This window comes from Hoplias malabaricus, chromosome 8, assembly GCF_029633855.1.
Source record: "Hoplias malabaricus isolate fHopMal1 chromosome 8, fHopMal1.hap1, whole genome shotgun sequence".
Classification (NCBI taxonomy): domain Eukaryota; kingdom Metazoa; phylum Chordata; class Actinopteri; order Characiformes; family Erythrinidae; genus Hoplias; species Hoplias malabaricus.
Window position 1 is genome coordinate 28,397,859 of NC_089807.1, and position 144,179 is coordinate 28,542,037.

Genomic DNA, 144,179 nt, shown 5'->3' on the forward strand with positions numbered 1-144,179 from the left:
CCCCTCTGACTTCTGAGGGATTCACAGTTACTGCTTTTCATGGTAACCACAAAGATCAAAACTAAGCATTTTGATGCAACCTGTCAGAGGGAAGTGGGTGGAGATGTGGAAAGGGTTTTTTTTTTTTTGGACTGGGCTCTTTTTTTTGTTATAATGGTTGGGAGGCAGGCAGTTCTGTTTGAGAACGTATTTGAGGCATTTATTATTAGTTTGTTATAACATTTTATAATTATAACATTTTAGACCACTAACAATAACCATTAACAAATTTATATTGGCATTTGACATTTACATTGATATTTTATGGCAGTTTTGAAATTATACTGTTTTAAGAGACCATTATTGTATTGGATCTAGTTCTGAATTTGTATAACTTTACAACCTTGCTATACTCTCAAAGGGAAGAATGTGTTTGAGACACTCTAACATTAAGTTATCACTTTAACAGCTGACAGAACTGTTGTTCTGTCACACCGTATAGTGAAAACTGATACTAAAACTCATTTACTGCCAGGTGACTGATATATTACTGACATTCACAGCAGGGAAACCACTCAAACAAAAGTTTCATTTTAGCTCTTTACAGTAATGTGTTAAAAAAAAATCTCAGAAGTGATGACTTAAGTCTGCATTTTTTAAAGCCATTCTAAAATCCCTGGTTTCAGAAACAAAGGAAGTCTTGACAGAGAAGCAGAGGTCTGTGGAGCTGTGTGTCATTGGCCTGAGGAAGTTTTGTGACCACGAATTACAGCACATATCCTTCTGTGATTCTATTCTCTCTTCTCCTCGGCATTTCTGTCGGTAATTTCTGCCACTCTTTCTAACAATTCGATTCTGAAAGCCAGCCCACGGAGCCAACTGGTTCAAAAAAGAACAAAAAATGGAGGCAGCCCCTTCCTCAGACTGAGAGCTGCACACTGACTCACAGCTGGAAAGAAAAGAGTGTGTGTGTGTGTGTAAGTGTGTGTGTGTGTGTGTGTGTGAGGAAGGAGGAGGGAGGGGATATTTGTTGTGAGGGAGAGCTGACATTTCAGAGGTGAGGGGGAAGAACCTGTGGCTGTGTGGGCGAACTGCAGCCTACACCCTCCACACTCCTGAAATAGAACATCATGCAAAGCAGCATAATGCTCACACAGTGAATGTAATATTCTAACATAGCAAACACACACACACACACACACACCAAATTGAGGTGCTGACCCACCAAATCATTAAATTATCTTATTAGTGGGCACTAGGCCATTTACTACATCTATTGAAGTCCAGAAAGACTTGAAGTTACGTATTTTTCAGTACTGAAAATAAGAAAACAAATTATATACTTGTTATGTACTTGTTGAAAAATTAATATACTGAGATGACAAGAATATTAAGTCATGCAAAAAAACAACAAAAAAACCTTGCAGTAACAGTAAACATCCATCCATCCATTATCTGTAACCGCTTATCCAATTCAGGGTCGCGGGGGGTCCAGAGCCTACCTGGAATCATCGGGCGCAAGGCGGGAATACACCCTGGAGGGGACGCCAGTCCTTCACAGGGCAACACAGACACACACATTCACTCACACACTCACACCTACGGACACTTTCGAGTCGCCAATCCACCTGCAACGTGTGTTTTTGGACTGTGGGAGGAAACCGGAGCACCCGGAGGAAACCCACGCGGACACGGGGAGAACACACCAACTCCTCACAGACAGTCACCCGGAGCGGGAAAGTGTCCGTAGGTGTGAGTGAATGTGTGTGTGTCTGTGTTGCCCTGTGAAGGACTGGCGTCCCCTCCAGGGTGTATTCCCGCCTTGCGCCCGATGATTCCAGGTAGGCTCTGGACCCCCCGCGACCCTAAATTGGATGGATATAGTTCTACTGTATCACCATTAAACAGCAGGGTGTTGCTTAAGTGCCATGAATGTGCAATGCTGGAAGTCAACTTTGGAAATCTCAATATCACAAGATGAATAAGTTATGATGTCCAGAATAAAGCTTTTGTTAAATAATTATTTTTATACCATGAAAAAATGTAACCACTGTTGAAAGTTCCTATTTTGGATATGTGAGCATCAGAGCATGATGATGGAGCAATAGCAGAAGCTGTCCTGATCTGATTAATCATGCTTTCTTGTATGTCATATGGACAGCCAAGAGCATGTGCCTTGCTTACTTGGTGAAAAGACAGGTATCTCCCTGTCTATCTTGTGTTTGTGATGGTCAATTCATGACCTATACTTATATTATGCGTCAGTATCATACATTTCACTTACAAGAAATTAACATACAAATCTAATGTACCAGTCACTAATATAAACATTGAAAAAGGTTTTATATTATTTACATATTGCATGTTGTCTTTCCTTAAAGATTTAGGCCAATTTTACAACTTCTCTAAGCAATTTCCATGATAGGCTTTCTGACAGGCCTGGATGTTTGTTACCATCTAGTACAAATAGAGACAAAGGAAAAACAGTTCTCTAGCCTTTATTAGCTTTGATAATAACAAATATAAGGAATATGAAAATAGAAAAGTAGGCTAAATTATCAAAATTTTCCAGAGTACATTTAAGTAGACAGTAATATTTACTCATATTTTCTGTTGCAGAAAACAAGGAAATGTTTTGTTGTTACTGTGGTATAGTCCGGGGAAAGCCCTAGTACCTGGATTTGTATGTTATTTTCCCATAAGTGGAAAATCATGACACTATCAGATATTAAAACAAAGATATGCCACAAAATGCCCTCTCCTATTTATGTGACTATATCAGGAGTGAGACTGAGGTGTCTGAGAAGTGTTGTATTGGGAAACCTTGGGTCCTGGAATAATTTGACATGTACCATCTTCCTAAACGTGGTTGCAGACCAAGTACACTCCTTTAGGGCAATGGAATTCTCTAATGACAGCGGTATGATAATGCACCCTGACACACTGCAAAAATAGTTGAGGAATGGTTTGAGTAAAATGACAAAGATTTTCATTTTGTTTACACGATTTCCAAATTCCATAGATATCAGTGTGGTTGAGTATCTGTGGAATGTGCTGGAAAAACTAGACATGGCCATGAAGGCCCCACCTCCCAACTTACTTAAAGGATTTGCTTCTAATGTTTTGGTGCCCGTTTACATAGTCTCAGACAGCGAGCATACGTCAGTCCACTGGCATAAAAAGGCTGGCACACCACTGACTGTAGACCACTGCTGGTCCACCATTGGACCACTCAGATTACTGTCCTGTACAGGATATAACTCGTTTTTAATCTCCTCAAACAGATTTTAAATTAACAGAGACTTTTATTCTGGAAAACAAACTAATACAAATATCACCAACAACTATGAGAGATATAATAATGTGTATGCCTAATAAAAAATGATTATGCTAAAAAGGTTCACACTGTGCTGGATTAAATTATTTACTAATCTTATTTATAAAGGATAACAAAAGAACCTAACGAAAAATGTAAATTGGACTGTGAATGGAGAAGTGCTAAAATGTGGAATTTTGTCTAAAATTCTGTTTAATCACCAGCGGTCCACCCAGAAAACGCTGTGAAAAACACTAGTGGACCTTCAACGTTGCCCTCGGTGGGTTAACAGTGGTCCGCCGTCTGCTTGCTATCAGGGGTAGACCAGCGTTTCTCAGTGTGGTAGGTATTGCAGGTGGGGCGCAAAAATCTGGAGAAATGCACATTTCTTTAATAAGGAGCCTGTCTTTATTAATGCCTTTTGCCTATAAAGCTTACTCAGTAAAATCACCCACTCACAATGGATTCATTAACAGCCCTTAAACATAATGAAAGAACGCTAAGATTGGAAACCAGGAAAATCTAGTATGCCTGGAACCAAAATACGCTGTAATCCGCAAACGTTGATTTTGAAAATACACCACAGAGATTAATGTGTTTTGGCAGCGAGTCTGAGAAGGGTCTTCTTTAAGCCTTCATTAAGGTGCCTGTTCAAATATAAAGCTGCTCCAATCATCAGCTTCACTGGCCTTTTGCTGCCTTATCTATATAGGAATCAGCTTATAGCTAATATTTTGGGTATGCGGTAGGCTTTGATTCAGCAAATATGTCCCGCACAAATATCAAACTCACTCCTACGCCCTTGCTAATTTTTGCACAGATTGAAAAGTGAGAAACTGAAACACAGTTTAAATATTCAACTTTCTGTATTTTGACCAATTTTCTGTATTTTTAAATTTTTGAACATGTTAATTTTGTATCTGGGGTTATAATGCTAAACTAATGATCTAGAGATAGAAGTTGATGTTACTTGAATTAATTAGAGAAATGTAAATTTACATGTGTGTTTTATTACCATTTTTTGGGTGCGATATGGGACAGGTGGGGCACAAAAATTCTCCTTTGTCTGAGATATGGAATGATTGAAAAAGTTTGAGAACCACTGGAGTAGACTATCAAAGAATTTATGAACAATATCAATTTTAGTTTTCCTCACTGTATATTTTTCTTTGCTGGCAATGGCTTAAATTATCTACCGCGTTAAACGTTATAAGCTAAGGATTTTAGAAGTAGTAAACATTATACAATTGACTAGCATCTGTGCTAATAGCAAAATGCTAAATATTTCACAGAGATGAATGTGTTCAGAAACAAGAGCAAAGAGAAACTAGGCAAGCCTAGTTTTGCTAGACCACAATTAACCATATAGCCATTGTCACAGAGTTGTTTCTGGCATTTCAGAAAAGTCCAAAATATACCCTTGTCAATGGATAGTCTGGAGATGCTTTGATACTTCATATCAATGTCTTTGTTTACATGTGGCATTTATTATATGATTGTTTTGTACAGAAAATACAGAGGGCCAAACTAATAAATGCAGAAATGAAAAAAGGAGCACAAAGTTTTGTTCATAATATATAACACTGGCATCAGGTTAATTTTTACCACCAAAGAACAAAGAAGACCAAGAACATTTTGTTGATTTTAAGAATTACAATTACTTGTTTTGTGAAGTTTAAGGAGGCTGTGCGCAGCTATAAATGCAACGCCACAAAATGTCTCATTTCCTATTATTTAGCCACAATTCATTTAGCTACTGTTCTTTGTGTCCAGCTGGGAACAAATTTTCTGGTTCACGAACCAGTTTATGTCGGTGGAAAGCACTGAATGGTTTCAAATTTAATTCACAAACTGGAATGTGAAATATGGCTGAACTAACAACAGACAGCGGCAGCACTGTGGCACAGCTGGTGGTGTCACAGTCACACATCTCCAGGGACCTGGAGCTTGTGGGTTCAAATTGTGGGTTCAGCTCCGGGTGACTCTCTGTGAGGAGGTTGGTGTGTTCTTCCCGTGTCCGCTTGGGTTTCCTCCAGGTGCTCTGTTTCCTCCCATGGTCCAAATAGGTGTGTGTGTATGTTGCCCTGTGGAGGACTGGTGCTCCCTCCAGGGTGGGTTCCTGCTTTGCGCCTAGTGATACAGAGTAGGCTTCGAACCCACTGCAACCCTGAACTGGATAAGCGGTTACAGACAATGAATGAATGAATAACAACAGACAGTGTAGTGGTGTAGTAGCACCACCTTAAGTTCTTTCTGTGAAATATGGCTGAACTAACAGTTTTACTCGCACATTAGGAGTCGGTCAGTCAGTAAGTGAAAATGCCTCTTCTAGACTGGCCCAGTAGGCGGTCCTGCAAAAACATCATAATGAATGTTGAGGAACACAACTAATATGGATGACTTTTGACAAAAGAAGTTTACGACTTGAGTTCAAACTTTCATTTATTCACCTTCAGTTCATTCAGATCAGGGCCATGCTGAGTTCACAGCCTACCTGGAATCACTGGGCACAAAAAGAGGGCTCCAGTTGATTGTAGGTCATCACACACTCACCCAGTCACTCACACTCACACATGTGGACAATTTCACACATCCAGTCCACCTACCAACCACTTCACACAACTGGGACACAAAAGGTATCCCAATTCTGGATTCACCTTTACTCTAGTATAATCCACCTCTAAATGCTGCTTTATCAGATTCAGTTTTTACCCTGAGAGCAAATTCTTCCTCTTATTTTCAATTAATTAAAACACAACAAGTTGACAGATAATAACCTTGTAAACAAAATACTCCAGAGTTCTTAACTCGAAACTGAAAGTGGAGGCCATCAATCTTTTGATAATGATCACTGTAATGACTCAGATGTCTAACATTAAATATGAATCTTAATGCACAGTGATACCATACACACTTTAAAGTTGGGATGGTGTGCATAATGTAAATAAAACAGAATTCAACAATATTTAAATTATTCTAAATTTAATATTAAACACAAAGACAACATTCAATATGTTGAAACTGACCAAGGTCTTGTGAAAAAATGTAATATATGACCATTTTGGTTTTAAAGCCAGCAGCATGTTACACAATTTTCGGATGGAGCAACAAAAGAAATGTAAACTTGTGTAATGCAACAAAAATATATTGGGTTATTTGGAAACAGGTGATATGACTGGGTTTATAAAGACCATTCGAGAGGGGCTGTGTTTTTCAGATATTAACGCCCTGTCCACACGGATCCATTAATTTTTCAAAACTGAGAAATTGAGTTTTAGGTCACTGAAAACAGAGGTTTCCATGGAGAAAAATGTAGGTTTTCAAAAAACCCAGACATCACGTCTCTGGCTCAAATGCAAATACCTCCTCACTCCCTATATATTCCCACATATGAATAAACATAAATACTGCTGTATTATGCACTACTAAGATCTAGATTCAGTAATTTCATGACTTGCTTAATGCACTACACTATGTTTCTTTCATGCTTTGTGATGTTTTGATGCATCTCTTTAAGACATACTATGCAAGTCCCACTATGGGACTGGCATGAGCATGCAGCCGTATTCATCTGGACAAGTATATTTTCAAAAAAGGAGAGGGGAAAATCTCTGTTTTTAATAAATAAACTGATCCATTCATAATTCTGTGAAAGACTGTGTGGGAACATAGTGAAACATTCATTCATTGTCTGTAACTGTTTTTCCGGTTCAGGGTCACGGTGCCTACCCAAAATCCCTGGCCACAAGGCGGGAACACATCATGGAGGGGCTACCAGTCCTTCACAGGGCGGCACACACTCATAAGTAGTGAAACAATTCAAGAATAATAGATCTCAAATAGCATAAGTCCTTAAAATAGTGAAGAACTTGCAGGATTCTTGATCTAAAAATATAATTCAAAGATTCAGAGAATCCCAGGGGCATCACTCAATTTACTGGGACACATACAGTAAAATTCTATTCACTAGAGAAACTACATTTCCCATAATGCCCCAAACACAATTACAAAAGCTTTATTAAGGTAAAAATTCTACCAAGGTGAAAGTACTTATTTCTCTGTTTTACAGTGCAAGGTTGTGTAAGTAGTATAGTATTGCTTGTATATCTTGAGGATGGCATGTGTGGTTTCAGCCCAGGGAATAAGGTTATATGTGGTTGTAGACTACTTGTAGTCTTTCATAAGCCACTTCCTACTAAGAAGAATGTTTAATGGGCAGTCCCTATTCACAGAGTAATTCAGAATAAATGTTTTCTTCTTATATATAACCTGCCAGGTGCTGTACTTTTTCATTCCCCAAACACAGGGAAATAAAAAAGAGACCAAAACTGAGACAGCCACTCAGGTGTTAACATATGATTAATACTTCATTCTGCTTTTATAATAAGTGAGAAATGTTAAGCATCATGTCCAAAGACGTATATCACCAGGATGAGCCATGGATTATCCTCAATTGCTGCTGGGCTAACATGTGCCAATGATGCTAAGTATCATGACTGGTTTTAAATACAAGTTCCCTCAGGCAAGTTCCCAGATCAGAAATTCTCCTCAAAGAAAAGAAAAAACAAAGAGCCAGAATGTGCCCAACAAAAGTGAAAAAGAAAACCTAAAGCTTGATTTTATACCACAGGGTTTTACAGCCCAGTGAAATGCAGTAACTGAGCATGTGGAATGGAAAGGGAATTCCATATTTCTTACTATACACTGATGTGAGTCAGGAAAAGTTCCAGACTTGATCACTTAAGGTGCATTCCAGGAAGGCTTCATCACAGCTTCCACCTTGGGCTTCTGAAACTATAGGCAATGAGCTTAATGTAAAATGAAAGAAACTTTTGAATAATACATGAAAAAAAAGCTTTAAATTCATCCCTTTGATGTAATTACTTAATTAAACACCAATTACATTATTATATATTAAATTTACAGAGAGAGATAGAGAGGGAGACAGAAAAAATTATATATTTTTTATTTTATTTTATTTTTTAAATTATATATATATATATATATATATATATATATATATATATATATATATATATATATATATATATAATTGGTAAAATATATTCATTTCAATACTTCAAAAAGCAGTGAAATATCTCAGCAGTATGTGGAAAGCACCTGAGGTCTAAAGTTCATGGTGTACGTTTTGATAAGAAAGTGAAAGACCCTATCCATAGGTGCTTAGTACTGTTACAGTAAATCCACACAAATGTCCCTATGTCCCCACTGAATCTATGGAAATATTTAATATTATAAATAAATAAATAAATAAATAAAAATCCTGCTGACTAGAATAAGATTATCACAGAGACCAAAACCAAAAATTTCTCACGTGCTGAGCAGCCGTAAGAGAGGCTGGGGATAGGAGTCATTTGCATGTCGATATCTGATCCGGGGCCCTTTCAGAATCTTAGGGGGCATGCTGACTCATCCCATGTTGAACAATCTGGATCCCGTAAATTTAACAAGCATTTCATTCTGATTCAAAAAGGGCAGTGAACACAGAGTAAAAGGGGTTGTCCCCGGTAAATACACCACTTTTGAGGTAATGCTCGAGTCAAATGAAGCCGGGCTGAGAACCCCCACAGCATGAGTGCATGAACATTATGGCTAAAGTGGGGGAGTGCACTTGGGGAACATTCAAGGTCTTGAAGGGGAATCACTTTGTCAGGTTTTTTTGGGCAACTTTTCAGTAAGTTACCTTTTGACTCACAGAGAGAACAGCCCGACAAGTCTTTGAAGAATGGCAATAATGGTACACTTCCCTGGTAAACTTCAGCATATCCATTCCAAACCCTACACACCTCTACACTGCTACATTTTTAAATTAGGCCCTAGCATTTTGCTGCATTTGTATCACCATCTAAGAGAGACAGGATGTGGCCTGACAGCTCACAGATAAAGTTTAAAATCAGCAAGATTTTCCTACTGTGGTGAGCAGCTTATCATGATGAAGCTAAACTGTTAACAGTTTATCAACTAAAGAACATTCTAAAATAGGAGATAAGTGTAAATGGTGTTTTTATGCTTCATGACTTGTATTTATGAAATTGAGGGAAATGCCTAAACTGTGACCATTGTTCTACTCTGTCAGTGTCGTGAGAAGTTGCATTTACAGCAGGTGGGCCATGTTAATTCAGAAACACTAGTTTTTTTTTAAAACATTTTCAACAAGAATCAAAGGGCCCCAGCATAATATATATATATAGGCTAAATCCAAGCTAAATTCCTGAGATTTTTTCATTGACTATTTATATTTTAGTGACATCATTGCGAGACCTCTAATGACATCATACTCATGGATATAGTTTGTGCCACAACGCTTAAAAAATGAGATGCTGCCATCTTGTGGTGAGAAGAATATTGATAGCGGGATTCATTTAAGAGGATATAAAACGTATACACAGCCTTTTGGGCATAACAGGATTTGGTGGGAGGAACAGATGCGAAAACAGAAACGGATAAAGGTACAACATTTTTAATGGGGAATGCAGCTATTTTTATAGTTAAGAAATCACATTCAGAAATAAATTAATTAATGAGCAACATATACCTGCCATCACGTTTATTTAAAAAACATTAATATAAAATGTTCCTGTAACAGTTAAAGTTAAAGAATGTTGTAAGGGATAACAAATGCATTCAATGTACCTTACAGCATTGCCAAGACCCTTATCAATGGCTGGGAAAGGGACACTGCCAAGGTCAGGAAATTCTTAAAAGTTGACAAAATGAAACAAAATCTGTTAAAGAGGCAACCAAAACAACAGAACAGTATTAATAATTCTGGAGCGTATTGGCCACCAATTGCATTTACAACTCCCCATCCAATGATATGAGCCCCACAATAATGGTCCAACAAGGAATAGATTATAAAGGAAGATATGTGTTTTAGAATGTCCCTTGATCCCACAGAGCTGCCTAATTTAAGCTGTGTACACCTGGCAACTGCAATGAGATTAATTTAACAAGGCAGTCTAGGCACGTGAAAAGATTTTTTAATGCAAAATCCTAGTATTGAAATAAAGGGTCTGATCACAGACAAATATATAGCCTCATTAGTGTGTACGTGTGTGTGTGTGTATGGAATGGGCTAGCAGTTTATGAATCGCAAAGCATCTAATAATTAAGGCCCTAGAAGAATACACTAAGATCTTACATTAAAAAAGTGGGGATTTTTATTTGCATTCAGCAACAAGGACATTCTGTCAGTATATTAGGTAGGTGTTGGCTGATGATTTCATTCATGCTCCAGAAAACACATATCCACTTCTTCACAGCTTGGTGCTGGAGGGCTTTGTACCCTTATAGCCAATGGATCAAACTGAACATTGTGATTTAATTTCACGTGCAGCTGCTCCATTGCAGCCCATATCATTTATTGATTTTCCTTTCATGGTTGTACCTATACAACTGAGCTTGTGTAAAGTTTCTCAACTGGCGAGTTGCAACCCGAAAGTTGAGGAATGGATCTATTAAAATACTTAGCTGTCTGATGTTGGAATTTTATTTTGACAGATATGCACAGTACTGCTCCAAAAGAACCATCAACCAAGACAATGGTAGTAGTCTGAACGGTTCAGTATTCAACTCACTCACAAGCCACGGTGCAGTGTTTATAGAGTAAAAGTGACAGCCCTTAAGTTTTGGGGATTTTGAGATTTCCAGACCTCTCAGATGAGATATATTATTATACTAAGCCCATGGAATATTCTGCGCAGTTTCCTTTCAGAATTTATCTTCCTTATTGATTTTCTCCTTCCACATAAAATTTCATTTTAAGAGGCATATATTTGCATTTTAGTCACAAATCCTGTATTCAAAAGCCAGAAGTCTGGCTTTGGTTCCCTACATTGTACAGAGACTGCCCTGGTAAAAGTTGTGAATGACTTGCTGCTGTCTATAGATACCGGTCTTTCTAACATCTTGGTTCTCTTAGATCTAACATCTGTAACATAACATCAGAACTTTACCTTCAGTTCTCATCAATCCCTTATGGTCCCTGTAAATCATGGTGTACCCCAGGGACCTGTTCTCTGACCTCTTCTATTTATCATTTAAATTCTTCTACTCTGTCAGATCATCTGTAATCATGGTTTTAAATTCCATTGCTACACTGATGATATTCAAGTTTATATCAACACCTCCACTCCCTTGGCATCGGCCCATGCCTTGAGTTTATGTACGGCAGATTTAAAACTTTGACTACACACTAACTTTCTAAAACGTAATGCTGTTAAATCTGAAGTGTTACTGGTTGGAACTAAATCTTCACTTTCTTGTATATCATACTTTACTGTTGATATTAATGATGCTGCTATCAAACCAGCTCCTGTTGTAAAAAACTTTGGGTTTCTCCTTGATGCAACCGTTACATTTGAACCCCATGTTAAGTCAGTCACCAAAACTGCATTTTGCCATCTGCGTGGCATAATTTTTGTAAAGCTATGTAAAGCATCCTTGGGTTTGTGAAAGGCACTATATGAATTGAACTTAATATTATTTAGTTCAACCTTAAACTTGTCAGTTTTGAGGCTACTTCTATTTCCCAGCTTTTTATTTGAATTTTCTATTACAGTACCTGGGATTGGCAGTGGGCTGGATCACAGGCTGAAACACCCACAGAGTTCCGCTCTGGAAACGGACACTCCTCAAAAAAGACAATTGACAGAAGCACAGCTGTTACAGACATCTGATATTTAATTTAGCATGTCTTTGATGCCACACCGTGGTCATTTTCTGATTTAGTACAGTAAATGTATTGGGGCAGCATTTAGTGTCACTGTCACACAGCTCCAGGTTTGTGTATTCCAGTTCCGCTCCTGGTGACTGTCTGTGAGGAGTTTGGTGTGTTCTCCCTGTGTCTATGTGGGTTTCCTCTGGTTGCTCCACTTTCCTTCCACGGTCCAAAAACACATGTTGGTAGGTGGACTGGTGACTCAGAAGATTGCCTATAGGTGTGAGTGTGTGTACCCAGCAACTGGAATGCATTGCGTGGCAGTGCTGGTCCCAAAGCCCAGATAAATAGAGAAGGTTGCCTCAGGATGGGCATCCAGCATAAAAACTGTGCCAGATCAATGGTGCGGGTTGTGGTTGATCCTCTGTGGCAATCCCTGACTGGTGGGAGCATCCAAAAGAAGATGTAATACAGGAAATGTATTACAGATTGCTATGTTAAAATCAGCCTTTCAGATTCAGCTCTAAGTGTTGACAAGAGTAGGGCAGGGAGCATATATGTGGGAGTAAACTGTTCTTTTCCATTCTATAATATTTTAATCAGTTGCACCCTTCACCACAAGCAAGCAAGCAAGCATTATGTGCTGCTGATTAGCCATGGCCACTGGGCCAGGTATTTGAATATGTATTTGAATAAGTTGTGTTTACAAAGAGAGCAAGTTACAAAATACACTATATTGCCAAAAGTATTTGTTCGTATGCCTTTGCATGTATATGAACTTGAGTGACAGCCCATTTTTAATCTATAGGGTTTATAATGATGTCAGCGCACTTTCTGCAGATATAACAGTTTCAACTCTTATGGAAGGCTTTCCACAAAGTTTAGGAGTGTGTTTATGGGAATGTTTGACCATTCTTCGAGGAGCGCATTTGTGAGGTCATATTCTGATGTTGGACGAGAAGGCCTGGGTCGCAGTCTCTGCTCTAATTCATCCTAAAGATGCTCTATCAGGTTGAGGTCAAGACTGTGCAGGCCAGGCAAGTTCTTCCACACCAAACTCGCTCATCTTTGTCTATACGGACCTTGCTTTGTGCACTGGTGCACAGCCATTTTGCAAGAGGAAGGGGCCATCCCCAAACTTTTCCCTCAAATTTGGGAGCTTAAAATTTTACAAAATCTCTTGGTATGCTGAAGCATTAAAGGTTCCTTTCACTGGAACTAAAGGGCTGAGCCCATTTCCCCAAAAAATAACCCATTGAACCCATCCCATGAAGCTCTCTATGCACTGTTCTTGAGCAAAGCTGAAGGCCACATGAAGTCTGGAGGTCTGTAATGACTGACTCTGCAGAAAGTTGGCAACCTCTGCGCACTATGCACCTCAGCACCCGCTGACAACACACTGTCATTTTGCATGGCATGCATGGCCAAATTGCTGTTGTTCACAATCGCTTTCACTGATTTTACCACTGATGATTGACTGTGGAATATTTAGTAGCAAGGATATTTCACGACTGGACTTACAATGGTGGCATCATATCACGGCGCCACGCTGGAATTTACTGAGCTTTTGAGAACGAGCCATCCTTTCACAAAAGTTTATAAAAGCAGTCTGCATGCCTAGGTGTTTGGTTTTATACACCTGTGGTCGTGGAAGTGATTGGAACACGTGAATTCAATGATTTGGATGGGTGAGTAAATAATTTTGGCAATATAGTGTATGATCATTCAAATAACAAAATCAAAAGCAGCATTAGCAACTTAACTGGTTAATTTGATTTCAAGTACAACTCTAGCATACAACACTGTTAAGGCAGGTACATTATGTTACAGGGAACAAAATCCACAGCAAGATGCTTATTTTAGTACTTAGTCCTAAAAAAATAAAATCTTACCTGTTCATCAAGTGAAAAAGCCAACTCAACCTAACTTTGAAATTCTTTCAAGTCACAGAGTCCTTGCAACTGTCAAAAGCCAAGGCAGGTTTAATCCTTGATTCTGTTGTACTCTATTTAAGCTTTAATTCTGCATTTGTTTTGCTTGATGATGGGTGAATGAGCAGACGAATAGCTCTTGTATTTAGCTCCATTAGGAACAACATTCAGCAACTGGAGAAACCTAAGATTAATAATATTTGACTTTGCTGGGATGGTTGCACCAGCAATTTGCTATTATTTATTATATTTTGTCCCTCCACACTCAGGAATACCACTGCTTTCAACTAAAAAGAAAAAATCTTATGGAGAGTTTTTTAATATTTCAATTGAAAAAGAACTATTTAACACTGTTATGTTCTTCAGCTAACGCAGATTTGCAGGTTTAAACAAATGACAAATTGGGAGATATATGGTCCAGACAGAAAGTGAACAGGGTCAAATGGTCAAATTTCTGTTTGGACATTGTCAAAGACAAGATTTGTCAAATGACAAGATTTTTATGAAGGAATCAGTTTTCAGCCATGGGATATATTTATTCACTTTGACTAAAAAAGGTCAGTATGTTCCCTGGCTTCAGGGAATTGTAGTACAGTTGTTTTTTCGTTCAAATACAGGTTTATGACTTCATTTGTCAAAATGTGTGTTAGGTCAAATGATTATTTTGCACTATTTACCGTTCTGAAAAAAAAAAATTAAATAAAAGTGCAGGTTATAATTCAACTTACATTCTTTCTATACAATAGGATGAAAATTCTGAGCGAGAACACGAACTGTCCAGACCATTTTACCTGATAGAAACCTGTGAGAGCTAACACTATAAGCAATTATTAGGGGAGGTTGGGGGTGGTCTTGGCCACCTGGAGAGTGAGCACAATTTTGATCTCTAGGATTCTTGGCCTTGGATGGCCAAGGTATCACATGGATTCAAATCTTCAGTGTCTCCAGGTGATAGGGTCAATGTTTAGACACACACACAAACAAAAAAAACCCAAGTTATGCACATACTACTGGACAGAATCGATCAGCTATAGTTTAAGTTGTTAATACCTTAGCTCCTGATGTAAACAGCTCAAGTAACATTTCTTTTTTTTTTTTTATGTATCTCAATGTTTTATAGTGTTTTATATGTAAATATGTATTGTTTTATTACAGTAAATTTTTTATAGTTAATATAATTATGATTAAGAGGCCTAAAGTAATTTACAGAAAATTACTTTGTGGCTAAGATAAAGTATAGCATATAACTAGAGCTTAAAGTATTTGTGTATGCTTCCAAGTGGTTTGTTTCCAACAACACTTGACTTTGATGACAGTTTGTGGTATGGAATTTTTTGGCAAGGTGTGTCCAAGTGTGTCTGGTCATGTTTTATCACTGCTTTCATTTTCATGTACTGAAAGATGCTCAAAATTAGAATCTTAAAAGAGTCTTAGAGTCTTAAAAGCAAGAACAACATAAGAACAACAACAAAGAAACGTACAGACAACATTTAAGAGTTTGGCTTTCTTTTTATTGTGCTTTAGTATGCAGCAAACGCTATAAAAAATTTAATCAAGACATCTTTAAAAATATTGTTAAGTGGTGGAATCTACTTTAGTAAGAAAATATTAAAGCTGGAAAACCTAAAATTCCCCAAATTCCTATTTATTGCAGTGTCTTACACATATGTAAAAAAAAAAAAAAAAAAAATTCAAGACAAATCATTCATCAATCAGTACACCGATCTTTCCCAAACACACAATCTGTACAGTCTTTGAGGACAATAAAGGCACTCAGGCACAAACACACATTTATGATACAAACAGTATTTTTAGTATTACACTTGCGTGAAGAATATTCAACTGCAAAGAGTCCTATATAAATATAGAATTTATAAGATGACTCAGAGCCATTAAAGTAATTGATATGTATGTGGTCTCTGTCAGTTACTTAGATGAGTATATCAGAATGCTCTACTTTTGATTGGACATATCAGTATATAGTTTGCTCAAAACTGATCCGAGCTGAGCAATGCACATAAAAAGGCAAATCTGGTTGTAAATGGTGAAAACTGCCAGCATGTCAACATGCTTCAAAAATGAAACATTTACTCCCATTGTATGTACGTGTATATTATCTAGTCTGCTAACAAAATAAAGGTCTTAAAATCCCAGCCAGGAAATGCTGCAAGAATTCATAGGCAGTTTTTTGTTTATTACAGCTATTATGTTAGGACTTTGAATTTAGACCTTCAGCCAACTTTAATGTGTATAATACTGTGCACATGCTTGGTGATTGTGAAAACCAGTTTTTGTAAATTCCAGATTGAGCCTTTTCATATCATAATCACAGCAAAAACCAAAGGCTTTACAAGTTGTTGTTTTGAAGAGCAAAATTTAAAATATGTAGGAATCTGTGAGATCAATTAGCCTGAAGTGTAGAGGTATTTGGTCTTTTCCAGGCCGGTGAGATAATCTTCATATCTGGGCAGGCAGCAGAAGAGAACCCCACAGCCCAACATAAGGATTGTGGCTCCCCATCCAAAGCCGTATGCCCAAGTGTAGTCATAATGGCCTTCAAAGATGAAGTTATTGAACTTCACTGGGTAAATGATGAGAGCAATGATCTGAAGGATTACTGAAAAAACACAAGGCACAGTGTCTGTTAGTAAGGTCAACTTTAATCTTACCTTTGTAGCATATGGGTCATTACTATAAACAATCACTTTGATGTGCTTCTCTTTAATTAGCAAAATAACAAAACCTGTTGTCTTGCTTATAACAGTAAACAGTCTGGGTCTCTATATGTTTTGTATATTTTGAGGTTGTCTGTGGCAACTGATAGGGTACTAAATAGGCAGCTGATTGTAATTTGCCTAAAAATGACAGAGGATCCCTTTAAGCTATATATCTGGGCCCAGAATGCAATTCCTCAGCATTTTAGCCTGATAATCTACACGGTATTCAGCCCTTGTACTGAATATAATACATTGTACTTACTAAAAAAAAAATAAATACAGCCAATAATATCAAAGCCTCAGTAATATTCACACTATTTATCAAAAATCTACTATAGTTAATAAAAAAAAAAATTACAAAAATTATATATATATATATATATATATATATATATATATATAATTACATTATATTAATGACAAATGCAACAGTTAAAAAAATAATAATAATAATAATAATAATAATTAAATAATAATTCTAAAACTGAGCCAAACAGGAAACTCAGTTCCAAGGTCCTGTAACTGTGTAATCAGCGGAAGTTCCACTGCAGAAAACTAACTAACTGAGCATTTAATAAATGCCGCAATACACACTGCAGTCTGTTTAGACCGACATGCCATCAGCATTGAGCAACATACACTAACCAACCCATCAGTGTTACTGGATGAACCATCAATCCAATAATACCTCCAATTTTGTAGTTCTGACCACTGAAGAACAGTGTGAAAGGGGAATAACAAAATATACAAAGCAACAGAAGAACTCCAGTCTGTAGTCACACAACTACAAAGTGCACCTACATGGTTAGTGTGTACAATGTTGATCTATATATTTACCCTTTACTTTAGCTTTTGTTTGACAACATATAGGCACCAACTTGCTGTTTGCTCCTGTGCCCTTTCTGAGTTAGAGACAAGTTACAATGGTCTCTGTAGCCACTTAGCTTAGCCTGATTTTATAAGAGCCGATAACTTTTGTCTTTTAATGATGTATGTAGTTGGTCAGTCTTTAAGAAGACTTTACAATAACCAGGATACAATCTGAAAAGCACATTACACCATAAAACGATCATAATTACAATTAAATATAGACATTATCAAATGTGCCACAAAATGTGAGTCAGGTTTTTGTTCGCTAACAAAATTTGAACAGAGTTGAGTAATAGTTGCATAAAGATTTTTCTGTATTTTAAAGAACCTTTGTGGAATTATGTGGAAGACCCTTCAGAATAATGGTTCCCAAACTGGTGGCCACAGAAATTGGGTTCCATCTGTAAATAATAAGTTTATAAAATCTGCTTTGGCATTGGAGAAGGAATTCTCAAAAAGTCCCACAACAGGCCTTTCAGTTTCATCTTTTCAGTGTTGATCAAACCTTTGTCTTGTCTTCATACAACATTTAGTTTGTCATTAACATGTGGCTTTAAAATGTCATTAAAAAGTGACTTTTTAATACTCAATGGGAAATAAAATTTGCATTTTAACGCCAGATACAGAGGCCATAAACAGCCCCAATGGAGCAGCCAGCTGGTAGGTGGCATTGTCAACAAAGACACTGTATAGTGCTGCCCAACATATAGATTTACAATACTGTACTGTATTTGATGTTTTCATGTGTGTTTTGATTAATGCTGTCAAAATGAACACATTAACAAACTCAGTAATTGTCAGTAATTTGTTTGTTACTCTACACTAGCCCCACCTTGATTAGTCACGTCTGCGTACCTTGTCTCAGTATCCAGGTGTTTCCCCACTCTGTCCTATTATAAACCTCATTGTTCTGATTATAATTTTTTTTTATCAGCAGACACTACTAATGTAAATATGTCCATTGTGTTGATTTTACATTAGTTGGTTTATTTAGATCTAAATATCCATTATTAAAAGATTCAGGGACATTGTAATTAAACAGGATTAACTGAAGCAAACTGCAATTAATTAATCTGTTTTAACCGACTGACTATTTTATTTTATTTTATTTTTTAAGAGTGATTTCTTCAGGAATTATTTTAAATCTTTTTTTTCCCCACAAATTTTTCCTAAGATTTACTCTTATATGTATGTTTATGCTTCAACTAAAAACAACATAATTGACACTTCCGTCACTGCAGGGGAAGGCTGATCCTTTGATGGGCTTCTGGAGTGTATGTGTGAGTAAGAGCCTCACCCTGCTAGGGCGTGTACCTAAATTCTTTCACACAGGCGTGTAGTTCTCCCAGTTACACAAATAATTAGACACTGCAGAACCTCTTCCTACTTTCAAGACAACTGAAAAGCTAAACATGGTGTAAGAAAGTTGATACAAAAAACAAAGCCTAAAGACCATGAGGACTGTTTAGAAAAGTGAGGTATTCTGACATGGAAGGTGTTGTCTTCTTTTACCAGACCTGACTCCTACGTCAGAGAGAGAGAGAGAGAGAGAAAGAAAACTGGCAGGGGGCAGGGAGTCATCTTCTTTCACTCTTTCTGCTCTGTGCTCTCAAATGAGTCACTTAACAATCCACTCCCAGGCCTCCATAGCAACAGTGTAACAAAAGCTGAAGAGTGGTTCTCAAAAGGTGCACAACTCCCCTTTCCCCTTCATGTATTTAACTTTTGCTATTGGTGAAAGTGATAGTTCAGTCAATTTACACAGTCAATTTACAAATTTTTACTCATAATCCAAATGTAATGTGTGGACATAATCAAGGCGTCAAAATTGGCTATACAGAGTACTTTTGTCCATTTCCATAGACCGTATGTCAGACAATGTAAGAAACCACATAAACAAGTTTGGTTGAGGTTACTTTATGGGGAATGTGTCATGACCAACCCCAGTTTTACAACAGAAATAATGTGGCACCCACCGTGTGTGCAAAAGAACGCCAAAACACATTTTTTATGCTTGATACCTGTGTAATTTCTACATCACTGGATCATGCATGTTGTGGTTGGTGTAAAAGGCTACATCGATTAAAACAGAAGCATACTGCCTTGCAGGAGGTAACTGAGAATATTGTAAAATGGGGGTTAGAAATGCAGCTCACTCTGTGCTTAGTGGTAGGGTAAAAGTGTTTAGTTCATCGGTACAAAACTAACAGAACAAACTTTAGACACCAAACATGATTTGGCTGACTGACTACAATTAGTTCCTCCCCCCCCTCAAATGAACTATCACATTTGCTGAGCACAAGGTGTGAGCATTGAAGTGTCATATCATTTTTGAAACTACTATTCACAAAAAAAAAATTTAGACCTGTTGCTCATATCTTCTAATTGATACTAATTTTAAGGTGTTTTCTATATTGCCTGTATTTTTTTAATTCTAGAAACTCTTACCAGCGACAATGAGAAGAACACCAATGAACGGTAGTAGAGGAATGTTGAGGGAACAGCAGAGTGCAATACATGAGATGATAAAGGCCAGGATGAGGATGATTAGGCCGATGATCATCAGTGCAGCAACAGCCTGGGCCCATGCTGAAGAAGAAAAAAGATTTTTAGCACAGAATCAACAAGTACCTCTTTCATTAATGCTTCACAACATAAGCCAACATATGCGCATTCAACTAAATAAAATATTTTTGGCGTATTCCATACAAAATCAGGTTTGTAACATTTTTAGGTGTGCGTTGTGGAATATATAACGTATATTAACACAGATATTGGTGTGGTCTTTGCTTTTTTAATACTCCCCCCAAATAACAAATCCATTACTCCTACAAGTACACAGATTGGTAAAGTGTGGTCAAATGTAAAATAAAGCAAACTTGTTCTTTAGGCAATGGACATAAATTTCAGTTAAATACTGTCACGTGACACCAGGACATGTTTAAATTAAAATGTACAAAAGTTTGGAATAATACAAAAAAAACCTATTATTTGAAATATGTTGTATTAAATAAATCAAATTTTAGATCTAAATGAATGAAGAGCAATATGTATGAAAAACGGGTGGCTTTAAATGATCATAATGTTATAAATTAAAAGGCATCCAGAAGGGATCATATTTTTAAAAAGCAGTGATCCAATACTGAGGCAGATAATTAAAAAAAATAAACAAATCCTTCAGTTCTTATTGTTACAATATTTATTAACTAGAGATCACTAAATATTAAACATCCTAAAATACCTTCCAGTGTTTAGTCTATAGCATTTCTGGGATCTACACCTTTTAACTCATAAAACATCTAAAAGAAGTGAATGCAGACTTAGTACACTGAACATGAAATATTAAATAGTGAAATTTCTTTCAGGAAATATCTAAATGTTCCCTTTGGCAAAATAAAAAATATATATGACTCTCCAAGACTGTTTGAGATTTGTACCAGTAGTCAGGAATCCAGGGTTCATAAAATGTATTAATGCAATTTAAAATATCATATGATACCATGATATTATGATATTTTAATTTGGCTAATAACCAGACTTTTATCAGTACTTTACACTGTTACTTGAACTTAAATGGCTGATTACTCAGAGTTAAAATGAGTTGTTTTTCTTGGGAGGGCAGGGTGTGTGAGTTGTTAGATAGATCATCATAGCATTGTAAGCTTAGTGAGAAATGCTCAAGGCTATGTCGCCTATGACTCAGAATGAAAGCACAGGAGAAAAACAGAACACCTGTAAATATTAGATCCACCCTAAAACTGTTGCCTCAGCTTTCACCCTAGAATGTCTCAAAAAGACAACGCAAGCAAAGACCTGACTGATAATACTGGTTGTACAGTAATAAAGCTGGAACAGACAAAGCCTTGCAAAGTTCTAATGTGCGTCATGTGAATCAGAAATACAGCTGTGCTTCCTCAGTACTGAGAGATTCTTGGCAAGTCTGTAGGGTGGGACAATGTTTGATTGGATTGTTAAAACACACCCGGTGAAACAAAGGTGTTAGGCCAATTAAAAGAAGCTCTGAAATCTACCATTCATCAGAAACATCTAGGAAACTGAAGCTACAAGACCTACACAGTGATACAGAAATATATATGCAGGGCCTTTATAAGAAATGCTCCATTGATAATATTCATTCATTCTTCTTTGGACTTCTTTTCCACTTGTCCATTTCAGGGTCACGGATTCCATAGATAATAGACTAACATAAAACAAATATAAATCATCGCTCTCCATTTAAAAATATGTATCTCCATTTTCGTAAATTTTTTATTTACTAAATAATTTCAACACTGCAGCTTATTTTCATATCACATGAAAATTTCATGGTGAATGGACCAATAGAAATTATGCTGAAATTCTACTGAAATTAAGGTTTGTCCATCCTCCTGAAAAGTTACTATTGTGGGAGAGACATGTTTTTAACTGGACAGCGATGATATGCAAACGCATAAAATAAAAGTGTAAACATGTATTTTGTGCTGATTAGCAGTTGCCAAATTCTAAAATACAGAACAAGCAAAGGTAACTAAAGCGAAGCCCACATATATGCTATGTGAGGACATGGCATGTGAGCACATGTTAATAAAGCCTCACCGTGTGTAATAGATGTGATTCAAATGAATAACACACAAAATGGCTGACTACACCTGTGGGCAGATGGCAGGTCTACACACACTCTCTCCTGTGTACAACTACGTTCTACACTGGTTCAACAGGTTAGTTGCCATATTCATGGAATATCTTAACTTGTTTCTCCATTCAAAATGTAACAAAGTTTTGAAATTACTGAATGATTCTGTCATGTATAGAAAAACATAGCACAGTGTAGAGTCTCTAGTTTTTATTATTCCTTTTCTATGGAAAAATAGGTTATGAATTCTGTAGGTTTAATACTTTTCTTATAGAAATAATTTGTGAAAACTATAGGTGTACATGTTGACATTTCTAACACGGGGTCTATATTATTTATATGGTACAACTGCCAAAAATTATTATTTAAAGTGACTTTATTCTGTATTTTGATTTGTAGCAACATCTTGTTTTTTATGTTATACTGTGACCTTTGTGGGTATTTTGAAAGCTGATTTGTGTGCTCAAAAGTGGTTTTTCCAGTTAAATGCTACATCAGAAAAGCTTTTTGGTGCTAAAGACAACTGCTGTATTTTTTTTAAATCATAGCCAAGTACCATATTAAAATATAGTACAATATAAGAATTCAAACAATTTAAGTATTAATTAAGTTTGCTAAGGAATCTTTGAATGACCATAGATAGAACTCATAGAATCAGTCCTTTTTGGTACTATATATTGTGCCTGTTGCTAGAGTTTAACTAATTCACTGCATTCATTTTGATTGGTCATGGAACATTATGATTAATTATTTTACCAGAGAAAGTAGAACCAAGGCCACTTTTCACTGGAAAAATGTTAGGAAAGGGCACTGGCTTGAAAAATACAAGAGGTCTGTGTCGTTCTGCACCTGTGGCCTAAACTTAGTTGTAACTTGAGCTGTAATACCACGGGCCACAGCGTTTATACCACAAGTTAAAGCGGGTAAAAACGGGTTTAACCCTGCTATATTGACTCACAATTGTCCATGAGGGTCTTGCAGTTCCAGTTGTTGTTCCGTCCTCGGCACTGCTCCCACATGCTGGCGTAGTGCGTTTCGGCGTCGTCCTCCACCCAGCCGGACTGAGCCGCGATCGCTATTATGTCGAAGATGACGGCGAACAACAGCAGAAGTGGCAGGATCCACCGACATCTCGGATAAGAGATACCGCAGCGAAACATGTTTAAAAGTGTGCGCGAGGGTATGTGTAGGTTTACTGAATGTCCTGAGACGTTACTTCCCTTCTTAAACCCGGACCACAGCAATGAGAAGCTCCACCCAAAAGAAAAAACACAAAGAGGAATGGAGCTAAATATGTGGGAGGCTCCCGAAGGAGGGGCACTTTTACTTTTACATTAGCTTCTGTTTAAGAAGCGTAATAATATGTCCACTTCGCTACAGTAACTTGTGTTGTACATTGAGGCGCAGCTGTTCCACAATCATGTCCACAATGGGTTCATCTTAAATTTCTCAACTAAATGGGGCGTCTAAACTATTGGACATAGAGTATATATGTCCATAGGTTTGTAAACACTTGTTCAACCAATGTTTCTTCTGAACATAATTATGTTTGGCAAGTCCAGGTCTCATGAACTGATTTGTTTCTTAAATTCACCAAGTAATATGTAACAGCATGTGCAGAAGTGTTCTCTGGATATTATATTTATTTATATGCATGTTTGTCCAGGTGACTCTAAACTTTCTCTCATTTTCTCCCATGAATGGGTAGAAGAAAACTTAATGAGAGCAACCTGTCACCAATCATAACCTGTTCAATGCAGTGCAGCGGGATGGTGTCAAGACATGTTGTTTGCTTCTAGAAAATTCACATCATAATTCACATCAGAATTCACATCATTCATTCATTCATTCATTATCTGTAACCGATTATCCAGTTCAGGGTCGCGGTGGGTCCAGAGCCTACCTGGAATCATTGGGCGCAAGGCAGGAATACACCCTGGAGGGGGCGCCAGTCCTTCACAGGACAACACATACACACAGATATTCACTCACACATTCACACCTACTGACACTTTTGAGTCGCCAATCCACCTACCAACGTGTGTTTTTGGACTGTAGGAAGAAACCGGAGCACCCGGAGGAAACCCATGCGGACACAGGGAGAACACACCAACTCCTCACAGACAGTCACCCGGAGCGGGAATCGAACCCACAACCTCCAGGTCCCTGGAGCTGTGTGACTGCGACACTACCTGCTGCAAATTTAATATTATACTGATTTCTTTCAACCAGTGATAATGTAATTTAGCTTATCACTGAAATGTATTTTTCTTTTTCTTTGTCTTCTTCTTTTTTCCATTTGCTTTGCTGCAGCCAGCTTGATAAAAGGCTAAAAAACTTGTTTTTAAACACCTAGAAGGTCATGAATTTAAACATGGCAACTTAAACCCACAGGCTGTTCTCATTTTAAATGGCATTTTTTCTATGTAAGGGCATCATGTTAACTCAACAGCGAGTGCCACTGTCACACAACATCATGGGTCTGGGGTTTGGGTTCAATCCTTCTTTCTGTCACTGTCTGTGAGATGTGAGGTGTGCTCTCCCCATTTCTTCACAGAGTCTAAAAAAAGAAAAAAAAGAAAAAAACCCACAGATAGTAGATAGTAGATGGTCTTGCTGTTTAAAACTGTCCATGGGTGTGAGTGTGTAAGTGACTGCCTGAGTTTGTGATGCCCTTTGATGGACTGGTGCCCTATCCAGAGTGTGTTCCTCCCTTCCAGGTAGGCCCTGGACCCACTGTAACCATGAACTGGATGAGGCAATTACAAAAAAACAAATATATATATATATATATATATATATATATATATATATATATATATATATATAATGATTATCTCTTGCTTAAAGAAATAACAATAGCTACATGTGAACAAAACTTGAAAATATCATTTAAAATTGTTTATTAATATTTGTGCGCAAATATTCTCAGATGATATATTTTTATAAATTAGTGAAAGTTAATAAACTGATTAGATTATTTACAAGAGAATTATTAAGTAAATCAATAGATGTAAATGGTTAAATTATATCACATCAAATCAGCACTGGACTGAATATGTATTTGGTTTTATTGCAAAGACTGTATTTTTAACAAACAGATGTTTTGTTTTTGGTTTTTATATCATTTTCTCATACTGTACTCTCTGAAAATATTGGTTATTATATTTTCTATATATGAACAAACTATAAAATATAAATACTGAGTAAAGATGCCATTGTACATTAGCTAAGTTATGTATGGTATTAAGCAGCAGGTCTCTCTAACCTGTGTGAAATCTGAATTGTTCGAACATGCCCACACAACCAGGCAGACCAGATTTTCTCACAAAAGAAATGGGCTGCTCTGGAGTCCTCACTGTACATAGTGTGCATTATAAGAGTAATTTAATAGTTCTGATATGCTTTTCCTCTGGATTGTCTGAGTGTTTAAAAACTTTTTACATGTCTTTCAGAAGATGATAGGTTCTGTAAGTGTCCTAGGTTTTGTCGGTGCATTTCTTTAAATCTGTTCTGGGACAATATCATGAAAGTTACTATAAAAAATTCAACACAATTTAATCTCTATACATTAGTAACATTAATATCTCCAGTAACTTGCACAAAGTACGAACGTTATAATATGATGTCATAGCTAGTTATGATGTTGTGAGGAACACTATAATATTATGACTTTTCAGAACTCAGCTTAGTTGGATTTAATTTAAAACTGAACTAATAAAAATTTAAGATACAGTATCCAACATGATGTGATGAGGTATTTTCTGGTGCTCCTCCTCAAAAATCTTATCCACTAAAAATATTATTTTACATTCTTAAATATAAAGGGGTTGCACATCATTCTTTGAGCGATGCTATAGAAGGACCAGTTTTATAAAGAACTATTTTTGCTAATATTTTTAAATGAGTGAAGAACAGTATGTAAGTATTGAGTGATGGATTTTAAAACCTTTAGAAGATGTCTTGAACAAACACGGTTCTTTATGGAACCAAAAGTGTTTTTTCCAAGAACACTTAGATGGTATTCAGGCATTACTTATTTATAAATTATTTTTAAATTAAATACATTTAAACTTAGACTTATTAGAGTCTTATTAGACTTATTAGGGTTAAATACACCTAAACCTACACATATTTAATTAAATAGATTAAAACTCAAACTTTAGACTTAAAGAGGAACCATTTTCAAAAAAACTAAACACATGACATGCAAAGTTTGGTTGTCAATCTGATTACAAAAAATGGGATATGAATAAAAGACAAAATAAAAGAAAAAAAGGGAAGAATATTGTGTCACTGTTTCTATATTTGAGAGTTTAGCCCTGTTTCATTACATTGGCTTGAGACACACTATGTATGTATGTAGTCTGTTAATGTTTGTGAGGTAGGTTTTCTGAATTTTTTATTTTCATTTTCTCCAAAGAACTGCTCTCCAACGTCTCCCCTATAATTAAAATTAACTTTCAAAACACGCTGTGTATTCCACAGTTACTGTAAGGGGCCCAGTGTCCCAACTCTGTTTTAAGCTTCTGATGTTATGAAAGCCTAAAATGTGAAAAGAGCCTTTAGGGCATAGGTTGCGGATTGGGACAGGACCCTATACGTCATCGGAAGAAGTGAAGCGTCGTCGTCCGTCCTCCATGTTGCAGTGAGACAGCGACTTTAACTCAGAATCTGTTCACATCTCTGTCTCTGTCTCAGTCTAAGAGTCATGATCTCCGCTCATAGTTTAGGAGAAAACGGGAAGATGAAGGAGTATCATTACAGTGGACCCGTGGAGCACAAGTTCTCTCCGTACGCCTTTAATGGAGGGTAAGGAACAATCAACCAGAGGAAAGAACTGTACTAACCGGGTTTTGTTCAGTTTCCGCGCTATCAAACACGCATAAACTGTAGTGCTATAAAATAATATACTTCTTTGATACTTCATACCAACTAAACTGTTTGTGGTCTATAGAAGAGCAGGTGTGTGGTAGCTGCTCAAATGTATCATTAAGTGGAGCAGTGAGGCTAATGCAGTTAAAGGGTAACGTTAAAGGAAGCCTACAGTCCCCGCCGTTAGCATAAAGCTGCTATATTTTTCCCCTAGCGACATGTAATATTTCCACTGCAACTTAAATGGTGGAGCGGTTATATTAACGTTACATGGCTAACATTCTGGCTTCTGAGATATGTGAAATATGAAAGCATTTACGTTACATTTAAGTCCTCACTGTTCCGAAAAGCCGGTTTGTGTGCTGTGTTTTGAATGAATAATCTACAGTTTCAAAGTAACATTAAAAATTTTAACATTCATCTCCCCATAGCACACTAAACTTAGTTGAGTCAGAAACATATCTCTCTCTCTCACACACACACACACACGTAACTAACTCTGTTTATGTTAGTTTTGAGAGCCAGTTCGGCTTAGAGTTGACAGTCGTTTCGCTAATGTTAGCCTGCAGTCTCATCTTTCACTTTTACTTTTGATACATGGCGGTGGTTCCTGTGCTTTTATTTCTCGCTCCATTGACGCTGTGTTGTTTTATATAATGTTAGTTATTTGAAAACACATTTTCCTGGCCTTTATCAGTGTTATTGCGTATATTTCCATCTCCAGGACTGTGCTGGCTGTGGCTGGTGAAGACTTTGCTATCGTGGCCTCAGACACACGTTTAAGCGAAGGCTATTCAATCCACAGTCGGGATTCTCCAAAATGTTATAAATTGTAAGTATCACATGATAACACACACCGATCAGCCATAACATTGTAACGACGTTATTGTTTCTACACTTTTAGTCAATTTAACCAGCTCTGCTTACCATATAGGTCTACTCTGTATTTGTACACTTGCAGAATGTAGCTTTTTTCTCTCCATCTTTTATTAGTCAGGATCTCCACCAGAACATCACAGAGCAGATATTGTTCGGGTGGTGGAACATCTTCAGCACTGACAAGACACTATAAATTTTGACTTGAAAACCTTTTCTCCAATCAGACTTACTAATCAGGTTAAAAAGACCCTTTATATGCACACTACAAGCAGTCAGATCCAAAATAAATACATGTGCAGAGTACTACTTAGTATACATTTTTATCATGAAAAGAACTTTGCAGATGCCCCATTAGAGTGAGAGCAGGAGAAGAATGTTACTGGAGTGTCTGTTGATGTGTTTTTAATTGATTTAAGATGACGGCAGACTCAGGAAATATTCTTTACACGCTCTTATTAATGAAGGGGCAGGAGGAAGGTGTCATGCCTAATTTACAGAATGGCATGCAGGCAATCATGCACGGTGTCTGGACCCTTTTAAAGGGAAAGTCTATGGTTGTGGGGAACTGCGGTTTCTCTGGTTTATTTACATTCAGATGCTCAGTGTCTTCTAAAGTGGAACGTATGTTTGAGGGGAAAAGACAACTCTTGTTTGTATGTAGATTCTAACTTTTATATTTTACTCACTTTTCCAATTACCACAGAAACACCTTTGTAACTCTAGTTGTTTAGTTTTGTAGTCATTTTTGTCTGTTTACTTTCATGCAATTTAACAGCAAAGTTAAGTCAATATTACCCATCTATGCAGCAGGAATAGAGTAGTATCCTTATCTTGGTTCCTGCTTTTGAATATTTTGAGGTTTCTCTGTTGTCTAAAAAGATCCAGATACCTTTTCACTACCATGAGCAGAGAGAGAAAAAGCCTAGCATACCAGACTGAGACTATTTTTTTTTATAAATATCATTTACTGAAAATGGGGTTTCTTTAACACCTTATATCTTGTTCTTATCATGCAAAGACCATAGAGCTAGCAAACATTTAGGAAACTTTCTGAATGTCGCTTTTAAAAGCAGTTTATTTTTTTCTTCAGTGTTTTCAGCTTTGCTAAAATAATTGCCATCTGTATTTGTTATAAATTTTCATTTTCTCAGTAAAAAAAAAAAATTCACATTCACAGTAAAGACTGGAGGAAGAGAACCAGACTAAATTAATTCAGACAAGCAGAATGAACAGGAAGTAGAATGTGTTCTTATAACAAAGAAGCCATTTATGATTTTATACAAGTAGATGAGATTATCACGCCCACAGCTGAACACACCTTATGACCCCTAGTCCAGTAATAATGCACACTGCTGTTGTCTTGTACAAGCTCAGCTCATGTGCATGTGGACTGCATTCTCTGGCGTGATGGAGCACAATTCCATACCTTTTGAGATGGAGCTGGAACCAGGACTTATCATTCTATATTAGTACCTGATCATCTTAATGTTCTTGTGACTGAATTACATGAGATTTTTAGAGCAATGTTACAGCAAGTTGTTTAAAGCTTTTTTCACAGAAGTAGTATTTGTTCCTATAATACAGATGTAGCTAGCTATACACTGTATAGAAGTAACTACTTGCTTAAAGAGTTGTTGAATAAGCAGGTCTGCACAAACTTAGCCCTTTCGCAAATTTAGAGCACATTTAAGTCCAAGAGCCTCTGTTTCTTTGTTCAGCATTATACAGATACACTACAGTTGCCATGCTGAAATGCCACAATGTCACAGTTTTCTTGTGGTAATAAATGAAGTGCAATGTTTGGTTATAAGCAGACTAAATTTGACAGCATGAGACAGGATATTTTGGAAGTGTCTGTCTACACAACCAAACATTTTTGCAAGTTTTGTTTTCATGTTTTAAATATTTCATTGCTCCATTCTCACAGGACAGACACAACTGTGATTGGCTGCAGTGGATTCCATGGAGACTGTTTGACACTGACCAAAATCATCGATGCAAGATTGAAGGTAGGAGTAATTACACCTTAGTTAATGTGTTTTTTAAAAAAAAAAAAAGATATCGAATAACCTTTGGTGTGTTTGAGTGATTTTAGAAATCATAGTATTGTTAATCATTTGATGTTGATGTTTGATGAAGAATATGGCATGCTTAATTTTCATGAAAGTAATTTTGATGTGTTCTGTTTTTCCTCACATTTGTGAGCAGTTTTTTGCCTGATTGTTTAACTATTGATTAAATAAAACCTATCAGGCATTCAAGGTGTAAATACTAGCTCTCAGATCCTTATTATTGTTTATTATGGCCATAAATTTAATTAATTGTATTTACAGATTGATTAATGTGGTTTCTTTCATTTTACAGATGTACAAGCATGCTAATAACAAGATCATGACAAGTGGAGCAATTGCAGCCATGCTGTCAACAATTCTGTATGGAAGACGTTTTTTCCCGTATTATGTTTACAACATAATTGGTGGGCTTGATGAAGAGGGTAAGCTGTTCATGAACATTGAATTTCAGCAGACTTGACTTGATTACCAATATCGTATTACATTTGTATGCTTCTTAAACCTTCACTCCAATCTTTATGGATTATACACAAAACATCTTTTGAATTCTTTAACAAATTCTCCCCCTTTCCAGGTCGAGGTGCAGTGTACAGTTTTGATCCAGTTGGATCATATCAGAGAGACTCTTACAAAGCAGGAGGATCAGCAAGTGCAATGCTGCAGCCTCTACTTGACAACCAGGTATGAAGATGGCAGATTTACACACGATAGAATTACTTTGAGATGGGCAATATAGCAGGTACATCACTGGAAACGAGAGGGGACCGGTTCAGATTATTTGTCATGAGGCAGCATATAACACACACACACACACACATTTACATCATAAACCTATATATGCATTTATGCATTCTAGGTTTCTGAAGTTAAAATGTCACTGTCCCTTGATGGATAGATTTTTGTTTCTGCTGTTTGGAGAAGGTCACATTTCATGATATTTCTAAGTGATTCTATTCACTTTGACTATGCTGACATCTTTAATTAAGACATGTACCTCTCTGTGGCTGTTTTGGATAAATGAAAATAATTTATTTTGGAATAAAACCTCCTCTTAGGCAAGAAACGTTAAGAGTTTTTAGTTAGCTGAATTAAGGCCTTTTCAAAAAAAAATATTTCTACAGTTTAGTCGAACATCAGTAAATTTAATTAGAACAAGTGCAATTGCTAATATCTGAAATACATTTTTAGAATGCTGATATATTGCAAAGTCAAGTAATATTGCATTTTCACAAGTGTTTTTAACTCATCATTGTCAGTTGTATTTTTACCCATTAGTATAAAGCACATTTTATAGGTTTTTGGCATGCAAATATGATTATAAATATACAAGTAAATGTATGAGTACATGTATGCGATTTTTATCTTGCCATGGCACACATGCTACATACAATTGTGCTTGTAAGAAAAATATTAGTGCTAATGTTGGTGTTATTTAGTTTGACAATTAATTAAAACAAATTAATTTGAGTTACTGAAAAACTGACAGGTATTTGCAGCTATGGAAACTCCAGCAAACACTGAAATATCAAATAGTTGTTTGGTTCATTCATGGTCAATATTATATGTCATGTGTAATAACATCATATAACTTCAGGCCAGGAATATTCTAGGATTTTCTGTGGATATTTAATATTGAAATTGACATTTAATACATTCAGATATCTTTTGTACATTGATTTTGACCAACATTTTAAATTAAATTTTATTTAAAACCCTCTCAAATTATTAATGACAAATGTTTTAAATACCAAACAATGCATATTCATTTGCCTTGACATACCAAAATAATAATGTATTTACAATATTTAAATAAAATCAAATGAACTAAAAAATATATATTTTTTATTATACTCAGATTGGATTCAAGAACATGGAGAATGTGGAGCATGTGCCCCTGACCCAGGAAAAGGCTGTGCAACTGGTCAAGGACGTGTTTATTTCTGCTGCAGAGAGAGATGTCTACACTGGGGATGCCCTCAAAATTTGCATCATCACTAAGGAGGGCATCCGAGAAGAAATGTTGCCCCTGAGGAAAGACTGAGGAGCTCTTTCTGCCAAAACTAGCCACTTTTTGTTTTCTTGGAATTGACCTGCCCTTTACTCTGAATACTTTGCTCAGCTGTTCTTTTTATATTCTGACTCAAGAATAAAAAAATGAAAAAGTTAGTCACAGGGTGTTATGTCTTTTATATTTGATATGATGTTTTAGTACTGTATTTTGAAAATATTTTAACAAGTACAGTACTGTGAAAGTGAAAAATATTTTATGAAGTGAAGAATTATAACCTCTGTTGGAAATAACAGGTTTAATTTTGCATTTGCTTTATGGTGCAACTGCATGGCTAAAAAATGTTTGTTGCAGAAAAAAAAAACTTTAACACCATACTCAACAGCTAAATTTAGTGAAATTATACATGTCTCACTACCTGTGTAACATAAAGCCATTGTCTGACACCCTAATTTAAGATGGAAACGAGAGAGTCGTGGTTTATTTATAGCTTACAGCGGATTCCAATCATAGTGGTATATGAACACATTAAATGATGCTTTGTCTGTTGAACAAAATTTCTCAGCTTGTGAACAGTGGAGAAAAGTGGCCAAGGTTTCTCAGTTCACAATGACCATAGCCCCATGAAAACAAACAAGCAGGTTTTGATCCTGTTTATTTCCTTGTGATTTTCTTTCTAAATCCGAAATTAGATAACGTAATTTTCCATTTTTCCAATTCATAACGAAAAAATACACAAACCAGTTTGCTGGATTTTACTATAGCATGAAACTGAAGACAATATACCAAGCTGAAAATGACGGATAACAATTTATTTGAGGCTCTGTGCTACTCATGTTCTGTGCCAGATGTCCTACTATTGTTGGTTCCAGCTATGAATTAATATTTCTGGTACCGGAACGTATAATTGTTTGTGGAATTGCACCCAAACTTTCCAAATTAGGGTCATGAACGTTAGGAGGGGTTGGTGTGAGCCAAATGCTGACTCATTTTGGTATGCTTTTCTTCAAAATATTCCGTTGATGTTTTGCAAAACTGAATAAAACGGCCTTCCACACAGAGACTCAGATGAACGTTAATGGGTTAATGCTGTAGTGCTGTTCCCATGGTTACCCAGTCGCGATTAACACGAAAGCTGTATGTTCCGAGTCTCTGTACGAAAATACTATCTATATAAAAATAAAGCCTGATTTAAAACTCAAGACTACTGCACAATGGATAACTGTGATTTACAAAAACTCTCCGTCAGAGGAGCTCTAATATGTCCTCAGTTTAAGCCGGAGATAACACTATACAGCGACTGTTCCCAGTCATATCAGTGAAGTGAATCTCGACCTGCTCACCAGCGACTGTGGAGCCACGTACAGAATAGTAAGTTTACTGATGATTATTTTACACAAATCCACCTTATTTTGAAACACGGACGTACGTTATCCTAACATGAATATAAAAGTTGTAGGCGAAGAGTATCAAACAACGTGAGTTCATTGATTTGCACTCTTTATCTAATTTGCCAGCTCCATTTACCATAGAGGTGCACTCTAGATCCATAGTGACTGGACTCCATTTACTTTTTTATCGGACAATTTTATTAGTTCCATTTGAACCTGACCTTCAAATCAATTTGAGTGGTAGATCATTCTCAACATTGCAGTGTCACTGACATAATACTGTGTTAGTGTGTGTTACACTGGTATGAATGAATCAGACACAGCTATGCTGCTGGAGTTTTTTATACACCTCAGTGAACAGTCCACCAATCAAAAATACCACATGTCTGCCTACAGAAATATCTTAAACTTGCCTTAAGGTGAATGGTTTATGAGTTTCTCATTGGTCTGTTCAAACTCAGCCCCGCCCCACAGGTTTTTCAAGTGGAATTACTTCTGGTTCACTTACAGGCTGTGGGCCTTGGAATGTCAGATTATTTAAACGCTTATCTGCTCTGGTCTCGGTCTCTGATACAGGAGCAGGAGTCTAAAGTTCTAGTCTCCCATCTCTTGAGTGTGGGTTCAATTTAAATCCTTCCAAGTACTGATTAGTTGCCAGCCAGGAGATAAGCTACCCAGGACTCTCTTTTCTTCAGAAGTGACTCGTTACATTCTCCTAAATATGACCAAAACTGACTTGGGGTGTCCAAAATGTACACGTGATTGTATCTAAATTGCCTTTTTGTGTTTGTTTGAGATACGTGGTGATGGGTCAAGGACAGTAAACCTGGAAGAAGGATTAAACCAAATAGATATTGAGGTGGTTTCAGAGGATGGCACCACTAAGACATACAGAGTGGAGCTGACCAGGATTTCAGCCAAAGATGCCAAATTGAGCAATCTGGCCGCAGAGGGACATCAACTTCACCCTCTGTTCGCTGCAGACATTTATGACTACTCCTGTAAGATTTTCCTGTAGTTGGTATTTTATAAAGCTCACAGTAATATGTCTGAAAACCTGAATTGATTTGTCTGTTTAGGCTTTGTGGGTTTTGACTGTCAAGTGGTCACTGTAAAAGCTGAAGTTCCTGACCATAACATGCAGGTGTTAGTGACAGAGGCCTGCTCCTTAGGCTCTGTGTGTTTAAACACCGGAGACACACACATCACTGTCACAGTTTCATCACCAGATGGCACCAACTCACAAGTAAGTATATCAACTCCACTTTTCTTGTACAGATTCTGTATCAAATGTTTCTTTAAGCCTTAAGATCTTCTTTGAAATGCACACTTTTGAGACATCAAAAAACAACAGCAGTGTAAGTGTTCAGAGTGTCAGAAGCTTGAAAAGAGATATAGGACACACTCAACTCAGTTTACAGCAATAAGTGAAGTTAAATAGTGCACTTTCCTACTCATTTCTGTGTTTTGAAATGCATAATCATAAAAAAAAAAAAAAAACATGGCTTGTATTAAAAATGCTACTGCAACGGTGCTTGCTTGCAAAGGTGAACACATGAGCTGTCGTTGTTACAAAATGACAGAACAAACTAACGTCTGGATTGATGATTTCTTTAATCATTATTTTACAGCAGATCTAGATGCTAGACTCTGTCCAGTGGCTTCTGCCTTGCAATGAATGAAGGGATTTCTATTCATTTTTATTGAAAGGTCTAAAACTAATGAATTCCTCAGGGGCAGATACATTTGGGTACTTTACCTGCAATTTAGGCAGTAGAAGATTTTCAAGCATAATAAAAACAATAAACAAACAAGAATATATATTGAGAAACAACCTCATTCTACATTCTTTTTAACTACACAGTAAAATACCAGTATTTTTTGGTTGCTAATGAATGCTTTTCATTTTTCAGATGTATAAAATAGTTATTACTCGGGAACAGATTCCTTTAGCTGTCAACTTCTGTGATGTAAAAGACCAAATGGAGTTTGAATGCCCTGTCTCTTTAAGTGCTCTCTACAGGCCTGTGTCGATAAACAAAAGGTAGGAAAACTCATGATGGAACTGAACAATTGCTGTGTAATTGTGTTAATTTGAGAAGAAATTTTAAGCAATAAGCCACTAGAGGATGCTTAAGCAATACCACAAGAGAAGAGCTACAGCTTTTCTCTTACAGCTGTTATACTGGTTATCTACTGTTCTTGACCTACAGCCTTCATGCCTATGACTGAATCACACCTGTGCTAATATTCATTGTAACAGCTGGGTGTGAAGTTGCTTTTATTCCATTTTTTTGCAAGCACAATTTTATTTACAGTAACAAGTGACAGCAGATTAATATTTGTTTACCTAATTAATTAGCTCTGCCAAGATAATAGCTTCTGCAAACTTGGACTGGACTGGTACCAAGCAACACAAGTATTATACTGCGCACTAGCTTGCGATTTTACTAGGTCTATGTTAGCATTTTGTATCATGCAAATGTATCTTCATAAATATTTAAACCTCAATACGCCCAGTGTAGCTTCTGATACTGTAGAGCACCTCTTTAAAACTTGCTTGTGTTTAGCAAGTTGATAAATGTAGAATTAGAAGTTCTAGTGCTGTTATACTCTGTACCAGCATGCAGGGAATGTCTTTTGTCCAACCAGATTACTTGGTCACCACTTACTGTTATATAATGAATATTATTAATCATTTGTTTACAATAATTACAGTAAAGTTTTATCAAGTTGCAAAACAACACGATTAAAGATTATTCCACTTAACAGCACAGTTACATTTAAAAAGTATTACTTTTATACATAGTTTAACCTGTCCTCTGTTATGTGTAAAATGTGTCAGAAGAATACATCAATTTTGAAATTGACTCAGCTCATTAAACTTAAGATTTCATAATGATTTTTATAACATTCAAAAAATTTGATGTGTTTTGTGCAGCGAGCCAAAGGCCATCTTCTCAGCTCCGTATATTGACATGCTGACTCGGAGGTCAAAAGTTCATCCGTTTACAGGGTGTCCACTGGGGGACTGTTGGAAAGTTCCAGAGACTGAGCTTGACAAGAAAATGTCCAACGCATCCGTCAAATGTTTCTTTGCTTATCGTGGTATGAATATCATTGCAAAAGAAACTAAGCCTCAGCCTAACTGTAAAATGCATATGAACTTTGCTCAGTGAATCTAATAGAATTCCAGTGAATGATTAATTTGCTCACGACAATTAATCAATTGTTTCTTCAGGCTGTGAAAAGGAGCTGAAACTTGCAGAGATTGGGGCACATGCAAAAAATTGTCCTTACAAACCACCAGTCAAACTAGATGCTAAGGCCAGTATTAACCATTAAGGAGGTTTAAAGTATGGTTTGCTTAATATAACTGACTTTTTAAAATTGTGTTACGTATTTAATTTTGTATATTTTTTCATCTGTATATAGGAGGTCACTGAGACAAACTGGTACAATGAACATTCCACATCCTCAAGTGGATGGGAAATTGAAGCAAAGCACACTGCTCAGGTGGGAACCACAGTTTTATAAATATAATGACACATTTTCGGGACTTTTCAATATGTTGAGCATGCAACTTTGCAATGATTATTTTTAGGTTCGAAACTGGGAGAAAAGACTGCAGACAGCATTTGGCGAGGGCAATGTAGATGACTTGTGCAGTCATGCTCAGAACCAGCTAAAGCTTTACAGAGAAAGGCTTCCCAAATCAGGTGTGATACTTTTCAAAGTCTCAAGGGCTAAAGGGCAAACTCTTAAAAATAATGGTACAAAACAATTCTTTAGAGCAGTGTTTTAGAAACAAAAACAAATTTGGATACAAATGTGATAGCAGTAAATGAGAACTTTGAAACAAAAATGAGCATTAGTGTCAAATTTCAAGTAAATATTGTATGCATTTTTATTGGTAGCAGAATTAAGTGGCCCCCACCTATCAAAAGTATGTTCTGTCATCAGTGCTCTACAGTTGGTCACTGAAGAAGGATACTCTTTAAGACCTTAAGTTAAGGAACATAACTAACAAGAAATCAGTTAAGAGAAAGCGCAAATTTAATTTTCCACTTAGGAAAATAGATGTAGGTTATGTTTAAATAACCTACACGGACACGGGGAGAACACACCAACTCCTCACAAACAGTCACCCGGAGCAGGAATCAAACCCACAACCTCCAAGCCCCTGGAGCTGTGTGACTGCGACACTACCTGCTGTGCCACTGTGCCGCCCTCTCAATCAATCAATCAATAAATAAATAATCAGTACCTTCCCATTAGGGAAGCATATCTTCTAAAATATTCCAGCTAAACCCGGCAATTAACACATAAGTAGAGTCAGGTTTCTTTGGGTTAATCCATTTTAAAAATATGCTGGACTGAATAATGTACTGAATATAAAAAGCATATACTGAAACTGAAGAATAAACATATATTCGCATTGAACAGAATCATACAGAATGACATTTATTGGTAATCAATAAACCACCAAGGAACTACATGAAAAAAGTTACCTTAATTCTCTCGTTTATAAGATATCATGAGCTGTTTTTATTGTTTAAAGAAGTAACTTCAGAGAACAATATATAAATAAGTATTACATGAGTATTCTGCCTATGTTATAAATTAAAAATGATTGCTTTGCAAAGAAAATGATGAATCTCCAAAATCGTAACTTTCGCTAGTACAGACCACGTCCATAAAGCCTGAAACAAAGAGGGTAACTCAGATATTTTGGGGAGGAGTTCAGGGTGGCTTTGGAATGCGTATGAAGCCAAACACCCCTGTTGGATAGATGAATACAAGAAAAGAGGGGTGGAGATTGCAGCGAGTTTTGGGACAAGGCAATGATGTGAGTTCACAGTGTATAGCTGAAGGGAGGAGTTTGGGCATGGTCATACTCCCAAAATTATTTTTTCACATACCTTCACATATAAAAGAAAAAAAAAACATCTTAACTTTCAGTGGAATTTTGGAGCATTTCTATTGGTTAATTTATCATTGATTATTTACATTGAGAAGGACAGCTGCTGTCTTCAAACACTGTAGTAAATGGAGATACATGAGACACATTTTTTTTCTTGGGCAGCAATGAAATACAGACCCATTTTAGAGGCCTCAAATTCTATAAAGATTTTGGTCAGTGCATCAGTGTACCTTTTTCCATGCTCTTTCTAACGTTTTAGGTGATATGGTGCAGTATGAGGCAGGAGAGTCACCTCTGGATTGTTTGGAACAAGCAGCCATCCACTATGCTACTGCTATCAAATTAAGACCCAGGGATTCTAAACTTCATTTTCTGCTTGGAGATACTCTAGAGGAATATTATTATGCTACAGAAATGTATGGTCTAAAAAAGAAGGTATGAACTACACTTTTTAATCTAGATATCTGAAATTTTATTTGGGAGAGAGACACTCAATCACTCAGAGTACCTTATAAACAGGTATATATATTACCTGTAATGCTACAGGTATTATATATTACCTATAAAACTACTCATGGTGTTCTGTTCAAAAGTATTTTAATTATACAAGCTTGCAAAAAAAATAATTTTATCCACTTTTATAAGGCTTGCATGGGAGACCAAACAAGGGCATGTTCATACTTGGTAACTGATTGTTTCCTAGGTTGAAGGATATAACCACGATCTTAGCGAAGCCCATACAACAGGGAGGCAGGAGGAGGTTTTGGCAATCTGCAAGCTTCATGGTTTCCTGGGAACACCCACAATAGAGAACCAGCTGAAAGCCCTTGACCTAGAGTACCGCCAGCTAAAAGATCAGCATCAGTCTGGAAAGGCTGATTATGTCCAGACTCTTTTCATATGGTTGTCCAAAAAAGCTGGAAAGGTATCTTGCCAATGCCACTTGTAGTATAAAGAAATGTATGTTAGTTTAGCTGAATATAAATGTTATACACAATATAAGAAAATAAGAATAGAGTTAATGGAACAATAGATGTTGTTTACACTGCAGAGTCTATATATTTAGTATATAATTATTACAGCATTTACAGTCTGTAAAGTGTTGACTGTGTTGACGCTATTGAGATGAGGGTACAATTACAAGAGCTACAGTGTTGACTGTATTTTTACAACAGCTACATTATCAAATTTATTGCAATATTAGTTGAAGTGCTGACTATGTTACAGCAGTCACAGTGCTGAATGTGCTGTTACAAGTTAGTGTCGACTATAAGGTTACTGTAGTTGCAGTGTTGAATGTGCTGTTACAGTGATGAAAGCACTGTTACCACAGTTGCTGTTTTGAATGTACAGTGTTGACCATATTGACTTTATTAAAATGTAAGCCATGTGACTATAAAAATTGTTGTAGGAGAGCAAGGCTGGAGGGTGTGATGAAGAGAGCTGGCTGAACAAAGCTTTTTTGAAGTACCTGGATGCCTGGTCTTTGAGCCCAGAGAATTGGGAGATGAACCTGCAGGTGGGCCGTCTGCTGCTCCTACAGGGGAAGAGCAGAGATGCACTGCAGCATTTCTACAATGCTCTGGCCCTTACACCCTCACAGCCAGCAGTTAGGTCAGACTTGATTTTGGAGTTATATTTGATTTCCAACAGTATCCATGAGGCCATTTTAGTGGTCTGTAGTTTGGGGGCGCTGTTTGCAGGACAAACTGCTGCAGTTTTTGATTGTTTTTTATGTAATGGAAGCAGACTTTGCTTTGGTGTTTATCAGTCACAGCAGATGAATTGATTCAAGAATTTGAGAAGGCATTTAAAAAAATTGCTTCAAATGCCTTTTAATTAACATTAAGTATGATAAGACTATTACTAGGAACTTTTTTCATTCATTTTGTGTCTAAATGAGCCAAGGATTGTGTGTATAAAGTGTGTCATATGGATGTTGCAAGTGAAGTCCTGTGGGAGGAGGGGCAGCTTTTAATTTGTTTTAACAAATAATTCAAGAAATTGAAATAAATATTTGAAGTGTCTGTAAATCTGTATGTTAAGTCTCAGATGTGAAAAAAGTAAATTCCGTAGAATGCAATTGGCAATAGAATGTCAATAGAAGGGGACTGTGGAGTCACCATGCCTTTGGATTCACCATGCCCAGTTACAAGCATAGAACTAGAGAGTTTAAAAGTCAATAGCATGTGACTGTGAAGCAGTGGAACTACATTCTCTTGTGTAGTGAGTGCTCAAATTAATGCTATTGTTCTTGAAGGTGATTAAATCATCTAATGTAAAGCCTTCATAATAGTAGCAACGTGTGTTAAGCTCCTTGATTTCAGAATAAATATGGATAAACATGACTACAAAAATGTAAAAATATATAATGTTTGGACATATACTAGGTATACATTACTGATTATGGGCCATTTGTTGCTACACAAAATTTGTAACAAATCACAACAATAATGTGGTGTCTCTACAAAGTCTGGCTAAACTGTAGGCATAAATCATATAAACTTTATAGCATACCTTTATCATGGCAGGTTCTACACAGGATTAGCTATCATACAGCAAGATGGAGTTTCAGTACAAGAGGCCATTTTGTTCCTTCACCAAGGCCTGGAATATGTTATGGGCCAGTTCTTCACTTCACCTGACCATGACCTGTAAGCAAGTTAATCATTTTAATAATTTGTAACGCAGTAAAAGTGGTATTTGATATCTACCTAATGTTCCTCCACAGCAGACAGAAACAGGATTTTGGATATGCAGTGTCCATTGTGAATGTCCAGTTTCTCAGAGGTTGTCTCAGTTTGGGAGCAATAATGTCCAAACATACTATCTCAGGGCAGATGATGAGTCCGCTGCTGGTCTATCACACGTAAGTAATGTTGACAGTAATGTTGTAAGTAAAGTGATCAAATATATACTGTTGTGTGTACATGTCATTGAATAAATATGCACTACAGCGCGCTCAACTTTTGTTCAGAATCAGCTTCATATCACTGGTAAAGACGTGGCTTTCCTCTCAATCATTCCCGCAGATTCACAGTGCTTTAAACAGTGCGTCCACAGTGTTCAATAGCAAAGCAGCGAAGTGCAGGGAAACGAGACGAGTGATTGGATAAATGCTGGGCTTTGTCCCGCCCATTGGACGCTCAGCGTCTCTGGGAGTCTATGGGGCAGTGGGCTGGCCCGGACGCTCAGCTTCTGTATGATGATTGGATGATCTGTCTGAGGCTGAATCCCTTTTTGATTGACAGCGAAATGAGCGAATCAGCATTAAATTTTCTTTCTGTTCTGAGTTGAACCGGAGATTTCTGAATCCTCTTAGCGGCATTTTCTTTGTTGAAAACAGCTAGTGACAAATCGATCTTCTGTTTCTGGTGAGTTTTTTGTAGCTGCTTGTGTTTGGAGACTGACTTCTTTCACTCTTTCTGACTTCTATCACAGTTTCTGTCCAGCGGGTGCTGCTGAGCCCCTCCACCGTCACAAAGCACTCACAGGCGGACACACTTCACATGGGCCAAGGCCGTTTAAGCAGCCTAACTCTGCTGGCCATTGAGAGGACACTAGTCAAGTCCCTGGAAAAGACGGCTTGTTGGTACGACAGGGTCACAGATCATTTTCTTGAAAAGGAACGGAGGGTAGAATTTATGTATAAATAAACCGACACATTTTATGATGTAGGCCGAAATTCAGCTTCCCCTGGCACTCTGCACATGGTGTGTTCCTGCCTTGTGCCCAATGATTCCAGGTAGGACCCACCATGACTCTGAACAGGATGAAGTGGTTATAGAAAATGAATAAATTAATGAAAGTTGCAGCCTTTTGTAATAGTTATTTCCCCTTCAATACAGAATATCTTAAGTAGTCAGCGAACACATGAGAAAATATTTTATTTGGTAAAATGCTAATTGGTGAAATACAGACTTCCATTACTGTCAACTACAATCTGGACACCAAACATGGCTTGGCTCTTTGAATATTTTTTGGTGGTAAAGAGATCAATTGATTAAAACATAAAAACATGGTGTATTCCAGGTCCACGATGCATATGTTGAGCTGGCGAACATACTGTTAAATAGTGACCCTCTAGCTGCTGTGGAAGTTTACAGCAGGTTCCCATTAAAGCCTGTGAATCAACAGATGTTTGATGATGCCTTCATAACAGGAGAGATTGTCCGCATCCTTATGAAGCTAGAGCTGTATGACCATCCACAGTTGGTGCCTAACCTGATCGCCTATGGGAAGGTTATGGGACTCAGTAAGTATCTCTGTACATTATACTTAATACTCGGTTCCAAAGGCAAAATCTGTTATTGGTCTTTACTTGGCTTTTTATGCCAACCTACATGCACTTCTTCTGAAATTATGGGTTGGTGTCTCTGCTGAAGCAGTATATTCTGAGAAGTGCCCAGTCCGGTGTGGAGCTCTGTTTCTGTTTCAGCCTGAGATCCTACCCTCTGTTCAATAGCAATACAGTTCAAACTAACTAAACTGTGGGGATTGCCAGTCGGTGTGCACCGAGCATATGTCTACATTGGATGCAACCTGCAGTAGTTGTATTCACTAAATAGAAGGGGTATCTACCAACATTTGGACATATAATGCCTGTTAGGACAATTTTTGCAATTAGACCACTCAAAAATAACACTTGCTTTTTAACTTTGACCCTGTCTTGTAACTTGCTATTCTAACTGCATCCATCTCTTTCTTTTAAAGGTAGCCTTGAAAAGTACCTTGACGTACTGGATGGGAAGTTCTTGACCACTCAGCTGAAGGCTGTTTATGCAGGAATTCATGAAAAATCAGTGGATGATGAGGACCTTCAAGATTTTTTCAAATTTAAATGCTGGATATGAACACATTGGTGACATTCTTTTCATATTTACATTTTACTGCATTATTCTTGTTTACACCGTTTTAATTCGGTTTAAGTCTGTATGCCTGTGACAAAGTGGCAGAAATTAAAAACATTTAAAAATGGTCATTGTTTTTGTAGTACACTGTGTAACACGTGCCTCTGGTATGATGTAAATGTCATTTAATATTTCCAAAACAATCCAACAAAAACATCAATCTCCTGTTCTACCCAAGTACATCAGCATAAGTAGGTTCACATTTGCGTGGAAAACACTTAGAGAAGAAATATGTACAAGGTTTGGAGTCACAGGCTGTTTGGTCAGACTCTGTTCAGCTTGGTCACAATCAGAACTCGCACAGACTGGTCAAAAGAAGAGCACACGCACAGTCCCTGCTTGTCTGGACTCCAGTCTAGACTGGCGATGGGTTGAGTGGACACAGTGACATTCTGCAAGAGGTTAAGTGTCCCAGCCACTCCTCTGTCTAATCCATCTCCATCCTTTTCACTCCTCTTGGCGGGATACTCACTGCAACAATTCAATATACAGCATCAATACAAAGCAGTTACAAATTTACCTATCCACTGTTTCTAGGTTGAACAAGCTTTCGATTTTGATATAGACACTTCTCAATCTAAAGAGAAATTAATGTAAGCAGGTTGATATTGGTCAGGATACCTACACACAGAATGAATTTTCATTTCAAATGACATTTACTCCAAAATGTTAGGATGTATTGGTTGCCATGCCATTAACAAGACATTGTTAGCAGTGTGGCCAATTCTGTCATTAATTCTAGCATTAAATTAGTTTCCTTGTTTCAACTAGCTACAACATTGTTCATATTGTGTAACATATTTTATAAAGCGTGTCCACATTCTAATACTTTCAGTATTAAAAGACTTACTATTTCCATAAGTGCAAGTTGCCTGCACCACCTGTTGTCATGAATATGTCTCGGTTTTGTGGCAAATGCCTCACTTGCCATATTGTAGACTTATGGGCCTAAAATGGGGCATACAGAGGGTAAAAAGGGTGTACAGGTGAGTAATATAATAAACATGCTGAACTTTAACTTCTTGACCAATAATTGTAAAATAAATCAGTAAATGAATAGTCAGTTTATCAGTATCCTATATCTATACTTTGTGGTATATGAGAGTCCTACTGGCACATACAACATTTATATCAGTCAAATACCTTTTCAGAAACAGATGCAAAGCCTTTGGCTGGGTGCTGGGTTCTCATGTCAAAAACGTGAAATTTGCCTTCTAAAGATGTTGCCACTAATTTGTTCATATTGATATCCTTCCTGTCAAATTCAATGCTGCATACCTATCAAAGACAACAAGAGAGAAACAATATTTTTTGATTGACAATTTCGAGACCGTAGTAGTTAGAGTCGTTTTTTAACATACTTGTTATCAAATTTTAACAATATTTTTATATGACAATAATCAAAAAGCTTAGTGTTGACTGTGCTATTTTACAAGGAAAGACTCTGTGTATATATTTTATTCATGTGCTTTATGACACATTCACTTAAATACATGAGCAAGAAATGAACATCCTAAGAGGTAATTTAGTCATAGAAACCTTACACCGTTTTTAATGTTTTTCTCCCATTTTAGAGCCATATTTCGGAGGTCAAAGAGTTTGATGTCTCCATTGTCGTATCCAGCACATACACAGCGGTCCTGGTCATTGAATGCATGCCCTGATAAAACAACAAAAACAATAACTCTTATTTTTTAATTTCTTGCATTTTTTTCTTCATTAATTGCATATTTTATGAATACACACCAAAGGCAACTGTCCAGCAGTCTCTCTTTGTTTCTCCCTCAACTGGCTCCATGTTTGCCACGGGTGTGTCCTTTTGCCTTGTGTCCCACACCTTAACGGTACCTATATAAATAAGTCCAAAAATACATATATTTGGCTACAAACATCTCTAACATATGACATCAAACTTGACCATGTCTAGTTTTGAGAGTCAATATCTTACCATCTCTGCTTCCTGTAACAATTTCTGGAGCTCCATCTCCAATACCTAACCCTCCAACTCCATCAATGCTGTTTACTATTTCCTTATGTGCTTTAACAGAGTACACTGGGACCTCTGGTGCTTCTAGGTTCCTAAAGTAACATTTCATAGTGCAGTTAGTGTGTTATTGGCAGTCCTGGAAAACTGGATGGTTAAAGTAATAAGACCAGAGGATAAATTAACAGAATTTAATCATACCACACATGAAGGTTACCATCAAAATCGCCTGTGGCCAAATGCCTCTGTTGGAGAGATGTCGCTCCGAATGTTCCACATTTTATTGGCTTGGGTTTCTCTATCTGAAGTGCAAAAATTAGTACACATTTTTGAATTATAGAAATTGGTGGATCTAAGTTATGCACACAGAAGTTTTCTGTTATTTTGCCCTATTTGTTCTTTTGCTTCACAATAAAAAGAAAATCAAATGTTAAAAGTTGTAGGCATGTTCTGTAAATGAAATGATACAAACCCTCAAATAATCCATTTTTATTCCAGGGTGTGAATACCCTATATAATGCACTGTATATAGCCTCAATGCACTGTATATAACTTAACTGTTACTACCACTCAATAATAAACAACCTCTCTTTAAATGTAATAAGTATTTAGTGAACATACTGACCAGCCAACTTTCAATTTTTCATGAACTCCCTAGGACCAGAACAGTGAAGTTGTTTGGTTGGTGGATACATCTTAGCACTGCAGTGACACAGATGTGGTGGTGCTGTGGTAGTATGTGTTGTGTGCATTGAGCTGGTATGAGAGAATCAGACATAGCAGTGCTGCTGCAATTTCTAAATCCTGTGCCCACTCACTCCAATCTTTAGACACACTTTCCTTGTTGGTCCACTTTGTAGATGCAAAATCAGAGATGGCAGCTCATCTGTTGCTGCAGTTTTGTTGGTCATCCTCTAATCCTTAATCAGTGGACACAGGATGATGTTGGACATTTTTGTTGGTGGATTATTTTCAGTGCAGAAGTTATACCGAAGTGTTTCAAAACTCCAAGAGCCGTGCTGTACCTGATCCGCTGGTACCAGCATAACACAATGACACACCATCACATAGTCACTGCAGTTAATTTACACGCTGTGGTCTGGTCCCTTGGGAGTCTTGACCATTGAGAAACAGGGTAAAGGAATGAATGGCAATACTAAACTGTAACTGTAAAACTACAAAGTGCACTGAGCTAGGTCTATGGTAAGTGGTGCTGATAAAATTGAAAGTAACTGTAGCAATGGCTAACATCAGAAAAATGTTGACTTATTTTGATAATTTTACGTTTATTACAAGACTTATATTGTTTTCCACAAGGAAAGAAACGAAAAACCAAGCAGATGTTAGACTCAGTGTTACTCTCTGTTGCCATGACGACAATGCACCAGGACTTTTCTAAAATCATCAGAGTACTTCACGTTTAACAATAAAATCCTGAGACAGAAACGGCATTATAAATATAACCCAATAAATACACTGCACCTCTTTTACGAGCTGTATGTCTCCGTGCTGAACCTCGTAGATCTGAATAACTCCGGTTCCTCTGGGGAAGTTACCGACACACACGAACTTAGCGCTGCACGGAACCCACTTAGTGTCGAAAACGGTGTAGTTTAGACTCTTCTGAATATGAGCGATAATCTGTGGTTTATCAAGAGAAGCGGACATAGCGGATAAAACGGTATCTGGATACAAAAGACAATAAAACAAAATTACTAAAATCTGTTCTAATACCCACTCGGCTACACTGAAAGAGCGAGGTTAGCAATGAAGAGCAGACATTCTAAGAGTTGATTCTTTGATTCCAAAGCGTTTGGGAGTCGGGATCAACTATTGGTCACTGACTCTAGGAACCGAAACACTTGGAGTCAACAAAGCCCATTTTTAAAGTTAAACTGACAGGTAATTGCATAAATTACACATTTAAAAATATGTATGATTTCTAACATCTCTGAAAAAAATCTGTACATGGCCATGGCGCTGTTATGGAAACTAAGGATTCATTTATACGGACACTAGTTAAAATGAAGTGGCGGCTAAGAATTGGAGTCGACTCCTGAAAAACATATTCGTTCATCACTTAGCTAACAAGGCCCGGAGATAGCTGGTCACACTCCTGCCTGATCGCTCCATTACAGTAGTAGGAGTAAATATTAAATAAACACTGAGGAACGGCTGGTCTGCACCACATTTACAATTTCTCTGTAGCATCAATCCATGGCTTATGGATTACTAAATTTAAATTATCATTGTTGCCAAAGTTTATATTATTTACGGGCACAGATGCTGTCAGTGAATCAGATCAATTAGTTCAGCTCACAAAAAGAGCCAAATCCTTCAACTATCACCTTTTAATGTAGCGTTTTTCCCGTAATCAATGTTTTCTATTAATTAGCTTTCAGTAAAATTTCAGCGTACCTCTTAAGTCGAGCAAAATTCACACTGACGTGTTTGGTATTTTAAAAAATAAGCCAGACTTTGATAAGAAAGGCAAAATATGGGTAATGCAGATAAGATGCACCAGTGAGTTATTCAAAAATCGGACATAATTCCCAACTTTGATATATCGGTTCATAGGCTCATCTCAAATGATTAATCAAACTAAGGCTACAACACTAATATCGTAGTGGTCTACAAAAAGCTTGCAGTTTGTGACAGAATACTAATAATTTTTTGCTAGTGTAAATTGCACATCTAGCTTTACAAAATAATCAGCAGTTCAATGCAAGCCGGCACCGAAGTACCGAGCCACCGAATCGACTCTTTTTATGAACAACACATCCCTGGTTGATTCTGCAGTGCCCGGAAGAGGACGGGTCTTTTATCGGAGAATGGGGGACACAGCGTGTTCAACATAAACAGAGCAGCTCGAAAACCCAGCAGTTTTTGTTAGTTTTAAGGAGCAGTATTAGACCGTTAACAACAACATGGAGTCTGCTGATAACCCAGGCTCAACGGTTAGCGGCTCAGTGGAGAGTGAAAGCGCAGCGGGCAGCTTTGAGAAAGTGAAGTCTAAGAAAAGTCTGAAACGTAAACGCGCCGCGGCGGAGGTGGAGATGGACTGTGAGGACCCTGTGGCTCCAAAGAGACCCCAGTTCCCCCCAATATCAGGAGACAGACTCACGGTAACTCAGAACAGACTCATGTTACTTTAAACCCAGTATGTTATAATTATCCAATACAATCTAATTTAGCTGTCGTATGCCTTGTTTTACCAAGTTCTCCACGTGTCTTTCGGCGCATGCGCGAAACTCAGCTGATCGAGTTAAAGGGCCCATATCTTGAATTTTTCTTCTGAAGGAACTTTGTCCCTTGAGCTTCATTCAGTGGCAACTGTAGAAAACATTTTAGTGGGGGGATACATGTAATCAGTGAAAATCTTTGGTAGGTACGATAATGGGTGTATAGTGTGTAGCATGGGACATTTCTTGGTATGCATGTTATTTTGCAAGTAAATACAAAGGTTTATTTCCTTGGCTAATGATTTAACTTGAATATCAAATAATTTACGAGATCAGCCGTGGAATCATAAATTACGCTATCAGTGGATGAATGTCAGAGCTTGAATGTATCATCACCAATAAGTCAGTTTGTTAAATGTAAATATTGTTATCTGATAACAGAAAGCTTATGTCTATTACAGCATGTATTACGTATAATTGTTTCCATTCCCTCAGTTATGGCATGAACAATATTTGTATTGTAGCTCAAATCCACGTGTTGAATATATGCCGAAAACTGAAATGAGTGTGGTCTCCTGGACACAAAAGGGGATTTGTGTGTGCTTGACCACACATACATTTTTAAACCATAACTATTTCTATGCACTTTGGCCTTTTGTCGACATGTAAGCAGTGTTTTTGGTCACTGAAAAAAAGTACATTTTGGAAAACCGTGGCCACTGTGAAGATATTTAGAAAGAAATGTTTCTGTTTTTTGGTGTTAAAAGGAAAAATAGAATTTTGGGTTTGTAGCATGTGTGTGTCATTATCTCCTTTCTCTGATATCAGTGTGTGTGCCATTGGTTCATTTGTTTACATGAGGTGTATGAGGTATGCAGCCAAAACATTGTTGGTCTTATAAGACCTCTGAGTGGCCAGCAAGGCTTTATGGCTAACATTTTATTGCCGCCTGCTGGTTTGGCATGTTCTTGAAAGTACTCAGGGTTAATAGTGTGTGTTTACATTTTCCTGTGGACAGAAGTATTTTAAAATCACTGCTTGTGTGGACAGAAAGGTTTTTAAAGATGAATGAGAAAAACGACAGTTTTTTTTTTTAAATTCATGTATACGTATGGACTAGGCCTAAAATTGTCCTTTAAAGCTGTGGCCAGTACCTCAGTTTTTCTGCATTATATGTAGATCAGATGTTTAGAGTCACTAGGGCTTGCAGCAGTTTCCATACATGGACTTTACTTGGGCGGTCTGGTGCCTGGGTAGAAAAGATCATTTGGGTTCAACTTGGATATGTTTTATACCAAGATGCCTTATTTCACTACTTTGAAACTAACAACGTTTCAGCTGAAGCCTTTTAAATTGTGTGCTGCAGTACGTGAGTGGGAACTAGAAGTTCTTTTTGCGCAGTCACATACCCCATTCCATTCCTGGGCCTTCCCAAGTGTGTGCTATGATGATGTTTGATGACGTCAAGGACTGAGCAAAAGGGTTGTTCAAGTGTTCAAGGGGTTGGAGCGTTAGGAACAGAATGGGACACTCACCCTCTTCAGGCGTTTACATCAATATGGTTTAAACGTGAAAAACAATGGCTAAAAGTCAAATTAGGCTTTACTTTATTAAACTTTAATAAATACTTAAACATAATTTATTATAATGTCTTATGAGTATTTGTGTCCAATATTAAATTATAAGCTATACAACAGTTAGTTCCAGTCACACATTTTCATTGGTTGAGAATCATTCTAAAGTGTGCCTTTTTTGCGATGGCGGCACGTCTTTTTCACAACCACGGTATCAGTCCGCTGAACTCCATTGCTAAAAACTCTCAGCTGTCTTTATCACTCTTTTCACTGCTTAATTAGCTTCAGTTCATGTTTCAGACCAATAAAATTGTCTTCAGTTTACTTTGAGAATACTAATACTGATTATAATTGGTACTAATATCACATACCAATTACAATCAATCACTGTGATTAACACATTTAACTCGTAAGTTTAACTTGAAATAAATGAATACTGATGGCAGTGACTGGCACTAAAGACTGTTTAATTCAACACAAATACAAAATAAAACATTAATTAAATGACTTGAGATGAAGCCAGGTTAAGAACACAAAAACAAGAAAAACAAAGTCAGATAACAGATACCAGTGGAGAGAAACCCCATCTGAGATTTAGTTGCTGTAACTGTCCTTAGCATTCGTGAGGAGCTTTATTTATTTATTTTTTGCTGCACATTCAGGACATCTCAAATAATTCCCCATTCCCTACATAGTGCACTAACATTACAAGTAAATCTGGGTTTAGAACCGAGCACAAAATGTTTAAAATTAAGTCATGCAACCATGGTTCAATATGAATATGTTATATTAGAAGTATAATGCATTATGGCTGGTTACTTCTTACAGTGCACTACAAAAGGAACATGTGGAAATTTGAGATAGTTGCAGCCCACCCGAGCTCACTGGGCTAGATAAAGACTCTCTAGCGCAGAAGCAAGCTTATCTAGCGTAGTTTATTCAGCAGATCAGGGGTCTGGGTAGTTTACTTGGCAGGTTAGTGATACTGTAGTGGTGAGCTGAGACTGATCCAGTCTGAGCAGTGAGTGCAGTGCAGTAGAGTTCATTACTGTGGCATAGCAACAAGCTACATGTTGAGGAACTATAATTTCACGAGCTGTTGTATAAAAGCAATAGAAAACTCCCTCTCATGTTCTTTTGCTTAATTATATGTTACTTCTGTTTGATAAAATACAACATAACTTGCATTTACAATTAAATTAGCACTTTTAATATGAATAATACAAAACTACCTGATGTTAGTTTACATCACTGCAGTTAGAGGGCTTTTCCATTAACTTCAGCATTTTTAAATCGTGACTCAAACCACAGAAGTCTTATAAAAGTTTGAAGGTTTTAGTTACACTTAAAGTGTTTATACTTCTTATTCTGTGGCATGTTGTTATTGGTTTCTGTGAGGAACGTCACAAGCCTGCAGTGAATATTGGGTATTTGCTTTCACGAAAGTGTCATCTGCTGCAGACTTGCGGGAAGGGCGCATAAATTGCATATAGGGGGTGCTTGTGAGCACCCTTGTTGGGACACCCTAAAGCTTTGCACACGGATATGTGCATATGAGTGGCATGAGGGCACAAGTGTGAGTATTGGGACAGGGGGATAATGTCTACCAGCATGAGACAATTAGGGAACAGCATTTAGGGAACATCAATAAATAAACACTAACAGTATTCTGAAAGTGAGAAGTTTGGGGAACATTGATAAATTTTAGTGTCTACAGACAGTCTGATTGTGAGATATTTAACACCATTACACTGTAGCATCTTCTGAGATGTCTGAATTTGAGGTGCTTAAAGACCACCAGTGAAGCTTAGCATCTACAGGTATATCTGAATGTGAGATGTTTAGGGAACACTAGCGTCTTCCTATATAAGCCTTATGCACAATTATTCTTGGTAGGGTCCAGACCCACGATTTGCCTGGAACAAGATGTGAACAGAAAATGAGTGAATTCATGAATTATAAGTTTCTGAGAGTCTGACAATAATACAAAGAATTAATTAATTAGGAAGAGCGGTCTGTTTAATCTAAAAGTAAGGAGGTGGACGTTTATTGTTTTCTTAGTAGTGGAGGTGTGTACAATTCCAGTTGATACTTCCCATGGTCAAAGAAGCCTGCAAATGCAGTATGAATAAGATGCATTTAATTACATTATATTACTATATTACAGTATATGTACTGTTGCTGATGTTACCCAGCAAAAAATCTTTACTGCAGAACAGCACAAAAGACTTGGCTAAATAACATTACACTTTGAGTTGTGTGGGAATTAAATTAATAGCATACCACCAGTAACTATTTCTGTACATACTGGAAAATCATGGACATTCTGGTTAAGTTCACGTTCAGCAAGTGAAGTCACATACTGATGTTTGATGATTAGTTTTGAATCACAAAAGCCACTGCAATTGCAAAAGACATCAAAGTTTCATCACCTCAATCAAACACCATTCTATGGCGTCACAGTCCAATGTTTGGGGTCTTTATACTCCTCTTACAGACACTTGGCATTTTATGTGGTGACTATAAGCCCATATGCAGCTGCTCCACTGCATGCCTTTTCACTTAATGTTTTTCTGTGGTGCTTATACAAGCTGTGTGCAGTTATCTTGCAAACTATGGTGCTATCATTCTGCTTAGATGTTGAATCTAATGTTTTTTTTTTTTTGTGGTTTTCAGGGTGGTACTAGTGAAATGAGAAAAGTACCTGTTCCTTCACATCGATACACACCTCTGAAAGAAAACTGGCTCAAAATCTTCACCCCCATTGTAGAGAATCTCCAACTGCAAGTCAGATTTAATCTCAAAACAAGAAATGTTGAGATAAAGGTAAGGAACAATTTTTGACATGTACACAATGATAAACCTCTGAATGTATGTGAATGTTTTTGATAAGTTCATTAACCACTTCTGTTTTCACAGACATGCAAAGAAACACAAGACATTGGTGCCCTCACGAAAGCTGCGGATTTTGTAAAGGCATTTGTTCTAGGATTTCAGGTCGAGGTGGGTATTTAAATGCAGTATCTTATAGGTTACAGTTTATATAGCTCTTGCTTATGTAATGTTTTGTTGGAGATGAACACTAACCTTATGAATCATCCTATAGGATGCACTTGCACTCATCAGACTGGATGAACTCTTCCTGGAAACATTCGATGTCACAGATGGTCAGATTATACCCATTGTTAACATGAACTAGCCTTTTATATACATTTTTTTTTATAAAGGAATATGGAATGATGTCTCATAATACATGCAATTTGTTGTTACAGTAAAGCCCCTCAAAGGGGATCACCTGTCTAGAGCTATTGGTAGAATTGCAGGCAAAGGAGGAAAAACAAAATTTACAATTGAAAATGTTACGAAGACCAGGATAGTCCTTGCAGACACGTAAGTACATTTTATTCTTAAAAGGTTTAACTGTCATACTAGAGTTTAAGACTTAAATGCTGCTACATTTTTGCAGAAAAAAAGAGCATTGCTTTCCAAAGCATAGGCTAACATTCCTTATTTATTCATTTCATTTTGCAGGAAAGTTCATATATTGGGATCTTTTCAGAATATAAAAATGGCAAGGACAGCTATATGCAACCTCATCTTGGGTAAGTAAAATAAGAGATAATCATTGTGTCATGAATGGTAAAATAATAGAATCTGTACTAATGTTTCCTTTTATCCCAATAGGGAGTCCACCATCAAAGGTGTATGGTAACATTCGAGCTGTTGCCAGTCGTGCTGCTGAGAGATTCTAACACTGGCTGGCATTTGCTTGTCATTGACCTGCTGTACAGCTCTAGGACTGATACAGAAATTGGGCCAATTATTGACTTGCAGGAATACTGGCCTAAAATATCTAATGAGTGGAACTGTTCAGTGATCAGAACACTTTAATTTTCTGATGGATCACTAATTACTATAAATAAATAAACCACATCACTGGAAATGAGACAAGTCTTGGATTCATTAAGAAAGGTGGTATTTTAAAGTTTTCTTTATTTTCATACAGTATCAAGTCTGTGTATTCCCACATTAGGCAATATAATGCAGCATGCAGAGTGGACATCCCTCACCTGAAATGTGGTAACTATGGACGTCGACACATGAGTGAAATGAACTTCCCCCCATATAAAAGGAAAAACCTTTTAAATCTTAAAAAAAAAAAAGTCAACACAACCCACAAGTACATAAGGTACTCCTGTGAATAAGTCTCAAGTCTGTTCACTGTCACGCTTTACTCCAAGAAGAAAATCCAAGAATTTTTTTCTTCTTTTCAGAAATATCACTAATTATACTTAAGGTTAACTAAACTTAGGCGCAACACCAATGATTCTTATATTTGATATTAACATCACAACCTTAGTGTAAACATTAGGAGTGCTGTAAATTGGAAAACATGCAGAAAGAAAAAAGTGCATGCAAGCACTGGAGAAGCTTCAAGGGTTTCATGACGCACAGATTTAAAGACTGAAGAAGAAATGCATGCTAAAATTTTACATTGGGTTATAGAGGTGCAGCATTTGGGTGTGTCATATTGAAACTACAGTACAGTATTTTGGATGGGGGCATGCTTTTGTCATTAAAAAATAATTTACTTTTTTATCAAGAACAATAATGCCTGCAATTAAACTGTCAACGTCTATTCAGCAAGTCTTTCCAATGCCTCAAAACTTGTGACGGGAGCAATGAAATACTACTCATAAAATTGTGATTTTCAAAGATATTTTTAGAAAATTGCATTCAAGAAGCAGATGAATAAATAAGCCATGACAGCTGTTTTCTTGGCATCTGTTTCTACTGGATTCGCTCAGTGAGTTAAACAAAGTACTCTGCAATAATATAAACATTTATAAATAAACATTGTCACAATAAAAAAAAACAACACTATTTTGGAACAATATTAAATGCAAGAATGACAAACATCAAAGATTGTAAAAATGAGGAACAATAACTGCATCAAAACAGTACGCAAATCAAACCGGCTTCCCATAAGAATTGAAAGTAGGCAGTATTTCTGTCTGGTTTCCATGTTCTGCTTGGCACATCAAACTACATTTGTACTTAACATTATTTCCTGTCCTTTAAAAGCTCTCTCTATAATTATCAAAAAAGAGAATAACACCCTGACAATAAATACTATTTAAAAAAAAATAAAAAATAAACCACCATTACATAAAACTGAACAAAAGCCAACCCGTCTTCCCTTCTCCAGATAGAGATGCTCTTAGCCGTTCATCAGTCAGTAAAGTGCTACACCAAGTTATTGAGAGGACTAGAGTTCAATAACACTTACACGTTGGCTTCACCAGGCTCGTGCTAGCAAAAAGGTAGCTTCACAGAGTAAATACTTTCATTGAAATATAGAGAGCATTTGCTGGATATCTTGAGCAGATCATCAGACATGGAAAGGAAAGCGCGTGTTGTGGAGGGCAGCGGGGATGCTGGACGCTCACACATCCACTACCATCTTTTTGTGTATGTCGAGACCACCGACAACCTGAAAGAAAAATATGAAGTTAAAATAAGTGTTTGGCAAAAATGAAGATTTTCATTACCCCAAAGATGCATTTGGTGACTGAAATTTGTTCCTGGAGCTAAGAGAGTAACATCAAGTGCTTCCAACAACTGAGCCATTCTAATTGAAAACCCCATATTTTAGTAGCACTGCTCGCATGTTTATTTTTTAGAAAGACATTTTTCAGCATAAATTTTATAAGCAAATATGGTCTAATAAAACATCACCCAAGTGCTTTAAACAATGTCATTTCAGACTTGAGTTTGTCGCAAGAGTTCAATTAATTGAAGCTTTCTAGTTAATACTGTGCAAACTGCATGCCTGAGTATGTTCATTCATTCATTATCTGTAACCGCTTATCCAGTTCAGGGCCGCGGTGGGTCCAGAGCCTACCTGGAATCATTGGGCGCAAGGCGGGAACACACCCTGGAGGCGGCGCCAGTCCTTCACAGGGCAACACACACTCATACCTACGGACACTTTTGAGTCACCAATCCACCACCTACGTGTGTTTTTGGACTGTGGGAGGAAACCCATGCAGACACACAAACTCCTCACAGACATACATCACTTACACACACACCTAACATGGCCACCACCTTGTTTCTACTTTGTCCATTTTCTCAGCTCCACTTACAGTGGTTATAGACTATAGTCCATCTGTTGCTCTGACAACTTTGTGCTTCCTTGCTGTGTTTTTTTCCCCCCAATGGTCAGGATTCCCTTAGGACCATAACAGAGCAGGTATGATTTGGGTGGTGGATCATTCTCAGTGCTGCAGTGACTGTGTGTGTTGCATTGGTACAAGTGGATCAGATACAGCAGTACTGCTGGAGTTTTGTTAACACTGCCGACTCTGTTAGACACCCCTACCTCACTGGTCCACTTTGTAGATGTACAGTCAGAGACAGTAGCTCACCTGTTGCTGACATTTGGTGTTGATCATCCATGTTTCCTACTTCAGTGATTACTGGACGCTGTCAAACTGCAAAGTTCTGGTTGTTGGACCATTCTCAGTCCAGCAGTGATGGTGAGAGGTGCAATAACTTCAGCAGCACAGTTGCGTCTTATGCACCCATAACAGCGCAACACACACTAACACTTCAGTGATGAAAATGATACACCAGCCAATGACCACTGAAGAACAGGGTGAAAGTAGTCAAGCAAAGCATGCAGAGCAACAAGGACAAGTGTGTAAGTGTAGAACTACAGAGCGCTGCTCTATGGTCAGTTGAGCTGGGGAATGGACAATGAGCATAGAAACAAGGAGTTGGTATTTAATGTTATGGTTGAGCTTGTGTGCATGTGTAATTATTTTAGTACTGTAAATTTTAACGCACAGGATTTATCTAGAAAATGTAACATTTTTTAATGCTAATTAATCATTTAAAAAAAAAAATTGGCCACGTCTAATCTATACATTTTACTGAACCTAGTGACATATTAGTGGTTTTATTTAATAATATAAACAGTCACTACTGTTGAGTTCAGATACTATATTACTTTTTATTTATGCTGAAATATGAATTAAATCTCCTAACGCAAGCATTCTTAGTCCTTCTCCCTCTTTTTGATGGCCCCTCATTCATTCACATATGCACACTGGTCATAACATTAGAATATCATGAGAAAAGTGGATTTATTTCAGTAATTCCATTAAAAAGTGAAACTTGTATATTATACTCATTCATTACACAAAGACATTTTAAGTCAATTGAGAAATTCTTTTAATTTGATGATTATAACTGACAACTAATGAAAACCCCAAATTCAGTATCTCAGAAAATTAGAATATTACTTAAGACCAGTACAAAAAAAAAAAAAGATTTTTAGAAATGCTGGCCAACTGAAAAGTATAAACATGTACAGCACTCAATACTTTGTTGGGGCTCCTTTGCCTGAATTACTGCAGCAATGTGGTGTGGCATGGATTCAATCAGTCTGTGGCACTGCTCAGGTGTTATGAGAGCCCAGGTTACTCTGATAGTGGCCTTCAGCTCTATGGGGTTAAGGTCAGGCGAGTTTGCTGGCCAATTAAGAAAAGGGATACCATGGTCCTTAAACCAAGTACTGGTAGCTTTGGCAATGTGTGCAGGTGCCAAAATTCTGTTGGAAAATGAAATCTGCATCTCCATAAAGTTGGTCAGCAGCAGGAAGCATGAAGTGCTCTAAAACTTCCTGGTAGATGGCTGTGTTGACCTTGGACCTTAGAAAACAGTGGACCAACACCGTAGATGGCATGGCACCCCAAACCATCACTGACTGTGGAAACTTTACACTGGACCTCAAGCAACGTGGATTCTGTGCCTCTCCTCTCTTCCTCCAGACTCTGGGACCTTGATTTCCAAAGCAAATGCAAAATTTACTTTTTTTTACTAGTCTTCCCCATGATTGTGTAGCCTACAGAACTAGACTGAGAGATCATTTAAAGGCCTTTGCAGGCCTTTGAGTTAATTAGCTGATTAGGGTGTGTCACCAGGTGTCTTCAATATTAAACCTTTTCACAATTCTTCTAATTTTCTGAGATACTGAATTTGGGGATTTCATTAGTTGTCAGTTATAATTATCAAATTAAAAGAAATAAACACTTGAAATATATCAGTCTGTGTGTAATGAATGAGTATAATATAGAAGTTTAACTTTTTGAATAGAATTACTGAAATAAATCATGATATTCTAATTTAAGGACCAGCATATATATATATATATAAAAAAAATTATATATATATATATTTTGTGGTGTGTGTGTGATTTGGGTAAAACCAAGTTTCAAAAGGGACAGCTGAGCTCTGGAGGCACTTACAGCGCAGAACTCTTCAAACGATATTCTCCCGTCACCATCCTTGTCTGCATTGATGATGGTCTTATCTACAATCTGCTGCAGCTGTGTGTCCTTCAGGTTGTTCCCCACCATCATCTTCAATACTTGGAATAGTTCCCCATTGGAAATATAACCGTCCTTATCCATATCATAGATCCTGAATGCAACTGGAGATATTCAGAAAGGTGTTTAAGTTCAAGCAGGGTGTACTGCATGAACAAAGATGCTGATAGTTAGAGAAGAACTGGTGTTGAACTCACATCGGAGCTTCTGTTCCTTGTCTCCCTTTACGCTGAACTGTGAGACACCTTCAATGAACTCTGCAAAATAAAGGCAAGGTTAGAACTTGTTAAAACATGAGGAATGTGAAATCATAAGGCAGCAGAATAAGCTTTGGCAGTAAATTGCAAAGATCCTACTTTTAGCTGCAGTGAATCTACAAACCGGATTCCAAAAAAGTTGGGACACTAAACAAATTGTGAATAAAAACTGAATGCAATGATGTGGAGGTGCCAACATCTAATATTTTTTTCAGAAAAGAACACAAATCACAGATCAAAAGTTTAAAAACTGAGAGAATGTATCATTTTAAGGGAAAAATGTTGTTTCAAAATTTCATGGCATCAACAAATCCCAAAAAAGTTGGGACAAGACCATTTTTTACCACTGTGTGGCATCCCCCCCTTCTTCTTACAACACTCAGCAGACATCTGGGGACAGAGGAGACCAGTTTCTCAAGTTTAGAAATAGGAATGCTCTCCCATTCATGTCTAATACAGGCCTCTAACTGTTCAATCGTCTTGGACCTTCTTTGTCGCCCCTTCCTCTTTATGATATGCCAAATGCTCTCTACAGGTGAAAGATCTGGACTGCAGGCTGGCCATTTCAGTACCCGGATCCTTCTCCCACGTAGCCATGATGTTGTGATTGCTGCAGAATGTGGTCTGGCATTATCTTGTTGAAAAATGCAGGGTCTTCCCTGAAAGAGATGACGTCTAGATGGGAGCATATGTTGTTCTAGAACCTGAACATAGTTCTCTGCATTAATGGTGCCTTTCCAGAAATGCAAGCTGCCCATGCCACAAGCACTCATGCAACCCCATACCATCAGTGATGCAGGCTTCTGAACGAAGCGTTGATAACAACTTGGGTTATCCTTGTCCTCTCTGGTCCGGATGACATGGCGTCCCAGCGTTCCATAAAGAACTTCAAATCGTGACTCATCTGACCACTGAACAGTCTTCCATTTTGCCACACTCCATTTTAAAAGACCCCTGGCCCAGTGCAAACGTCTGAGCTTGTGGAGCTTGCTTAGAAATGGCTTCCTCTTTGCACTGTAGAGTTTCAGCTGGCAACGGCGGATGGTACGGTGGATTGTCTTCACTGACAATGCTTTCTGGAAGTATTCCTGAGCCCATTCTGTTATTTCCTTGACAGTGGCATTCCTGTTTGAGGTGCAGTGATGTTTAAGGGCCCGGAGAGAGTTTTACGGCCTTGACCCTTACGCACAGCAATCGTTCCAGATTCTCTGAATCTTTTGATGATGTTATGCAGAGTTGATGATGATAACATGAAGTCTTTGCTATTTTACGCTGGGTAACACCATTCTAGTATTGCTGCACTATCTTTCTGCGCAACAATGGTGGAATTGGTGATCCTCTTACCATCTTGGCTTCAGAGAGACACTGACGCTCTGAGAAGCTCTTTTTATACCCAATCATGTTGTCAATTGACCTAATTAGTGTTAATTGGTCTTCCAGCTTTTCGTTATATGCTCAATTTCCTTTTTCCAGCCACTTATTGCTACTTGTCCCAACTTTTTTGGGATTTGTTGACACTGAAATTTTGAATCAACATTTTTCATTTAAAATGTTACATTTACTCAGATTAAACTTTTGATCTGTCATCTATGTTCTATTACGAATAAAATATTGACATTTGCCATCTCCACATCAGTGCATTCAGGTTTTATTCACAATTTGTTTGGTATCCCAAAGTATCCGGTTTGTAATTCTGAGATGGGTAATTATGGGTTAAATAAAGGCTTTCCTAAGGTTAACCTGATAGTTGTCTGCTTTAAGCCAAAGTTATCTCTGTACTGTCAGATAATTTATTATACACAATAGTAAGATCAGTACATTTCAGCCTCACCTTTGAAGTCTACCTCCCCATTTCCATCTGTGTCAAATATATCGATAACCCTCTGCACCAGTGGATTCTGCTGCAGCTCTGGCAAGGACATGAACTCCTCCACACTGAGGGATCCAGAGTTATCCAGGTCAAGTTTCTTAAATCTTTTTCCTAGCCTCTTAATCTCATCAGCATCGACTAGAGTAAATAAACAGAAGGAAACAAAGGGAAATAATAAACAGACAGGTAGAGAACTAATAACCCACCACCTGTGCCAACAAAGGTCCAAGTGTGTGACCTAAATGACTAAAGCTGCTGCATGTAAACATATTAATGGAGTCCCCCTGAGAAAATGCACAACCTGATGAATTGGTACATTAAACAAAGCAGCCACTTGCATCCAGTGTTCTGGTCCCTTCCCCTAAAAGGCAGTGTTTTCTGTTCCAGCCAGAGGCTTACTTTCTCTGTTATACATCAAAGCCATGCTGTCCCCTGCACTCTCTCCCAACACTACTGAGAGGCTTCAGAATATCATAACTCCATAATTTCATTCTCATTGCCCTATGATCCTTTACATTACAATTTCTGACCTCTAGTTTAATGTATTAATTTTCAAATAAGCCCTCAAGAGAGAGAGTTGCATGCAAAGCAACATGCAAACAAGCAAACAGCATAAAAAATTAATTCATGTATGCTGAATTGTGTAGTACAGTAGTCATATTTATTTGATATATTTCATAACAAAAAAAACAAATTTGTATATGATGTAGTTGTGTACATATCTTAGAATGCAAACTCCAGTATGTTTAAATTTCATAACTTGTTGGCTGCTTGGTGTTGCTGTGACCTCACAATTAGCAGAGTGAGGTGAATATGAATAAATTTACATGTACCTGAAGTACTGCCACTTGCAGGATCAACTGGCAGTGTGAATACATTTTGGCAGGTTGTCAGTTTGTCACTGGATCATGCAATGTGTAAGGAAATGTTCAAACATTAGGTGCTCTTTGTGAAGCTGCCAGCATTCAGATAGAAATTTTATTGTGTATGTCAAGAAATTTTTTTTTATATCTGCGCACCTGTCAATTTCAATTTACCAAGCAAAGTCAACATAACAGATGTGGTTCAGTTATTTGACATCTACTCATTCAACACTTCAAGTGAAAAGAAGGTTATTATACATGTTTCTTCAACAATGCAACAGTAAAAATTTGGACTGTCTTTAGACTAGGGTTTGGAACAAGCTCACAATGTCTTCATTTTAAAGTAGCAGAATACTCTTAATATTTAAGGAGAGACATTATTAACCTTTGAATACATAGGGTATATATATATATATATATACACACACACACACAACGCAATCAACGCAGAGGTGGTGTATAAAATTAAACTCAAGACAGGTGAGGTGTGGTCCATTTATGTAGCTGCTAGACTAAGTTTACTGCAGGATTGTGTTAACTGTTAGAGTTAAATGGTGCACAATGTGTAAAAATGAGACTTTTTGGAGTGTTATGGCATTGTGCCTCTGTCGAATTTCAAATGGAATAGTCATACCAATGCGAACACTACACAGCTGCAGCTCTTTACTTTTTTTAAACCCTATCCAGTATTCCTATTGAAAGGGAACTAACCAAATCTCTTTCAGGTGGTGGGACAATCTCAGCCCGGCAGTGACAGTGATAGTAGCATTTTGCTGTGTGCTGAGGTGGTAAGCTCTCCAAATACGGACGAAATGAGTACAGACAGAAGGCTGTGCGTGTGCGCATATCCATATCTGTATTTAACATGGAGCATAAATGAGTCTTAAATTTAAAAACTTAAGCAATGCTGAGATTGCCAGTATGTGAATATTGTATATGATGTCTATTTTGCACAACCAGTGTAAATGTGTCTTCATGAAGAGGAAAAATAATTGCAAGATTCACAATCATTTTTCAAAGGTTTCTTTGTACTGTACATTATCACTTTCTCTGGGGAATATTCTGCATTAACCTTGTCAGCTCCTGCTCCTGGTGAAATCAGCATGAGCGAATCACAGCTTGTAGAGCAGCAATAATAACAATCTATATCAACACCAATTATGGCACCAAGAGGAATCACTCAGTGGCTTGGTAACTGCATATAGTCAGCACATCCATTCCATTAGTATAAATGTTCCATATTAAGCTCCATGACTGAGTGGAGGGAAAGAAAAAAAATATCTGCTAGCTTCCAATGATGCTCACATGCTCTCGCTGTGTTTAAAAGGAAAGAAATTTTAACTTGCCATTCTCCCGAAAGGTTGACAAGTCTGTAACCTTTTTTTTTTTTTAACCCATCCGCTTTACTTTCAGGCCTAGCCACCAAACAGCATCACAGTCCTAAAAGAGAGGCCACGGCTTTCCGACATCATTAAAGCCATTACTAAAATGATCCTGTCTGAGGAGCCAAATGCCGACACCATTACGTTAATGAGTGCCGGGTAGGCGGCTTAGGCAACAACTAGAATGTATTTTTAACTATGTGTTCATGAGAAAGCCCCTTCCTAGTTGCCCTGACCCTCAGGCATGCAGGGAAACCCTTAGCAACAAGGGACTCCAGCAAAGCAGGATATTTTGAGTCACAGACAGGCTAGGATGGTTTTAGGAACTGCTGTGTGCCTCTATAGGTCACTTCTCAGCATGTGTCCTTTCATAAAATAAGCCCATGGTGTGAGCAGGGAGGTACAAAAATAAATAAATAAATAATATAACCAGACATTATTCATGCAATGGCAGTTTTTCTTATTTATCAATGACACATCAACATTAGTCAAAAACTGATTCATTAAGAAGATTACAATTAACAATAAATCAACAATACAATTAATGATAAAAGCCCTATCTGCAACTGTTGGGGTCTCTAGGGCATCATTACATTTTTCTAAGGAAGCATATGCTTGACTTCTCCTTCACAGTTTGTGTCTCACTGTGTGTAAGGAGGGAGAAAAAAAATCATTTGGTCAGAGGATTAAAACATAAATTTAACTGAATAATTTAAGGGTGACCTCAAAGTGAAACATTTTTAAATATAGTTAACATGCCAGAGTCTTCATAGCCAGTGCAATAGTAGTACACAATATGTGAACGCAACTATTATTTGTTGTGGGGATATATGAATTGTGTATGGAGTACCCCTGGGTACAGACACATACAAAGAAGAATGGTCAGGGATTAAGCCAATCTTGTGCTGGCAGCCATTCACACAGACAAGTCTGCATGTGTGAGTGAACGACTGTCTGTGTTGTTGATGGGTTAAACAGCTGGGCTGAGAAAGTGTGTGTGTGTGTAACTTTGAAATATCACACTACTAAAAACCAGGTCTGCTGTATGTCAAGGTTATACACCTGTTTATCTCTTGTAATTTCAGAAGCATTAACATACCAAAAGACAAAGAAGAGGACTTGCCAATACAAGAGCCCTACTCCACTGCATTACCAGGGTTTCTTTGTTCAAGATAGATACAAGGGCAAGCCTTTTAAGGTTTATTTAAAAGGAAAGATGAAAAAGATCCTGGGAATTGTGTAATGAAGCCTTGGGCAGATCCCCTGGGACCTGCAACTTATTAAATACCTCACTGGGCGCCTTAAAGTGTTCGTTGTGACAGCCTGTTTTTGCAGCTTAGTTTCTATATATGCAGTTTATGGACTTTGCTGAAGACATATTACTAGTATACTGTAGTGTTCCTGCATGGTGGCTAGCAGTATTGCCCACTAAAACATAGTTCTACATACATGTTTTGAGATACTTCTATATAATATATAAAAATGCATCAAAAAAGTAAGATTTTTTCCCTTGTATGGCTTAAAATTACTAAAAAAAACCCTAGCACTTAAAAAAAACTTCCTTGCACATGCTTCCTTTGTTTGTTTATTTATTTATTTTTAAACCTAATCCAAACTCTTTTAACCCTAATTTGCTTGTCTTGTGCATGTCTATGATGTCCAGGACACGAGGGGCAAGAAACCAATTATAATGGCCTATCAGGACTAAAAATAAGTGAGGCTAACTCTGCAGCACTGGAAATGACCTTCACATTAGAGGAGGGAATTTTTAGCCAGGACAGAGAGTGGAACTCCTCTTGGTTTCTACCATTAGCTCTGTATTTAATCTCCACATGACACCAATTTCAAATGTCACTGTAAACTGAAAGGTAAAGATAAATGCACATGTTACAGTGCAAAGATGCATCTAGGAGGGTGTCAAAGTAGTTTGCACTAATTCACTGAAATGAATGGCATCAGCATATATATATATTTAGCAGCATTTGTTAAAAATAGGCTTTGGTGTTTGGTGGAAATAAGATCAATAATACAAATGTATTTGTACTCTACTGCACAAATTATGTAAGAATTACACCAAGGTAAGTGCTATGTGATACAGTCTCATTATTACATTTAGGCCTATGCATGTGATGTTTTACTGACCAAAAAAAAAGAAAGAAAGAGTGAAAAATAAATCTGTGGCATAATATTTATGGTCTCCATGCAGACAAACAAATGGTTATAATAAATCATAATACTTACAGTGCGAGCACATCTCCAAGGGATAACTTGCTTCATTTCCCTATATAGGAGAAAAACAACAGAACAGTTATACAACAAAAACATATATTTTCTTCTGCCTGGTTTTGGGCTTGACACTCTAAACTGTAACAAGACAGTTGCATGGTATTGTGACATACTGCACATATTTAAATTTAGTTTATTTTATATTGTCAAATGACAAACATGACCTATATACACATACAGCAGTTCTCAGACAGATTGCCACTGCAGGTTAACACATTTCACTGTGAAATAAGTCTCCCTGCATCTCTGCTAACCAGTTTCAGCAAGGAAGTTAAAGCTCTGTGGGCACATCTGTGATGTTCACCCGACAGCTTCTTATTTACATATCACAGGGAGAAAACGCTCGGATTAAACGGATGACTCATAGGAAGTCTGTTAGCTCATGTAGATATAACTCACCATGCTGACTTATATCACTGCGTCAAGTTAATTAGGAAACGTTGATGTACGTATACCAGAATATGGTTTTAATGGGCTAAAAGCCACCGTTTTCATTTAAATCAAGCAAGTCTCATACAACATAAGATCTGAGCTAGGAACATAAAATACAACCAAAGAAAACATTGTAAGAACTATAGGCGCTTGTCCATAAGGCTCCATTACAGCTACATTAAACTTCCATGACAACAAAAATGAATCTACATAATCATCTATAAAGGCTTATTCAATCACGCATCTTCATAAATAACACCTGGTGTAAAGTGTTATCAAATATATGATGTAAAAACACATAACGCTCCAGTAATGAATATTTCACTCAATCCATTTGCCAGGGATGAAAGCTATTTGAGAGGATAGGAATGTGAATGCAGATGAGAACCATTTGCAACATTAAATTTCTGTTGTCTTAAAAGGTGCAATACTTGATATTTTAAATATTAATATAGCAGCAAACAACTCATTTCAGTTTAAAGATATTTTGGAGTGAAAGCATTCTGAGCAGACAAAGTCACACGCCCTCTGTGTTTGTTGCTCTTAGCTCTTAGCTTTCCTAGCCGGTCCGGCCCGGCATGCATATAAAGGCCAATTTATACTTCTGCGAACCCTGCACCTCTCCAAAAATTTAACTACGCATCCCGTCGACTCAGAACGCAACAACTGTGACTGGTCAGATTTGGATGGACACTGTTTATGCCGGACCGAAGAAGTACAGAAACATTAACTCCTTCACACACAAAGACGCAGACTGCAGAAAGTTTGTAGCGAGAGATTTCCTCAGACATGGTGTGGGCTTCGGGGATGAATATAAATGTCGAGCAAAGGTGTCGTTCGGGGGTCTCCGGGGGAAAACAATAACAAGAAACGATATGCGGGAAACACATGCCGGCTTTGTATTAGTTACTTTCCTGGCACCTCATGTAAACTCTGATCTGTCCCAAACAATGACCTACTCCCTTAATAGTGCACTTTAAAGATTAAAAGTAATTCTACTGCACTACTACATTGTGTGCTACACAGTGTAGAGGAAGAAGTTTGAGATTCAGCCTTAGTGGTGTGGAGGTGTAATTGCAGACACCAATGCAGAAGTATAAACACTCGCAACGGCGAGGGCTCTTCCATACCCTACAGCATAGGCTTTGCGTCGAGTCAATGCAGAAGCATAAAATCGAGCTTTTAGTACCACATTGTGGAAACTTGTCTGCCAAACGTTTTTTTCACTGGGGGTTATATCTATATTAAAAGTATAATGCTTTTTCATACATTGACATCTAACCCCCAACTTAATCTACACATGCAGCATCTCACTGATACAGCATGTTCAATATTATGTCAATATCTGCTCAATGCTAGACCGCGGTGGTTCCAGAGCCTACCTGGAATCATTGGGCGCAAGGCGGGGAAATACACCCTGGAGGGGGCACCAGTCCTTCACAGGGCAACACACACACACACATTCACTCACACACCGGAGGAAACCCGCGCGGACATGGGGAGAACACACCAACTGCTCACAGACAGTCACCCGGAGCGGGAATCGAACCCACAACCTCCAGGTCCCTAGAGCTGTGTGACTGCGACATTACCTGCTGCGCCACCGTGTCAAATTTTAGTTTACTACATCATTTGAACACAGCAGGTGTCCTTCCCATTGTGTCAAATGAAGAATGGACCAATAGAAATTCTCCTATAAAAAGTTACTATATTTGGAGGTATGTGTTTGTCTTTGGAAAGCCTATATATCTATAACAAAATGTAAATTCTCAAAAACTCTTACTTTTGGCTCTGGAAGACCACAGCCCTGTACATTTTAGTGTTGTGCAACAAGCCAGCCCTGGGATTAAATGGATGTGTTAAAACAGCAAAAATATTAAACTGGACAGAACAGGGTTCACTAGGACCAAGAACGACATATCAGGCAAGCAAGCATGAAAGCAGTCATACAAGAAAGGGAGCAAAGCGCTGGCCTTCTGTGTTTATATATATGGCTATACCTTAGGAGAATGACTGGATAATGGCATTCAACAGCTCAGCTCTGTTGGATCAACGCTGTGGAGCGTGGGCTCAATAGAACGTACCATCCACTGTGTAAAGTGGGGTGAAACTGTTGCTGATTACACAGGAGCCTGACAGATGTGATCCCCCGCACTGCTCCTCCATCAACTACTGCAGTCCCCACTGCCCACTCCAGAGGAACCCAGGGGAATTTAACTTGATTGATGAATATTGTCTGAGGTTGCAGCTGCAGGCCAGGAAGCACCCACTGATAATTCTTAAAGGAATAGGACAGCAAAAAATCCAATTTACACAAATATTCACCTTGGATCGTACACAATGGGTGGTATCTGTTTTCAGTTGTTATCTGTATCAAACTGATCAATGTTAACTAAAAAAAAATAAACGTACAACTAAACAAACCTTGTCAAAGGCTTATGTATCAAATGGGCTTGATTATGGGTTTCATACTACTTTGTATGAAAGTCATCTATGGACCTGTTACATATTAAATGGACATAGGTATATCACATATTAAGGAAAAAAGCAGCACTCTTCCTGAATCCTATACATTTTTGTAGTGTCAGTAATCTCAAACAGATTTCTGAGGCACATATTCGCATTATGCAAATAAGCAACAATTTCTTGCTAGCTACACATTATGTAAAAACAGACGCGGTTTATAATTAGTGGACTCATCTAGGGCTGAAGAAGACAAATTGAAGAGAATTAAAGAGTGAGGGTGCATCCCAAACAACACACTATGAAATATTACATACTACACTACAGAAAGCACTGCTAAAAGTGTTAACTATGGCCGTCATAGACAATTTTCAGGTCCTCTGTTTCCGTAAGTTATATACACGCTTCTTTCATAACTCTAATTAGCCGTCATTGTTATCTGTTGTGCTTTCATTACTGACCTCAAGCCATAAATATAATGATAATAAAAAAAGAGCTGATAAATAATAATAATAATAACGTTATAAACCAGACTCTGACGGTGAATCGGAGGCCAGTGAAGCTGATGATTGGAGCAGCTCTATATTAGAATGAAGGCTGAAAGCAGACCTTCTCTGACTCGCTGCCAAAACACGTTAATCTCGGTTGCGCATTTTCAAAATAAAAGTTTGCAAATAAAAAAAGCATATTTTGGTCCCAGGCAAGCTACATTTTTGGTCTCTTGTTTAATGTTCTTTTAGTATGTTTAAGGGCTATTAATGAGTCCACCGTGAGTGGGTGCTTTTTATTGAGTAAGGTTTATTGGCGATTCCTTGTGCCTCACCTGTAATACCTATGCGACCAGTGGTTCGCACACCACACTTTGTTGCTTCCCTGTAACACAGCGTTTCTCACAGAGGAGAACCTAAACATAGAGGACAACCTAGCATCTCGAGAAGCTTGTACCCAAGAAAAAGCTTTGTCTTTTGGCTTTAGTGAATTGATATAACACCAGTCTGTTTTAACACTTGAAGCACAGCCACATCACCGAATATGGCTCAATTTTAAAAAATTGCAGTCCTTTCACACAGCACAAGATTGAACTATTAACGTGCTCATGTTGTAGACACAGGTTAAAGTGTACATACTTTCACTATGAGCTGTGCAAGATCCACTGGCCATTTTATTGGACACATAACTGTTACAAAGAAAGAGTTTTGAGTTTTTAAACCCTGTGTCCACTTTATTAGACTCTGCTATGTTTCTCTGCATTGCTGTGTCCACTCGTACCAATGCAAAACACAATGTCTCCTCCACTACCTCAGTGTCACTGCATCACAGAGAATTTTCCACACACCTGCTCTGTGCTGGTCCTGAACACTGAAGAACAGGATGAAAAAGGACACAAAGACAACTAGACTATAGTCTGTAATTGTAGAACTACAAAGTGCTCCTGTATGATCCATGGAGCTGAGAGAATGAGAGTGAATGTAGAAACAAAGATGTTGTAATAATGTTATGGCTTATCAGTGAACACAGCAGTTGTCTGTCATATGTTATGAAAATGTTATGATGAATTGACCAGTAGAAATGCCTCAAAATTACTTGGAATAGAATCTTTTTACATTGAGTTCAACTGAAATGTTAGATGTTTTATCCTCCTGCTGTAAACTTCCTGTTTTTGAGATTTATCCATTTCATGTCCCACTGTTTGCGCTAGACTTTGAGTTTTTGTACCTTTTTCATTGTTTTTTACTGGGTTTCACAATGGTGGCTAATATTCATCAAATTACACACAAGAGCTAGGTGATTGACCAGATATTTTACAGAGATTAAACTGCTCAAATCTCAAATGACATCAAACTGCCAAGACATGTTTGGTTAACAAAGCTAATTCTTTAGCAATGCACTGGAGCTACAAAGCTGATACAGATGATCAATTTCATTTATAGTAAAAGGAAATTGATTTCTGCCTGAGATTTCACTTTAAAGAGTCTCACTGATCAATAAGGTGAAATAAACTGCTGCATTTATATGCACATACTACATTATGGAGAAAAAAAAAGAAAAGAAAGATAAACCATACAATTGAATTGAAACGTACAACGACAAGGAAAGCTCGGCTGTGAAAGATAATGACTTAAGGTAAAAAGGCTTGGGGGCTTAGGATTACTTTGTTACTAAATCAGTCCAGGTGCACAGTCTCACTGCAGAATACCTGTGTAAACCCTGGTTTCAAAAGCACTGGATCATTTTAGACTCTGCTTTTCAAGGCTCTTTTGAAAGATTTTCAAGAGCCCCTGATCAGAGCACAGATATAAATAGACATTAGGGGGAGTTTTTAACATTTGCTGTATTCAGGTCAATACACTGAATTTCGAACCACTGCTCAAATGCCACTGAATAAACTGAAATCTGTGTAAAAATAAGATAAAGTCTAAGCATACAGTTATTGACAACTAAGCATACAGAATGCTTCTGGCATATTACAAAATAATAACACAAAAACTATAAGCCAATCCATTCCAACCCATAAAACCTAGCACTGGGAATGAATAAAACATTAGTCAGCCTCTCTCGGATGAGTCCTCCTCCTAAATGAACTAGCCTATTTAATGAGCTCAACATCGTCTGGGAAGGCTAAGAGGCGAAACAATCAGTGTGGTTCATGAATAATGCATTGTGCATTCAGAGTCAATTAGACTAAAAAATATGCTTTGAACAGTGAATACTCAATCAAGAAGTGTGCGCTAGCCCCCTTACAGTGTATAACCCCAGTAATGAATAATAAAAATAACAAAAAATATGCTTACAAAAAAGTATATTTCGCAGTTTGAGGGAGTGTTAACCTATTATTAGCCTCTCTAGAATGTTAGGTTCAACTGCAAATCATATGAATTTCACATTTATGCACTTTTTAACCATTTACTTATGGTACGCTTAAAATTCATGATTTTCCTTAATAGAAAGTCCCTTAGTGTTTTGAAAACCATTTCATATGTTCCTTTGGTGATAGGGGAGAAAAACCTAGAATATGGAACTGTCATAACTAAACTTGAGAGAAAACTAGACAAAATGAATAAATATATATTATATATATATATATATTTTTTTAATTAATATATATTAAAATCTGTTCTTTCTTACAACCAGAAGCAGTGTCCTTTTAAAACATACAAATATGAATATATTATGCATAAAATATCATTATTCATTTGAATTCTTTTGACTTTATTTGAAAAAATAATGGTGTCAAAATTATTTCATCAAACCAAATCCGGCAAGGTGATAAGCATCATTTTGTTAACTGATCTGACTGGCAGATGTCATATGAGCAATCTTGACAATGTATTGCCATTAACTCATGCTACTTTATATGGACAACATGCATGTCTAAGACAGCATTCATTTCCTTGCAATGGCTCATTTCTTTCGATCAGGTCTAAACAGAAATCTAAAGGGGTCAGCATCACATGTTGCTTTAATGGTTTATTAGTAGGCCTTACCTAAATAGAACTGTTCAAATAACTTTTAAATTAATTTATATATAGTTTCTCTCTTTTGCTACACCCCTCCCCAATGCTGTTGGTTTTCTGCAGTCACAAGACTCTCCTCATCCAGAAAAAGACATGAGCTGCTTGTATGCAGAATGGTTGTATTATAAACCCTGGAGACCTAAAGTAGCCCATGAAAGCAGAGACCAAGTTAATGCTTCTTTATTGTCCTTAAACAAACACGTCATAAAGAAATGAAAGCTTTTAATGACAGTTCATGATTAGGCCTAAAGTTACAATCAATAGGTGGAGAGTTCAAAGCAAAATATTCAATATGCAAGAATTTTTCATTTTCCGAATAAATGTAATAATGTTTTTTGGACAAGGCAGATTCCAGTGTCTGATTTGCTTTCAGGACAATTCTGTTGAGCAGGCAATGGCTTGTGTCATCACTAACACTGAGTGTAGTAAATATGAGCATTCAGAAAATATCATAAGCAGTATCTGTTTGCACCAGCATAGAAATGTTTTTGCCGGACTGACACATACATTGTAAATAGTGGACTATAATCTACAAAATGTGATAAAATACTATGTCAGAATCTTTCCCAAATGGTACAACTGCAGCAGCACACTTATCATCAGAACGATTTAGGCTAAGATTATACTTCTCAAACTGGACTCACCATTCTTTGTAAGCTTGGTCAGCTAAGGCAGGGTTGTTTTCTCTAGATTTTACTCTTTATATTTCACTAATCACTCGACTGGATTGAAACACATACACAAGGGATTGTGTGAAGAAACGAGACATTCCAGACAAAGAAAAAAAAAAACGTATGAAACAGCTTTTCTAATGAGTCACCATGTCATTCCAATTCAAATGCACATTTAACACAAGAGTATTTGAGCACTATATCAATAACGTGGTACACAGGTATGTGCTATATCACCAGTCAAAATGATGACATGGCCCTTTTAGACAGTGGAGCTGACCTATTACTAGGCTGTTTCTGGTCACATTACCATCATCGACTAATACACTTAGTAATAAACTGTTGTTTCATAGACCAATTATGCAATAAATATTATTATCTGACATTTTCATGACTTGCCAAGTGTATTTAGGCTAAAAGGGTACACAAAAAATGTAATAATGTGATAAAATGCAATAATGCATGTTTTAATAGATGCATTATCTCATGTTGTTACGTTTATATATACACGCCATGTTAACATTTTCAAAGTTACATTGAAAAACTCTGAAGACACATCTAGGTACATCTGTGGTTTCTGGATAGTCAATGCAAAAAAACGTTTGAATTTGTCCTAGACATCCCTTGGTTACTGACTCCACTGTAAAGAAATTGGAATAATTTGCACAATTTCACACACCAAACCAGTTTACTAATCTGAACTAAATATAAACTAAAAAATAGAGCATTTCTGAAAATTAATGCCAAACCTCTATAAGATAACTATTTTAAATATAGCATTTTCAAGACACATTTAATTCGGAAACACACGGTACACTACAGGCCTCACAGCCACACTACCAACATATTTGTAACGAGCATTTATACATCTGACTGATTTATGAGCACTGTACATTTTAGAAGATGAACTTGTTTGACTGAATGTTCACAAATAAACCTAAGGTCCATGGACCCATAACCTCCTTCACTCAGCAGCCTTTTACAGATTTTAATGTGTATTACAAACCACATTTTTTTACCGGAAGGTTTCAAAGTGAGAAAAGACTGCATCAAAACAAATCCAAACCAGAGAACAGCCGCACCAGCTCTGCACAGACGCTGCCTCAGACAATACAGGCTGTAGACTGGAGGAATAAGGCAAGGGCGATGAGAGGTAACGGTGGGAAAAAACGAACACAACCTCCAGTTCAGCCATTAGAGCTACCACTGTTCACTCTTCTATTTACATTTCTAAAGGGTACATTACCGTCGTCTTTAAAATTCACACTCACACTTGGGGAGGCTAGACGGGCCAAGAGCTGTAAATGTAATTAAATTGTCTAATTTGACTAGCTGTCGTTAAAAAAGTCTCATGTTGGTTTACATTCACCAGTAGTCCACCTTAACTGCGGCACCATTTAAGGTGGAGCGGATCAGTGGAGTGAGAAGCTAACTGTCAGATACAGTCTCTCATAGAAGAAGCCGGGCTTTTCTCACCATTTTGTTTCCTGCGCCGCAGAAGAACCCCGCCTCGAAAACCGGCAACAGAAAATGACCGCAGAGCAGCAGCTCGATCAGCCGGCTCTTCTTCACACAAATGTTGCGTCTGCCTCAACAGCGCACGGTAAAAGGCCCCTCTGTGTGTGTGTGTGTGTGTGTGTGTGTCTCTGTCCGTGTGTGAGCGTCTATCGCTCTCGGTGTGTATTGAGTTAGTTAACTAGTCTCTCTCTCTCTCTCTCTCTCTCTCTCTCTCTCTGTTTTTACTGCAGTGAAAGTAGAGGGGGCGTGGCTTAACAACATCCGGACCCCTTCCTGATTATTCATTCATTCATTCATTATCTGTAACCGCTTATCCAATTTAGGGTCGCGGGGGGTCCAGAGCCTACCTGGAATCATTGGGCGCAAGGCGGGAATACACCCTGGAGGGGACGCCAGTCCTTCACAGGGCAACACAGACACACACACATTCACACTCACACCTACGGACACTTTCGAGTCGCCAATCCACCTACCAACGTGTGTTTTTGGACTGTGGGAGGAAACCGGAGCACCCGGAGGAAACCCACGCGGACACGGGGAGAACACACCAACTCCTCACAGACAGTCACCCGGAGCGGGAATCGAACCCACAACCTCCAGGTCCCTGGAGCTGTGTGACTTGTGAATTGATTGTTTGATTGATTGATAATAATATTGTAATAATAACCAACATGTTTGCTTCGTTCCTATTTGTATATTGGACGTTTTTGTGATGATTTTAAAATTATTATTTTGTATTTAAAATGTTATATTTTATTACTTTTTTTTAAGAAAGATGTTCTCAGGTAATATTTTGTATATACCAGTATATACCAGAAACATAATTGTAGGTGTGTATCTCTAAATACTGCTGTACTGCTATTTGCAGCATTCAGAGATTAAAAAAATAAATACTGAAATATTTAGTTAGCAAATTGTATTAAGTGGAATATTCATTCATTCATTCATTCATTCATCCATCCATTCATTCATTCATCCATCCATCCATTCATTCATTCATCCATCCATTCATTCATTCATTTATTCATTCATCCATCCATCCATTCATCCATCCATTCATCCATCCATCCATCCATCCATTCATTCATTCATTCATTCATTATCTGTAAGCGCTTATCCAATTCAGGGTTGCGGTGGGTCCAGAGCCTACCTGGAATCATTGGGCGCATTAAGTGGAATATTTTCTCATAAATGAAGCACAGACAACAACTCACGTAACTCACTATTGCCTGACATTAACGCTAATTCTAATAAATCTTTGCAATAAATTACACATTAAAATTAAAAGTAGATTAAATGCAGGTTTAATTTTTTTAATTATTGTATGGACATTCATCATTATATTGGTTAAAAATATTTTCTCGCCTAACGAGGCTCAAAACGATTTTTTAGAGGTTTAACAAATGACTACCGTTTGATCGGAAATATATCAAGAAATGAATAATTATGTCTTCTGAATTTTATAAAGAATTGTGCTGTATATGGCTATGGACATGGGGAAAAGGTCTCAGTAGCCTTTTGATGTTGTACTTTCATCGCCATCTGCTGGAGACCCTTATAATATCTCAGATTTAATCGAGTAATAATAGAAATAACAGACGAGTAACATGATCCTATCACAATATACACAATTTATTAGGTCTGTTTACCATATTACATAAATTCCAAAAGTACTGCATAATCGATGAAAGGGTAATCACAAACCATAATCATTTAGTTTGTCTTTAGCGCTTTAACATGGATGTACAAGGTTGTCATATTAAAAAAATGTTCAATATCCAAAAGTAAATTCTATACATTTAAGATTTTACTAAAATGTAAACATTTAGAGGATTGTCACATATATACCATTAAAACTGTGAACACACAACATGAAGTAAACCTCGTTTTTACAAAACTTCTCAGTCTCAATTTCAGACTCTGTATGGAATGCATTCTCAATATGGTCTAATATCACTTTGAGAGTGAATGTTGTATCTCATTAAACGTATTAATTGCATCAGCCATGAACATCAAACTACCATCTTGATATTGTGGCTACTCCTCAGAGGTAGATAACAGATGACAAATGGGGCAAACAACAACACAAAAATGGTAAAATGAATTGCAATAAGATTAACTGCTTTTCTTTCTTTTTTTTTTTTTTTTAATGTCTTCACCACTAAATCTAACAAGATCCCCAAAATTCAGAAGCATATTTCCCAGGGCAGTGCTACACATGATGTCCTTATCAAACAGACAAGGCTTGATATTCATGTAGATTTTCTCATAGATATGTACAGTACTCTCTCTGCGTGGTGGGTATCTTGCTCCTTCTTGTACCACTTCACCAAATGTCTGAGGCTTGTTTCTCATAGAAACATTTCTTTATTGATCCACATCAAACTGCGTGTCTCATTAGGTTTGCACTCATACTCAATGCTGTTGAAGCTGCTTCCCCACTGACAGTGGTCTCTCTTGTTGTAGTTGTAGAATTTTACTTGCCACATAGTTTCAAAGAGGCCAGCCTCACTGAACTGTAGAGGGCAAAAAAAGAGCTATGTTCAATAGGTTTGTCAGGTTGTTTAATTTACAAGTGCCTAGATAAGATGCAACAGTTCTCCTTACCTGTATACTGACTTGGACAGGTTGCCTCTCTCCACTTTTGGTGTGGGTCACTCCTTCAGTGTCATACAATCCTGAATAAATCACAGACTGTGGGTCTTTGGACTGCTGTTCCAAGGGGAAAGTTATACCACCAATGGTCATGGACCTGTAGGTTAAGACACGTGTAGTTGTTATTTTATATGTAGTATCATTCGCTTATGCAGTTCAGGGGTGTGGTTATTATTATCCATGAATAAAAAGACATTCTATCAGTGTTTAATTGGCTAAACCTTGTGGTGAAACAGTCAAACGTATTAACAAATATGTACTGAAGCTGACAAGCTTAATGTCAACTTTTGGAGAATACAAAGAAAAGGGTTAACAGTGTAGATGTGTGTGGGTTAACTATTTGGCAAATAAGAAGTCATTGTTACCGTTTCTATCTATGAGTTTTAAATGATTGTTAATTACTTTTACAACTTAATTAATAACCATTAATATAACCAATTAACCATTTACAACCCTTTAAGGGTTGTCTAATTATAGTCTTATTTTAAAGTTTTTATATAAAAACCTTTTGTTAGAAGTCATTCCACTCCAGTTCCATGTATTACTATCTTAAAAAGATTTAATATTGTGATACATGTTCTCAGCTAGCACATTTTAGTTGGGCCCACAAAAGTAGAACATGGGCTTCTAGTGGATTCAAGATTTGGGTGGATTGGCACATGAGCCAGTTTTTCACTGGCTCATGTGCCCGTGAAAAGTGTCCTGCAAATCCTAATTTTTTTTTTAAAGAAAATAAACATAAGAACCCAGCATATATGGTAGTCAAGATAAAGCTGCTCTCTGCTGCTGCTTGTGTCTCCTACTAGTTCTTGTAGAGGTACTCACTCTGCAAGATTCATTACCAAAAAATTCAAACACATCTTTCAATAGCTGTAAGTTCTCCACCATGTGCCACCACCCTAAATACCATTTTTAGTATGTCGTCTTGGTCGTTGGGTTTATCAATGTGTAGACTACACTTTTAGAGGGCAATATGAGAGGAGATATTTGCTTATATTATAATAAATGATAATATAACATGATGTCCAAGACCCTGTATTGGATAAGTGGTTACAGATAATGAATGAATGAATAACATGATGTCACATGATTTCTCAGGATGTTGTGGATATGGTCACTATTTAAACAACACTGACTAAGAGCGCACTGAGTCTGAACACACCTGGAGAGAAACACACACTGAGCAAGGCATCAGTCCATCACAGGGCACCACACATTCACACACTGTCTCAAATACACAAAACTATGGACAGTTCACATAGCCAGTCCACCTAACAACACATGATTTTCAATTGTGAGATGAAACTGGAGAAACCTGGAGAAAAACAACACAGTCACAGGGAGAATGCACCAAATGCTTCTTAGTGCTTATAATGCATTTTGCATTTCATTTTTGCCAGATTATCATTTGTCTGAATGTGGTAAGGCCCACCATTTCAGATGATTCATCAAAACTGTAACACAAGCCTGGACTAATAATTTATAGATAATAATTGCAGTTTATATAAAAATCTTTTATTAGAAAAGTCATTCAACTCCAGTTCCATGTATTACTATCTTAAAAAGATTTAATATTGTGATACATGTTCTCAGCTAGAACATTTTAGTTGGGCCCACAAAAGTAGAACATGGGCTTCTAGTGGATTCAAGATGGGCTCTGGGTGGATTGGCACATGGGCTATTAGTGGGACCCAGCTGGGCCATCTACATTAGGTAAATGTAGGCTGCCCATTAATATTGGGCCTATGTTGGCCCAATGTGTAAACCATCCTGGTCCCTTAACTGATGGGCATTCAAGCATGAGACCAATATATAACATATGGACACATATGTGGTAGCTCACTGGGATGATTTAGGGGCCCCACATGACTGGGATGTGCAAGGTGAAATGTCATGAAATACCATGAAGTACAGTGGAAATTAAGATCAAATATATTTTTTAATCACACTGTCCAACTCTAGGACCTTTAAAGAGGGAACTGGAAAAGGAAACGATGTCTTCATTGAACTCCTTATGTCAAGGCATACAAGCTTACATTAGCATTTTTGACGTTAAGGCTGAAACGTCTGCAGTGTAGTTAGAGGGGGAAAAACAGGCTTAATGCCATAGTTGAAACATGGATGTCTCTTAATCGTCTGTGGATTTCACTGTTGTAGTGAGTGCACACAATCTGGCTTCTCCCTCTGTTCAGCAGTTGCAGGAGTGGACACAGATTACCAACATCATACTCTGCACAGACGCTGAAATACGAAGCTTTGTTGGCCAGCATTTATCTTCCGTTCTGCCTTAAACATTGAAGCAGTCAACTAGCTGCAGCCCCATGCATTTAAAGTGGAACAGAAAATTTCAACAAAATGCCAATTTCATACTCTAATCTATAAATACCATTCAAAATATATTTTTCACGGTGTTCTATCTTCCCAAACAAACACAAAAAATGGTAACGAAAATATGTTAAAGGGTGAAATGGCGGGCAAAAATAAATAATCACGTTACTCGCGGAGTAAATATAAATACAAATTGAGCCACATTATCGCGATACTCACGTCGCTTCCACGGCGCCGGGTTTGACCACCACTTCGATCTTGTACTTGGTTCCTGTGAGGAGTTTGATGGTTCTGCTCTGGCCGAACCGGGTTCCGTCGGTCTTGAAGAAAACCGGTCCGCCGTTCGGCGTCGTTTTAAGGGAAACTCCGACTTTAATGAGCTGAGGGATGTTAGCCATGGCTTTCCTTTTCAGAGATGAGGAAGAGATAGAGTGAATGAACACAAGAGAGAGAGAGAGAGAGAGAGAGAGAGAGAGAGAGAGAGAGAGAGAGGTGAGAACCGCAGGCACTGAGGAATCAGGTCAAGAGAGAGAGAGAGAGAGAGAGAGAGAGAATGATGATGAAGATGAGACCGAATATATATAAAAAATTGAGCGTGAAAACAACCAACACAAAGACCGAGATCCCCGATGCAATTTCTACTCTTCCTGTTTCTATTTAATCCCCTACAAACAGACTGTAATCCTCCAAAGACTCATGTCTAATGAGATAAAGAGAAGCCACCACAACCTCGTCCTCCTGCGTTAAGTATGTGATTTTTTGACCTGAGAATCAACCTCTGTGCTATTTTCCTTGCGGCAACTGTTATAAACACGGTTTGTCTTTAGACTCACAGATAAAATAGGAATATTTTCCTTTGTTCGGTGTCTGAATATGAGCTGGAACAAATTGTGTGTTGCATACAACAATAACAAAAACACAAACAAAACAAAACAACAATTAAAATCACACAAAACCCCCAAAAATAACATTAGAATTATATTTTTAGCTCATATTCTCATGTTCTCACCATAAGTGTATTATGGTCCATCTGTTATAGAACCCTCCCCTTCCCTACATCCCCCCAGGATTATAGCGCTGTCATTACGGATGTATGATGATAATGTGAACATATCTGTATCTACAGATATTTCCCCTTTATTTTGACACAGCTAGTTTAACTCAACCATTTTAGTAACTGTTTCTGCATGCATCAAGCAACTAAACATGCAATAGTCACCTTTGATATGGTAGCTAAAGGTTAAAGGCAACTAAAAAAGAAAAAAAAAACTACACATAAACAGAACTGAAAAATGAAGTGAAAGAGAAAGTATACAAAAAACAGGAATAATAAGTACTTCACTGTAAAAATAAATGCATAAATAAATAGTCAGGAAAACAAGCACACACACACACACACACACACACACACACACATTCTAGAGTCAGCCAAAAGTAAAGTTGTTCATTGAGGGGTGCAAAGCACAAGGCACAAGGAGGCAGATGCACGTTTGAAGAAAGGAGAACAAGAAAATAACTTACTAGGAAAAAAAACAAGAGCAACCCATAGTTCTAATATTTGGTAGAAACAGAGTAACACAGAATGAAATTACACAGCAAATTCACCAGTGTTAAATCAACACTATTAGTGTAATAATTTACCACTCTCAGTGTTAACACTAATAGTGTTGATGTAACACTGGAGAATTTGCTGTGTATAAACAGATTAAGAAAACCTAGAAACCAACATGGGATTAACACAGAGCGCTAAACACAAGAACAAAAGGTAGTGAATAATGAAGACACAAACCTGGAGCAGAAATGGAGTATAAACCAAAACACTAAAATTAAACAAAGACCAAGGTAAATCAAGAAATGAACACAGATAGAAACAAACAGAAACCAGAACAATAACTAGAGACAGACCTCAAAAAGGATCCAGACAGAAACAAGACAACCACCAATTATGAAGCGACAAATGTTGTGTCTGAAGCTGTGACCTATTCACCATAAAGTGCACTATTAAGGGCTTCTATCATTGTGTGGGTGTCTCCAAAAGCAAGAGTGTTCAGTGATCTCAAACAATCCCTCAATGCACCTTAACAAAAAGTGTACAACCTTTGTAAACTCCTAAATACATTGTGATGTTTGGGAAAAAAACCACATAAAGCAGTGTCTGATATCGTTCATTAAACCTCCTGAATGCAGTAATTGTACACTCTATAATGATTAGTAGAGAATAAGGAGTAGGGAGCCATTCTGAACACATAGACAGACGTATGAACATGTTTATAAACTAACAGGGAAATACTTGTGAGCTAACACTGCTTTCAGGTGCAAGGTGGGTGGCAGTTTTCTTTGAGGTTCAGCTCATTTCCCTGATTTGGTCATGTTCATGTGGTTTGTGACAATTAAAAAAAAAATAAAAATCATGGATGCTGTCAATATTGTGTATGTGGTGTCATGTTGATTATAGCGGTTCTATTATTATTTTTTTTTAACACAAATATAGCAAAACAATATATGTCCATTGTAGATGTTTAAAAACAAACTAACTACGAGGATTAAGTATAAATTGTACATAATTTGATATCCTACTGTTTATAGACAGTTCCATCATGTAGAATATAATGTTTACGTTGGCCAGTTTTTGCTGTGTGGAATATTTTGATGTATCAGTCTTTAGCTTCTGATTTCAGAGGATGTAGTGCCTCCTGGTGGGAAACTAATTTTTCTAAATCCAACATCACTTGAATGAAGCATTAGGCTGTCGACACAGATTGCGTGGCAACAGATTTCATGAAGAGCACATGGCTAGAAAAACATACAGACCATAACAAAAATAATTAGTACATGTTGTGAGCGGAGGGAGAGAGATAGAAAGCAGAAAAAAGAGAAAGCACAGAACAGACACAAAATATGACAAAACAAAGGTTAAATAAAAATATTTACAATAACACCAGGTGCAAAATTATTTTTAGAGTATATTATAATAATAATACATTTTTATTTGAAAGCACCTTTCAAGAGACCCAAGGACACAGTACAATAGATAATAAAAAGAAGGTAAATGCACATACATACATACATAACCATAAAGACATACACATAATATCATCCATATGCTAGTTTAAAAAGATGAGTTTTGAGTCTGGTTTTAAAAACATCTACAGATGAACAAGCTCACAGTTCATCAGGAAGACTATTCCACAGCTTTGGACCTGCAACACAAAATGCTCTATTTCCAATGATAATGCTTAAGAGTAAAAAAATGTTTCTGTTCAGCAGCGGGACTGCATTGCCATTATTCATGATATGCCTTTTAAGTGTTAAATCAGAATTATTCTAAAATAAATAGGAACAAACAAATATTTACATCACATGCTACAACACCCTGATTTTATAAAGAACTTTTATGGTCCTATAGTGATAGTAGTACTTGAAATGTATTATTTTATTATAGTGTTTACTTTTGCTTGGTTTACCATTTATTTGAAGGATATATAATTTATCTGTGGGCAGCTCTAGGTTGCTCTAGGCTGCTCACCTCCGCTCACCTTCTTATACTCTAGTATATACAGGATTAGCTTTAGGGCGCGTATATTAAAGGCCACTATTTTAATACTAGGGGTCAATCCTTTAGCAAGCCATAGCTTAGAAAATTGGACTCTTTATAATTATAATTATAATAACGTGATAGTAATTAATTAATTATTCATTAATCGACCTACAGTCTGATTCACCTTTCACAATGTAGGCAGCTACAGTTCTAATTAGAGATCAGCGTTGTTAAAAAGAATTGTGTACTAATGGGTTCTGCTGAACTGGAACTGAAAACCACTGGGCGACTATAATTGTCAAGCATTATTAGTTTAAAACTTCCTTTAAGGATCCCAAAAGTCTTCTAAAAAAATCTTCTCACTGAATTCTCACAGATAGCCATGCTTAATGCATTCTATTTAACCACTAATTGAAATGTGACCATTTTAAACAATGTAACAAATTACATTGACCATAAGAGGGCACCCCAGTTCTTGTACTGTTGAGGAGAACTGCATGACTGTACGGAGACCCAAATGATTCATCATCAAGTATCTAAGTGTCTACTTTTGAGTAGATGTGCGAAGACTTTTTTTTTTATCTCACTCCAAATTATAAAAAATAATACACTCTAATGATGTGCATATTGCTTACACGGATTGCTAAGTTTATTCATTGCTTCAGCTGTGTTTGCCATTTAACATTGCTATGCTGACAATGTTAATGAGTTGCTTTAGTCTGAGGATATATTATCATGCATTCAAAATTTCTTTAATGAAGAGAATTTAATGTTTGATTAATCATGTTAGAAGTGGGAACAGTAGCCTAAATCCTCACCGAATTAAGTGTATTGTTCCAAAACCTAATAATTAAAAAACCTTTGCTAATGCAATATAATCAACACTAACACTCAAAGTAATCCCAGATTTCAAAGAAACTGCTTTGAGTCAGTAAAATAAACTAGTGTCTTCTCTGTTGAGAAGATCCTCCTCGAGATGATATATCTTTGTGAGTGGTTTTATACTGGCTGAAAATACATAGCAGCTGAGCTGACCGTAAAAATATGTGTCTAATGTTCACACAACCACTTCCCCTTTGTCAAGGCAGGGTGTAGAGTTATTACGCAAGCTTAAAAGCAACCCTTTTTATGCTTCAGTCCTCACACTTGCCACACCTTGCAGTGAATAAACAGCAATCAGCTCACCGCCATGGAGCCCAGCACCATTCGAGAAGGATACCTAGTGAAAAAGGTAAGAGTCTGAAGATTAATGTTTCAATTTAAAGGCAATGCTTCTAGAAAACACCTAAAGCATGTTGATGACAACCCGCTTCCACTGATAATCAAAGAAATGATTTTCACTGTAACACAGACAAATGGAGAGAATACGTAATGTTACGTATGCATTATATGTTTTTAGGCACATGCTCATTCAACATTTTTTCGGAAGTTATTTTAGTATGTACTTTGTCCTGTTTTCTTACAATAACAGCTTCCCACTCCTCTGGAAGGAATCTATTCTTTGAGAATTTGATTGCGTGCTGCCAGAATTTTAGTTAGGTTGCATACTTGTGATGGCTGATTAGCTCTGGATCATGAGAGCCACTCCATGTCATGCCTATTAAATGGCAAATGTATTTTATCCCTAAATTTCTACCCAATTTATTATAAACTCCACCCAGTAGCTACGATCCCCACAGTGCTCCAACTTGGGAAGGTGAGGGCAGGCATATGTTTCCTCAGAAACCTGTGAAGCCAGCTACTGTTGCATATTTTTAGACTGCTGCTAGAACACTGCCACTAGATATTTCAGAGCACTTGTAGGAGAACACTAATTGCTCAGATCCATCATATCAGAATACAATATTGTGCTGACTGAGGGGTGAGAAAGGAGAGCCACCCTACCAACCCATTTCTTGGCTTTAATGTGGGGTTCTATAAAGAAAATTTTTAAGCAAACAAATGTATATTTTATGTGCAGTTTACTTTACAAAGTGCAGTTTACTTTACAAAGTGCAGTTTACTTTACAGTTTACTTTACAAAGTTTTGGCGCACACACACATTTCGTTTACAAAGAAAAAACCATTCATAGGAAAATAAATGCTTTTTGTAACAAAAATGCTTCTTCCAGAGAACCCCTGTAAATTCAGTTTGGTGCCTGTATGTTTTATATGTTTAAATACATATAAATAGTTCCACTTTAAAATAAGACTACGTTTATAAAGGCTTATAAATGGTATTAAATATCTGTTTATTACATGGATATTATTTGGGTAGGAAACACATTGAAAATAATTATCATTTATAACACAGGTAGACAGAATAAATGAAGTCACTGTTACCCTAATAGTGAAAGTTTCAGATAAAATGTTAAGGTAAAGAATAAGCTAAGACATGAGAATGTGAATATAGTCATTTCATATGTTACATATGTACATCACATTATAATCAATGTCTAAAAGGACATTCTATCAAGGTTTAATTGGTAAAACTTGGTGGTTAAATGGTTAAACATATTAACAAATATGTGCTGAAGCTGACAGGCTTAATGTCAACCGATGGAGAAGACAAAGGAAGACGAGTATTCTGTAAGATCTGAGATTTAAAAGTGTAGATGAATGTTGGTTCATGATTTGTCAAACAACACATCACTGTTGCCCTTTATATCTATGTGTAAATTATTATTAATGACTTTTAACATGTTTACAATGTAATCAATAAACATTCCTACACAATATGTAAACCATTTATAGACCTTTATAAATGTAGTTTTATTCTAAAGTTGTACCATATATTATTACATACTGCATACAGTTACAGTTTGTATTTACTTTTGCAAGGTATAGTCTATGGCCTTTGTTATCTTTGCTTGGTTGGGAAAAATTCTAGTTTAGATTTCACCTTTTGACTTTTCCTTCTGAAGGCTGAAAAGTCAAGCCACACAAAAACTGAGTAAGACTGCCCCCCACCCCCACTCTGAGTTGCTCTTTTTTTAGAGTGGAAAAGACAAAGCAGCAACTTCCCCACAAACCAGGGCTAAAATAACTTCTGTAACTGTCAGGTTTCATGCCTCTGTCAGATCAGTGGTGTGGCTGATGAAAAACATGAAGCATGGAGGTAATGAGAGATCATTTTATAGGTGTTTCTTAATTACATTTCATAACAGCAGCTACATTACTTAACCACTAAAGATGGCCAGGAGCAGCCAACACACACACACACACACACACACACACACACACACACACTTTTATTAATTAATCTCAGCCACTTTTAATTTTATTTATTATGATTTTATGTTATTGTGTTATTAAACTGTTATTAGCCTGATATTTTAAGGGATAAAAAACACATCTGAATACCATTAAAGTGGAACCATCATAGTTTTGTTATTGTTTTTTGGGGCACACAAAAGCAGTGAAAATAACAAAAAACAGTTAAAAAATTAAAAAATTGTAACTCTACTTGTAATACAGTGTTTAATGTCTGACAGAGCACAAAGTGCTCAGTGACAGAATATACTACAGAGTACAAATGTGTAAATATGTATGTAAAAAAGGAGAAGTTTGCCTGGAGAAATGAAAATGAAAGAATTTGAAAGAATTTTGTGTGTTTCAATATCTATTTGTGCTCCAACATCGTGTTTGCAGTATTGTAATACAGTATGTTATAGTGTACTATAGTATACAGTTTCCCAGTTCTTTGCATTTCAAGTTGATTAATATATATGGACAAAAATTCTTCTGAAAAAATAAAGGCTACACTAATTAAATATTGAGGAACATTACTAATTTTGAAAATTTGAAATATTGGATTTTGGTATATGATAACCAGAAACCAAGAATATCTCACTGTACTAAAGAGAGCTGCTATATTTTTTTCTGTATGCAATAACATTTTGAATAACATTTTATATTATTTTTTCTAGGGTAGTGTACTGAATTCCTGGAAGGCTGTTTGGGTGGTCTTAGCAGATGATGGAATAGAGTTTTATAAGAAGAAGACAGATAGCAGTCCAAAGGGGATGATTCCATTAAAAGGAGCCACACTCACTAGCCCATGTCAGGACTTCAACAAGAGAATGGTGATACAAACAACAATATAGTAATAACCATAATAATAATAATAATAATAATAATAATAATAATAATAATAATGATGATGTTTAATTGGTATAGTGCCTTGCCCCAATACTTTCTTCATTATCAGAAAAAATGAGAGTACATTTAACAGAAAATTGCATAGAAGCATTAACAGCTAAATACATGATCATATTTTTATCATTTATTGAATAATAAATAATAATAATATTGAATAATCTTTGCATTCTAAGGGGTTGTGGACGATTGCAGGGAAATGTTGTTCTCTCTGCTTTATTTACATTCAGAAGCTCAGTGTCTTTTGTATTCACTGTTTGAATTACCCCAGAAACTTGTATCTTGAGTTGTTTAGTTTTGTAACACTTTTGGTAATGCAGTTAGCTATCTCTGAATTTGGAGACATTTCCACCTTAAGAAATTATGAAAAAGTCAATATTACCCACCTATGGAGCAGGAATGGAGCAATATCCTCATTTCAATTCATGATTTTCAATGTTTGGAGTTTTTTACTTTATCATCTTTTTAAATCCATTTACAAACAGGGCTTCCTAAACACATTAGACTGGTTTTGAGCATGCAAAAAACTGAAGAGCTAGCAATTGGTGAGGAATCTTCAGAATTTATAAAATAAAAAGTGTTTTTTTCCCATCATTTAAAAAAAAAACTTGCTTCTAGTTGTAGATTTCCAATTCCAAGGTTTTGAATCATCAGTTATTCTAGATATTCTAGTCTCATCCTTTCTGTTTGTCTACTCATTGAAAGCTTCATTGTCTTTCACACTCGAAGTTTAGAGTTCTGTTTTTGCCTTTCACAGTGAAATGCATAAAGCACTTGAGGAGTGTGTGGGTTGCTTGTGTGACCCTTAGTGTGCTTTTTAAGGGCATTAGCATTAGGTCAATAAAATTTTTTGGAAACATCTGTTTGGAAAAGGGCGGCACGGTGGTGCAGCAGGTAGTGTCGCAGTCACACAACTCCAGGGACCTGGAGGTTGTGGGTTCGATTCCTGCTCCGGGTGACTGTCTGTGAGGAGTTGGTGTGTTCTCCCCGTGTCCGCGTGGGTTTCCTCCAGGTGCTCTGGTTTCCTCCCACAGTCCAAAAATGCATGTTGGTAGATGGATTGGCGACTCAAAAATGTCCATGGGTGTGAGTGAATGTGTTGCCCTGTGAAGGACTGGTGCCTCCTCCATGGTGGACCCACCACGACCCTGAACTCGATAAGCGGTTACAGATAATGAATAAATGAATGTTTGGAGAACAGAGCTGTAAATATTAGAAGGCCAGAAGTGTTAAAGTGACAGATTGTGCCAATAAATTGACAAATTAAATTCACAATGCTAGTTGTGTCTATGTAATTTTCTGTTAAATATATATTTCCTGCCCTTTTATGACCATGAATAAATTGGAAATGAATACGTTTGACTAAGTACTAAGTACTTTTTAACTGGAAATTTAATAAACAAATGGATGGTTTTCTGATATTTGCCCAGTGCAGTAATTAATAGAAAACTACTGATTAACAAACACCCCTGTATATGTAAGTGAATGTGTGCAGTAAATTTGTGTGGGTGAGTGACTGAGTGAACGTGTGAGTGAATTTGTGTGAATTAGTGAGTGAATATTTGTGTTACATGTAAGTTCCATGAGATGTTTTGTATTTACAGTCTGTTATGAGTGGTAACCTAACCTAGGTTTGACAGTACAAACTAATTGTGAAAACCGCAACTGTGTTCTTCCTCGTTTAACAGTTTGTGTTCAAGCTTAACACAACTAAGAAGCAGGACCACTTTTTTCAAGCAACTCATCTGGAAGAGAGGGAGATGTGGGTTAAAGATATAAAAAGAGCCATCACATGTTTACAGGGAGGCAAGAAGTTTGCCAGGAAGTCCACCAGGAGATCCATTCGACTGCCTGAAACTGTTAACCTGAGGTACAGCTTTATGACATTATGAATAGAGTTTCCAACAAAATGTCTACAATATAGTGAAATAAAATTTGATTTGTGCATATTTGAATAAAGACAGTAAAATATGAAGAAGTTGCTACCACAAAACAGTACCTTCAAGCTGTTGGGCATGAGGACAACGAAAAGAAGAGAAAAGAAAGACACAAATAATCTCACTTCTTGAAATGGAGGCTTTAGTTAGATACCCCTTGTAATTAACAAGAAGTGAAAGTGGTCATAGCAAAGTGAGTGGGTGATAGGTTCTCAGGTTTTACTGAAAATAAGGCCAAATGCTGAGAAAGATATCTCAGTATATGCTTCAAAATAAATTTGTTGCAGTTCTTGCGATCACATACAGTGTTGATTCTGAACACAAACTGCCATTACACCAAAGTTACAAAAAGATGTATTTAAGCATCTATTTCAGTTTAATTATTAATTATTTAATTATTGATAATATTAAACAGTATAAAAATACTTTCTATTTATTTGCCTTGTCTTTAGTCTTTGTAGCAAGACTGATAGACAGATACATTGACACATACATACATAATGTACAGTATATACACCTTTGTTAGCTTCATACCTCCCAGTTGTTTTCTTGACACTAAAGAGGTTATCTGTTTGTTTATTTTTTTTTTTAAATTCATTTTAGATTTCATTCTCCACAGCCTAGTTTTGGAGTGCTATATATATATATATATATATATATATATATATATATATAGGCTGACATGTTCCATTGATTGGGCATTATGATTTACCATTCTACTGGACAAAACAAAATATTTATTTCAGTATTCCTAAACATTTGTAATTGTGACTACACAGTAGTGTTTTAGATAGAATGCTTTTTATTGAACAGGAAATACAACAACATCCTTTACAGCAGTTCAAAAAGCCACTGGCCCAGCACTAATCCCACAGAGACCCAAAGGAGGCATAGCATAAGAAAACATAATACACGCCCACTGTAGCAGAGCTGCAGTGCACACAGGGTTATAATTTGCACAGCTACACCAACCCATATCTTCACCAGTGCACAGAGACCATGGCACATGTGCACTACATAAGACAAAATCATTGTATACGCAGCATACTTTGCAAACTAATGTGATGCTTATTCTATTCTCTTTTAAGTGAACTCTATGTTTTGATGAAAGACCAAGACACAGGAATCAAAGAAATGAAACTGGAAAAGGACAAGAAACTCTTCAACCACTGCTTCACTGGTATGATACTGTCATGCTTTGTGTCCTGTTTCATGTGTTACTGCTTTGTTTTTGTTTTCTTGTCTGCCATGTGCTAAAGGTGCACGTGGCTCTGTGCTTTGCTTTGTCCCAGTCTCCACCCTAACCCTGCCTTAGTCCCATCTCAGCCTGTGCCCTCTTGTTATCCTTTCCAAATGTTCCTTGTTTGTGGTCTATGTTCCTGAGTATCACTGTAAAAAGAAAATAGTTGATCCAACTTAATTGAATTGCTTCAATTGGTAACAAGTAATTCAATTAAGTTTATCCAACTTAATTTTTTAAGGTTAACCTTAAAAAACTTAAAAAATTAAGTTGGATAAACTTAATTGAATTACTTGTTACCAATTGAAGCAATTTTTTTTTTACAGTGTTAAGTACCTTCTCAAATGGCTTAAAATGTGCAAGAGCAAACCTTTTAAGGTTCCAAATGTGACAGTGAGAGTTTTTGAATGAGGTGGAAAAAATCTACACGTTCACCTTCTCTGCCATGTGTGCGAATCTCTTTTTGCAGTTGCAGATTTAAGACCCTGTTTTGACGGCCATTTGATGGACCAATAGGAAAGCTTTAGCTGGACCAATCAGATTGCAAGGACCCTTTTTTAAATCTCCATAGACTCTGCCTCTACATCTGTGCTGGAAATGTGCCTTCAGTCAAAAACAGAAGCACTGGTTTACATACATTTTAACATTATTATATAAGTATAATTAGTTAAATATAAAAATAACCAATAAGTATTTACATTGTTGGTATTAAAAAAAACATGAAAAACATTACACTTGCAATTGCACATTACTAAACATTCATGTGTCAGTCCAGAAGCACTACAAACAACATTTTTCTTAGGATGAACTGGGGAATGCTAGAAGAATTTGAAAAAGAAAACCCCCAAAAAACCAAGAACATACTCTTCCAAAGCACAGTGAAGTTCAATAAAGATAACAAGCAGAAATGGGAAGAGACTGCCGGAAACATAAGTGCATGTAGTACTACAAAAAGATCTGCCATCAAAATCAGTAAAATAGTTAAAAGAAAGGGGCAGAACTCAGAAAAGTGCCATTTAAGATTAGAGGAGGTCAGTTATCTGCACAAGCCCTTACCCTGGAAGAGGGTAGGGCTGTCCTTAGGATGTCTCAGTTTCTGTCCAGGTTTTTGCCTCTGCTTTTGCTTTCTGGTTCTAATGGTTTGTTCTGTCATTTCCGGTCTTCTCTGTGTTTGTCTTCAGCCTGTGTCTATTGTCAGCTAGTCCATCTAGGTATACTTAGATTTCTGCTTTCCTGTGCCCTTTTTTGGCATGTGTTTTCTACTCTCTGCTCTGTTTCAGTTTGTATGATGTTTTTTCCCTTGGGCTATTCTTGTCTTTTGTTAGCTTTTGTAGACCTTGTATTCCACCTTTAAGACTATAATATGGTTTCTAGTTGTGTCACTTGTGCATTCATATTCAAATTTGTCATGTACAGCATTCCTTGTTTTATTTTGTCTTAGTTCTCTATTCACTATTTAGTTCTAATGTTTATTTGTCCCTGTGTATAGTCAGCCTCTATTCTCTTGATTTATCTTTTATGTTATTTTCTCTTGTGTAATTTAATCTTTTCTCTGTCGTGAGTTTTGGTTATTAAAATGGACACCTTTGTGCTTACTTTCTCCTCCCTGTGGTTTAGCGTTATGGCAATATGTCAGATAAATAATATGTCATTGCTTTGTTTATAACCTTTGCACAGATGCATTGCTGTGGTTATAAATAACCTCCACAATGTATTGTAATCTTGGCAGGCAATGCTGTGATTGACTGGCTGATATCTGAGGGGAAGGTCAGGAACCGGACAGAAGGTGTAATGCTAGCCACAGGGCTGCTGAATGAGGGCTTCCTGCAGCCAGCTGGAGAGATCTCCAAAGAGGGTGCAGATAGTGGAGCTGAATCAGTGTTCCTGGACCAGATGGATGCTCTTTATTACTTTGTAAGTAAACTCACCTCAAACAGGGGCACACTGCATGTTTATACCAGCACCTCCACAAAATTTCACATCACTCTGTCAAAAATAAATGTATATTCATAAAGTAGCAATATCAGCAACCTGAATGTGAATATTTAAAGTAATAAACAATCTACCCTGTACATGATCCAACATTACTTTTGGAATGAAGGCTAGCAATAGGTCGAACAAAGGCTCATGTGCATTTGTTCAGAGCTTTTCAGCTTATTTGATGCTTTCCTATAAAGAATGTAGAAGCTGTGGGAACACAGTTGAAATGCCTGTGTTCACAATGAGGGCACCTTAAAATAGAAAAGCTGAACGCAATAATTTAAAAGCACTGTCTATAAATTAGACACAGAACATGTTTACATAAGTCATTAATCAGGAGTTGTTCTTCTGCAGGCTGATAGTGGCTTTTTTTGTGAAGGATACTCTAGTGACGAAGACGTGATTGTGAAGGAGGAGTTTAGAGGGGCCATAGTCAAACAAGGCTTTTTGCTTAAACAAGTAAGTGTTTTGATAATTTTGTGACTCTCATACATAGCTACTAGAAGGATAAACTGGTGGTGGGGGGGTTACTGATAGCTTTACTCAAGTTCTACTACAGTACCTATGTACTGACAGATTATAAAAAGGAAAAGTGGCCTTCTCTATTTTTGTTTTTTGGCAATAGGGCCACCGAAGAAAAAACTGGAAGGTGAGAAAGTTTATTCTGAGGGATGATCCTGCATTCATGCACTACTATGATCCAGCAAAGGTGAGATTTTGTCATCCAGAGGCCTGCAAAGCCTCTTTTTGATACTTTATATTTTCTGCATATCTCAATCAATGTCACAATATCTTATCATATACATAGTTCCCTCTCTCTCTCTTTCAGGGTGAGGATGATCCTCTTGGCTCGATTCACTTGCGTGCCTCAGTTGTGACTGCAGTGGATTATGTGCCAGATGGTAAGAAGGCAAAGATTTTCTTTATTAATCAGTGACCATTTCTTTCCATAAATACATGCCCAAAATGCCCACTCATACCACATCCAGTTCTTCTTAAATGTTTCTGTGGTTTAGAACAATGTGTGACTTACTTTGGACTATAAAAATGAACAATACATCACTGTATGTCACGTGGGCAGCCATTTGGGCTTGTGAAGAATACTGATTCATAGAACGCTGCTCCCCTTTGTGTGCACACACCTCATGAAGTATTAGCCTAGTTTAGATTTACTGTTTCTGCATTTTGTATGTATAAACATATCTTTTCAGTTAGAAAATTTAAGATTAATAGCTAATTATTACAATATACAACCAGAGTTTTGTAATAACTAGTTACAGTTATCTAAACTCTAAAACATTAAAAGTACTTTAATACAGTTTTAAGTGACTTTACAATCTTGAGCATTTTCAAATTGCATTTAAAGAACAATAATAATAAAAATTCTTTATGAGTAGTATGTTTTGGATTTTTTTTTTTACATGTGATTATAACCTTCTTCTTAGCAACATCAGCCTTTTAGGTCCAGCAGTAGGTTACATGACACAATGCTCAAGTTTACATCACTTCATGACTGAATAATGTTCACAGTGATGATCTTCCCTCAGCCCTAAATATACACCCTCCAGACTCACGTAATTTCCGTGACAGACAAACTTGCATACACCTCCACCCTGTCTCCACCCTTTCTCTTGTATTCATCTATTCAGCAGTGGGTTTTCTCTTTACACTTATTCTGAAGCCGTCTTGATCTCCTGAAAATATGAGTTCACCTCCTGGATTCAGTATTCATGGGCTTGGTCTGTAATTGCAAATGAATTATTTTAGCAAAAAAGCACCTCAGGAAAGTGCTACTCCATTAATCTTGGAGATTGATTCATTTCAGTTGACGTAAAATGATGTTTATTTTCACATAGTTGTCAACCCAACTCTCAGACAATATTTGCGGTTTGCCTTCAGCGGAGTGATTTTTGAGTTTCTCACAGTTAGGTTTGTAGTGCGTCACAACAATGTCAAAAGGACAGGGTGCAAAATCACCACATGAACAACATAAACCTGCAAGTTTTAACATTTGATGTGTGTAAATATCCTGCTATATCCCCATATACAGTGTGTGAGGTGGGCAGTTACAGAACCAGGACATATCAACCAGTAGCACTCACTGGGAATAATTGCCCTGACCCCATACCCAAACTGTCAAAACCCACCCATTTCAAAACCAGACCATGGAAAATCTTCTGAACCTAAACAATCTATTGAATCAGATAGTGCTGTTATTGCTGTAATTCTTGTTATTGTTATTTTTATTTATTCATATTTTTTATTGTTATTAATATCACAAACATCTGTCTGTTGAATATTCTGACTATATAATAAAAATAAAGTAGTCCTCCGAAGAGGTGGGTGGTGGGGGGCCAAGCGCAGAAAGAACCTAAGTGGAAAGAGCTTGGCATACAAGGGAAACTATAAAATCGAGAAGGTAAATCTCTTTCAAGGATGAAAAAAAGACTTTGATCAGTGGTCTGTACTTGCAAGTTTCACATTTGCTTATATTTACACACACAAAATGTTTTGTGTGTTTTGTCTTGCAGGTTTATTTTTTTCCAAATGTTTTTTTTTGCATCCCCCACTTTTCACAGAATTGTGGTACCATATGTTTGGTCTTACTCCAAGTGTGTGAAGGCTGAACTAGCCCCTCTACAAAGTGCAGACCCAACTCACCAACCTGGGATTCAATATAAATATATATGTATATAAGCTGTTTCTCCCCAAGCCAGGAGATGACATACCTTAGGTTGAAACTAAAGTCCAGCTTGTGGTGTGACGATGGATGATTCACTCTCTAGTTGTGGCCCCAATTTCTAATGGCAGTACTTCAAATGGCATCTGGCCACAATACCTTTGTCCTGAACACAAAAATTTTCTAGCTTCAAGCTGATTTACCTAGCTCTGAGCTCCTCTTCACCAAGGCTGTCATATTCTCATTTGATCAGACAACAGCACAGTTGTCAAATATATAAACCATCAGAATGGCAGGCACCTCCGTCGACTTCAAAAGCTTACATGCAAACCTTTTGGAGGATGCCTTGTAAGTGTGTTGCATGGAGTAATGTTTAAAATCTTCCCCTGTGAAGAGAGACAACCCTTCAAAAGTCTAATAGGTCATCAGAACACAAATAAAAATAAACAGAGCTTAATTACCAGGCTACTAGTGGTGCTCTGTAGGCAGCTCTGCCAGTTTGCAATGATATTGGAGGAGTGCTGCTGGAGTTTAGTTAAATTTAGAATACCACAAGCATATATTAATCTTCCAATCCTATCTCTATGAAATAAAGCTTACAGCTTCTTATTCTGCAGCTTTTTGTTAGAAATTTCCAGTTCCACATTAAATGTTGCAGAAGTACTACTATATTATTGCTTTAACATTTAAGGTGTAACTTGAAATTTACTAGCTAACTACTTGAGACATACTACTACATTAGCATACTACTATAAACGTTTTATGCATGTTATGAAGTAAAGAGTCATAATACATTGGAACTACATGATACTAAGTTTAAACTATGGTAATTTCTTTTTTAAATGAGAATATATCAATATTTGTGGGATTTTTTTTTTCTGGTAGTTTATACAAACATCTTGCTAGTGAGTCAGAAGGCATTCATAACACAGTTTGAATCACCATTTCAAGGGTAATGCCCTAATACTCTGCCCTACTGCTTTATTCCAATGTAAATTGACACACCCTATCCTTAGGCAAAACAAACGGGTATGGCTATATGGTAGGGGCAAGGGGAGAAATAGGATTGGGCATTGCTCAGAATTGACTCTGCTCAATCTATATGAGATAAAATGGGGGACTAAAATCATATGTTCACACAGTTCCTGGAACACTGTAATCTAATGCTAGAATGGGTTGGGGCTGTGGCTTCTCCCCCCTCACCTTCTTCACCTTGTCCTTATTTTTCTTTTGCAGCCAGGGTTTTTTTATGGCCCTATGAACTTGGACTGTCTTATTCCCTTTACCCTGTTTTTTCTTGCACCACATTTGAATCAGACCAGTTTGGAAAACATGCAATACAGAATATGCCTACATCTTTTCCATAATGAGATACTGAATACATGATGAAAGAGAACACGCCTCTCCTCAGTCCTCTGAATCAGGAGTGTGATATCTCATCACACATTCCCTCCTTGCTTTTCACTGGGGAAGACTGTGCTTAGAGAATGGAGAATATGTGCTCCCCAATAACTGCTGTGATTGGTTTGACAGATATGATGCCATAGGTACTTCCATGATCCTATGCCACACATAGGATTTTTCCCATAGTGAGATACCTCCCTCCAGATTCAGAGAACCAAGGTTTCAAATGTAACTTTGCGTTTCCTCCTGAGCTCTGCAACTGGGCAAGCCTGATTTACGAGTGCTCAGTTGCATTATCACTACTCTTTCTCTCCCTATGCTATTGCTCTACTCTGTCCATACTGTGCCACACAGGCAGAGTACATGCTGGTCACATTAGCATTAGCTAATTCTGATGTCCCTGGTCTTCTAGATTCCTTTTTTTGTGGACCTCTGTAAAATCTTTGGGTTATAGAGAAGCACTATATGAACATGATGTCTTATTACTAGTATAATGATCCATGTTGATCTGTTTTTATGAGGGACTGGCTGGAATAGGCATGAAACATCAGCTAAGTAACCAGCTATTACAAATATTATGAATTTGTGGTTAAGCCCCGTGTGCTCAGTTTTTAACAGGTGCTTTTTTCTGGGCTTCCCAAAACTCACCATTCTGAATACATGGCAGTGAGAAGTGTGACAGAATATGAAGCATTTGTTTTGGTTTTTAGATGTGGTAGCATGTCACCTTTAACAAAGTACATTTACATGGTTTTGAGAATGTTACATTAAACAAAGTTCTTTTTATTCCTGTTGCAGCTAAGAAGCATGACGTGGATGGAAATCTGTTTGAAATCATTACATCTGATGAGGTACACTACTACCTGCAAGCAGCTACAGCTGAAGAGCGCAATGACTGGATCAAAGCCGTTCAAGCAGTGGCCAAGTCTGGAAAATAATGACAAAGGACCAGAAGTATTGAGTAAAAAAGGACAGTATACCATATATATATATAACAACCATCAAACCTTCACACAAACATGGAATTTGTCTCTATAAAATGGAATGATAAACAGACAGGATACAGGATATGTCTGTGTGATGTATGATTCAATGAGAACTAATGAGTCAAAATTTCTTAAAGAATCTTTGTAGTCCAGCAACTTCCTGCTACTATTTCCACACACATATAACTTCCTGTCTGTGAGCCTTTCTGACAGTGTGTGGTAAGCCTCTGTGACACACATTTGGTGTGTGTGCCATTTTGTCAAAGCCTGAGGTTAAGACATGACCATCACTTGTTTTTTTATCTCTCTCTCTCACACACTCACACACACACACACACACACACACGTATGCACGCACACATGTATGGCATTCTGAAGGGTAAAATTTTAAAGCTGAGGTATCACTGAGATCATTTTATGACAGGGCCACTGACTGTTGAATGACTCTGGAGTCCTCATAGTATTGCTAGATTTTGCATTTCCATTTTTCTTTTTTACTTATTAAATTTATACTTAAATTATTGTTAATAATTAATAATTAATAAACAACACTCAAACCCTTTTTAGGCTATGGTCACATTACCAGGCTGAAGTAACACAAACCTGATTTTATCTTTTTAAAGCTGTGTGTATTTGTTGTATCTGATTCCTTCAAATCAATTTGAGTCACTTTCATGTGGTTCGAGATCAGATACAAATTAGATTCATGACCATGCAACATGAATGTACATGGAAAAATAGATTTCATGCCTCTTGTTCACCTGTATATCTTCACTTAGTGCTGTTATTATCAGCCAGCAACAGGAGCCACAATTGAGCTGTATCTCAAATGGCTCCCTGCTTCTTACATAGTGCACTGCGTGGGTGATGAAACTATGACTTATGCACCAAAATAATGAACAGAATGTTTGAAACATAGCCATGCAGGGGATAGCTGAATATAAATGGATTTGTTGTACATATTTTGTAACACTTGACTGTAGAAGCCATATTTAAGGACCTAAATTGCGCACTACACTGGGCTTAGGGACTTATTTGGGATGTAATCATAAATGTGTCAATGTGCGCATTCAGTTTTAGGGGCAGATTTGAAAAACAAATATATAAATAAATATATAAAAAATAATGGTTATGATTCCTAGATGTATTAATAAAAGTGTTTTAATGTGTATTATTTAAAATACCTTGTTTTCTTAGTGTTCATTAAAAATTTAATATAGATTTTCTCTTAAACGACTTCTAATATTTTACTATTTTATTATACCAAGTGCACATATGGGCTGGGTGTAGATTAAGCAATATTATAATATTTAAATTTGTATTCTCACCACTCCCAAATTTCCCAAATATCACTGAGTCCACAAGGTCCCAGCAAGTCCTCACAGTACAGAAACAAAATGTGTTGTGACTTTACATTAGTCATGCTTTAATTTCACAACAGGCCACTTTCATGTTTTCATGTTGAGTTGCTAGGGAGAAGAGAGGGTTGAAAAGGGGGAGAGGTTTGAATAGCCCATTGTAAAACGTCCTGCTTTACACCTCTCTACAAAGCCTGCCTTGCTGCACAACTGAACTTTCTTGACATCAGAAGAAAAAAACACCAGGTACAATGGCCACAAGAAAACAATTTACACTGAACATAATCAAATCAAAATAGCAAATAAAAATGATTAATAAATGTTTACTCTATTTCCATTTCCATCAAAATACATGTTTCTGCTTTCTTTTCTTCAATAACAGAGTTATTGAGTTTGTATTTTGATAGAATATATTTAGTTGGAACTGAAATTACTAATAATGTAGAAATTAAATTTCTCTGCAATTTTGAAAATGCATCTGGAAAATTGTGGTAAACAGTTAATGACCTGTTGTCAGATGATTTCTGTATGAATATGAATGTTGTATGACTATCAGGCCTGAGATCTTTACTCACAGTTGCCAAGGCGTTGATTAACACTCATCTATTCTTGTAAGAAACAAGGACCACCCCTTCCCTTGATGCAACGTTGTTCAAAGGGTCACAGTGGAAACACTGGTAGGAATACACTTTTTAAAGAAGTTCCCTTTATTTCCTTCATGGCAATGACTAACACAGGTCTGTATGAGTTCATTGTGAGAATTTCTCTTGCTCAGTTTTAAAAAAATCATCCTAGTGGCTTGGGTTTATATCAAATATGTTTATAGGCTGATGATTTTTTTAGAGATTATTTTATGATAGTCATCTTCCAAACACAAGGGGGCAGTATGTGTCAAAATTTGTCCTAGTGTGGCACAGTAAACCAAATGTGTGGTTCCCATGATTTTATGATATGAAAATTAAACATCTCCATGTTGTGTCTAGCAAATATATCATGAGTAAAAAATGACAGAAAAATTGAAACTCAAATCAAATATTCAGCCTGATACTCTGTTCCCCCTGTGATCTACAGGTCCTCACAACAATCTTTCCATCTCATTTGAGAACTCTGTAGATGCAAGAAAACATGTGATAGCCAGTTATATTTCTCAGCTCAAATTGTGAACCTGACTTGGTAATGTAGATTTCTCCTGTACAACATTTAAAACTTTCTCACACAGTAGGCCTTCTCCAGAACCTTGTCATCTCAAGATTTTAATACTGCAATTCACACCTGGTTAGTCTTACTCTCCAAATGATCAGACCAGTACAACTAGTCCAGAATGCAGCAGCATGACTTGTCTTCAGCCTTCCAAAGTTCATTTATATACCTGTAGCTGCCTACAAAGCCAAAAAATGACCAGCCCCTCCCTAACTTATGGCAGTGGTCAAGAGCAGAGCTGTACCTCAAGTCCTTCTAGTGTCAAGTTGCCCCACCATTCACGTGGCAGACAAGTATCAAGACTCTGTTCTAGCTTTCAGATGGTGGAAGGAACTCTAACTGACTGTCAACAGACTCTCCATTCAATGGGACTGCAAATGCAGACTGAAAACCCATTTCTTTCTAACCTGTTGATGTTAAACAATTAGGCTTGTACCAAAACAAATTGCTGTAGCCTGGTCACTTATGTCTGAGCAAAACTGTCCTTGGTCTTGACAGTGGACTGGTCTGTGACTTTTTGACTTTGACATAATTCAATTAGGGTGGCACTGTGGCGCAGCAGGTAGTGTTGCAGTCACACAGCTCCAGGGCCCTGGAGGTTGTGGGTTTGATTCCCGCTCCGGGTGACTGTCTGTGAGGAGTTGGTGTGTTCTCCCCGTGTCCGCGTGGGTTTCCTCTGGGTGCTCCAGTTTCCTCCCACAGTCCAAAAACACACGTTGCAGGTGGATTGGCGACTCGAAAGTGTCCGTGTGAGTGTCTGTGTTGCCCTGTGAAGGACTGGCGTCCCCTCCAGGGTGTATTCCCGCCTTGCGCCCGATGATTCCAGGTAGGCTCTGGACCCCCCGCGACCCTAAATTGGATAAGCGGTTACAGATAATGGATGGTTACAGATAATGAATGAATAATTCAATTATTAATTCTGTTCACTTTATTACCAGCATATCTGTGAATTTGCTAGTACAGACCATGCCCTTAAAGGCTGAAACGGGGGTGAACTCAGAAGGTTTTTGGGAGGAGTTCAGGGTGGCAGTAATGTGTACTCAGTTCTGTTATCTGTCTTACTTTGGTTTATGGGTGTTCCCTTTGTCATGTGACCAGCCTGCCCTTGAATGTCACATATCTTGATTTGAGTCCAGATGTGTCTTGTTTTGTATGTCTTTTTATAGTCTATATTGTAGCTTTTTGGTTGTCTGCCATTCAAGGTTGTCTTGTGTTTTTCTAGACTGGTTTGTCACTTGTGAAAGTTTGTTCTTTAATAGTTTTATAGTTGTCTTTATCTTCTGTGTCACTTGTGTTTTAGTTCTTGTGTCTTCATGAAACAATGGGGTTTTCCAGCCCAAAGGTTCATTACTCGAAGCTTCATTTAATCGTTCTCACTAGTGACACCTACTGTGTATATGGATATATGAAAGACTAACTTAATCCTGAGCCAGAGTATCCTGGAATGTCTATGTATAAAATAAACTATTTTGCCACTTATTTTCAATACATATAAAAGTTGTAGTTAAATGGAAATATTTAGTTGGGTTTTGTGATGTTGAATACTTGAAATAAAAACATAAATGGTGTACACTGACACGGAATGCAAAGGTGCTTATGGAACTGGGAGTAAAGGACAGTAAACTGCAACAGAGCAGTATTGGGAAAGGGACAAAACTTATTGATTCTTATTTAAAAAAAAGAAGCGTTGGGGTTGAGGCAATTCCTTTTCTTTGACACAATCCCCTTAGCCTTAGAATACCCTTTCACATGGGACTGAGGAGGCTGGAGTGCATAAAAATGTCAGTGCAAGCTGATATAGATGTGGAAATTGATGTTTTTGTTTGCTCCAGTATAAGTGAATCTTCATGTCTTGCCAGGTTTATTTCAGACAAGTAACAGTCCATTTCAATTGTTGCATCAGCTGTTGCAATTGGGCTCTGCTGCCTGCTCTGTTCCACAGCAGTATCCAGCAGATGCCAAAGTCACCCATATAAGGGGAATAAAAAAACTATCTACAATTGATAATACATAATATTAAGTTGAAAAAAGATTTACTATTGTCTGAAAATTAGACTGTTTGGAAGCTGGGTGGGGGGTGGGGGGGTGAAGAGGGAGTATATCTTATCAGCTCAGCACAATTCCCTTTCAGCCTTATTTTTGCTTCATCCAATATTGTGGAGCTCAAGAATCCCAGCTATTTAAATCTTGGGTCCAGCAGAGTGGGCATGGTCATCACAGTTATTGTCTCTGCTTTCAAGGATCTGTCTATGACCCGGCGTACCAGATTGGCATCAAGTTGCCTTGCCATGTTTGTAGTTAAGCTCTTAGTCTCGGTTGTGTGGCTTAGCATCTTTAGCATAGGTATAACCTTAGATGCACTCACCCATTTCTCCCCTGAAAGCTCAGCTAGCATGCTGAAATGCACCAAGAAACTGAATCGTCTCTTCATCTTCCTTCGATGATGTTGGCAGGGTTATTTCGGTTGTTAGAGAGTCCAGAGCTGCTCCAACTGGCTCTCTAAGGTCATATAGGCTGTCCAGCATGCTATATGTGCTATTCCACCTGGTATCCACCTCTGATCATCTTAAGAACATGTCTCCCCATCTGCTCCTGTACTTGTGTCAATGTTTCTGCAGTGGTACTGGATCTGAAATAACCATTTTGCAGCAATTTGCTCTCAACTCAGACAGACCTGGTACTGTCTTGACTGACTTTTTGACTATTAAATTTAAAGAATGAGCAATACATAACGCATGTCTAACATTCAATTTCTTTACCCATGCAATCGTGTTGGCTGCAGCATCGGTCATTACATATTTAGTTTTGTCCTGTATACCCCACTCCTCCATGTACCTTGTTTGAGCCAATGCCAAGTTCTCAGCAGTATGAGCGCTTGGAAAAGTTGTCTCAAGCTAGTCCTCTCCAATGAAATGACAAGTCACGACAAGGTATGCTTCCATATTGATGGAAGTCCACATGTTTGATGTGAGGCTGACAGACAACTTGTTGCAGTTTCTCATTGGCCTTCTCCTTAACCTCTTTATACTGCTTGTCCACCATTGCCTTTAGAGCCTGAAAACACAAATATTAGAAGGTAGCTTACTATTCATTTTATGTTCAAGTAGCAATGAAACACTTAATCCATATGCCTACCATACGCACCTGTCTGGTTGGTAGAACGTATGTCTGATCCAGTACACAAATTCTTAATATCCACATTCTTAATATCCACATTTTCCATAATGGAAAAGGATTGGGAGTCTTTGATGACCATATTAACTAGAGCACCATACACCATTTTCTTCCTGAAATCTGTAATAAAATGTAATGGGGGACATAAAGGCCAACCATATGATATAAATAATTCAAGAAAGATTACTTTAAGAAAGATCCAGCACGCTGAACTTGACGAGTCCTACAGCAATGGGATGTGGAGGGCGCTGGTTCCTCCTTTACATACCCGATGGGTGTGCCAAGACCTGAACTGAATGGAGTCTGACGAATGACAAACCCAACCCACGGATTCCTCGCTTCGTCCATGTTAATAGGTCTGGTGTTCTATCACAGCTGTACGGAAGGAAGAGGAGGCATACATAAATGCAAGGAACACTTTATTAAACAGGATGGAAGCAAAAAACAAAGAAACAGAATACAGACAGGACTCAACTACAAACTAAACGAAGACAAACAGGAAAGAGCCATGAACTGGTGTAGACACATATAAACAGAAAAACAGAAAGACAGAAACACACATCTACGCACACCACACCAGACAAAGGAGCACCGAAAGCAAAGGGGTATATAAAGGACAGGACCAATGAGGAACACCTGGAGACAATAATTTGACAGAGGCAGGACTAATGCGGGACTAGGGCAGAGACAATAACAACAACAAACAGAGCCATGTGCTACATGAGCACATGGTGGGGAAAACAGACACAGGGCAGGGCCTAGGGCATGACTATATATATAGTAGTATTTAGTAGTAATCACATATTATTTAGTAGTAATTAGTAGTAAAGTATATATATATATATATATATATATATATATATATATATATATATATATATATATATATATATATATAAATATAAAAATAATAATAGCTGATATGATATAGTAAATGTATATTAACCACTAACTCTGGCATTTAACCAAAGCACACTCCAATAGCCTACCTCTCACCAACACCAAATGTCAACTCAGAAACCACAAAGTGCCGCGAGGCTCGAATCCTCTTTTTGCGGTAGCGGCACTCACAATGAAACTATCATCTTTCCCACAGAATCTGAGGCCTCGTTTGTCATCAGTCACATGATTTTTCCGTAACGATACAGGCCTTCATCTGTCAAGCCCCTTTTTGCTCGACACAGGCTCCGAAGCCTCGCTTCAAATGTAACATCACTACTTCTGAGGAAGTCTCCTTTAATCTGTGTACCCTTTAGTCCTCTGTCACTTCATCTCTAGTTTGTTGTCAGTGTATCTCTAGCATTTCTTTATTTTTGTCTGTCACTATTATTATTTGGGTATTTGGGCTTGCATTGTAGCCTGTCTCCTGTTGCGTATGGTCCATGTATAGAATGTTTATGTATTCTTTGTGAGGTTTATTATTACTTAGTAAATCTTGTCTGTTCTACTTTGTCATGTTATGTCTACCCTTGTTATTGTCTTGGTTTTTCTCTGCATTTATAAATTTGGCTAGTGGTTTTGTGTCTTTGCTTAGCTCATATCCTTTTGTGTTTATTTCCTGGTCTGTATATTAGTGTTAATAATAAATACTGCATCTCTGCGATTACTTCGATTTCCTTTTGTTCCTTGCACCACACCCCCTTTGTGACAGTGGCGTATGAAGCCATACACCCACCCCGCACTTGGATACATGACTACAAAAAAGGATGGAGACAGGGTGGAGGTGGGAGCAAGTTTATCTGACACGGAAATGACGTGAGAGTGCAGGTTATATATAGGGCTGAGAGGAGAAGTTTGGGTGTTGTCCTACTCCCAAAACTATTACATAACTTCAGTTTGCTAGTACGCACCACGCCCATAAAGGCTGAAACAAGGTGGTGAACTCAGATGTTTTTTGGGAGGCGTTCAGGGTGGCTTATGTATGCATATAAAGCTGTACCCCAAAAATGAGAGGAATGCTTGTCATTAAGTGCTACAGAATGGGAAGGTTGACATACTTTGGTTGCAGGTTGGGTTGATGTCCTGGATTGTGAGGGAAAAGGTTTAGTGAGTCCACAACAAATGAACTTTAATAAACTGGTGCATGGCTGCGGGCCATGTGAGACTGTAGAAGAATAGCATTAGGTTGAATAAATTGAATGTCCTTTACTGATTATGATGACAATGTGGCTGCAAAGCGAGGGGTCAGGGCGAAAGTCCACAGTATGGAGACATGTAGATTCTATGCAGTGAAAAAGCACCATAAGGTACTGACTTGCAAGACAACAACGACAATAAAACATTGAAGCTAATGCCTTCCAGCTCAGATACAAAGAGAAAAAGTAGTAGAAAGTTATGGAACACTCCAGCAGGGGGTATTGAGTTGAGTAAGAGGTTGTGACATCATCACAATGCTGTGCAAGGGCTCAGAGGAGCTGTATAATGGCCACTTGGGATTCCCTGACCTGGTGGAAATAATATGATATTTTTGAAAAATTTAACAAACAAAATGCCCAAAACTAATCTCTTACATCAAAGGTTAGCTCAGACCTCTAGTCTCCCCATTCATGGTGAAGAAAAAAAACCCAGCAACATCTTCCATCTACTCTGGTGGCTACTGGGGCTTCCTCAACCTGGTGGACATAATTTGTTACTATTAAATAATTAACAATAAAGACAGAGTCTATGTCTTAAATCAAAGCTTAGCTCAGACCTCTAGTCTCCCCATTAATGGTTAAGTAAAAATAAAAAACAGCAGTATCACATGACACATTCAGACACACCCAATTACCTTCCATCCACTCTGGTAGCTACTGGGGCTTCCCCGACCTTGTGGAAATAATTTGTTACTATTAAAAAATTTGGAACGAACAAAACCTTAAGAATTCAAGTCTTAAATCGAAGCTTAGATCAGACCTCTAGTCTCTACATTCATGGTGAAGAAAAAACCAACAAGCAGGACCAAATGACCCATTCAGACACAGCCAAACATCTTCCATCCACTTCACTGGCTACTGGGTCTTCCCTGACCTCTTGTCAGTACTAAAAAATTTGGAATGAACAATACTTCAAGAATCTGTGTCTCTAGTCTCAACATTTATGGTGAAGAAAAAAAAAAACAGCAACATATGACCCATTCAGACACACCCAAAAATCTTCCATCCACTCTGGTGGCTACTGAGGCTTCCCAGACATGGTGGAAGTATTTTTTTAACAATTAAAATATTTGGAATGCACAACACATAAACACATCTTAAATCAGTGCTTAGCTCAGATCTCTAATCTCCCCATTCATGGTGAAGAAAAAAACCCAAGCAGGATCACGACCCATTCAGACACACCCAAACATCTTCCATCTTCTCTGGTGGCTACTGGGGCTTCCCCGAAGTCCAGGGCCCTGCATAAGGTGGAGCCTGAGAAGGCCACTGGGGGTTCCTGTATGGATCAGAAGTTGTTGCAGGGCTGAGGTTTTTCTCTCCTTTGGGGCCAGTGTACTGTTCCCTAGGAAAAAGACTAGAAGGAGAATTTGGTTTTCCTACAAATATCGAACCACGCACCAGCACCCTGGAGGCAGATTACAGTCTGATGGATGAGCTCAGCTTTTGGGAAATGGTTGAAAACTGGTGTCTGCGTTCTCTGTTGTGGGACTAGTCAATGGGTCTAGTTTTCTTTGTCATTGTAGAATGTTCTTAAATATGAGGGTTTTTGTCCCCCTTCACCATCAATGTGAACCCTAGGTCCTTATAGCACATATAACACAAAGGTAGGAAAATAATCCCTGTTATCCTTGATATCAGAAAAAAAAAATATGTAAATGGAAGTGACTGTGTCCTTATATGTTTCTGTTTTGTCCCAGTTAACCTTTCTGGGGACAAGGCAGCGAGAGCATGATGTTGTGTTAGTGAATGGCAAATGGAGTGTTTTTCTGGTGTTCAGTCAATAATGAAGTCCTATTTTAGTGGCTGCCATAGCTGAAAACCAAATGGAATCAACACCAACACCTTTTGAAAATGACAGTGAAAAATCAGAGGGTTTAGGAGTGGGCAGAAGTCATTACACTTAAATTAAAGTTGATAGAGGGATAAGAGTCCTTTGTTTTGAAAAATGACACATTGAATTCTGCCTAATGTGTCCATTAACATGAACATTCATTGATTCATTCATTGTCTGTAACTGCTTATCTGGTTCAGGGTGGCATCAAGTTCGGAACCTATCCAGAATCATGGGGCACCAGTCCAGTACAGAGCGCAACTGTGTGTTTTTTTTTTTAATTTGGGCAGTAATAAATGCAAAATCATTCTGTAAGCGAATATAAGTGGGGTATTAGTGGCCTCCTCCAAACTTCTGCAGTCTTTGTCTACTTTTATTTGTAATGTACAGTATATGCTTCATTTGGGAGGTGAAATCTACATTTCATGGCAAATGCTGTACACTATAAATGCATTAGGAAGCTTCTTGGGACTACAACAGAGTCTGAACAGATCTTGTAGGTTTTCAAGCAATGTCCTGCCAACTTCCTCCCCCTGCCTTCCAAACAGAGTTACTACTAAATTTATGAGCATACACTGTAAAAGCTGACAACTTAAGTAAACTCAAATGGATTGCAGAAACCCCCTGAAGTAACACCCTGAACTGAGTATAAACAATTCACTTGTAAGAAGTTAGAAGTGGTTAACTATGTTAAGTGAATGAATTGAACTGGAGTTACACTTTTTAAGTTCACATCCCTGATAGCGAGGAGACAGTGGACCACTGTTGGCCCACTAAGGGCAAAGTTGGAGGTCCACTACTGTTTTTCACAGCGTTTTCTGGGCGGACCGCTGGTGATTAAACAGAATTTTAGACCAAATGCCACATTTTAGCACTTTTCCATTCACAGTCCGATTTACATTTTTCCCTTTCGTTAGGTTCTTTTGTTATCCTTTATAAATAAGATTAGTGATTAATTTAATACAGCACAGTATGAACATTTTTAGCATAATCATTTTATATCAGGCTTATACTCATTATTATATCTCTTAGTTGTTGGTAATATATGTATTAGTTTGTTTTCCAGAATAAAAGTCTCTGTGAATTTAAAATTTGTTTAAGGAGATTAAAAACGAGTTATATCCTGTACAGGACAGTAATCTGAGTGGTCCAATGTTGGACCAGCAGTGGTCTACAGTCAGTGGTATGCCAGCCTTTTTATGCCAGTGGACTGACCTATGCTCGCTGTCTGAAAATCACAAGTAGCTGGTCCTACTTAAACCAGTGAATTGCTTCAAACTAATATTAAACACTTCTAATGACTAATACCAACAATTATCAGGACTCCAAATCTTTACACCACAGCTCTGCACAAACAACATTTTCATTGGCTTTTAACCAACTACACTTAGAGCAGAGAAAGTAGAGACTTGCTATTTTGGTTTTCAATATCAACAATAGCCAAATACAACCTTATCGCGTTAGACTAGGAACATAGAGGAAGGTAACCTGGGGGGAACAACTACACGATCATTGTGAGTGAGAGTGAAAGCCACGCCCATATGCAAAGAGATTGTGCCAGTAGCAAATGAGAAAGCTGCGAGTGTTACTCATCAAAGTCAAACTGCCCTGGACGGATCCTTTTCATTTAAATTGTGTGCAGTGCATGATGGGTTGCGTTGTGTTCAGGATCTCACAAAAGACTGCCGCCGACAGACTGCGTCCAGCCAATCAGGAGAGAGCATATCGCATGCGTCACACGTACCCAGAAGCTCAACAAGAAATTTTAAGGTGGACTAACTGACGATAAGATAAGATAACATAAACACAAGGAGATGAACCAACACAACTACAGCTTTTAAGATGGAAAGAGAGAACAAGAAGCCAATTTAGCTTTTTTTTTTTTAAATTCTCCAGCTTCGTTTCATCTTAAATGGTGCAGCAGTTTACATCCAGACCTCTGTAACTGCTTTATTATATAAAGTGGAACGAAAATGTCAAATAGTGTAGTAGCAGGAGCATTTAAGGTGGAACTGGATATGTATTAGTGTATTTGTATGAGTTTAAATGTGTATAACTGTGTGATAGTGTACATTATCAGCATGTGTCCACTTTACTTTCACTTTACACAGTCACACCTCCATGCGGAGAAAAAAAAAACCAACTCAGTTCACTCAGTCAGTATAACTTAACTGAATAAATTCACTTTTACTCAAAATATGCCAAAAACGTGATCTTACACATTATTTATTTATTTGGCTCAGTTAGTGTAACATAATCAAAAGCAGAAATGCTAACTTAATTTCTTCATTAAGAAGTGCAGTTAGGTTTTACAGTGTACAAGAGCTGCAAATAATCAACATGAAAAAAAAGCTGCTTAAACAATACTGTCAATCTAATCACTACAATGATTATTATTCCCTTTTTCTTATGATAAATATTATCTAATCATTTAATCTAGTGTAGAGCAGTGTGAAAACAGATTTTTCTTACAAATTTCCATATACAAAAAAATATTATTTATATAAATTATCAATAAACAAGCACACACAATGTTTCAGAAATACTCAAGCAAAAAAACATAAATCCTGCATTTGAAAATTATTTCTTTAATCTCTTTCAGTGACCCTCAAATCTATTTGAGAAATGATAGAGCCCCATTGTGGAGAAATGTAAGCTGTTGAATGTGTGAGTAACACATCAATCACATGCTTGATGTACAAACATTGAAAAATAATTATCAGATGTGGTTACCATTTAAGTAGTTCTGTACTTTACAGTGTGATTTAGTGTTATACAACAATAAACTGTATACATTTTTTTCATATACCTATGAAAGCAAGCAGGATTTGCAGTTGTGGGTAGAGGGTCATGAGGTAAAATCTTGCTAGAGGCCTCCTCTAGGTTAGAGCATATCCTGAAGTTTGTGACTCTCAGACTCAAACGCAAAAAGCCTATAAAATTGTTTTTGTATTAAAAGTGAATATATATGAGTAGCATCTCAGTTTGTGCCAGCTGAGGAAAACAGTTTTAGGAACAATCTTTGAAGTTTTTTTTAGCTTTTTATCAACAGATACCTTTCTTTAAAAACACCTTTTTTCTAATCTTTCCCTAGTCCTATCTGAACCTTTATAAGTATTATTTTTTTGTATTTTATGTAAATAAATCATCCATGAGTGATTTGAGATGTATGACGTATTTTTCCAAAGTTCCACTGTGTATTTCCTTGTTCTGTTCACTATTGTTAAAAGTAGTTATGAGAAATATACTACTAGAAAAATCCTTCAATGCAGAATTTACACAGTTTATAAAACGCTGAAATTAGACATTATTTCCTAAAAGCTAATATGAACTTAACATAGAGGCTATACTGAGAAAACGTATTGAGGACAATATTTATAATATTGTCTGGTTGTCTTTTCTGTCCATGTTTTGTTGTTCTAATTCAATTGTATCTAATATTTTCAAATTTAAACTACCTTGCTGCTTAATTTTGCTGAATAATGACAGTGCTTCCCATTTACATTTCAATTTGAAGAAACAGTTAGAAAAGAAAATGTCAGCTCTGCTGCAGTGGAAATGACCCGTTTATGAGAAGACAAAGTCTGTCTTATTCAGGAGTGTTCTTGCCTTGCACCCAATGTTTCTGCTCTGGGCTCTAGACCTTCCACAACCCTGATTAGGATGCAGAGGTTACAGAAAAATAGTAATTCAATAAGATATTATCTTAAATTGCCTCCCAGCAATTTTCCTGTTTTTGCATCCAATAGATAACCATCTCTTTCTCATTTGAGGAAGTTTCCAGTGCTCTTGTATGAAATAGTAAATTAGACATGCATGAAATTACACCTGTAGGAAGCTACTGTTTTACCAGGCTTTCACACAAAGGCCCTTGGGTCACAATGCCTTCCAAGGTTATAAATGCCTTAAGTTTTGTCAACCTAATTCTCAAGTGTGACTCTGGCGTTTCCCTACATTCAGGTCTGGAGATGAAGGATGTACAGTGAGTTTAGTACTTTGCTGTTGAGTTTTTATGCTTAATATGTAGTACCGTAAGCGCTTATTAGATTCCTTGGTCAGACGGCAGGAGCATTTGCCTTGTTTGATTAATGGAGATCATAATTATGTATGATCTTAATCAGCCTCTTGTAACTCATAAAGCAGGACTCTTAAGGGCTGGCTGTAGCCTTGTGTGGTTTAAGCAGAGTCCCAATCTTGCTTACATATTACACTGTAAAATCTTCAAGAAAACTGTGTAAAAACAGTCACCACTGCTTTTCGAACTCTTTCTAACCCACTGTCACTGGGCAGCTGAAAGCACTTGAAGGACAGCACTAACTGGCCAGTGCTGTTAGGTCCACTAAATGATGCTAATTTTGGCCATGTGTATTCTCTTGGACTCTTGGCCATGGATGGCTAAAGACATACCTGAACCAAATTCATAATGTCCTAATGATAGAGCCCATTCCTAGACCACTATGCCACATGGGACCCCCAGAGTAAAAAAAAAAAATAATAATAATGAACACAAACATAGAATGGATTGACAGCCCTGAATCTGTACTTTCATCTGGTTGAGAGAGAAATGGTATCTCAATTTTGTACTCTGATCTATATGTTTTAGGTGTAATGCATTCTCTGAGTGGAAAACACTTCTTAAAGATGTTATTTATAAGAGTGGTTGCTATATGCCATGAATATAAATGTTTCCCATTTACATGGGATGTAATGAACCAGCCTTACCCCATCACCAGCCTAAACCACCACCAGAGACACCTTTGTTCGAAATTAAAATGTGTGAGTGTGTGTATGTGTATGTGAAAATTCTATATGTACTTACCTGATATCCTTACTGTAGAGGGAGAATTGTGGGGAAAGGCTGGTGGGAGCAAGAATCTTTCTTATTCTTGTGGAGATCCACCAGTATGAGGATTGGAGGGGCATCTCTCGGCACCTACTGAACCTGTAAAATTGTACTTAATGGCATGATGATATTCTTGTGTATTTGTGTACAGTATTGTAAGATCATAATAATTTGTAAATGATGTAATTCATTTTATTGTTTGCCACTCCAAGAGGGACAGGTTCATTGGAGTTGGGGCTTAGAGTGAACCCAGGAGACAATGCTGAGACAGGCTACCTGAGTCTAGCTTACCAGCAACTAAAGTGTGAGTGTGTGTATGAGAGTGTCGGTGTGTTGGTGGGAAGTTGAACTCAGGTGGCCTAGCAGCTAGTGTGGGTGGGTGAGTGATGTTTCACACTAGCTTTGTGGTTGTTGCCTCACATGTCTGAGTTGGGACTCACAAGTAAGTATTGTAAAAACTTGCACTGTCTTATTTCTTTTGTAGGTAAAGTCTTTTCACTTATTTCACATAAGGCACCGATAAATCACATGATGAACTCCATCCATGGAGTTGTTTTCGTTAATACAGTACCTTTCAAGACTTTGGTTACTACCCTCATGAAATCCACTCCAATGGAGTAGTAACATCTATCATTGAACATTCTAGACTTTAAGCACTTGTTTTCTTCATGTGTATTTGGTTGATGATAGTCAAGAATGTTCCATTAGCTTCAAAGAGCATTGACATTGTACAGTTTTATTGAGTAACATGCAATATATGCCCATCTTTTATTTTATTTATTTTTTTTTTATTCTTGATTTTTTTGATAAGAACAGTTGCATATATTATCATGCTTCCCTTTGTGTTTGTCTGATATGTGTACCCATGTGGTTCTGGCCTTGTGGTTCTGTTTTTTTATTTCATTTTAAATGCTTCTAAAAGTTCTCTCTGGTCTCAGACATTTCCTTTCATTTACAAGAATTGCAAAGAGCCTTTTTTCAACACAAGTAGAGATTCTCACATTAACCACAGGTATATTTGCACATTAAAAGGGTGAAATGCAGGTTTGAAGTAGCACCATCTTCTGTTTTTTTATCACCTTGTGACAGGGAATATTAATACACATTTGAATGACTGGGGAGATATACAGGGCTGATAATTTTTTGGTGTAATTTAATGGCTGTTAGGGATAAAAAAAAACCTAAAATAAATACTTACTTACTACATTACTACATTCTCACTATTGGCTAAGGATCACCCTGATTTGTGAACTGTGTCTGCAAAACCCTGCATTAAACAGCATGTATTATATTGTTATGCAAAGCTCTTTTGAATGTATGCACTCTCTGTTGTGTTGCTGGATTTGAACTACACAGGAATGTGATATTTGTTGAAAGTCCTTATACAAGTCTGTAGTGGAGTCAGTGATAATTAATTATTATTTTATTAATAGTTAATTGTTTCATTCATTTAGCTAAACTCCAGGGTCGGGAGCTATTCAGTAATATGTAGTGTCTTTACCTGTCCAGTCTCAGTTTGGACAAGTAGGTTATCACATTGGATGACTTTACATATAATATAGCAGAATTAGCTAGAATTAATTATTATTAATGAATTATTATGCTCATTGACCCGCTGTAGGTTCTTGGCTCCGAAATTGAATCTGACCTAAAAGTAATAATTCCTTACAAGAGAGGTGCACACACAAACAAATAACCAAGGTTTGGTTTTAACATATAACTGGTTTATTAAATGTAATATCAAATAATAAATATTGATTAGACATTCATATAATAAATTATAGCAATACATGAGAGAGCATAGAGATTAATATATGAGGAAATTTCTCTGTGATAATTACCCTAAATTCTCAAAGGCTATAGTTTATCCCAGCAGCGCATCAAACACCAATCTTCTGAGCTATTAAAGAAATGAAACCATGTGACCTTACATTTCCCTGGAGAGGAGTGGAGATGGCTTGCAGGACATCACAGACGTGCTGGGCTTTCTTCTTGCAGACATGGGCCTTGTAGCATTGCATGGGCATGCATGGGCATGTGGGATTCTCCTTTGCTGCTGATCTTCCTCCTTGTGAAAGCCGCATCCCTGCATGTCTCTCCTGTGCCTTTGCTCAGAGACACTACCTCAGATGTGGCCTACTTATTCGTCGCTGATCCTGAAGCACTAGTCAACACTTTGAGGGTCAGAAGTCTGAAGTCTATTTCATGCTAGGGGCATGGCATTGAGTTTTGCTGGATTTAAACTATAGCTTTTCTTAAACTCTAGTTTTTCTACTAGAAATAAAAATAAAACTTCTGGTTGGAATTTCTGGGCTCTCTTAGCTGAATTTCCGGGCTGGATGCAGATTTATTCCCCTCCTTTTTCCTTATTTCCTCTACATTTTCTTTCTCTGTTCTAGCCTGGACCCTGCTTGAAGAGCTTGACGTTTTTTAGGAGACAGCCATAAGAAATGAAGAGAGATGAAGAGCATTCTCCAGAAAGTTCTGAGCTGAAGAGAAGAGCCTCTGCTGAAAAACTCTTTGTTCAAAAACAACCGAATTCAAATTCTGCGCCACTGGTTTTTAAGCCAGATTTTAGGAAACCCAACTTGAAAGCCTGATTGGTCCACAGGGATTGAGGATTGGCGCATATCTTTCTCCTGATTGGCTGTTTTCTGTAGTTTCCTTGATAGTGACATCACATGAAATTTATGACACTTGACAAGACAAAGACTTTAGGAAAATTCCTGTTGAATGAATATCCAAGGATTCTGACCCATGCTTTTGCAATATAAAAGATTATATGTTAACAACGTAATATCATTTCAATCATGTTGAAACCTGCATGCGGGAGTAGGAATTGTTAGTTCAGCCATATATCGCAGAGACAACTTACGGTAGCGCTACTACACCGTCTGTGGTTAGTTCAGCCGTATTTCACATTCTAGTTTGTGAACTAAATTTGGAACTGTCTGATGCGTTTCCACTGACAAACTGGTTTGCAAACCAGAAAAAATAGTTCCCAGCTGGAATCAGAGAACACGGTTCTTCAGCATGAACCGTGGCTTAATAATAGGCAATAAGACAGGAACATGCTCGGTTTGTGTATGTTTCTGGGGCTGTGCTTGGCACGTTGGCCAGAGCCTTAACTTGGTGTTGGTTAGTTCATAACATCAGCAGGACTGCTCGGAACTTGGCAACATTTACACATGTATTATACCTCACAGAGAGAGGAGGGCTGCTGAATTTGTCTTATTTTGCATGAGTGCGTCTTTGTGGTGGGGAGACATTTGTGGTGTTAGTGTGTTTATAAAACCCCATATAGCCACGCACAGCCACATTAAACTTCACATGTTTTACTCTAACCAGTTACATTGAATAAATAATTAATTGTAATTCTTAAAATCAACAAATGGTGTTCTTTGTTCTTTGGTGGTAGATCATCTAGTATTTATTTTTAAAAATAAAATTAATGAGAAAAACACTGATGCCGGTGTTATATATTATGAGCAAAACTTTGTGCTCCGTTTTTCATTTCTGCCTTTAATAGTCCTGCCCGCTCCGGTTTCCTCCCACAGTCCAAAAAAAAAACACACGTTGCAGGTGGATTGGCGACTCGAAAGTGTCCGTAGGTGTGAGTGTGTGAGTGAATGTGTGTGTGTCTGTGTTGCCCTGTGAAGGACTGGCGTCCCCTCCAGGGTGTATTCCCGCCTTGCGCCCGATGATCCCAGGTAGGCTCTGGACCCCCCGCGACCCTAAATTGGATAAGTGGTTACAGATAATGGATGGATGGATGGATGGATAGTCCTGCCCTCCATATTTTCAGTTCAATACAATCACATAATAAAAACCAAATAAACAAAGACACTGAGTAACATTTTAAAATACACCCCGCGTCTTAATGTGTACTCTAACCCTACAACCCTCTTACCCAGAACTTACAATGTACCTTCACGTGTTTTATGGTGTATTTTCCCACTATTTAACAGTGTACTTTCACAAAACTTCATTATATGTGTCAGTACATCTAAGAAATTTACCAGGCCGCGTTTTAACGTGTATTTCCCTGGCACCAGCTTTTTAAGGGAAATTTACCTCCTACTTATATTGTACCTTCACATAACTTATGGATTATTTATATGAATTGATAAATGTCAAATACTTATGGGTTCTTTCTGGTGCTCAAATATTGGGGACTAAAAGTGTAATAAGTGTAATTGTTTTATATTTTACTGTATTTATGTAATTTGTCAGATTTTATGGTGTACATTCTATGTGTATGACAGTCATTGTTTATGTTTTTATTCAGCGGGCAACTGCACTGACTTTCCAGGGACTTATTATTTTTCTAATAACTATATCTTGTATTTCACAAAGAAAATAATTGCTCCACAGTATTATGATGTTTGAGAACTGTGAGGAACTACATAATCCAGCCCGCTCCCCTTTGTTTCCCTGTACTTACACTGTAAGAAGCAGAGAACTGTGGGGAACTACATAATCCAGTCCGCTCTCCATTGTTTCCCTGTATTAATGGTGTAAGAAAGAGTGACACTTTGTGGTTTCTTTATAATTATTGAATAAAAACATGTATAAATCTTTGCATGTCTTATTATTGTGTTATATATATCTACTCATCCTGTCATGAGCTGACCTGGGAGGACATTTCAAAAGTACGGAGCCAATGCTCATCATATTATTCAGAATCATACAATGAAGTGAAGTGAAGCTCACCTGCTGAATAAAAGCATAAAACAAAGTTGTTACACAGGTAAGTAATTTATACTGATTCATATAAATCTTAATCTGTTTATTATGGGACGATACACTGTAAGTACCAGATAAATCCCTCCTTTAAAACACTGAAAAGATGCAGTAAGAGTCAGGGACATACATGTAAATACGCAGGCTGGTAAGTATTTTAGATGAACGCTGTTAATATACTTTAAAACGCGAGAATGTATTACATGTCGGGGACATTCTGTCACGGTGGTGTGATGAGTAGATTCAGGGAGGCGGACACACTCGCTACAACACAGACTTTAATAATGAAATAACAAAACAAACGAACTATACGAGAAACACGAAATAACATTAATGAGCAGGAACGAGAAACCACAAACGAGAAACACTACGAAGAAACGTGAGCGTGAAACAAACACAATGAAATCATGAACCAAACAAAGAAACAAACCAAGCAACGAGAACGAACAAACAAACTCAAACTCAAACTCAAAATGACCGATCCCAGGAAGTGAGGGAAGAGGGCTTAAATACATGAACTAACTAGACACACCTGACACAGATAACGAGGACAATTACTAAGAGGCGGAACAAGAGGTGGAGCGAGTGAACATAAACAAAGCCATGTGAGGAGAAGGAATACAACGAACAGAGCCACATAGAAAGGGGAAAACAAACCAGAAAGTGTCAAGGTGTGACAGATACTCGTAAAAACATGTATTTTAGGTGCACTGAATTGTAAGGGAGTTATTGAAAGGTACACTGTAAGTACCCATTAAATACACTTTAAAACACAGGAACGTACACCATAAAACCTGTGAATATATGCAGTAAGTGCCGGGAAAGTACACGTTAAAATGCGGGCTGTATTATAAACCATTACCAGGCATTGATATGGAGTACCAAAACTTCACCAGACCTTTCAATGACAAGTTACATATTTTGGGCTTTTCTGTATTTGGAATTTCAGAAATACCTCTGTGACCATGGATATGGTAATGGCGGTCTGGCAAAACTAGGCTTGCCTTGTTTCTCTTTCCTCTTGTTCCTTAATGTCAGGAGTGAGGGGCGGATTGAGGGAGGCGGACGCATTCGCTAAAACACGGGATAATTTAATATAAACAAAACAACGATACTTAAACAGGACACAAACAAACAAGGAGCCAAACAAGCTAAATAAAACAAAGGAAACTGGACAGGGAAAACAGGACAGACGGACGAAAAGCGACACGACGAAAAAGGAGAAGAAACGGGGAAACTCTAGAGACAGACGGACAGACTAAATAACATGACCAACTAAACACAGGATAAAGGGGAAATGTACGACCAACGGATGAGAGACAAGAGGGCTTAAATACTCACACAAACGAGGCACACCTGGACAGATAACGAGGACGGGTAACACATGACACGGACGAGGAGGCGGAACAAAGGCGGAGACTCGAACATAAACAAAACAGAGCCATGTGCAAATAAAGCACATGGCAGGGACAACAGACTGACAGGACGAAGGCGTGACAGATGCCCCCCCCAAGAACGCGCAACTCCCGGGCGCGTACTCCTAAACCCCCCAGGAGCTGGCGCAGGAGAGGGCACGAAAAACATGACAGGACAACAAACCAACAGGTGACAGGACTCAGGACAGGACGGGAACCGACACAGGAGCTGGGGACACGACAGGACCGAATATACGAGACGGGACATGGGACATGACAGGAGACTGACAAAGGGGAGCCACAAGAGACGAGAACGGACTGGACAGGACAGGAGTGAACACATGGGAATTGACGGGAGACTGGACTGGAAACAAGACAGGGGACTGAACGTGGGACGGATACGGAGACTGGACACGTTTGGGGACAGAAGACTGGACATGGACAGGTGACAGGACAGGGGACTGGAATGGAGACGGGACTGATGACAGGACTGAGTGCTGAGACTGAACGGGAGCAGAAACTGGTGACAAGACACTGGACAGGATAGGAACATTAGACTGGACAGAAGACAGGACAGGTGACATTACACTAGACTGATACGGAGACTGGACATGACCAACTGGGGACTGGACATGAGACTGAACAGAGGGTTGAAAGGGAGGCTGGACAGGACTAACAGGGGACTGGATATGTGACGAGACTGAGGGTTGAAACGAGGACTGGACAGGACTGACAGGGGACTGGACATGAGGCAGGACAGAGGGTTGAAACATAGACTGGACAGGGCTGACAGGGGACTGGACTGGACTTGGCAGGGGAACAGGTACAAGAACATTTACGGGGACTGACACAAACACAGTGACCGGGACTGGGACAGAGACAAAAGCTGACACGGGTACTGGGACAAGGACAGAGACAGGAACCAGGACAGGGACAGACAGGGGAATCAAAACAACAGGTGGGTGCCCAGGGCTGGCAAATGTCTGTGGGGCAGTCCGAGGAACCAGCCTGGGCACAGTTCTGGGGATCGGCCTCGAAGTCTTTCGGGCCGACCTACGGACATGGACAGGAGCGGCCGTAGCCACAGTCACGGGGACAGGAGAGGCCGTAGCCACAGACACGGGGACAGGAGCGGCCGTAGCCACAGTCACGGGGACAGGAGAGGCCGTAGCCACAGACACGGGGACAGGAGCGGCGGGTGCCGCCATAGTCACGGGGACAGGAGAGGCCGTAGCCACAGTCACGGGGACAGGAGAGGCCGTAGCCACAGTCACGGGGACAGGAGAGGCCGTAGCCACAGTCACGGAGACTGGAGCGGCGGGTGCCGCCATCACGGAGACTGGAGCGGCGGGTGCCGCCATCAACGGGACAGGAGCGGCGGGTGCCGCCATCAACGGGACAGGAGCGGCGGGTGCCGCCATCAACGGGACAGGAGCGGCGGGTGCCGCCATCAACGGGACAGGAGCGGCGGGTGCCGCCATCAACGGGACAGGAGCGGCGGGTGCCGCCATCACCGGGACAGGAAGCCCTGCGACGTCGTCCACGGAGGCAGGGGAACCTGCGACGTCGTCCACGGAGGCAGGGGAACCTGCGACGTCGTCCACGGAGGCAGGGGAACCTGCGACGACGTCCAAGGAGGCAGGGGGACCTGCGACGACGTCCAAGGAGGCAGGGGGACCTGCGACGACGTCCAAGGAGGCAGGAGAGGCGCGCGTCGCGCTCACGAAGACAGGAGAGCCGCGCGCCGCGCTCTCGAGGACAGGAGAGGCGCGTGCCGCGCTCTCGAGGACAGGGGTTTGTGCTGCTCGCCTGGCTCGCGCTGGAGCTGTAAAGGGTTTAGGGGGTTTCACAGGCGCACCCATTAGATCACCTCGAGGTGCGCCCCTGTTAGCCTCAGACCTCAGAGGTACGGAGGTGAGGCTAACAGCCCCTACCCTTAACGCCCCCCCAAAAATTTCCCCGGACCTGAGGGGGTAATCCTCCAGCGAGGGGGGAACTCCAGCACGGTTCTTTCGCCGACTCCTACGACTCGCGCTGGAGCAATCACTCGACTCATGAATCGACTCATGAATCGACTCCATTCCACAGCCCTATTAAACGTATTTTCTGTGCTAGCTGCGTCCTGGTGGTCGTACATTCTGTCAGGAGTGAGGGGCGGATTGAGGGAGGCGGACGCATTCGCTAAAACACGGGATAATTTAATATAAACAAAACAACGATACTTAAACAGGACACAAACAAACAAGGAGCCAAACAAGCTAAATAAAACAAAGGAAACTGGACAGGGAAAACAGGACAGACGGACGAAAAGCGACACGACGAAAAAGGAGAAGAAACGGGGAAACTCTAGAGACAGACGGACAGACTAAATAACATGACCAACTAAACACAGGATAAAGGGGAAATGTACGACCAACGGATGAGAGACAAGAGGGCTTAAATACTCACACAAACGAGACACACCTGGACAGATAACGAGGACGGGTAACACATGACACGGACGAGGAGGCGGAACAAAGGCGGAGACTCGAACATAAACAAAACAGAGCCATGTGCAAATAAAGCACATGGCAGGGACAACAGACTGACAGCACGAAGGCGTGACACTTAAAGACATAAAAGCCAGGTTTTTTTTTGAGAGCTCAACATACTTAGAGAAGCACATTAATCAAAACAGACATTTTCCTTTAGCTTAGTTTTTCCTTTTTACAGTGTAGTTTTTAGACTCATTAAATGGGTCTCACTTTGAACAGCATCATTATAAACTTACAAATTAAATCCACGTACAAGGAACAAGCTTCAAGTATACACTTGAATTAAACACTATGAAACACATAGTAGAACATAATATAGCTTCCGATATTATGTATCCTGTTTCTAAAAGTATCAGGATAATATGTAAAAGACTGTAACTGAGAAGGACCAAATTATTATAACCTGTTGGTTATATGGAAATGAAATACATCTACAGGAAGCCTGTGCTAGCATTTCTCCTGCAGTGTTGCTATCAGTGTGTGAAGAGTGGGAGTAGAGGGTTGCACTGACAAGCCAACACAACGGGCAGCACTTTGAACACATTTTATAAGTGGTCAGCAACTTGTAAATAACTCATGAAAGAATAAAATTACACCAAGACAAAACCAAGCACATTATTGTTTTTCTTGTTTGTATTGTTTTCTTTAAGTTTGATGTGTCACATGACCGTCTTCCCATTGAAAAAACAAAAGTTGGATCCAAAATGGCAGACTTCAAAATGGTCACCATAGTCACCACCCATCTTGAAAAGTTTCTTCCTCCCATATACTAATGTGCCACAAACAGGAAGTTAATAGCACCGACCATTCCCATTTTATTAAGGTGTATCCATATAAATGGCCCACCTTGTATATCCTCCCTGAATCACCACCTTAATGTGGTGGAGGGGTTGGTAGAGCCCCTGGTAGGGTCTCCCAAGGCAAATTGGTCCTGGGTGATGGGCCAGACAAAGAGTGATCCATAAAGACCTAGATGAAAAGAAGAATAACAGAGACACAGCTTCCCTTGCCTGGAGTAGGGTTGCCGGGACCCCACCCTGGAGCCAGGCCTGGGGGAGGGGCTTCTTGGCGAGTGCCTGGTGGTCTGACTTTTACTCATGGGCCAGGCTCAGCCTGAAGAATCAACATAGGTCCTCTTTCACTATGGAGTTGCCCAGGGTGAGAGGCGTAAGGCTTAATCCCCCCAGTTTAGCGCCTGTATGTTGGGGTTTACCCCAGTGGATGAGAAGGTAATTTCCCTGCACCTTTGGGTTGGGGAAAGGGCTCTGACGGATGTTTGTGCTTATGCACCGAACAGCAGTTCAGAGTACCTGGCCTTCCTGGAGACCCTAGAGAGGGTGCTGGAGAGTACTCATTCTGGGGACTCCATTGTTCTGCTGGGGGACTTCAACGCTCACGTGGGCAATGACAGTGAGACCTGGAGGGGCATGATTGTGAGGAACAGCCCTGCTTTTCTGAACCCGAGTGGTGTTCAGTGGTTGGATTTTTGTGCCCATCACAGTTTATCCATTACAAACACCATGTTCGAGCATAACGGTGTCCACAAGTACACCTGGCATCAGGATACCCTAGGCCACATTTAGATGATCGACTTTATAGTCATATCATCAGACCTGCGGCCATATGTTCTGGACACTTGTGAGGAGAGGTGCTGAGCTGTAAACTGATCACCACCTAGTGGTGAGTTGGATCAGATGGCGGGGGAGGATGCTGGACAGGCCAGGCAGGCCTAAACGTGTGTTGAGGGTTTGCTGGGAACGTTTGACAGAGGAACCTGTCAGAAAGATCTTCAACTCTCACATCCTGCAGAGCTTTGACTGCATCCTTGGGGAGACCGGTGACATTGAGTCTGAATGGGCCATGTTCCGGACCTCCATTGTTGAGGCGGCTGAACGGAGCTGTAGCTGCAAGGTTGTCTGTGCCTGTCGTGGTGGCAATGCCTGCACTCTGTGGTGGACACCCCAGGTAAAGGAAGCTGTCAAGCTGAAGAAATAGTCCTATCAAGCCTGGTTGGCTCAGGGGACTACGGACGAACCTGAAAGGTACAGAAGAGCCAAGCGGCTTGCGGCTGTCGCTGAAGCAAAAACTCGGGTGTGGGAGGAGTTCGGTGAGGACATGGAAAACGATTTTCAGTCAACTCCGAGAAGATTCTGGCAAACCATCAGGTGACTCAGGAAGGGAAAACAGTTTTGCACCAACACTAAATATGGTGGGGGTGGAGAGTTGTTGATCTTGACTGGGGATGTCATTAGGCGGTGGAAGGAATACTTCTAGGATCTTCTCAATCTGACCAGCATGTCTTCCACAAAGGAAGTAGAGTTTGTGGATCCCGCGGAGGGCTTAACTATCACTGGGGCTGAGGTGGCTGAGGTAGTAGGAAAACTCCCCGGGTTCCTCAATGTTCTAGATGTTGTGACATGTTTTTGCAACATCAAATGGACATCCCCTTTTTAAGAAGGGGGATCAGAGTGTGTGTTCCAACTATAGGGGTATCACACTCCTCAGCCTCCCTTTTAAGGTCTATGCGGGGGTACTGGAGAAGAGAGTCCGATTGTTAGTTGAACCTCAGATCCAGGAGGAACATTGCGTATTCTGCTCTGGTCGTGGAACACAGGGCCAGCTCTTTACCCTCTCTAGGATCCTGGAGGGTGCGTGGGAGTTTGCTCAACCAGTCAACATGTGTTTTTTGGATCTGGAGAAGGCATTCGACCATGTCGGGATATTCTATGGGGGTGCTCTGGGAGTATGGGGTACTGGGCTCTTTGCTACGAGCTATCCAGTCCCTGTATAAACAGAGCAGGAGTCTGGTTCGTATGGCTGGCAGTAAGTCCGACTGGTTTCCGACTGGACACCGTCATGGCTGCCCATTGTCAATGGTTCTGTTCATAATTTTTATGGACAGCATTTCTTGCCATAGCCAAGCAGCAGAAGGTGTCTGGTTTGGTGGTCTCAGGATTCCATGTCTGCTTTTTGCAGATGATGTGGTCTTGTTGACTTCTTCGAGCAGGGACCTCCAACTCTTGCTGGACCAGTTTGCAGCCAAGTGTGAAGTGGCAGGGATGAGAATCAGCACCTCCAAATCTGAGTCCATGGTACTCAGTAGGAAAAGGGTGGACTGCCTCAAGTGGAGGAGTTCAAATACCTCGGGGTCTTGTTCACGAGTGAGGGTAAGATGGAGCAGGAGATTGACAGGCAGATCGGTGCAGCGTCAGCAGTAATGTGGACTCTGTACTGGTCCGTTGTGGTGAAGAGAGAGTTGAGCAAAAAAGCAAAGCTCTCGATTTACTGTTCAATCTACAGGGGTTGGACAATGAAACTGAAACACCTGGTTTTAGACCACAATAATTTATTAGTATGGTGTAGGGCCTCCTTTTGCGGCCAATACAGCATCAGTTTGTCTTGGGAATGACATGTACAAGTCCTGCACAGTAGTCAGAGGGGTTTTAAGCCATTCTTCTTGCAGGATAGTAGCCAGGTCACTACATGATGCTGGTGGAGGAAACGTTTCCTGACTCGCACCTCCAAAACACCCCAAAGTGGCCCAATAATATTTAGATCTGATGACTGTGCAGGCCATGAGCGATGTTCAACTTCACTTCCATCTTCATCAAACTAATCTTTCACCAGTCTTGCTGTGTGGAATGCCATGATATGGCAGCCCAGACCATCACTGATCCACCACCATGCTTCACTCTGGGCATGCAACAGTCTGGGTGGTACGCTTCTTTGGGGCTTCTCCACACCATAACTCTCCCGGATGTGGGGAAAACAGTAAAGGTGGACTCATCAGAGAACAATACATGTTTCACAGTGTCCACAGCTCAAAATTTGCACTCCTTGCACCATTGAAACCGACGTTTGGCATTGGCATTAGTGACCAAAGGTTTGGCTATAGCAGCCCGGCCGTGTATATTGACCCTGTGGAGCTCCCAACGGACAGTTCTGGTGGACACAGGAGAGTTGAGGTGTACATTTAATTCTGCCGTGATTTGGGCAGCCGTGGTTTTATGTATTTTGGATACAATCCAGGTTAGCACCTGAACACCCCTTTCAGACAGCTTCCTCTTGCGTCCACAGTTAATCCTGTTGGATATGTTTCGTCCTTCTTGGTGGTATGCTGACATTACGCTGGATGCCGTGGCTCTTGATACATCACAAAGACTTGCTCTCTTGGTCACAGATACGCCAGCAGGACATGCACCAACAATTTGTCCTCTTTTGAACTCTGGTATGTCACCCATAATGTTGTGTGCATTGCAATATTTTGAGCAAAACTGTGCTCTTACCCTGAAAATTGAACCGGACTCGGAGAAGAGCTGCTGCTCCTCCATGTCGAGAGGAGCCAGTTGAGGTGATTCGGGCCTGGTCCGGATGCCTCCCGGGGAAGACGCAGAACACGCCGGAGAGACTACATATCTCGATTGGCCTGGGAACGCCTCGGTATACCCCTGGAGAAGCAGTGGCTGGGGAGAGGGAGATCTTGGTGTCTTTACTCAGACTGCTTCCCCCGTGACCTGTAGTATCTATCTATCTATCTATCTATCTATCTATCTCTCTCTCTCTCTCTCTCTCTCTCTCTCTCTCTCTCTCTCTCTCTCTCTATATATATATATATATATATATATATATATATATATATACGAGAGTATCAATACTGATCAGTTTTATCATCACTTTTAAAAGTATATTTCAATACAATGCATAGAAACCCACAAAAAATTTACATATGTATTTTGCAATATTTGAGCAATTGTTTGGATACATAGAGTTGCTTGTCTTTAGCATCAGTTATGACTAATGATTACATGGCTGTGTAGTCCAGGCATCACATTCATAACATTTTTTCAGTGTCTGAAGAAAAAAAAAAAATTGAAGTAGAGATCTTAAAATAGGAGATTACTGCGCATGGCATAGTGCATGCAGCATGCTAACTGTGTCTGGTGGTAACAAAGAGGAAGCAGCAGTTGCCTCTTGTGTACTGATGTTCGATATCACTGATTTCTTTTCCGATCCGATACTGAGTAAAATTCAGGCTGGTATCGGCAATACAGATCCCAATACCAATACTTTGTTCAAATACACCTAATGTGTCTGGTAAATCTAAAAAAGTAGTGTGTTGAAAATCATATCTCCATAAAGACGATCACAGAGAATACGCAGCAACCCATCTGAGAAAACTCATTTTGGCCAATTGTATCCACAATCTCGTTCTTTTGGTCATTACCCAGAGCTCATAACATTAGGTGAGAGTGGGTACGTGGACTGCCAGGTAAATTGAGAGCTTAGCTTTATGGCTCAGCTATCTCTTCACCACAATGCTCCAGTACAGTGACCAAATTACTGGAGCTGTTGCACATAACCTACGGTCAACCTCATGATCCCTTTTCCCTTCACTCGTGAACAAGATCCCAAGATACTTGAACTCATTCACTTGGGGTACTTTACCCACTACCTGAAGAGAGCATACCACCTGTTTTGACCATGGCCTCAGATGTGGACGTGTTGATCCGCATACCAACCATTTCAAAGTCGGCTGCAAACTGCTCACGTCAATGCTGGAGGCCTCCATGCGAAGAAGCTGGAAGTACAAGTATCGTCCGAAAGCAGCAGAGATGCCACATCCTGGCCTCTTCGCGGAATCCATCCTCTCTCAGGCTACACATCGTCACCCTGTCCATGAACATCAGGAACAGGAGTGGAGACAAGGAACAGCCCTGAAGGAGTCAAATGCCCACATTGAACAAGCTTGACTTACTGCTGAGGATGCAAGCACAACTCAAACTCTGAGAGTGCAAGGACCGTGCGGCTCGCCGACGCGACCCTGGCACGCCATACTCCTGGAGCACCTCCCATAGAATCACTCGGGGAACATGGTCATACGCCTTCTCCATATCCACAAAGCTTGTGTAGAGTGGAGTATCAAACTCCCATGCCCCCCTCAATCACCTGTGATAAAGTAAAAAGTTGGTCCGTAGTTCCACAGCCTGGACGAAATCCAAATTGTTCCTCCAAAAAAACCTAGATTATTTAGCTAGACTAAACTAATACAGATATTACAAACAACTATGAGAGATAAAATAAAGAGTATGCCTGATATAAAATGATTATGCTAAAAATGTTGACACAGGGCTGGATTAAAATTATTTACTAATCTTATAGAGACCCCCTGTGGTGACAAAAGTTGTCTTAGGAATTCTCTCCCTCTCCAGGGTGACCTGCCAGTAACCATTTTTGAGATCAAGTGTACTAAACACAGATGCACCATGGAGATATTCAAGTATATCCTGCACCTGTGGCATTGGGTAGCCATCCAGATGGGTATTGGCATCAAAGTGGTGGTAATCCACACAAAATCTCAAACCCACATCCTTCTTGGGCACCAATATCACTAGTGCAGCCCATGGTGAAGTGAATGGCCTGATGATGCCTTTCTTCAACATGTCAGCTTTCTCTTCCTGGATCACCTTCCTCTTCTCCATAGACACACAGTATGGCTTTTGGCGGACAGGAAGGTCATGAATGGTGGAGATGTGATATCGTATCTTCATCGACAGCTACAACTGAGTGGTGCAAAAAGCTGGCCAGCTCCGTAATAGCTCACCCAACTATTGCTTGTACTGACCAGTAGTGTCAGCCTGATCCACCAGGCTCTGGATCAGGAAATTAGTTTCCTGACTTAATATTCCTGAGGTTGACTTGGCAATATACAACTGGATGTTCACTGGATGAAAAGGCTTGTCTTGTTGGCCATGATTGTTGGTAGTGAATGGTATGGCCACTCCAGAATTCAGAAGATAGTTGGAATCATTGAAATTGATGTGTCAGGACTGAGCGGACAGATGGAGGCGGACGCACTCGCGATAACAGAGTGACTTTTTATTTACACCAAAAGATACAAAACAAAGATAGAATACATACCTAGACCTAGACTGAGAGACTTGGACAGAGGGGCTTAGACAGAGAGAGGGAACTGGACTGACAAACAGACAGATAGAGCTAAACAGAGAACTAAACCGAGAGAGAGGCAGGAGCTTGTGCTGCTCACAGGACACGTGCTGGAGCTGTTGAGGATTTAGGGGGACTGATGCCCCCACCCAAAATGTCCCCGGGCCTGAGGGGGTAATCCTCCAGCGAGGGGGAGACTCCAACACATTGCTTTTGCCAGCTCCTTTTGCTCCTACATCTCCGGCTGGAGCAGTCACTCAGTACATAAGTTGCCTCTTGAACTCAACAATCCCCTTGGCAGTGCAGGCTTGCCCATCAGCCAAGAGGAACTGTTGGTCACCACAAGGTTTCCACATTTCTTTACCTTCCCTCAACAGTCCCACGTCGACTACTGCATCAATGAATAGGTGCTACCAGTGTCGAGAAGGGCATTGATTCCCCATCCTTGAATGCATAGGGGCAATGTGAGGACTCCCGAAGGCACAGGGGCAGGCTGGAGGAGGTTGGTTTGTGCCGAGTGATGGTCTGAACCCTTCCTAGCAGGTTTAGGGTTAGGGCGTATCTCATGTCTGGGTTGGCCTCCTTGACTTGGCATGAGAGAAAGATCCCTCTCAACAAGGGTTCCTATCCTCACCAGCTCAGTCACATTCTTGACAGTCCCACGCAGCAAGCTGGCTAGCCTGGGATTGCAGTTGTGGAGGATGGCCTGCAGCAGTTCCTTCTCAGGCAGGTCTGGTCTCCAGTGCAGCCACAAAGCTCTATATTGGAAGGCGAAATCTCTAGTGGGCTCTTGGTGTCCTTGTTGACGCTCATGCAATCGCCTCTCTACCTCTGCCTCATAGTCATCAGACAGGAAAGAATGCAGGAACACTATCCTAAACTGTTCCCATGCTCTAACTGCTTTTCTTTCCGCCTGCCACTAAGCCTTTGCCATGCCTGAGAGTGCTGACGAAATGGCAGCCATAACTTCAATGTCCTCCAGGGGTCTAACAACCAGGAACTCTTCACACGTCTCGATAAATGTCAATGCATCCCGCAAACCTGGGGAACTTCAACTTGATGAGGGTCTCCAAGCTAAAGTCACCCCCCCATTCACTAGTGCAAAATGACTGCACGGGCAGAAGCAATGTTGACTGCTGAGCCACTGGATAAGGGTCAGGCCTAGGGGTAGAAGCCAACGGGGTCAGAGCCTGGAATCTCTTGTCCAGCTGACGATCTCTATGAGCCAGGCAGTCGATAATATACCTCCCCAGTTCTTGGATCTCCAAGCTGACCTCATTGCGTAGCCTCTCTCCTTTGCCTTTGCTGATGCTAAGCAAGCCTCTCTTCCAGGGTCTGTATCTGTGGATTATGTGCATGGCCTCACTCAGTGCGGTGATTTCATCTGGTTGGTTACAAAGCTCTTGTACCTACCAAATTGTTGACTCTTTCCTCCAATGTCTGCAGAGTTGTGCCCAACAAAGGCTGCTCACAACTACATACTACAACTAGTATGGGGAAGAAAACTTCTGCTTGTCTTTCCTCACACCTGTGCTCTCGTGCTGACTTGTGCTGTGGCTCTTTTTCATTTAAAGGAACAGGCTTTGAAACTGATCAGACTAGTATTTACAGCTGAATATGTGAGTGGTGAATAAATAATACTGCATGTAAAAATATATGGACATAACCTACAGTAGAGAGAAGAGAGATATGTCTTAAATCAGAACTGTGGTATGTGTATGTACAGTGAATGCAGTGGTTGTGTGCATTGCACTGTGTGCTTCAAAGTGCAACTCTGAAAATCAGAGTGATGTTAGATAGCCCTTTTAGCTAGATAGCTCTTTAATTCAGGATGATTTTTGCCTGAAGAATAAATCTGTAGGTCATGGCCATTCTCGCCGTCTGCTGAGATTAAAATTGTTGGAAGAGAGAGTAACCAAGGTGTTAGGGGTCAAGTGTAATTCTGCCCACTCTCTGTCCCTATCTACACACACAGATATATATATATATATATATATATATATATATATATATATATACATACATATATGTCACGGATCACGGGGCGGACTGACGGAGGCGGACGCACTTGCTAAAACACGATGAGTTTATTATAACAAAACAAAGGCAAACTATAAAGAAAACAACAAGACGAGAATATTAAACTATTGGGACAGGAAATACACAAAACGACAAAACTAGGGAACAAACATGACCGGACTAGAAACGGGAGATTAAAAAACATGACACGACTAGAGACAAAACAAAGGTGAAAGGAGAAATGTGAAAGGTTCGACAAACAGGAGAGACACAAGGGAACTTAAATACAAGGCATAAACGAGACACACCTGGACAGATAACGAGGACGGGTTAACAAATGACAGACGAGGAGGCGGAACAAAGGCGGAGACTAGAACATAAACAAAACATAGCCATGTGCTAAAAGAGCACATGACCGGGGAAAACAGACATGACGAGACGAGGGCGTGACAGATGCCCCCCCCTGAACGCGCAACTCCCGGGGCGCGTACACCTAAACCTCCCAGGAGCTGGCACAGGAGAGGGCACGGAAAACAAGACAGACTAAGACAAGACAAGGAACCATGGGAGACAGGACTCAGGACAGGACGGGAACAGACAAAGGAAATGGAGCTGGAAACTTGACAGGAGTGGAAACTGGGGGCTGGACCTGGGACAGAACAGTAGACTGACAAAGTGGGGTGACAGGAGACGAAACAAGAGACTGGAGCAGACTGGACAGGACGGGAGTGGACACATGAGCTAAACAGAGAACTAAACAGAGAGAGAGGCAGGGGCTTGTGCTGCTCACAGGACACGTGCTGGAGCTGTTGAGGGTTTAGGGGGACTGATGCCCCCCCCACCCCCCACCCAAAATATCCCCGGGCCTGAGGGGGTAATCCTCCAGCGAGGGGGAGAGTCCAAGACATTGCTTTTGTCAGCTCCTTTTGCTCCTACATCTCCGGCTGGAGCAGTCACTCAGTACATAAGTTGCCTCTTGAACTCAACAATCCCCTTGGCAGTGCAGGCTTGCCCATCAGCCAAGAGGAACTGTTGGTCACCACAAGGTTTCCACATTTCTTTACCTTCCCTCAACAGTCCCACGTCGACTACTGCATCAATGAATAGGTGCTACCAGTGTCGAGAAGGGCATTGATTCCCCATCCTTGAATGCATAGGGGCAATGTGAGGACTCCCGAAGGCACAGGGGCAGGCTGGAGGAGGTTGGTTTGTGCCGAGTGATGGTCTGAACCCTTCCTAGCAGGTTTAGGGTTAGGGCGTATCTCATGTCTGGGTTGGCCTCCTTGACTTGGCATGAGAGAAAGATCCCTCTCAACAAGGGTTCCTATCCTCACCAGCTCAGTCACAGTCTTGACAGTCCCACACAGCAAGCTGGCTAGCCTGGGATTGCAGTTGTGGAGGATGGCCTGCAGCAGTTCCTTCTCAGGCAGGTCTGGTCTCCAGTGCAGCCACAAAGCTCTATATTGGAAGGCGAAATCTCTAGTGGGCTCTTGGTGTCCTTGTTGACGCTCATGCAATCACCTCTCTTCCTCTGCCTCATGGTCATCAGACAGGAAAGAATGCAGGAACACTATCCTAAACTGTTCCCATGCTCTAACTGCTTTTCTTTCCGCCTGCCACTAAGCCTTTGCCATGCCTGAGAGTGCTGACGAAATGGCAGCCATAACTTCAATGTCCTCCAGGGGTCTAACAACCAGGAACTCTTCACACGTCTCAATAAATGTCAATGCATCCCGCAAACCTGGGGAACTTCAACTTGATGAGGGTCTCCAAGCTAAAGTCACCCCCCCATTCACTAGTGCAAAATGACTGCACGGGCAGAAGCAATGTTGACTGCTGAGCCACTGGATAAGGGTCAGGCCTAGGGGTAGAAGCCAACGGGGTCAGAGCCTGGAATCTCTTGTCCAGCTGACAATCTCTATGAGCCAGGCAGTCAATAATATACCTCCCCAGTTCTTGGATCTCCAAGCTGACCTCATTGCGTAGCCTCTCTCCTTTGCCTTTGCTGATGCTAAGCAAGCCTCTCTTCCAGGGTCTGTATCTGTGGATTATGTGCATGGCCTCACTCAGTGCGGTGATTTCATCTGGTTGGTTACAAAGCTCTTGTACCTACCAAATTGTTGACTCTTTCCTCCAAAGTCTGCAGAGTTGTGCCCAACAAAGGCTGCTCACCGGCCTCTACAGGTTGGGGAGGAGGGGGAAGTCGCCAAGCAGGTGCTTCACCAGCAACACTCCCCTCCTCCTCCTCCTCGTCTGAACCAATATAGAGACAACTTAAGGTATTAATGACATCACTGACCACGTCCATTTGGGTAACGAAAGCGCCAGCGGTGAAATCCAGTCCCGGCGTAACACCAGCCTCTACCTCCGACCTAGAAGTTGCCATACCCTACACACAACAGACAAAGTTAAAAAAACAGCAAAAAAGGCTAGCAGGGTCCCTGTTCAGGCACCACCTTGAAACCTAGAATAGTTGCAATCTATATTGTACCATATATCATCAACAAAGTCAGAGAATCTGGAGAAAACTTTGCTGAAAACCACATCTCAATGCATGTGAGCCTCAATCCCACAGATGCCATTGCATTGAAAATTATAAACCAACAATTCAGTGATGGATATCACTATATGGGCTTGGGAAAACATGACCAAATAAGCTGAAAGGTCATGATTTGTGTGAATTTAATTTTTTTTTTAATTTCTTTAATGCATGAATATATGTATTACCCCTGAAGTCCTGATGTTGTGTAAAACGCAGGGGTGTGTAGAAAAAGGTTCCTGAATACACTCATCAAAGTCTGTCCCTGAGTGCCACATACTATAAATGAATTGCATCGGGCACTTTTGTAATATGATGAGACGATGTTGCCAGTTGCGGACATTATGATGAGTGTGTATTCATTGAAAGGAAATGTGGTCCTGTGAAAGACATAAAAGGCATCCAGGCTTTAGAATCTGAAGAGATCTTGAGAAGAGATCATTTCAACACAAGCCAAGGCAAAAAAAAAAATTTCAGCAGATGTTTTATCAGCATGGATATCTGCACAAACCCCTCTTCCCTAATTTCCCATCAAAAACACTGTAGCAGAGGCTTGTCCATTTCTAATTTATTTACAGACCTATCCGGATGCAGTCATCTTTTTAAGAAAATATCAGAAATCCAGAAGGAATGGAATATCATTGTAATGTGTAAACGAAGTGGTACCAACAGTCTGAAAACAGACACTGCTAGATGGATTGGCTACTTAAATCTGTCCACTAGTGTATGAGTGAGTGAATGTGTGTGTGTCTGTTGCCCTGTGAAGCACTGGCGCCCCCTCTAGTGTGTGTTTCTGCCTTGCACCCAATGATTCTGTGTAGGATCTGGACCCACCACAACCCTGAACTGTGTAAGCAGTTACAGACAATGAATGAATTAATGAATACAACTAGTATGGGGAAGAAAACTTCTGCTTGTCTTTCCTCACACCTGTGCTCTCGTGCTGACTTGTGCTGTGGCTCTTTTTCATTTAAAGGTAGAGGCTTTGAAACTGATCAGACTAGTATTTACAGCTGAATATGTGAGTGGTGAATAAATAATACTGCATGTAAAAATATATGGACATAACCTACAGTAGAGAGAAGAGAGATATGTCTTAAATCAGAACTGTGGTATGTGTATGTACAGTGAATGCAGTGGTTGTGTGCATTGCACTGTGTGCTTCAAAGTGCAACTCTGAAAATCAGAGTGATGTTAGATAGCTCTTTTAGCTAGATAGCTCTTTTATTCAGGATGCTTTTTGCCTGAAGAATAAATCTGTAGGTCATGGCCATTCTCGCCGTCTGCTGAGATTAAAATTGTTGGAAGAGAGAGTAACCAAGGTGTTAGGGGTCAAGTGTAATTCTGCCCACTCTCTGTCCCCATCTACACACACATATACATATATATATACATACATATATGTCACGGATCACGGGGCGGACTGACGGAGGCGGACGCACTTGCTAAAACACGATGAGTTTATTATAACAAAACAAAGGCAAACTATAAAGAAAACAACAAGACGAGGATATTAAACTACTGGGACAGGAAATACACAAAACGACAAAACTAGGGAACAAACATGACCGGACTAGAAACGGGAGATTAAAAAAACATGACACGACTAGAGACAAAACAAAGGTGAAAGGAGAAATGTGAAAGGTTCGACAAACAGGAGAGACACAAGGGAACTTAAATACAAGATATAAACGAGACACACCTGGACAGATAACGAGGACGGGTTAACAAATGACAGACGAGGAGGCGGAACAAAGGCGGAGACTAGAACATAAACAAAACATAGCCATGTGCTAAAAGAGCACATGACCGGGGAAAACAGACATGACGAGACGAGGGCGTGACAGATGCCCCCCCCTGAACGCGCAACTCCCGGGGCGCGTACACCTAAACCTCCCAGGAGCTGGCACAGGAGAGGGCACGGAAAACAAGACAGACTAAGACAAGACAAGGAACCATGGGAGACAGGACTCAGGACAGGACGAGAACAGACAAAGGAAATGGAGCTGGAAACTTGACAGGAGTGGAAACTGGGGGCTGGACCTGGGACAGGACAGTAGACTGACAAAGAGGGGTGACAGGAGACGAAACAAGAGACTGGAGCAGACTGGACAGGACGGGAGTGGACACATGAGACTGGACAGGGTTTTTGACATTGGACAGGAGACTAGATGAAACTGGACATTGGACAGGACTAGAAAGAGGAGAGGGGACTTGTGACAAGACAGAGGGTTGAAACATGGACTGGACATGAGGCAGGACAGAGGGTTGATATGGGGACTGGACCGGAGACAGGACTTGAGACAAGACAGGGGGTTGAAACGGGGACTGGACCGGAGACGGGACTTGAGACTGGACAGGGGTTTGAAACAGAGACTGGACTGGAGACAAGACAGGTGACTGAATGCGGGATGGATACGGGGACTTGACATGTTTGGGGACAGAGGACTGGACATGAGACGAGACAGAGGGTTGAAATGGGACCTGGACAGGAGACGGGACAGAGGGTTGAAACAGGTACTGGACAGGACTGACAGGGGAACAGGGACCAAGACATTCAGGGGGACAGACACGAATACAGTGACAGGGACTGGGACAGATACAAAGGCAGACATGGGCACAGGGACAAGGACAGAGACAGGAACCAGGACAGGGACAGAGAGGGGAACCAATATAACAGGGGGGTGCCCAGGACTGGCAAATGTCTGAGGGGAAGTCTGAGAAGCCAGCCTGGGCACAACTCTAGGGATCGGCCCCGAAGTCCTACGGGCCGACCTACGGACACGACCAAGAGTGGCCGGGGCCACAGTCACGGATGCCGGAACGACCGAAGCCACAGTTACGGGGGCAGGAACGGCCGTAGCCACAGTCACGGGGGCAGAAGCGGCTGAGGGAGCCACCATTACGAAGAAAGGAGGCCCTGCGATGACGTCCACGGAGACAGGGGAACCTGCGACGTCGTCCACGGAGACAGGGGGACCTGCGACGACGTCCACGGAGGCAGGGGGACCTGCGACGACGTCCACGGAGGCAGGGGGACCTGCGACGACGTCCACGGAGGCAGGGGAACCTGCGACGACGTCCACGGAGGCAGGGGGACCTGCGACGACGTCCACGGAGGCAGGGGGACCTGCGACGGCGTCCACGGAGGCAGGGGGACCTGCGACGGCGTCCACGGAGGCAGGGGGACCTGCGACGGCGTCCACGGAGGCAGGGGGACCTGCGACGGCGTCCACGGAGGCAGGGGGACCTGCGACGGCGTCCACAGAGGCAGGAAAGGCCGGCGCCATGCTCACGGAGACAGGAGAGACGGGCGCCGCACTCACAAAGACAGGAGAGGCGGGCGCCACGGTCACGAAGACAGGAGAGGCGGGAGCCGCGCTCACGGAAACAGGAGAGCCGGGCGCCGCGCTCACGGAAACAAGAGAGGCGGGCGCCGCACTCACGAGGACAGGAGCGGCTGGAGGCGCCGCTTTCACGAGGACAGGAGCGGCTGGAGGCGCCGCTTTCACGAGGACAGGGGTTTGTGCTGCTCGCCGAGCTCGCGTTGGAGCTGTAGAGGGTTTAGGGGGTTTGACGGGCACACTCATGAGGGATGTCATCGACCATGGATCCCCCAGAGGTGTGCCTATTAAACTTTAAACTAAAGGATATTAAACTACTGGGACAGGAAATACACAAAACGACAAAACTAGGTAACAAACATGACCGGACTAGAAACGGGAGATTAAAAAACATGACACGACTAGAGACAAAACAAAGGTGAAAGGAGAAATGTGAAATGTTCGACAAACAGGAGAGACACAAGGGAACTTAAATACAAGACATAAACGAGACACACCTGGACAGATAACGAGGACGGGTTAACAAATGACAGACGAGGAGGCGGAACAAAGGCGGAGACTAGAACATAAACAAAACATAGCCATGTGCTAAAAGAGCACATGACCGAAGAAAACAGACATGATGAGACGAGGGCAGGGCGGCACGGTGGTGCAGCAGGTAGTCACACAGCTCCAGGGGCCTGGAGGTTGTGGGTTCGATTCCCGCTCTGGGTGACTGTCTGTGAGGAGTTGGTGTGTTCTCCCCGTGTCCGCGTGGGTTTCCTCCGGGTGCTCCGGTTTCCTCCCACAGTCCAAAAAACACACGTTGCAGGTGGATTGGCGACTCGAAAGTGTCCGTAGGTGTGAGTGAATGTGAATGTGTGTGTGTCTGTGTTGCCCTGTGAAGGACTGGCGTCCCCTCCAGGGTGTATTCCCGCCTTGTGCCCAATGATTCCAGGTAGGCTCTGGACCCCCAGCGACCCTAAATTGGATAAGCGGTTACAGATAATGGATGGATGGATGAGACGAGGGCGTGACTATATATATATGTAATTGTTCAATCAGTATAAACAAAAAATTTTTACTAATTACATACACTGCAACCTCAATATAAATAAACTGGTCTAAAAGAAATGAATAAATGCAAAAAAAATAGGAAGAAAAATAAATTATGAAAATAATTAATTTTCAAAGCACACTGGTTATAATCAAGTTTAATTGCACTTTTACCACTCACTACTTTAAAGATTGGTGACAGAAATATATTGAAAATATATTTTTAAAATACATACCACACCAGTTCATTCCTAATCTATATTTTATCAAGCATTTAGTTGGAAAATGGATAATTTTGTTGGAAAATTGTGCAGTAGTTTTTAAGGGTATCTTATATTTGGTGTTTGAAAATGCAGAGCTGAACCAGATGGAGATGGAAGATGTTGATGGCTTTATTATTGCAGTGTAGAACTGAAACAGCAGTGCCTGAGGCAAACAGAATTTGTTGAACTGTGGCAGGAAATATAGGCACTTCTGGGCCATCTTCATTACTGCAATGCAATATTTATCCCATTTTGACATGCACTCTCAAAAAAACTCTCAAAAACACTTTTTTTACCTCACTAGGATGGTACACTTAGAGTTCTCTTTTGAGTATTTATTTAGGGAACACAATCATCACAAATCATATTTGGTGGAAGTTGTAGTTCTGCATTACAGATGCTGCACTAATTAACTTCATTTTGCCTCATTATTTAATTTGTTTTTATATTAAAATGGAAGTTTATTGATGTATGAATACTTACAAATCTTAATATTTCCTTCTGGAAATGAGAAAATGGTGTAATTTTTATGGTACACATATGGACTTGCTGTAAATTAGATGGTAAATTCACATTGCTTGAATTTATAAGATTCTTGACTTTTGACATGAATTTACAGTTTTGTTTATTGACCTGCTTTTGATCTGCTTTCCCAGGAAATTCTTAGGGCATGACACTGAATATAGGTTGAGATGTCTATACTAGCAATATGACATTTTCTTAGATCTAAAGGCATGCCCTCTTTCAGATCTTAAACTTCCCTTGGAAGTTGACTTTCCATGTCACAGGGTGAAAATGTTCCACTTATCTCAGGCTAAATTGCATAACTAAAGGCCAGATTTAGGAAGCATCAAATGGTTAAACATCAAGGACTGATTTAGTGATTTATGATACAGCCATAAACCAAATTGGAACTCTTAGGGTTAACAACAACATAACAAACAAAAAAGAAATTAAATAATTGATTGTGTTTTTATAATATTCTTGTAAATATTTTTCAACAAATATATGCCATAAGAAAAAAGTCATTTAAATCATAAAGCATAAAAAACCTTCCTGAAAGAAGAAAAAAGAAAAGGAACCAAGTCTTCAGGCTGGGCCTTTCCAAAACAACTATGCACTTTATTACCCCTAACTTAACTTAACATAAACAAATATGAAAACAAAAGATTCAATCCTCCCCTATCACCCTGGCTATGAACAAGAGAATAAGTGAAATTAAGACAAATAATAATAGGTACTTTAGATACTTAAAGGGAACATCTACAATTGTGGCTAAGCTCAGTTCTCTCTGGTTGTTTACATTCCAAAGCTATGCATCTTTTAAGGTTGAATGGCATGTTTGAAGGTGAAAAACCCAACTGTTGTTTGTATATGAATGAAGTTTAACTTGTCAATAAGTTTTTATTCACTGTTTAAATTACCACAGAAACTCATTTGTAACTCGAGTTGTTTAGTTTTGTAACACTTTCGGTAAAAAAGTTGTCTCCCAAAATTGAAGAAATTTCCATCTTAAGTGATCAGAAGCTGCAAAAGTCAATATTACCCACCTACGGAGCAGTCATGAGCAATATCCTCATTTCAGTTTATGCTTTTCAACGTTTGGAGATCTCTCCATTCTCCCCATCTAAAAATATTCCAGTTATGAGCAGAGAGAGAGAAAGAAAAAAGCTTAGCATACGAGACTGAGCCAGTTTTTAAGCGCTGATTGTTACATTTTACACACATTTACAGACACTGGGGCTTAGTAAACTCATCAGACAGGTTTCAAGCGTGAAAACAGACTGGAGAGCTAGCAAATGGTGAGGAAATATCTTCTGAATTTAATAAAAAGTGTTTTTTGATTACAATCCTGAACTATTCCTTTAATACCTTAAGACTCTTATAACAGCCTTGGCCTTATGGTTCCAGGACCAGGCTTGGTAAAAGAAGGTTGCTGGATCAATCTCCAAGACTGGCTGGAACATCCATGGCTGGCTCAAGTGCCCTATTGTACCCCTAGTGCACTAGTGTGTGTGTGTTTTCACTGCCACAGATTGGTTAAATGAGGAAGACACGTTGTACAATGACAAATAATTGCACATTATCATTATTAACAGGCACTCTGGCCCTGCAGGTGCACCTGTAACATTAATTAAAAAACTTAAAGGTAGTTTATACAATAATATAGCAGCCTTGCACCACAAAAAGAAGCTAATGCAAAGACACCCTGTCTAAGAAATCTATTGAATAAACAGAAACGTTAGATTTTTCTAGCACATGCTAACACAAGGTTAGCTAGGCAAAACACAGTACAAACTGAGATGCCACAGCCAAGTAATGCCTGGGAGGATGACATCACAGGGTGCCAAGCAATTATTGGACACAGACTTTTATATGTGGGGTCAGCAGGAAGGAGCCAATCACAGGACGTCCCCAGCCAAAACACCATCAGAGTTATGACTCAGATTTAACAAGATCATTTGAGCAACTGAGCAGTAGAATAGTTCAGCATTACCAACAATTGCATATTAAGTGCATATTTCTCTACTTGATGGAATTTTATATAATTGTATTTTGATGACCACTCAAATTATAATACAATTATTCAGTTATTCAATGTAAAGTGGGTGGTTGGTATGAAGGCAGACGCAAATGGAAAGTAACCACAGCTAGTGAAGGAAAACTAGGCTGAATACATGGAGTAATATCTACACTGAAATAAACAGGTAAACAAGAAACAGTAGAATTACACAAAGAATAACTGAGACAAACAAGGGACTGACCAAACAGGATGAAACAAGGACAGGGCTACAAACAAACAAACAAACAGACAAACAAACAAACAAACAAACAGGAAAGAACAAAACTGGGTAACATTAAACTAAAATCTAATAAGAATGTAAGACGGGAACTAAAGCAGAGCTACACAGAACTACAAGGATAAACAAAAACTGAGACCAAATACACAGAGCTAAGGACTAAGCAAACACAGCCAGTGTTAACACACAGAGGTAAGGCTGACAGAACATGTACAAAAACCTGGGAACTTGTGACAGAACGGACAATACAAGACCACTAGATAAATATTTCTGTTCCCCTCTTATTCCTCATAGCCCTTTCTGTCCCTGTTTTATCTCCCAGTAGCCCACACATACATTATTCTTTTTCAATTTTACATCCATATTGCTAGCTAGGTAAACAATCTCACCCTTTCAGTTAAAAATATACTACTGAGTGGTAAAACAGATATTTCATACTTACATAGGACTTACTGCACCTTCCTGTTCAAAAAAAGGCCCAAACTGAGTTTTAGGTGTCCTTAAATAGTGCCTGAGCAAATTCAGACCTGCCTGTTGGAGCCAGGTTGGGTTGGTCCATTTGAGTGAGGGGGGGATTGTATGATTGGAAATATTTTTCTTTTATTTTCATTTTAGATTTAACCTTGTTCATGATGTGTGTTTGTAGTTTGATTACTATCAAGTAGTCACTTTTTGAACAAGGGTTTTGCAGAGTACAATTGCATGTTTGTTTGTTTGTTTTTTCTTTGATTGTAGCTGTCTCCCCCTGTAGAAGAGGAGGAGTGGTACATGCTGAGTTAGTTAAGCCACTAGGAGTCTATATAAGGACTCATTTTGAGGACAGAAGGGGGGGAGTGAAGGTTGGAGAGTTGGCTGAATAGATGTGCCAGGAAAAAGATCTTTATATTGGAAGAGAAAAGATTGTTCCCTATAATCCCCTGTATGTAATTGGTAACTAGTTTATTTATTTGTTTATTTATTTATTTTTCTTTTTCACATTTCACTAAATAAAGCACCCTTGCACTGAAGGCGCTATTGTGGTTTGCCATCATTTAATTTATTTTATTATCCCATAACCTTGTCGAGACACACTACCCTCACCAGTAAGCAAGGTGTGACAGAACTGCAACATGAACAACAACAAGAAAGATGAACAGAAACCCAAGTCAGAAATACTTTATTGATCCCAGCAAGTGCAGCAAGAAGAAAGCTGAAAAGAAGACCAAGTGCAAGGATATGGAATGTCCACCAAAGACAACACTGAAATAGGGGGCCTATATACAAGAACACAGACAAGAAACACCTGGGAAGGCCAACATTGAGGAAGCGCTGATTGTTACAATTTCTAAACAAGAGAAGCTCAAGGTAGAGAAACTACCCAAACTAATTTCTCAGGCTGATAGTATCTTATATCCATATACATATAATTAAAGCTAAAAAAACTCTTCCCTGAGAACTCCTTGTTGCTGATGTTGCTATACTACCACTCTTTACATTCAAAACTGTTGAACCAAAATGGAAGAAGCTGATTTACAGCCATGTAAATTTTACAAAGCAACATAAAATGCAAAATATCATTGTGACTGTGGCTTAAAATAGAACCACATCCACATAAAACACAGACTGAGCATTTTCCTGTATTATTTTTTGCAATTTTATTTTGTTTTAAAATCGGAAACGGGATTAAGGGGTCCACTGTGCTGTAACTCTCTGTGCTATTTTTTGAGCCTCTTTAGCTTAACATGTCCATAGAAGTTGTCATGGCTTGTGCTGAAGAACCTATTATTTTTTGGGTCTAGTTGGGAACAAAGTTTTCTGGCACCGGACCCTGTTATGTTGGTGGTAATGTATCTAACTGTTTAAAATTATGTGTGAATGTGTAACTCGGCCGTGGACAGTGGAGGAAGGTATAGCACTGATCTTCACTCCCAGTGACCATCCAGTACCAGTCCGGCTTCTCTAACCATTAGGCCACATCTGTACCTAGGTGTGGATATTAAGTGATACCTAGGTGTGGATATTAAGAGTTTCTTTGTGTCTGTGGTTTTACCTGATTTTGACCTTGTTTTTTTATATCATTGACTTCTCTTTTAAATTTGCCCCTTTGCTTCTTTGCCTGTGTTGATTTATTATTATTATTATTATTATTATTATTTATTTATTTGACCTTGGACTTTTTCTTATTCCTACCCTTGTTTTGCTTTGTAGAACTCCTTATTCTTAATTTTCACTTTTATATTAGGAAGAGGATCAGATTACATTTTGATGAGGTTTTCCTTACAAAGTCACAGGAACCCTTGTAAAGATACATAGGATTATGAACTCCCTGAAAGATCTATAGGTTTTAAATCAAAATCTGGCTGCTTTTACTAGAATTCTGAAACTGAGTGGATTTTCCAGCATGATAATTAGGAACAACATACAGCCAAATCCACATAAAAGTGGTTTACTGACCTAGACCCAGCTAAAAAACCTGTGGGCTGAGCTAAAGATGAATTTCCCAGGCCAAGGCCAAACACCAACTCGAGAGGTATAAATCCTCTCAGCATCAAACTGTAAGAGTCGAAACGAATTTTATGGTGGGATGGAGCACTATTCAATACAATTGGGATAAATTCTTATAAAATATCAGTACCTTAACTCACTAATTTTTATATGGCTGATTGCCCTCAAATCTGCACTGTGTAGCTCCAACATCTAATACAAAGCCTTCCCAAAAATGACTGTAATTGCACCAAAAGTAATAAACTCTTTATTAATGTTTTCATTTTACGGCAGGATTAGATACATCATAATTAGTGGCACACTGCCTAGTCAGTAATGCAAACCCTCAAGTCTCGAGAAATGTTCCTTCATCAGGGCAATTAACCAACACATCATTTTTTTCAGCTTTTTCTGTCTAGAACAAAACACATCATCACAAGAGAGTGCAGTTATATGAAAATGTGAAACCTGCAGTACCTGTCACATTAAAAGAGAAGATCTGTGTCTGAGCCATTTTAAAGATTTTTAATTTTTTTTCACTATTTTAGTGCTTCCTAAAAATCTTAATGCAAAATGATACACAAATGTTTTTAACAGACATTTTAATGGACTGTTTTGAAGCAACAAAGACATGGCAGATAAGAGGAAAACCTGCAGAGTAGGTTTGTGTGTATGTGTGTGTGTGTGTGTGTTTTAGAGAGAGAAAGAGAGAGAGAGAGAGAGAGAGAGAGAGAGCAGGATGACTCACTTCTGTCTTTCAAGGAAATCATTGACATACATCACAGTGGATACGTTTACATAAATTAAAAAAGCAAACATGAGTGAAGTGTGCCAAAGTTAAGTTAGTCCATGTTGAATTTCAAGCTAATATATGTTATTATGAGGCAGACCTTTGGAAGTGACCTTTGCTCATTCAGCCCATTAGCAATGTTGTTTAATTGACCTGACAAAATCAGACACTTTTGTCAGAAATGAAAAGGGGAGGCTTGGCCATTGAACACAACACATTAGAGGCTGGGGCTGTGTGAGAGAGGCATCTGAGGTTAGAGCTTTATTTCTCACTGTATTCCTCCCCATCAGGTGGCTTGTCATTAAGTGTGAAAGCTCTGAAGATGACAGCGTTAGGTCAGAAAGCGCTTGTGCAGAGTGTTAGTGCGAGTCGAGAGATGGAGCCTTGTGCCCCGTAAAGGTTCCCTGAGTCAGTCAGCCTGTCGCCCAGAGACTTGCCCCCAAAAAAACATACTGAAACTTGCCTGCCAGCCTGGTCCAACATTCACAGCGGTGATCCTAAAGAAAGATAAAGTAATAATCTTTCCAAAGAAAAATATGTATCTCCATTTTTGTGGATTTTTAATTTAGTACATCATTTGAACACAGCAGTTGTTCTTCACATTTTCATGATGAATAGACCAATAGAAATGCTACAGAATTATTTGGGATAAAATCATTTTATATAGACTTCCAATGAAAGGTAAGAAGGTTATGCCCTTCCACTATAAAGTTACTATATTGGAGATACATTTCATCAGCAACTATATGAAGAGATACAATGCCTCAAATTTGCAAAACCTTTAGAGTCATTGATATTTATATTTATATAAAATGTGACCCATTTTAAAAAATTTTGTAAGAAACAAATATTTGTTCATGTATTTAATGAGGAATATTAATACTACATACTCCAATACTGCATATCTGTAAGTGTCACAAGTGTATAAACCTACAGGTTTAGCAGTTAATTTGTCGGTGATTCATATATATCTCAACAGATAATTGTGAACCAAGGAAAAATAAGTATACCATATTTATTAATTAATTCATTTATTGTCTGAAGCCGCTTATCCAGTTCAGGGTCACAGTGGGTCTGGAGCCTACCCTGAATCACTGGGCGCAAGGCAGGATCACACCCTGGAGGGGGCGCCAGTCCTTTGCAGGGCGACTCACACATTCACAGCTGTGGACACTTTTGAGTCACCAAAAATATTTACTGAATCTTATATATCTCCCGATGTCCAGAGAACTGCTTACTTATCATTCCTTCATAATAACTACTCGCTGATTACTTATCACGTCAACACCAGATGCTTAACTGATATATCTTATATACCACCTGCCGAACTGTTATTACCTCAGTCATTAGAAATGAGTTGCCATGTGCTTCACTTTATAATACTGTTCTAATACTCTTCCTGATCATAAAGTTCCATAATCCCCTAATCAAGGTTATGGGATAATAAAATAAATTAAATGATGGCAAACCACAATAGCGCCTTCAGTGCAAGGGTGCTTTATTTAGTGAAATGTGAAAAAGAAAAATAAATAAATAAACAAATAAATAAACTAGTTACCAATTACATACAGGGGATTATAGGGAACAATCTTTTCTCTTCCAATATAAAGATCTTTTTCCTGGCACATCTATTCAGCCAACTCTCCAACCTTCACTCCCCCCCTTCTGTCCTCAAAATGAGTCCTTATATAGACTCCTAGTGGCTTAACTAACTCAGCATGTACCACTCCTCCTCTTCTACAGGGGGAGACAGCTACAATCAAAGAAAAAACAAACAAACAAACATGCAATTGTACTCTGCAAAACCCTTGTTCAAAAAGTGACTACTTGATAGTAATCAAACTACAAACACACATCATGAACAAGGTTAAATCTAAAATGAAAATAAAAGAAAAATATTTCCAATCATACAATCCCCCCCTCACTCAAATGGACCAACCCAACCTGGCTCCAACAGGCAGGTCTGAATTTGCTCAGGCACTATTTAAGGACACCTAAAACTCAGTTTGGGCCTTTTTTTGAACAGGAAGGTGCAGTAAGTCCTATGTAAGTATGAAATATCTGTTTTACCACTCAGTAGTATATTTTTAACTGAAAGGGTGAGATTGTTTACCTAGCTAGCAATATGGATGTAAAATTGAAAAAGAATAATGTATGTGTGGGCTACTGGGAGATAAAACAGGGACAGAAAGGGCTATGAGGAATAAGAGGGGAACAGAAATATTTATCTAGTGGTCTTGTATTGTCCGTTCTGTCACATCACCCACCACCTCCTCTGGTT

The 144,179-nt window shown here is 38.9% G+C and overlaps 8 protein-coding genes across 14 annotated transcripts; 4 read left to right on the forward strand and 4 right to left on the reverse strand.

Annotated features, from left to right (window-relative positions):
• Window positions 1-15,408: 15,408 nt before the first annotated feature.
• Window positions 15,409-23,383, reverse strand: perp (p53 apoptosis effector related to pmp22). Its single transcript, XM_066679300.1, has 3 exons — window positions 23,085-23,383; window positions 19,942-20,082; window positions 15,409-16,523 (listed from the first exon to the last, which is right to left on the reverse strand). The coding sequence occupies exons 1-3, from the start codon at window positions 23,284-23,286 to the stop codon at window positions 16,312-16,314; spliced, it is 555 nt and encodes a 184-aa protein (XP_066535397.1). The 5' UTR covers window positions 23,287-23,383; the 3' UTR covers window positions 15,409-16,311.
• Window positions 23,384-26,705: 3,322 nt separating this feature from the next.
• Window positions 26,706-32,093, forward strand: psmb1 (proteasome 20S subunit beta 1). Its single transcript, XM_066679211.1, has 6 exons — window positions 26,706-26,938; window positions 27,726-27,833; window positions 29,808-29,889; window positions 30,245-30,374; window positions 30,527-30,633; window positions 31,808-32,093. The coding sequence occupies exons 1-6, from the start codon at window positions 26,838-26,840 to the stop codon at window positions 31,991-31,993; spliced, it is 714 nt and encodes a 237-aa protein (XP_066535308.1). The 5' UTR covers window positions 26,706-26,837; the 3' UTR covers window positions 31,994-32,093.
• Window positions 32,094-33,114: 1,021 nt separating this feature from the next.
• On the forward strand, window positions 33,115-43,128 carry LOC136705195 (uncharacterized). 4 transcript variants are annotated; one of them, XM_066678512.1, is made up of 17 exons: window positions 33,115-33,331; window positions 34,148-34,352; window positions 34,431-34,597; window positions 35,265-35,395; window positions 36,293-36,459; window positions 36,593-36,678; window positions 36,787-36,867; window positions 36,956-37,070; window positions 38,535-38,710; window positions 38,979-39,200; window positions 39,687-39,889; window positions 40,807-40,929; window positions 41,007-41,144; window positions 41,717-41,867; window positions 41,954-42,020; window positions 42,308-42,530; window positions 42,989-43,128. In XM_066678512.1, exons 3-14 carry the CDS (start codon window positions 34,490-34,492, stop codon window positions 41,826-41,828), a joined length of 1,662 nt encoding a protein of 553 aa, XP_066534609.1. In that variant the 5' UTR covers window positions 33,115-33,331; window positions 34,148-34,352; window positions 34,431-34,489; the 3' UTR covers window positions 41,829-41,867; window positions 41,954-42,020; window positions 42,308-42,530; window positions 42,989-43,128. The 4 variants fall into 4 exon arrangements, with proteins under 4 accessions (XP_066534609.1, XP_066534608.1, XP_066534610.1 ...); XM_066678511.1 differs by lacking the exon at window positions 41,954-42,020; XM_066678513.1 differs by lacking the exon at window positions 41,954-42,020 and having other exon boundaries at window positions 41,010-41,144.
• Window positions 43,129-43,233: 105 nt separating this feature from the next.
• Window positions 43,234-47,903, reverse strand: dnaaf10 (dynein axonemal assembly factor 10). Its single transcript, XM_066678515.1, has 9 exons — window positions 47,588-47,903; window positions 46,652-46,854; window positions 45,371-45,471; window positions 45,134-45,264; window positions 44,932-45,033; window positions 44,730-44,845; window positions 44,329-44,463; window positions 44,036-44,133; window positions 43,234-43,656 (listed from the first exon to the last, which is right to left on the reverse strand). Exons 2-9 carry the CDS (start codon window positions 46,835-46,837, stop codon window positions 43,449-43,451), a joined length of 1,077 nt encoding a protein of 358 aa, XP_066534612.1. The 5' UTR covers window positions 46,838-46,854; window positions 47,588-47,903; the 3' UTR covers window positions 43,234-43,448.
• pno1 (partner of NOB1 homolog) lies at window positions 47,900-53,819 on the forward strand. Its single transcript, XM_066678516.1, has 7 exons — window positions 47,900-48,294; window positions 52,602-52,751; window positions 52,845-52,928; window positions 53,032-53,092; window positions 53,198-53,315; window positions 53,457-53,527; window positions 53,610-53,819. Exons 1-7 carry the CDS (start codon window positions 48,097-48,099, stop codon window positions 53,675-53,677), a joined length of 750 nt encoding a protein of 249 aa, XP_066534613.1. The 5' UTR covers window positions 47,900-48,096; the 3' UTR covers window positions 53,678-53,819.
• Window positions 53,820-53,917: 98 nt separating this feature from the next.
• On the reverse strand, window positions 53,918-73,798 carry ppp3r1a (protein phosphatase 3, regulatory subunit B, alpha a). Of its 3 annotated transcripts, none has more exons than XM_066678517.1 (6): window positions 67,412-67,453; window positions 64,935-64,974; window positions 60,410-60,586; window positions 58,519-58,578; window positions 58,241-58,425; window positions 53,918-55,419 (listed from the first exon to the last, which is right to left on the reverse strand). In XM_066678517.1, the coding sequence occupies exons 1-6, from the start codon at window positions 67,436-67,438 to the stop codon at window positions 55,372-55,374; spliced, it is 537 nt and encodes a 178-aa protein (XP_066534614.1). In that variant the 5' UTR covers window positions 67,439-67,453; the 3' UTR covers window positions 53,918-55,371. The 3 variants fall into 3 exon arrangements, with proteins under 3 accessions (XP_066534614.1, XP_066534616.1, XP_066534615.1); XM_066678519.1 differs by lacking the exon at window positions 67,412-67,453 and adding an exon at window positions 65,379-65,783 and having other exon boundaries at window positions 53,919-55,419; XM_066678518.1 differs by lacking the exon at window positions 67,412-67,453 and adding an exon at window positions 73,537-73,798 and having other exon boundaries at window positions 53,921-55,419.
• A 1,446-nt stretch (window positions 73,799-75,244) lies between these two features.
• Window positions 75,245-79,131, reverse strand: cnrip1b (cannabinoid receptor interacting protein 1b). Its single transcript, XM_066679964.1, has 3 exons — window positions 78,781-79,131; window positions 76,186-76,330; window positions 75,245-76,094 (listed from the first exon to the last, which is right to left on the reverse strand). Exons 1-3 carry the CDS (start codon window positions 78,957-78,959, stop codon window positions 75,930-75,932), a joined length of 489 nt encoding a protein of 162 aa, XP_066536061.1. The 5' UTR covers window positions 78,960-79,131; the 3' UTR covers window positions 75,245-75,929.
• A 4,119-nt stretch (window positions 79,132-83,250) lies between these two features.
• On the forward strand, window positions 83,251-98,109 carry plek (pleckstrin). Of its 2 annotated transcripts, none has more exons than XM_066679226.1 (9): window positions 83,251-83,330; window positions 86,008-86,163; window positions 87,925-88,106; window positions 89,262-89,353; window positions 91,143-91,327; window positions 91,748-91,852; window positions 92,019-92,102; window positions 92,202-92,295; window positions 96,276-98,109. In XM_066679226.1, exons 1-9 carry the CDS (start codon window positions 83,289-83,291, stop codon window positions 96,413-96,415), a joined length of 1,080 nt encoding a protein of 359 aa, XP_066535323.1. In that variant the 5' UTR covers window positions 83,251-83,288; the 3' UTR covers window positions 96,416-98,109. The 2 variants fall into 2 exon arrangements, with proteins under 2 accessions (XP_066535323.1, XP_066535324.1); XM_066679227.1 differs by having other exon boundaries at window positions 92,223-92,295.
• Window positions 98,110-144,179: the final 46,070 nt, after the last annotated feature.

Excerpts from the sequence above, each read along its gene's own strand:
- ppp3r1a (XM_066678517.1), bottom strand. The coding sequence starts at position 67,438 with ATGCCATTATCCAGTCATTCTCCTAAG. Across the intron at positions 64,975-67,411 it reads TATCCAGTCATTCTCCTAAG|GGAAATGAAGCAAGTTATCC; the intron begins GTATAGCCATAT and ends TCTCCTATATAG. Across the intron at positions 58,426-58,518 it reads CAAGGAACAGAAGCTCCGAT|TTGCATTCAGGATCTATGAT; the intron begins GTGAGTTCAACA and ends GAATATCTCCAG.
- pno1 (XM_066678516.1), top strand. The coding sequence starts at position 48,097 with ATGGAGTCTGCTGATAACCCAGGCTCAACGGTTAGCGGCTCAGTGGAG. Across the intron at positions 53,316-53,456 it reads AGGATAGTCCTTGCAGACAC|GAAAGTTCATATATTGGGAT; the intron begins GTAAGTACATTT and ends TTCATTTTGCAG. Across the intron at positions 53,528-53,609 it reads TATATGCAACCTCATCTTGG|GGAGTCCACCATCAAAGGTG; the intron begins GTAAGTAAAATA and ends TTATCCCAATAG.
- dnaaf10 (XM_066678515.1), bottom strand. The coding sequence starts at position 46,837 with ATGTCCGCTTCTCTTGATAAACCACAGATTATCGCTCATATTCAGAAG. Across the intron at positions 45,472-46,651 it reads ACATACAGCTCGTAAAAGAG|ATAGAGAAACCCAAGCCAAT; the intron begins GTGCAGTGTATT and ends TTTGCACTTCAG. Across the intron at positions 43,657-44,035 it reads AACTTGCACTTATGGAAATA|TGAGTATCCCGCCAAGAGGA; the intron begins GTAAGTCTTTTA and ends GAATTGTTGCAG.
- cnrip1b (XM_066679964.1), bottom strand. The coding sequence starts at position 78,959 with ATGGCTAACATCCCTCAGCTCATTAAAGTCGGAGTTTCCCTTAAAACG. Across the intron at positions 76,331-78,780 it reads CCCGGCGCCGTGGAAGCGAC|GTCCATGACCATTGGTGGTA; the intron begins GTGAGTATCGCG and ends CTTAACCTACAG. Across the intron at positions 76,095-76,185 it reads CTGTCCAAGTCAGTATACAG|TTCAGTGAGGCTGGCCTCTT; the intron begins GTAAGGAGAACT and ends TGCCCTCTACAG.
- perp (XM_066679300.1), bottom strand. The coding sequence starts at position 23,286 with ATGTTTCGCTGCGGTATCTCTTATCCGAGATGTCGGTGGATCCTGCCA. Across the intron at positions 20,083-23,084 it reads CAAGACCCTCATGGACAATT|CATGGGCCCAGGCTGTTGCT; the intron begins GTGAGTCAATAT and ends TTTCTTCTTCAG. Across the intron at positions 16,524-19,941 it reads TGTTCTTCTCATTGTCGCTG|TAATCCTTCAGATCATTGCT; the intron begins GTAAGAGTTTCT and ends GTGTTTTTTCAG.
- plek (XM_066679226.1), top strand. The coding sequence starts at position 83,289 with ATGGAGCCCAGCACCATTCGAGAAGGATACCTAGTGAAAAAG. Across the intron at positions 83,331-86,007 it reads AAGGATACCTAGTGAAAAAG|GGTAGTGTACTGAATTCCTG; the intron begins GTAAGAGTCTGA and ends TATTTTTTCTAG. Across the intron at positions 92,296-96,275 it reads AGTGGATTATGTGCCAGATG|CTAAGAAGCATGACGTGGAT; the intron begins GTAAGAAGGCAA and ends TTCCTGTTGCAG.
- LOC136705195 (XM_066678512.1), top strand. The coding sequence starts at position 34,490 with ATGCAGGTGTTAGTGACAGAGGCCTGCTCCTTAGGCTCTGTGTGTTTA. Across the intron at positions 35,396-36,292 it reads CCTGTGTCGATAAACAAAAG|CGAGCCAAAGGCCATCTTCT; the intron begins GTAGGAAAACTC and ends TGTTTTGTGCAG. Across the intron at positions 37,071-38,534 it reads AGAAAGGCTTCCCAAATCAG|GTGATATGGTGCAGTATGAG; the intron begins GTGTGATACTTT and ends CTAACGTTTTAG.
- psmb1 (XM_066679211.1), top strand. The coding sequence starts at position 26,838 with ATGATCTCCGCTCATAGTTTAGGAGAAAACGGGAAGATGAAGGAGTAT. Across the intron at positions 27,834-29,807 it reads TCTCCAAAATGTTATAAATT|GACAGACACAACTGTGATTG; the intron begins GTAAGTATCACA and ends CCATTCTCACAG. Across the intron at positions 29,890-30,244 it reads TCATCGATGCAAGATTGAAG|ATGTACAAGCATGCTAATAA; the intron begins GTAGGAGTAATT and ends TTCATTTTACAG.